Source organism: Stegodyphus dumicola, chromosome 11 (assembly GCF_044657685.1).
Source record: "Stegodyphus dumicola isolate Sdum_Otavi_A_Nest chromosome 11, ASM4465768v1".
In the NCBI taxonomy this organism is placed as follows: domain Eukaryota; kingdom Metazoa; phylum Arthropoda; class Arachnida; order Araneae; family Eresidae; genus Stegodyphus; species Stegodyphus dumicola.
Genome location: NC_140778.1, coordinates 71,531,687 through 71,671,172, shown reverse-complemented (window position 1 = coordinate 71,671,172; position 139,486 = coordinate 71,531,687). Strand labels below are relative to the sequence as shown.

General features: G+C 31.5%; 3 protein-coding genes across 9 annotated transcripts; 2 read left to right on the top strand and 1 right to left on the bottom strand.

Moving 5' to 3' along the window:
- The first annotated feature begins 18,013 nt into the window (after positions 1–18,013).
- On the top strand, positions 18,014–19,629 carry mRpS9 (mitochondrial ribosomal protein S9). The gene has a single exon (XM_035376553.2). The coding sequence runs from the start codon at positions 18,140–18,142 to the stop codon at positions 19,349–19,351; it is 1,212 nt and encodes a 403-aa protein (XP_035232444.1). The 5' UTR covers positions 18,014–18,139; the 3' UTR covers positions 19,352–19,629.
- Positions 19,630–22,783: 3,154 nt separating this feature from the next.
- Positions 22,784–60,502, bottom strand: LOC118204228 (oxidized purine nucleoside triphosphate hydrolase-like). Of its 2 annotated transcripts, XM_085826829.1 has the most exons (4): positions 60,199–60,502; positions 51,070–51,215; positions 28,002–28,125; positions 22,784–22,949 (listed from the first exon to the last, which is right to left on the bottom strand). In XM_085826829.1, the coding sequence occupies exons 1-4, from the start codon at positions 60,348–60,350 to the stop codon at positions 22,799–22,801; spliced, it is 573 nt and encodes a 190-aa protein (XP_085682955.1). In that variant the 5' UTR covers positions 60,351–60,502; the 3' UTR covers positions 22,784–22,798. The 2 variants fall into 2 exon arrangements, with proteins under 2 accessions (XP_085682955.1, XP_035232445.1); XM_035376554.2 differs by lacking the exons at positions 22,784–22,949; positions 28,002–28,125 and adding an exon at positions 44,560–44,745 and having other exon boundaries at positions 60,199–60,496.
- LOC118204229 (epsin-2-like) lies at positions 33,400–129,311 on the top strand. Of its 6 annotated transcripts, none has more exons than XM_085826826.1 (9): positions 33,400–33,536; positions 69,677–69,987; positions 73,230–73,460; positions 77,775–77,835; positions 86,549–86,865; positions 94,525–94,591; positions 97,196–97,291; positions 115,133–115,294; positions 119,850–129,311. In XM_085826826.1, the coding sequence occupies exons 2-9, from the start codon at positions 69,712–69,714 to the stop codon at positions 120,044–120,046; spliced, it is 1,407 nt and encodes a 468-aa protein (XP_085682952.1). In that variant the 5' UTR covers positions 33,400–33,536; positions 69,677–69,711; the 3' UTR covers positions 120,047–129,311. The 6 variants fall into 6 exon arrangements, with proteins under 6 accessions (XP_085682952.1, XP_085682950.1, XP_085682951.1 ...); XM_085826824.1 differs by lacking the exon at positions 33,400–33,536 and adding an exon at positions 60,852–61,040; XM_085826825.1 differs by lacking the exon at positions 33,400–33,536 and adding an exon at positions 61,050–61,193.
- The last annotated feature ends 10,175 nt before the right edge of the window (positions 129,312–139,486 follow it).

Here is a 139,486-nt window from a genome sequence, read left to right as displayed (position 1 = left end):
CGTATTAACGTGTATAATTCTGACACAACGCTATAGCACAATTTGCTACTTCCGCCTAGGTATAATAGCAAATTAACAACACAAATCAAATCAAACTGTTGATGCAACGAAAGTAAACAAACGCCAAGAACTAACGCTGTCATCCACATGACGTCATGCGTATGTGGTATAACTTTCTCCCTGCACTTCGCATCGCTCTTGGCCCCCCCCCTCTGGGTTCAATTGACGGATCTGACAACTCAATGCGCATGCGTGGTTAATGTTGGTGCGAATAGCGTAAGCGGCTAATCGCATCGGTGGTGCGAATAGCATCAGCCAGTAGCTCTAGCCTGTACCTCTAGGTCGAACCGATATGCCCTTCATTCATGGTCGCAACCTCACTAATATTTCAGCAAATAATGACTTTACCCTTGACCATGGTTACGAGTTGAAATTCCTATTTTAAACTAACAGACCTCGTCGTCTTTTTTTCTTATTTTAAGGGGCGAATTCAAGTGCAACGCTTGTCATAGTAATCGCACTTGCATTGCAAAACCGAATTCAAGTGCAACGCTTTTCGGACACGCCTACTGAAAATACGTCACTACCATAGAGGAATTTTGCGGCTACTCCTGACCTACCGCAAACTCTTAACAGCGACTGTAAACAAGATGGCTGAAGTGATTTTGCTCAGACGTTTAAGAAATCGGAGAAATGCTGATCGAATCCCTTGGCATTTAAGAGACAGTCGTAATGCTTTTGAAATGGTGGAGCGTGAATTCATCAGTTGATTCAGATTAAATCGGTTTGCTTCAATGAATTGAAACCTTTTCTGAAGGCAACTGCCAATGGATATTCTCTGCAAACGCAGGTTTGTTTTTACTTCAGATTATGAAAACTGAAATACTTCTGGAAATGTTTCCGAATCAAAGACTATGCTTAAATGACCTATTTGAGAATATTATATATTTTTATACGTAAACACACAAATTTTTAATGTTATTGTATCAGGATTCTTTCTTTTTCATCCCGTTTTTTTTTCGTAGTAATGATCGAAATCGTTAATTACTGCGAATTTTGGAATGCAGTAATAATATCACCATTAATTTATTGTTTTAATTACTCTAAAACGTAATCTCCGAGAAATTGTTTTTCTAACAGAAATTATGCATATGCCTGTCTTTGATATATATATATATATATATGTATATATTTGGGATTATTTTTTTGGAATATTATATATTTTTTCATGGTTTTAGATACGTGCATTTAATTTACATATGCTCTCAGAATTTCAGTGATATAGTAAATTAGTTTGCAGCAATAATTAATCTTTGATATGTATGCAATTAAAATTTCATAATTTAAATTAACTTTATATGAATAGAGAATATTTGTTAAATTCAAATTTCATTCTTTGCAGCAATGGCACATGAGAATTATTTAAATTTAACTTTACTTTTTTTTCTTATGAAACAATATATATATATTCTGTAACTGTAGGGGGGGAAACCATGAATTTTTCTCAGCTGTTTAAACAGTTCCCATGTGTAAAATAGTATTTCATCCCCCAAAATATTAGTTAATTTTCTCCTAATGTATAATGTCTTGCCTGTTCGTACAGTGTGATTAACGTCATGGTAATTTTGGATACTTTCTATAGATCTTGCATAATAACTACACATGTAAGTTATATACACATTCATAAATCTCTTATGATATGAAAAGTTATTGCAGACTTTCACATAACTATTAATAACTTGATATTCTCGATAACAGGTGTACCTTACTTCCGTAGACCATGATCAGAATTAAATAAACTTATAAGGTTATCATACTAAATTACACGAAAAGCAGCATGACATAAAGAAATACAAAGAAATTAAATGTATTTACTGTACTAATAGATATTATATTACATGACATTGGTTTTGCCCATGTATAATAGTAATGAAAGCCAGTTTTCCATAGAAAGTCCTCTACAGAGGCATCTGTTTTCTTAAGCAGATTTACCACATTTCAGTGACCTTGATTTAAGTATGAAATTGGATAATATTTTCTTTCTGCATGAAATGTGTTAACTGAGTTTTAGAAATATAAGCCATCTTGCAGTTACTGTGATAATACTAATTTTTGGTACCTCCATATTATACCATCAACCATGAAAGTTGTGCTAATTACTGCTGTGGAATTCTGAGCCAGACATTTGTATACAGCAGTTACAACAAACCATACAACAGTCTCTCTGCAGAATACATGAAATAACCCTGCTGTGAAAGTATTGGACCCACTTCGTGAAAAAACATTCGTTCATTACTACTGTTTTATTTGCGGTCAAATTTTACCAAAAGCTCATTTTAGAATGCTATGAATACAAGTTGTCCACAGGTAATTGTTCCAATTTCTTACTGTTTTGTTCGCTATTTCCACATACAGTAGATGTTAATTCTTTCGACCAGCTGTAAAAGAACTGGAGTGCAATCACAAATGTGATTCTACCTAGCTTACCAAGAATTATTTTGGGTTACATATAAATGAAATGAAACCGCAGATGTTGCGAGTGTGGTGATATTAATTTTTGTTTTGTCTTCATTAACCGGAAAAATAAATTTTCCATTAATGGTGAAAAGGTAAGAAATATATGATAATAAGTATAATATTATAGTCATTTCAAATTACTGCAAGAATGTTTCATTATTATTCAAATAATAATAACAAAAAGCTATCTATACTATAATTATAATATATATCTATGCTTAATTAATATAATATATATCTATGCTATAATATCTATACTATAGTGAAGTATAGATATTAAATAATACAAAATATTAAATAAATTTTAGAATCACCTATTTACTATAACTACTACAATTTAATAAAAAAAGGGTAGCTGTAATGTTTTTTTTTTTTTTTTTTTTTTTGTGTGTGTGTGTGTGTGTGTGTGTGTGTGTTTGTTTTAACGTTTTATTGCATATTTTTTAATAATGAAAAAACAGTGACATATTTTTGTTAAAAATGGAAAGTAAACTCCTTAAAAAGACTGATTTATTAATATATCAACTATATTTAATGTTAAAAATCTGTATATTAAAATTTCAGATGAAACTTTCTTTTGACTTAGGATTTATGTTTTTCTAGGTATGGAATGCTGGTCTGAGGGTTCTCTATGCTATAGGACAATGGCCAGGCAATACTCATGATGCATTTATATGGAGTGGACTGAAACAAAATCTAGATAGTATTTTGTCGCATCGTGCATATCTTTGGGAGATAGTGGATTATATTCCCATTTTATCACGGGAATATCTGTATAATGAGAAGCACAGAAAAGTTCGTGCAGCTATAGAGATCAAATCAAGATTTAGGGTACTGCACGATACTGGTGGAACACTATTGTATTCACAAAGCAAAATATGTAAAATGGTCATATCTGGTGGCCATTTTACATAATATATGCTTAAGGCATTGTGTTGAAAATCCTGAGATTGATGTGTTTGAAGATGATGAGTTGGTACCTTCAGAAAGTTTTCAGTCAGTGCATGTTGAAATTGCATTGCACAATGAATTATCTTTAAATTTTGAAACTCGATAATAAAAACCCAAAGTAGGCAACAATGAACCTCTGGCAAAGGTGAAACCCCCTTCATGGATAATAAAGAATATATTATGAAAAAAATTACTTATGGGGACCCACAAGCCATGGTTTATATTTAAACCTGTAACTAAATGCACAACCCTAAATGATTTTAATTTAGAATAATAATCCTAAATAATTTTATTAGTCCTGGTTTCAAATGCATACTGACAACTTTTATCATTATTGTTCTTCCCTCTGAATTTCTTGTTTCCATCATTTATGTTTAAAAACTCTTGACTACCAGAAATAACTTAATAGGCTTGATATATATATATATATTAGTGTTGAGTATGCCATTCATGATTTACAATAGTAAGTCACTATAAATTAGCATTGCACTTAAACTTAGCAATAAGATTTACTGCACTGAAATTCAGTTTCTTCCAAAAAGTCAAATGTTTCCCTTTCGTCCCCTTCCGTGGGACAAGATAGAAAATTTCCATGTGACAATACACATTTAATAGCATAAGAACTTCATGCTTATTTATTATAGTATAAATTAAAACTGACATATTCTGTCAAAGATATTTAGATGTATTTCCTAAAAACAATTATTTCACTCTATACTGTTTATGTCTTCTTGGAGGTGGGCAAAACAAATATTGGACAGTTCAATTTTTCTCCACCATTCCTGTGAGCGTATTCTTCGATTAAGCAGGGTTTTGCTCCAATTCCTGATTAGCATAATATGTAAAGAATAAACAGCCTATGATTTATGCCTCCATATCCTCTTGTATTATTTTGAAGAACATACATTTTTCTTTTAATTCTAGATTTTAAAACATTAAAGTAAGGGAAAGATTGTTTGCTGAATTTAGATTTATATCATCATTACGCATTCACTATAATAACTTACTGCATACTTACCTCAGTGGGTTTGCCATTAAAAGAAATACATTTAAGTAAAATCATGAGTGTATAATAAATTGTTTTTCAGCCAAAAAAAGAGAAGGGGTAAAATAAATACAGTTTGATTCATTTAATTTTTAGTACGCGACTCAACATTGTTATTGTAAACTAGACATTAGCCATACTTTAATAGTTGTCATCTCTGTATTTTTAGAACTTCGAAATTAGAATGTAATTTTATCTGCCATTGTTATGGAGCTGTAGGATATCGAATGTTATTTCTTCAATGATAAAAAGAAATGAAATTTTTAATACCACATCTCATTCATATAACTTATTAACATAATTGAAAAACAATTTAATTCATTTCGTGTTATATCTGAAAACTAAAATTTGTAATACATTGACTAAAGATTCTTACAGGTCTTATTCCCATTTTCCTCCAGGAAAAATATAATTGCTGTGTAAAATGCATAAATATTTTCATGAGACTTATAATAGTGGTATTAGAATTATTACAGTCAAAAGTCGTTAATCCGGACTCGTCGGGACTTCGGCGACTCCGGATTATCGATTTTTCCGGATTATAGATCATGAGTTTAAATCTCGTAAGATGGCATGCAGAAATTATAAAATTAAAAATATGAAACCGTAGTTTATGAAATAAAGAACAATTATTATCTAAAGGGTATCAAAATTTACAAAAAAAAAAGGTTAATATTTATTTGTTTACTTTATTAAATATTTCTTTCAATGTAAGTTGTTTAAGTTGCTTCGTTTTATGTGATAATACTTTCTCTTTAATTCTATAAACAGACATAATTTCTTGTTCAGTTACAAAGTTCCGCTGTTCAAGTCCCGTTAATTGCTGTGCCAAGAATACCGACTAACTTGGCAATCGAAATTTTTTCGTTTTCACTAACCTCTCTGTCACATTCTTCATGTCTTTATCCGTTTTTTGCAGCAATTCCACTTTTTGTTTCATGGACATGGAAACATACCTTCGTTTTGTACGATCCTTTGGGAGGTCCAGAATCGGAAATTCTATTTGACATAATCGAAAGTTCAAGTTTACTTTTATAGTATTGCTTTTACAGTCTGCAAAAAATAATAAGCCGGATCCAATTCGAAAATTAAGGAACAACGCAATCATCAACATTAACTGAAATAGATAATTAGATAATTTTAGCATATACCGTCCGTTATTCATAAAACGCGCACGCGAAAACGTATTCTGCGCTTGCTCACACGCATATGCGCAGACGTAAAAGGTCTTACCCGCCCGCGTAAACGCCTATGCGCATGTGTCAACGCGGCGCATGCGCAGAAAGTTTTTAGCTTTGAGGTCCGGATTATAGATCATTCCGGATTATGGGTGTCCGAATTAACGACTTTTGACTGTATAATGTTTATGTCATATAATGGATCTGTGAATTTCTTTTAAATAATTTTTATAATCACAAAATTTTATAAAATTAAGAAAGTAGTAAATTTTACAATTAAAATATGAATCCCACACTGCAGAAATACATACAAGAATGAAAACACTGTAATATTTGAAATGCATGATTTATTTTTTTAATAAATTAATAATTATATTTTGATTTTCTATGACAGCAGACTGATTTGCAACTGATTGCTTATACAAGTCACATATTTCACACAGTACATTAATATATTCTTCTGCGTTTTAATTATTTCCTTTTCTGCAGCTGTAATATCATCTCTCTTCCTTTTTTCTCTTCGGTCTCCTGCTTCGAATAGTTGAGTTTCTATCTGAGAGAAAATTTTAAAATATTCATTCAAATTCAAATATTCTTAATTTTTATATTTCATAATGTAAAACACTTTTTATAATTAATTAAACAATGAAACTTCTCTAAAAAATAACAATTCATAATATTGATTTCTTTAACTTTCAATTTTTTTCCCTTTATAATTTTTAAGACTGTTTATAGATCAAGAGGATTTAATGATTATTATTTTAAATTCTTAAAATCGTGTTGTTAATAAAAGACATACTCTGTATATAATGTTCGCAATAAAGAATTGAAATAACTCTTTTGTATGAGAAATATTAATTTACATCTGTTATAATTAATTTATACCAGCGGTTCTCAGCCGGTGGTATGCAAAGAAACAAAATATTTTTAACTATGAAATTCAAAAATCTCATAAAGAAAAGAATAGTTAATAGAAATTTCCTTTGATCGAAATTGACTTGAAGATTTGGAAAATGACACACTATCAGGGTCAATGTTCCTTCTAACCTTCTTCGGGAACATACAAGGACCTGACTCGGAACAGAGAGCTTACTAAAGCTATGTTCACTAATTGTGGTAAGTAGACAGGATACAGACGAAGGGTATACAAAACCCTTTATTTTTCTCTATATACAATAACTTCCGTACTTCGGAATACACTGACCCTCCACTCGGGGTCTAACGTAAAGAAAAGTATAAAAATAAAACTAAACTCTAATTTAACTTTAGAATAATACACGTGGAAGATTGGCCTTATAATAACAGGAAGCGTATGTAGCACAGAGACTGTGAACACTACAATACGTTTAATTTATCAAGAGGATTAAAACCTCTGGCCTGGAAGGCAAACAGCAACTGCGTAACTTCTAAGATAAGCGGCCTGCTTTGACTCACTCCTTCCTCTCTCGCGCTTGGCAAAAGGCCACAACTTAAATACTTGGCGTTCGCCAGACAAACTTTGCATAAAAACCTTAACGCTTATAATTCTGGCCGGAAGTAGAAAATAAGAAGTGATAGTAAAAATTTAAAATAAAATAAACGTTAGTAAAACTTAAGATCCTTACAACACTTGTTAACTTTTGGCTGAACCGAAAAAAAGAATTTAAAGGCATTTCAAATAAAGCTATCAAATTTGTATTGTCTTTTCGCACAACCTGTTTGTGTGAAAAATGATTTTTTCCATGTTAAATTTGAAATATAAATACTCATCAAAATAAAAAGGTGGATCCTAATTTACCATTAAATGAAATAAGAGCAGACATAAAGAAATTAAATATTAAAGTATTAGAACTGAAATTTTGATAATCAAGTGAATAATTAATTTAATTAAATTTAATTTTGATAATTAAGTAATCATCAGTTTTTAATCTAATAGTTCTTTATGTGTACATATTTAATACAAAGAGTGTGCAAATGGCAATATATATATGTTTTAATATTTCTATTGAAGAATTGAAAAATAATCATTGTAAAATTAGTGGTAGTCTTAATGTTTTTCAGTTTTTGCTTAGATGGTACACTACAGTCAAAAGGTTGAAAACCGCTGATTTATACCATTAAAGTTTTTCTGTTGGGAGGAAAAGGAAAAGAAGAATCCAGAAACCATTAGATTTTATGTAATAGATACAAACTTGTCATTCCTAAATGCCATTGCAGATTTCCTCGTGTTAAAGGTGTGGAATTTTCTAATGTAAAAAAGAAAAAAGCATAAAATAAGCACAATTTACTCAACAATCTTGACTGAAATATACATGTTTTCAGAGATAGCATAAAGCAAGAAAAGTTTAGTCAACAATCTTGATTGAAATATACGTGCTTTCAGAAATAATATACAAAGCATACTGCATAATCAAAGTTATGAGTTTATATACTATGAGATACAGTCAAAAGTTCGGACACCCATAATCCGGAATGATCCATAATCCGGACCTCAAAGCTACAAACTTTCTGCGCATGCGTCGCTTTCACGCATGCGCACAGACGTTTACGAGAGCACGTAAGACCCTTACGGCTGCGAATACGTTTGTGCGCATGCGCGTTTAAATTGTAACGGAGTTATACGCTAAGCTAAAGTTATCTAATTCAGTTAATGTTGCCGATTGCGTTGTTCCTTAATCTTCGAATTGGATCCGGCTTATTATTTTTTGCAGACTGTTAGAGCAATTTTTTAAAAGTAAGCTTGAACTTTCGATTATGTCAAATAGAATTTCCGATATACAGGGTGATTATAATTAAAGTTTAATTTTAAAAACGCCATAAAAAAAGAACCACTGATGAAAATGATGTGAAATTTGAAAGGAATGTTATTGAAGAAGGCGGAAAGCGTATGGCAGAAGAAAAAATTTAGTTTTGAAAGTTAGCCACAGATGGCGCTGTAAGCGGCCGAATCACGACGAGAAATGATTCGTAAAACAACGGCTAAGGTGGAAGTTACACATTAAAACGTATTGACAAATTAGAATTGTTGAATAATTTTATTTGCATGACTGTACATATCACATCGAAAGGGACAAATCGGTTTCATGAGTTTTGCGGCGACGTACCGCATAAGAACCATTCATCAAAGAAGTTCGGAACTGTCACGAGACTGGCGCAAAACATGTTCAATATGGTGTCCACCATTGTGTGCAACAAGTTGAAAGCGACAAACAGCATGTTCCACAACGGATCGCAGTGTCTCTGGGGTGATGTTCAGAATGTGTTGTGAAATGCGTGCCTTTAATTCCGCTAATTTGCAATTGGAGCACGGAACACAACATCCTTCAGATATCCCCACAGCCAGAAATCACACGGAATAAGATCAGGCGATCGGGACGGCCAGGCTGTAGGGAAATGACGGCTGATAATTCGAGCATTTCCGAAATGGCGCCTCAGCAGCTGCTTCACGTGATGTGCAATGTGCGGAGGAGCGCCATCTTGCATAAAAATGATTTCATTCACACATCCATGCTGTTACAGAGCTGGAATCACGTGGTTGCGCAAAAGAGACGCATACCTCTGACCAGTGACGGTTGCGGTAACAGGATCGGAAGCACCCGTCTGCTCGAAAAAATATGGTTGTAGGATGAATGATGCCGTAAAGCCACACCATACAGTGACCTTTTCAGGATGAAGTGGTACGGGGTGCTTTGCCAATGGATTTTCTGTTGCCCGTATTCGACAATTCTGGGTATTCACGTATCCTGTCAGATAGAAATGGGCTTCATCTATCCACAAAATTTTCCACGGCCATTCATTATCCATTTCCATGCGAGCCAGGAATTCTAACGCAAACGTCTCCCTAGCTGTCAGGTCAGACGGAAGCAAATCCTGCACATAGCCAATTTTGTACGGATAGCATTGCAGGATGTTTCGTACAATTTTCAGCACCGTGCTCGTAGGCCTGTCCAATGTTCGGGCAATTCCTCGTGCACTGCACGGTTGCACACCACCGGCCGACCCCTCCTGTAATGCTGGGGCCACTTCTTCAACTACCGTCGAATGCACTCGTTTTCTCCTTCTACCAGATTGCACATCAAACGAACCTGTCGCTTCGAATTTTTGCATCATTTTCTTTAGACATACGACACTCATTGGACCAATGCCTTCTTTTATACCCTTCAGTGTCCTGAATTTTTGCAGAGCTACTCTTGCACAATCATCATTCTTGTAATACAGCTTTACCAGCAGAGCGCGGTCCTGCAGTGAAACACCCATGGCGAACGTCTGAGACGCAAAATGAGGAACAGCCTGGTACCTGACGGCTTTATAACACTGAAATTTAACTAACATTTTAATTTACGTCTTCTTCCGCTTGCAGCGCCATCTGTTGCTAACTTTTGAAACTAAATTTTTTCTTCTGCCATACGCTTTCCGCCTTCTTCAATAACATTCCTTTCAAATTTGACGTCATTTTCATGAGTGGTTCTTTTTTTATAGCGTTTTGAAACTTAAACTTTAATTATAATCACCCTGTATATTTACTACAAAGCGAAAGTATGTTTTGAAATCCGAAATGTGTTTATCAATTTCACGCTGCTCTGCGGCAGAGGGGCGGGGGCAGAAACGTCATTATTAGATTATGATAGATTAGAAAGATTATGTCAAATAGAATTTCCGATATATATTTACTAATATGTAATTTGTATCTACAAAGCGAAAGTATGTTTTGAGATCCAAAATCTGTTTATCAATTTCACGCGGCGGATTGGAAGTTGATCTGTCAGCACTATCCTTATCTTCAGGGCAGATGTTTTTATTTTATTTGGTTTATAATTCCATACTGAGTGTAGTATTTCATTCTGTCTTTGATATGATTTAAATCAAGTTCCTCGTCATTATAATTCTCTTCCGATAGTGAAAAAGTGACCCAGAGGTTATTGAAAACGAAAACATTTCAATTGACAAATTAGTCGGTATTCTCAACACAGCAATCATAGGACTTGAACAGCGGAACTTTGTAACTAAACAAGAAATTATGTCTGTTTAATAGAATTAAAGAGAAAGTATTATCACATGAAACGAAGCAACTTACATTGAAGGAAATGTTTAATAAAGTAAACAAATAAATATTAAGCTTTTTCTTTTTGTAAATTTTGATACCCTTTAGATCATAATTGTTCTTTATTTCATAAATTACGGTTTCATATTTTTAATTTTGTAATTTCTGCATGCCATCTTACCAGATTTAAACTGATGATCTATAATCCAGAAAAATCGATAATCCGGAATCGCCGAAGTCCCGACGAGTCCGGATTAACGACTTTTGACTGTACTATACATGTTTATAATATACCACGTTCCTGTACACTTAACACCTCGTCCGAAATTTTCTATACAATTCATTAAAGATAGTTCCTGAAACATAACTGACTTAAGAGAAACATGCATACTTCTAATTTATGCACAACAATTTGACAAACATTAATTTCAGGTAAAGAGCTACATGTATTATATCAAAGAAAGAATGAATAAGTATAATTTGCCTTTATCCTACAAATACTTAAAAACATTTACATTAAAAAAATGAATTATACATAATGGTAGCAAATTTTTAATGAAAAACAAAACAAGAGTTGAAAACTTAATGCAGTTTTTGTCAATATTTTACTCTCTTAAAATTTATATAAATGTATAGAAACTTGAAATGCATACCACATTTGGCTGGAAAACTTGTGGTATTGTACTGCACTATAGGGAAAGGGAAAAAGTATACAATGAAGCAATCATAAGAATAAAAGATATTTGCATATTATTGAAACCAGCTTAATAAAAGTTACCAAATTTTCAAAAATGTGCCAAACTCTGACAACGATTATGTATCAAAATTTTTCAGGTAACATGCTCATGACAATTTTTCATTCAAGCAATGTCACCATTTTCATATGTGTTTCTTATGTTGTATTTCAAGTTCCAATGGATTTTAGATACGAATAGTTGTTTTAGATTAATTTCAGATTTAAAATACTGCTTGTGGAGCTTACCATCAAAAGACGAAGCTGTGTTAAAAGTTCTGCAGGAATAGAACATTTTAGTACAAAAATTTCTAATGGAAACAACTATGAGATGAATTTGGTACATAGACAAGGCATGCAGTATCAAGTTTATGTAATTCTCTGATTTTTTTTTTTTTTAAGTGAAAACAGATCACTTGGCACAAGTGCTAAAAAATTAAACAAAAAATTTGTGGAAAATGTATTTTTTTTAAACTATCATATAATTTTTATTTAATAATTCAAATTAGTATTTTAAAATTTGTTAAATGTTTTTTCCTTTGATATGTTGATAACATTTTGCCAACTTAGATAAATATTGATAGTTTGGTTATGCTAAAAGCAAGCTGCAAAAACAACGTACTTCTCCTGATAAGTATTTTTCTCTTTTCATTTATAAAGACCACCAAACTGATCCAGGTGTTTGTGTTAATACGTTAAGTACCAAAAAATATTGAAGAATGCACAATGAAAGATGGCAACCAGTATGGTAAAAGATATAATTAATATATGCAATGAAAGAAATCTTATTAAAAGACGACTTTCATTATCAGCAGAGAAGCATGACACAGTTACAGTAAAGAAATTAAGCTTTTGTTTCTGCACTTGTAGCTTTTAATAGCCAAAAATTGTTTTTTGAAATTTTATGAAATAAATAAATCTGAACATAACTGATATTAAATGAGAATGGGTCCAAACTTTCACTTAAGAAGCAGAAAGTGTACTGTAAATGCACAATATAATGAGCAGAACACAAAGCATAATTTATAAATTAACCTTTACTCTGGATGTATATATTACATTAATATCACATTAGAATTATCAGGGTTTCATATAATTTTTTATTTATTGTATTACATTGAAATACCTTTAATTTCATTCTTATATTTTCCCAACGATGTACAATATAAATCTAAAAATTGCTCTTAACTGTTTCATCACATAATGAATGTCTAAGGGAAGGAATGCCTGCGTGGAAGACTAAGGAAAACTTAGTATTCATGTTATACATTGAAAAAATGAAGAAAACAATCATGCAGCCAGCTTTTTAACCTGGATTTAAAGAGAGACTGGGATAGCGGTGTTCAGCAGGCTTATCTGCTTGTAGATAGATGGGCTTATTAATTACTATATAATTCAAGAACTAGTTAATTTTCATATGGTAAACATGCCTACTGTCACTGAAGAATCATGCATCTGCATTAAACAATAAAAATATAACACAAATTTGAATTTTAAATTAAACTTACTATTAGAAGAATTAAAACCAAATGCTGTAATTTGAAAATGGGAAAAAAATGTGGTTTATATTTGACAAAGCAAGGATTTTTGTCTGAAAAGTAAAATATATTTTACACACACCTGTTGCTGTAGATTACTTTGGAGGGAATTTTCTATAGGATAAAGTAAATAAAGTTGTGCACATTAAACACATGTTGTACACATTAAAAGAAATATATTTCTTTCGTTTTCAGGACTGGAACAATTCGTTACACCACACTACAACGCAGTAAACACTTGACCATAAGCTCAGAGAAATCATGGAAACTGATGTTTTTTGTTTACATCGACACGCAGTCTCATTGGATATTGATGTAGTTTATCGGACAAGCTCTCCTGGAACGAGAGCAAACCAGCTCCCCATTTCAATTTTGACGTCATCAGTTACCAGAGCGGTAAAGCGTTGCACTTGAATTCGACTTTAGCAGACGATAGCAGGAACGCCTCTTGCGAGCTAACATTTGCAATTTATCAGAGCGTTGCACTTGAATTCGCCCCTTTGTTTCAGACGATAATAGAGTTGGCACTGGTTCAACCCAGTGCTCATTGGATTTAACTTAGATCGACTTATTAATAAGCGCCGTCTGTTGAGCGTTATATTAGGTAAATTCGGCCTGGACAAGGCCAACTTATACTCAAGGCCTGCCAGACTGAACGAAATTCCGGTTCCCAGTTTTCAGTGGCTTTCGCAAAATTCATCACTAGGTGGCGCTCGCATTCTGCTACAATTTTGCTATACGCTCACTATTTGTAACGTGGTTCATTATTAACAAAAAGTGTATTTTATGGCTAGCTGCTGTGTATTTAAAGGCTATACTTAACGATCTTGGGTTTTTTTGCGTAACTTTATATGCATATAGGTTTAAAATTGTGTATATACATCAATGAACTCAGTTCTGAAATTCCTCATTCTGCTCATTTAATTCTGAAATCTTTGTGCATCTAATGTTGTTATTTTCAAAACTTTGTCTGTAAATTTCTTCTGATTAATCTGGAAGGGGAATAATACACATGGATTTATGTCAGCTAGTTACATGTAGGTAATGTATCAAGATGGCACTCATTTATATGTGTGCTTAATAGTGATAATATTGTTTTGTGAAATTCAGTAATTTTATTTCATGTATATATATTTCTTGATAATGAACTATATCAGTATCTCACGCTGACAGCCATAAAATTTTGTACACATGTCATTCTGATTAATGTTGTATGTGTGTAAAAATGTCTACCTGCTGTATATGTAAGGGCTACACTTAATAAGCTTGTTTTTTTTTGCCTAAATTTATATGCATATAGGTTTAAAATTTTGTATATACCTGTCATTTTATTTCATGTATACATTATTCTTGATAATGAACTATATCAGTATCTCACGCTGCCAGCCATAAAATTTTGTACACGTGTCATTCTGTTTTAATGTTGTATATGTGTAAAAAATGTAAAAACTATATCAGTATCTCACTGTAAAAACTATATCAGTATCTCACGCTGCCAGCCATAAAATTTTGTACACATGTCATTCTGTTTAATGTTGTATATGTGCAAAAAATGTCTAGCTGCTGTATATTTAAGGGCTATACTTAATAAGCTTGTTTTTTTGCCTAACTTTGTTTAACTGCATATAGGTTTAAAATTGTGTATATACCTCATCGAACTCAGTTCTGAAATTCCTCATTCTGCTTATTTAATTTTGAAATCTTTCTGCATCTAATGCTGTTATTTTCAAAACTTTGTGTGGAACTTATTATTATACTATTAATCATCTTCTGATTAATCTGGAATATGAATGCTACACATGGATTTATGTCATGTAGGTAATGTATCAAGATGGCACTCATGCGTATGTGTGCTTAATAGTGATAATATTAATTCAGAAGTCAAACAACAAAAATCAGCGTTATATTCACAAAATTTTCACAGGACTAGTTTCGATGGTTTTACCGAACCATCATCTTCAGCTGCAAAACCGCAAATGAACAAGATAGGAAATAATGATTAGATAAGATAAGAAAGCCTGGACAAGAATAAGCAAGTGGCGCCATCTGTTGGTGAAACCAGAACTAAAACATAATTTCTCTAAAAGCCGAAGGCAAATTTGGATTGGAATTAGAATCGTTAACTAGAACAGAAAGATTTTTATGAATGTGAAATGCCTCTAGAAAATCCAGTTCTCCAATGGAAGATGTTTTTTGAATAATTTTGGCAGCAGAAAAATTGAAAGTGTGATTTTCTGACCAACAATGTTGAGCAACAGAAGACTTCTGTGTTTCCTTTTTTCTAACATATGCCTCATGTTCTTTGACGCGAAATTTTAAGGCTCCCTTAGTTTGACCAATGTAAATTAAACCACACTGGCAAGGAATCCTATAAATACCCCAGGAATTCATATCCGGAATGGGGTCCTTGAGTATAGAAGTTGGAATTTTATTGATGGGAGAATAAACAACCCGAAAGTTAAATTTCTGCGAAATATGTGCAACTTTATAGCTAATTGATGGAAAGAAGGGAATGACAACAGAATTTTTATAATCTCCTAAAATAAGAGTGTGGCTTTTAGTGTGTTGAGATGACAATTTTTTAACTGCTTGATTAATAATGTTGGGTGAAAAGCCCCTGTCAATAGCTATTGCTTTTAAATAATTTAGTTCTTCATCAAGGGCTAGTTTGGAGGAGCAAACTTGAAGAGCACGGAAAACATAGGAATAAAATGAAGCTAACTTTTGTTTATTTTAGGAGATTATAAAAATTCTGTTGTCATTCCCTTCTTTCCATGAATTAGCTATAAAGTTGCACATATTTTGCAGAAATTTAACTTTCGGGTTGTTTATTCTCCCATCAATAAAATTCCAACTTCTATACTCAAGGACCCCATTCCGGATATGAATTCCTGGGGTATTTATAGGATTCCTTGCCAGTGTGGTTCAATTTACATTGGTCAAACTAAGAGAGCCTTAAAATTTCGCGTCAAAGAACATGAGGCATATGTTAGAAAAAAGGAAACACAGAAGTCTTCTGTTGCTCAACATTGTTGGTCCGAAAATCACACTTTCAATTTTTCTGCTGCCAAAATTATTCAAAAAACATCTTCCATTGGAGAACTGGATTTTCTAGAGGCATTTCACATTCATAAAAATCTTTCTGTTCTAGTTAACGATCCTAATTCCAATCCAAATTTGCCTTCGGCTTTTAGAGAAATTATGTTTTAGTTCTGGTTTCGCCAACAGATGGCGCCACTTGCTTATTCTTGTCCAGGCTTTCTTATCTTATCTAATCATTATTTCCTATCTTGTTCATTTGCGGTTTTGCAGCTGAAGATGATGGTTCGGTAAAACCATCGAAACTAGTCCTGTGAAAATTTTGTGAATATAACACTGATTTTTGTTGTTTGACTTCTGAATTAGTATTTATTCGGCGTGTTATTGTGTCTTAATTAGTGATAATATTGTTTTGTGAAATTCAGTAATTTTATTTCATGTATACATTATTCTTGATAATGAACTATATCGGTATCTGACGCTGCCAGCGTGTAAATAAATAAATTTTGTAAATAAAATTTTGTACACACGTCATTCTGATAAATGTTGTATGTGTGTAAAAATGTCTACCTGCTGTATATTTAAGTGATGCATTTAATAAGCTTGTTTTTTTGCCCAACTTTAAATGCATATATATCTAAAATTGTATATATACCTCATTCTACTTAGCATTGTGGGCATGTGTGATGGACATATTATTTATATTCAGCCATTGCAAGTTTTCAAATTTTATCCTTGATATACAGAACTGAACTTTTCTTAAGTATATATTGTGATTATGAGAGTTATTATTTTTTTGTGTGCTGTTAAAATATATTTTATAATGCTTACGTCTCTTTTATTTATAACAAACAGATCGATTTGATCAATAGCTTTATCAAAAATGTCATTATTTTCATTTGAAAAATTGAAGTTTCTCTAACACTGAAAATTTAAATTGATGCAGTGCACTTAATTCAGTTACTAGTTTCTTAATGTTAACATCAATGAAATTTAGAATACAAATGAAAGTGAAGAGAAACACACCTGTGTAATATTAAAATTAGTCAAAAAAGCAACTTTGGGTTTGAGTTTCATTCAAAATCTAGGCCACAGTAAGACCCCCTACCCTTTTTTTTTTTTTTTGACTAATAATTTTATAATGTCTTTGAATATCTGCAATGCAAATACTGCACAGAGATCAAAATCTGCATTATTTAAACTTTTATTTATTGTTTAAGATTTCCTAAAAACAGGTATTTAATAATTAAAAAAAATTCTTCAGTATGTAAAATTTAATCTCTTTAAGTAACATTCTTACTTTAATCTCTTTAAGTAACATTCTTACTTTAATCTCTTTAAGTAATATTCTTACTTTAATCTCTTTAAGTAATATTTTTACTCCAATGTCGTGGAAACAGATATACAAATTTTAGATCACGGTGTATTAATTAATATGCTAATTACATCTTTGATAAGGGATACTAAATTATTTTTTGGCCCAGTACAGCCGATAGAAATATTTTGAAAATTTTTCACTGAAATAGTACATGATCTGAAGCTATCTGTTAACTTCTTACTATATACATAATTAAAAAATAAGGTGTATACTCTGAATTACCTTTAAATTAGAATAAGTAGTTGTAATGCGTACAATTCAGAATAGCGCATGTCTAGATCAAAGCAGGAATTAAAATCGAGATCAAATAGCTGGTGTTTATGTGTGGAAAAAAAAAAGGTGAGATAGCTCAAAATTCCATGCTTTCCTTCTAATTAAAATATATTTACTAATAAGAAATCAACAATTTCTGACTACTATGGATTAATCGTTTTTAAACTTTGCATATAACAAGACAGAATTCGTTTTTGGTACTTTTCCGATCTTTGTAAACATCGCAAAGTGTAGCAGAATTGTAGCGCCATCTAGCGATCAGTAGGAATATCACTCAGGCAACCGAAAACACAAAAGAATATTTTCACACTGGCAGGCCTTGAGTATAAGTTGGCCTGGACGAGGAAGAAATTTTGCGAAAGCTGAATCTAAAGCTGTGTGAAGTTTCATGTTTGATGTTGTTTACAATTTGAAGGAATACGTTTTAAATAGTTATTGTTACATAAGTGAAGACGTATTGCTGAAACATGTTGGTTAGTATTGTGAAAAACGGTATTTTCTGTAGAGATCCCGTAAAAAGATCGATATTAGCAGTATCTTCTGTATATCAAACTGACCGTTATAAATCTAATGCGTCTCACGAGAAATTACCGGATAACATTCAAATATTAAAGTCAGTAAGCCAGTCATCATCAACGGCTGCTCTGAGAGTAAAAACAATTAGCAAAGCTATGAAAGCATACTTAGAAAGATCCAGAGGCCATGAAGATTTTCTAAAAGTTAAAAATGAGGAATTTGAAATAGGCCGTCAGCATTTAGCAAATATGATGGGATTAGAAGTGGGAGATATGTCTCAAAATGATATTGACAAAGCAATTGAATATTTATTACCCTCTGGTCTCTTTGAAAAAAAAGCAAGACCAATTATGAAACCCCCTATACAATTGTATCCGAAAGAAAAGGCTGCTCAGTTTGATGCGAGCGGTAGGCCATTCAGCCCTTTTTTCTATACAGGTAAAAGTAATTTCTATGCGGCAGTGCATGAGTTAGTTACAAAATTTCATGAACTGGATGCATTTGAAGACTCGATGATTAAGAAGGGCATTTGCAACCTTCCTGAGGAAACTGCTCTGAATTTGTCTGGAGGTGATTGGCTCTCTAAAGATGAAATGCAAAGTATGTTTTTGGAAATATTAACTGATACAGAATATGATTTTCTAATTACAACTTTAACGAGATTGGGAGGTCATCCGTATTCCTTTCGCTGCAGTGATTTAATTTGGAAATTCAGAAAAAAATTTCCAGATCTAGCAGATGAGATCATTCCCGAACTTATGACTGATGAAAACGGTAGACCATATATGGAAATGATGGGCTACCGAAAGCTGTGTCAAGCTAAAGTTATAGTTAGGGGCAATGGCACTGGGAAAGTTTCTATCAATGGTACTGACATTTTTTATTTTGAAAGATTACAAGATAGGGAACAGATAATGTATCCACTCCACTTTACTGGCATGTTGGGATTAGTCGATATTGAAGTTGATGTCAGTGGAGTGGGTGAATCTGCACGAGCTGGTGCTATACGTCTGGGTCTTTCTTTGTGCTTAAGAAGTTTTGTTCCTGAGTTAGCCGAAAAAATGAGATTAGCTGGTCTCTTGACTCGTGATCGTAGGCGAAGAGGCCGAAAGAAGCCAGGCCAGAAAGGTTGTCGAGCTAAATTCACATGGAAAAAACGTTAAATGTGATATTTTGGATCTGAAGTAATAAAAAGCTCTAGTGAAACAAAATAAGGAAGTTTACTTAATCATCACCATTAAAAAAAAAAATTTAAAAAAATTATCCATTATGTTTAAGAAAAATTATGTAATTTTTTGGGCTTATATTCTTTCTTTTTATGTTAATAATCTTGATGTGATAGATTATTAATCTGTAAAATGAAGAAATTTGTAATAATAGATGAAGTTTTTTTCCCTCAAATGATAAAAATTATTTATATATTAAAAAGTTTTTATGGATATACATGTAATACTTAATCTGAATATCAGTGATTTAGCAGGTATTGTTTGAATGAAATATACAATTTATTAAAATTATTGGCAGCCAAAAAATGTTTGGTATTATGTTGGGCAAGAATACATTTTAATGCATTATCTGAAAACCTGTCAAATGATCATGAAACACTTTATTTAACTTTTCATGATCACAGTGTTTCAATATCATGAAACACTTTTATGATATGTAAGTAATTATGTACAGCTAAAAGCTCTTTCTCTTAGAAAGTATGCTTTCAAAAATCTGAGAAATTGGGGGAGGGGGTTAGTTTGCATTTATATTCACAAAAAGAAAAAAAATCCCTTTCAGTTACTGCATGCATATCAATCTTGGAACAAAACATCAGCAGTGATTTTTATCCACTTTCCATTGCCGAGCTTTGATACCAGTAAATAATTAGGATAGTTGGTATTTTAACTTATTCATGGTTTGAAGAATACTTGCATAAAAAATTCATATCTGTTCATATGTAAAATATAAATTTATTTTAAAAATGTGAAAATAATTTTTATATGTGACACTGTATGAAACCAACAAATTTTACATCTAGTCCTCTTAAAAGCGCTAAATAGTACCTTTATTTTTGTTATAAAATAATATCTCAAAGGTAAATGATAGATGGAATGACAAAAAGCGTATAAGTGGGGATTTAACATTATTTGCAATTACTTATCAATTTTAGTTACCTATTACCAGGTGCTTAAAAAGTTAATTTAGAAGAAAATCTTGTAATAAGAAATGTAGCTTTCTTATATTTAATACAAAATAGCATTAAAATAAATGTGCTTCATAACAAAAGCTTGACTATCTGGAAACCTTTGAAAATACCAGATATGAGAAAGTTCTGGATAATTGAAAATATAAAAAATACAGTTAATGGTAAGAAAGCCAAATGAATGAAAGAAAAAATTGTTGGTCTAAAATTATGAAAGCAATCTTATTTGTTTTCAGCTTGAATATTAAAAGCCTACAGTCAACATTATGTAAGGATTTTCTAAAATTGCATTTCAGATGTAGAAACCAATATATTTTTGTAGGCTTAACACATTGACTGCCACGGCACTTTTTGGATTCTGGTCCGAGAAGCCAAATAAATTTATTGTATTATATTGTTAAAAATACTAATTATGGTTCGAAACAATCATTAAAATGTTTACAGCATATTTTTTTGGTAGAAAAAAGAATCCTACGAATTATCTCATATTCGGCTTTTGTTAGACAAAGCGGTTAATCTTTGGATTATGGTAACTTGGCGATTTTTTGGCGACCAACCCTGCTACAGCAACCTGCTAGTTTTGTTTTGGAAGCCATTTTGTTTTCATGAAGTGTTAGTTGTGCATTAGCACTGAAGGCGTAATGAGTACGTTTCCTCAAGCACAGAATTAAAGAATCATAAGTCAAAAATTTTAACTACGAAATCTTTATTTAATAAAATAGAATAATTTTGCTTAACTTAAGCATAACAATAAAGTAATAATCTTCACGGACATTAAAACACTGAAGTATTGAAAAGGAGATAACTTACATAGAATCATTCTCAGTCCTAAATCACCAGGCTTACCTATATTAGGCAATAAGAAAAATAAACAGGAATATACTTTGACACCGCACCTGAAAAAGAGAAAGTACTACTGCATTAGACCTTTGGCCAGGTACAAGTAATTAGGGTGAAAATCGAATATACTGCATTGCACACGAACTTTGCTTTCTCTTGCCAACATATATCTTGGCGCACGTTCGTTTCATATGCCTTTCAAGTTTCATTATGCAAAATACCTAAATTTATGCTAACATGAAGTAAAGGCATTTTTTTTTTTTTTTACTCAACGTTTTTTCCAACTATCTGCTAGCCGAATTATGCTTATACTAAAACTTTTATGGAACAAAAATGCTTAATCATGATGAAGATTAGGTGCGAAATTGGGAGAAAGTGCAGAATCGCAAACTGCTTGCCATGTTTTGAAGAATTGCACATACACGGTATTATCCATGTACACGCCGACGTATTTACACTTAAAAAAACATCCCAGAATTGCACAAAAATGGCATTGCGCACACTCTTGACTTTATCCATGTACACTGCTAAAGTCCTAGCTAATAACCTTTATCGCCTTACCAAAATGTCGCCAAACTATCTGTTACCATAGTCCAAAGATTAGCCGACAAAGCTCTTCTCAGAAGCCCACTACGAGTTGATTTGTACAAACAGGCTTCAATATGTCTGTACTTTGTCGCCTCGGTACAGCTAAAACAAGTGTGAGTAACTTGTAGCAGCGCAAAAGTGGCAAGTCAAGAAACTACGAGATAACTCGTATTGGACGTTCTGAAGAAAAGCGCTAATACGAGTTATCTCGTGTTGGGCAGTGAACGTGTTAAACATTATGAAAGTAAAACAACTTATCTGATTATGAAATTCCATCAATCATAAAATTGCCAGATATCCCAAGAGGAAAGATGTTTGAAAAGAACTGCATTTTTTTTTTTTTTTTCCGTTATATAATCAAGAGTTGCAAATTAAGGGTATGGCGTATAAAAATGTTAAATTTCTTGTTGTAATTTTTCATACTACACCATCATTTAGCCATTTTCAGATAGTCATACATTGAGGCCAATAATTTCTTTTTCTTGATGGCAGGATCTGGTATTTTTGTAAATACTCCATTGAATGCAGTTCCATGTAAGACATCCCAAATTTTAACTTTTTTTTTAATGTGACTGAAAAACAGTTAACGGTATAAACTTCATTCTTCATCACAAAAACTATGGTCACATGGTCTTATAATTCACAAAAACTATGGTAACAAGGTATGGATCATCACAAAAACTATGATAACAAGGTCTTATGATTATATTGTAACATCATGCCTAGTCATTATATGCCTGAAATCGCAATGTTTGGTGACAGCTTTTGTTTGTTATACAGTACAAAGTCTACGGCGATTACGGATTTGGGATTTTTCTGGGAATTAAATCATCAATTTAAATTTGGTAAGATGACATGCAGAAATTATACAATTAAAAGTATGAAATAAAGAACAATTATGATCTAAAGGGTATCAACATTTACAAAAAAAAAGCTTAATATTTATTTGCTTACTTTATTAAACATTTCTTTCAATGTAAGTTGTTTTTTCTTATGTCATATACACAGTTGACTTTCCAGTGCCATACTCCTTGCATAATTGTGAGACGAATATGCCTTTATCCATTTTTTGCAGCAATTCCACTTTTTGTTTAATGGACACTGCTTTGTAGATCCTTTGGCAGCTCCAGAATTGGAAACTCCTTTCAACATAATCGAAAGTTCAAGCTTAGTTTTTATAAAATTTCTGTAATAACGATAGACTGCAAAAAATAATAGCTGGATCAAATTAGAAGATCAGGAAGCAGCACAGTCTGCAACATTAATTGAAATGCTTTAAAATCAGATAATTTTAGCCTAACTTAACCCTTCAGCACACGCACATCAGTGTGCTACATTAGTACACGTGCGGGACAAATTTTACCCCAGTGTTTGTTGCTCGGAATTTTTACCCCAACGCATAAGTAAATGCATTTTCAATATTGCTTACCTAAAGTAAGCCATAAAAATCGAAATTTATACAAAATTACTAATTTGTTTAAGATGCATTTATATGATTTCTTAAATTAGAAAAATCAATTTTAATATGTACTTATCTTTTAAACTTTTAAAGAGTTTATTTTAAAGGGTGTTTTTTGATAAAGCACTATAGGAATATTAAAAGCCCGCATTCTTACTAGCTTTTTCAATAAAATCTAATATAATGTCATACAATTAATTATGCAAATGAAAGAATAGATTTTAAATACAAATATTAAAAAAAAAAATAAATAAATAAATAGCTCATAGGTTTTTTTTCTCTTACCTGATTTTAATTATTCTAACTATCTCGTTTTGAACAATCCTCACATAGTGTTACAACGTGTATTTTACAAACCAATTTGTTGCAATTTGTACAAGATACAGAGGTTTTGCGATCGCCTCTTCTGTGGCATATATCACAGCGTCCTGAAGTCCTTTTTTGGAATTTCTTAGGTTGAAGATGTGCTGCATCTTCTATTCCTGCCAACCTTTTTACACCAGTCTTGAGTTCCTTCGAAAGAGATGGAATTTCAGCCCTTTTTAGGAGATGTTCTTGTACAAGCTCTAATGATAAATCTTTGAGAAAAGCTCTTCGGTTCATATTCACTTGATCATTATTTGATCTATGAATAATAAAAGCATTTATACCCGCAATGTTCATTAGTCTGAAAAATACCGTTAGAGGCCAACGGTGGCACTTTCTTGAAACTGAGTAATTTCCACATAACTCATCTACAGTATCAACACCACCTTTTGTAGAGTTGTAAAAAGTTATCATTTCGGGCTTGAGCTGCTCTTTTGACAATAGATCAATTTGATTATCCTCATGCATGGATGATATAACAAGAACTGATTTATTCTTTTTTGGAACATATGATGTAAGAGTTAATTCTTTAGCTCTAAACCCAAAAAGTGAAGAGTACAGGGGCCTATTTTTATTTGGCAGAAATTCTTGTGGAATTTCACGCTTATCTTTTTGAAGAGTTCCAACACATGTCAATTTGTGTTTTTTCAATAATTCATTGGCCAAAGGAATGCTCATGTACCAATTGTCCATAGTTATGTTTTTTCCTGTGCCACTTATGGGTGCAATAAGTCTTTGTACAATATGCAGTGCCGCATTTGATTGTCTATATGGACCGACAGGCTGCTGACCTGCATAAATTTCTAGGTTGCATGTGTAGAAAGTGCGAGAATTGCACAAAGCAAAAATTTTTATTCCATATTTTGCGGGCTTACTTTTTATATATTGTCTAAATTGACACCTTCCTCGAAAGGGCTCTAATTTTTCGTCTATAGTACAATATTCAGATAAAGAATATATGTTTTGTATGTTTTTGATAAATTTTTCAAAAACATTTCTAATGGGTGCAAGTCTATCCGTCATTTTTCGCTGTGCTCTTGAATTTAAGTCATCAAATCATAACAGAAATAACAGGAAGTGGAATCGGTTGATAGACATTGTTGTTTGAAAAATGGTTATTTCGCTTCCGTCAGTTGACTACAAATCTTTTGCGTTGAGATATGCTGCTTTCAGCACTCCAGCGTAATATAATAGTCCAAACAATGCCTTCAGTTCGGCTACGTTTGTGTCTTGTGCATCATGTTCTCTAGAAAATTTGCTTTTTATTGATGAAATGTAAATATTTGTGAATTTCACTAACATAAAAAATTTGTAATAAACACTCAGCCGGCATTTTCAAATTTCTGAAGCTTTTCTTAACACCAGGTAAATGTGTCAGTATATTGTGCTGCCGTGTCCGAACATTTTTCTGAGGTACTTTTTTACTCCACATTGTTCCGTCTTTTCCTATATAAAAATCATCTGAAACCATAGAAGATATGCTCCCTAAATCATGTGAATTATCATATTCCTGGTCGGAATCAGTTTCGTGAGCACTTTCAGAAATATTATCACTGTCAGAATTGATATCTTCAATTTCATTATCAGTTTCAACACTTGCGAGAAGATCCCGCAGTCGTTTCTGTTCTCGCTCGTACACACTCATCTCAATGAAAATCTCTCTAGAAGTGAAACCTTAGCACACGCGTGGGGTAGCTACAATCTCATTTCACATTTCATCCGCGAAAATACAAAATCCCAAGGACGTGGGAAAAATTCCTCTGGATGACCTCTTCGTAACCTTGACCTTGAAAGGTACAGGAAGTACTAGAAAGGTCACGTACAACTTTCCCTTATTTTCTAAAGAAAGAATACACGTGGGGTGGATTTTACCCCAGCGCGTGTGCTGACGGGTTAATAGCATCCACTATACATTATTGGCTGTGAATCACAAGACTGGTAACGAAAGCCAAGTTGAATTTTTCCCTCGTCAACATTTCTTAGAGCATTTAATAATCTATAATCATCGCCAAGCGTAATGTTAGCATAAAAGGTTGCCATACTCTTGTTATTCAATTATTAATATAAAAAAAAGTTTAGACATTACTGCATGAGTTATTACTGAAGCTGTCATGTATCGATAAACATGCAGTGATGAAAGCAAAATATAATAAAAAATGACTAGCCAGGTCGGCGTTAGGAATATAAAATAGGTGAATGTTTTGGTTTGAAATGTATGCCAAGCAGACACTTAGCTGCGGAACCAAATTATTAATCTCACAAATTTATGCTTACTTGATTGTTTTTCCATAACAAAGTATTTTATTTAGTGCCTAAGTGAAACTAAGAATTGGAATTTTTAAGTGAAAATCCCCACATGTTTTATTCTGGAAGGAAAATTCAAATGCACATGCATAAACATTAAAAAAAAAAAAAAAAAAAAGATTTGTGACTTTGAGGTCCGGATTTTAGAACATTCCGGACAATGGACGTCCGGATTTCGGACTTTGTACTGTACATGTTTTACAGTGGCTTCTGTTTGCTTAATTTTTCATTGAAAAAGAAAAAAAATAAATAAATACTAAAGTTATTTGATCTGTCCAACTAGTTAAATGTCAGATAGTCAGATTTTTACTGTATTTTGATGCTGATTGCTTTATAACATTAACAAAATTGTCTGTCAATACAATGACTTTTTAACACATAAGATTTCTTCATAGCAAACTAATAATTTTTTTATGCCTTGCCTTGTTACTGAAATGCATACCTCATTCAAATCATGTTCCCTAAAATTTGTAACTCTTTTTTCGATTGAGCCGAGATCCTGTCAAGCTTGCAAATTTGCTTTTCTAATAAATTAATAAATCAAGATTTGAGATGTCAGTTTTTCAATAGTGATTTGCATGAATTCAGCTGATTAACATTTTATTCTTGGTATTTATTTCCGGAACAGAACTGTGAAAGTCAAAATTTCATATAAACATGGTGTGAAAATTACATAATGAACATGGTGGTCCATTATCTTGATCGAACATTACCTTTTTGTGCCGGAACTCAGTTTGACATGTTTTCTTGATAGCAGCATCAACACTGACTAGCATCTCTCTGTGTACCTTACTGTAAAGGGTTTTACCTTTTTCCAGATACTCTTTGTGGATAATACCATAGCAATCCCACCATATGCAAAGCATGATCTTTTTGTTAGTTAAATTGCACTTTGCGATGCTGCCAGTGGGCTCACTGGGCATAGACCAAACCCTTTTCAGCATGTGTTGTTGAAATAAATCCATTTATCATCACAAGTGATGATCTGTCCAGAATTTTGTCCTTGCATTGATATTCAAGCAGATAAGGGCAGGCTCGAGCATGTCTGTCTTTATCTGCTTAAGTCAGCTCATGCAGCACCCAGCATTTGAACTTGTACATCAAGTTTATGCGATGCATAGTGCAACTAATGGACATAGCACTGATATCTAACTCTTCAGCAAGCTCTCAAGTGGTTGCATACTGGTCTTCCACAAGTTCTTGCAGGCTGGCTAGAGTATTTAGTAGGCCAGCTAGAGTGCTGTGCTTCTTGAATGTCATAGTCTTTGTATTTGAACTTTCATTACTAAACCTTCACAGTGTCATATGATACAACATTAGTACCTAAAGTTAGAAAAAGTGTACATATGATTTGGTGAATGAATCTATACATGATTTGGTGACATTATGTAGGTGACTTTTTGAAACGGAACTGGAAGTAAAATGACAGTTCTAATCTGATAGCATGATAGTTCTATTTCACATACCTTGTACTTAATGATAATGATACTTTTTTGAAAATTTCACAACACAGTGTTCTAAAGCAAGTCTGTTTCTTTCAAATGCGAAAAATTGACAAAACTGTTTGCACAGTTGTTGCATATTTGCAGTGGCAGGAAACTTTCCTTAAAACTTGATATATTATTTCTATGAACATATCTTAAGACAAACAACTGACAGTCATCTGTGCAATGCATTTATTATTTAACCATATTCACAGAAATCTAGCACTTTGGACATTGTTATTAATTCTTTATGACCAAGATATTAAATTGGTGTTGGAAAAAGCAGATTTTTGACCATACGTTGAGCAGGTAACATGTAGTATATTAAATATACTAGTACATGTTACCTGCTTACAAATTATGAATTTCAAATAATATGCCCAAATAGTAGAATACTGTAAAATGATAAAAAGTGGTAATGCTAAATTAAAGGTTACAAGAAGGTGATAAAAAACAAGGTGCCGCCCATACGGAAAAGTAGTTAGTGACCCTGACTGTAGTACCAAAGAGCCCAGATTCGAATCCCTGAGAAGACATGGATGTATTTCTACACATCTTTCTAGGAGGCAACAACTGCTTACCTATAAGGTGCCTCCATAATAAAGGGATCACCGCTTTCAGCCTTAGTAGTGGCCAGTGTCTGTGGATGGCTTGGACCCACCATTTGAGAAAGAAAATACATTTTGACAAAGTGAATATCCTTGTCTAGAAATGAATTGGAAATTTCATAAATGGGCATGATACATATTAAAAGATCATTAAAAAAGTGATTTTTGTTTCATTTGAATACATTTAATAACAGTTCTCAATTTTTTAACTGTATATTTTAGCAATACTGATCATTATTTATAATGAAGTGAAATAAAAAAAGGATTTTAAAGTTTATGCAGAGGTATACCATATATTTTTTGTTCATGTTACAACATGTTATACGTGCAGAAAGTGGTTTTTATTACTGTCTTCCATGATGGTACATGGAATTATTGCAGTACAGTCAAAAGTCTTTAATACGGACGTCCATAATCCGGACCTCAAAGCTACAAAATTACGTTTATGCATGCGCGTTTAATGTATAACGGACGGTATAAGCTAAGTTAAAATTATCTAATTCAGTTAATGTTGCAGTGCATTGTTCCTTAATCTTTGAACTGGATCCGGCTTATTATTTTTTACAGACTGTTAGAGCAATTTTATAAAAGTAAGCGTGAACTTTCGATTATGTCAAATAGAATTTCCGATTCTGGAGCTACCAAAGGATCTACAAAGCGAAAGCATGTTTTGATGTCCATTAAACAAAAAGTGGAATTGATACAAAAAATGGATAAAGGTATGAAGAAAGTGACAGAGAGGTGATTTGTTTCTATAATCATTCCGAAATCTGTTAATCAATTTCACGCTGCTCTGTGGGGCTGGGGGGAACGTTGCAGCGCACAATGAACTGGAAGTTGATCTGTCAGCACTATCCTCATCTTCAGGGCATATGTTTTTTTTATTTTATTCAGCTTATAATTCCTTACTAAATGTAGTGTTTCATCTCGATGTACTCCGATATGATTTAAATCAATTTCCTCATCATTATGAATATCACGAATATGCATAAAATAGTTTTCTGGTTGCAATTTTCTAATTTCGACTATGCGTAATGTATGCTTTACACATGCGCGCGTTGAAAGAAATGTTTAAAAAAGTAAACAAATAAATATTAAGCTTTTTTTTTTTTTTTTTGTAAATTTTGATACCCTTTAGATCACAATTGCTCTTTATTTCATAAATTACAGTTTCATATTTTTAATTGTATAATTTCTGCATGCCGTCTTACCAGATTTAAACTGATGATCTATAATCCGGAATCGCCGAAGTCCCAACGAGTCCGGATTAAAGACTTGACTGTAGTGGGTGTGAATTTTTACATTTTTGCATGCACTACATACCAGTGGTATACATTTAAATAGCAGTGATTATTTCGACTTTATGTTAATGGATTACCGCTTTATTTTTTATTTTACAGAATATTTTTAATTAATATAATTACTATTGAACCATACCCAGAATATCTGAAACTTTTTCCTCACAGCGAAAGATGCATAGGCCATGGTATACTCAAAATTTTAAAAATTAATAGTTAGAAGATCTGGGATTAAAAGATTGGTTGAAGGAAGACAGTAATAAAAAAGTGTACACCTTATTTGTTTAAAGCGAAGTTAATGAATGCGAATAAATTGATGCTACTGAGGCACATAAACAGTTAAACATAAAAAAATCACAAATATTGTTGACACAAGTTCAACGTTACACACATTCGTGACAAAAGTAAGTAGTGTTGAAAGAAATAACAGAGTTAACAATTGCTACACTCATTTCTGACCATAATATTCCCTTTGCACTATGTGATCATCTTACAGAAGCATGTAAATCCCAGATCTTCTAAATCTAAGTTCAGATGAAAGATTATTTTATACAAGATGGCATAGTGTCTCATGAAAAAGTATGCATTTATATCCTATGCAGAAATGTCTTCAGTGATAATAGATGAAAGTACACATATATCTGTATCATAAGTTCTAGCAGTTGTTAGATAGTTTGATATTCAAAGACTTGATGTATATGTTTATTTTATATTTTTTGTTGAAAATTGTACTTTAGAAGGGCCTTATCAATTTATAAAAAATGTTCTTTCGTATAAAATAACATCCCAATAAGTAATCTCATTGGCTTTGATAAAATTGTGCCAAAATGACAGGTAGTGAGAGTGGGGCCAAGCCATTTTTTTTTTTTTTTTTTTAAATGTACATCAACATTTAGCATGGGCTGTATTTCCCATATTTTTGCATTATGTGCCAGTTGCTCAGTCAAGGTATTATTATCATACCTAGAAATATTTATAAAAGTACCTATCATTATTTTTCTTGTAGCAGTAAAAGATTAAACAAGTTCAAGATGTTGTAGATACTGCTAAGCATAAATCCCCAAATTTGCACAAAATTATTTCTTAGCAATGTAATAAAAATTATTATTAAGCATTCGAATGCACTAGTTATTTATTTTCAATCTCAATCAGAAATGGATGATGAAGGGAATATTTGCAATACTGTGATCACCAAAAGCACTAAGTATATATTGCTTTTTTAGGATATGTATTGGAGAAAATAAGCTGCCTGAATACTGAATTTCAATCTGAGGATTGCAGATTGCATTTACTTCATTCAGTAGTTTTAAATTAGTATAAAAATATTCTTAGGTTTTTTAGAAAAAAAGTCATTACTCTTGTAAGCTGGTTCACAAATTGATGCAAGTAAAGAAACCTCTGAACAAAATATATTTGGGAGGCCATTGTATGGTCTTATTAAATTGTGAAAGCAGGTTTAAAAATGATTGTTTAAATTCATTGTTGAACATTTTATTTAAATCGCAAAGAGATTTCCTCTAAATGACGATGGAACTGTCACAAGTCTCAGTGTTCTTGATTTGGTAGCGGTATATGATCATTCCAAATCAGCATCATTTTCCCATTTAGCTATGCAGTTTTCATTCCTTGTGTTTGAAAATAAATAAGATTATCTAAATCAGGCGTCGGTAAACTGTTTTTTAGAAAGGGCCAGATTGTAAAAATTCTAATCTCAGTGAACCAGCAGCAAACATGAAGATATGAATGAATAATTTTTTCATAGTTATAAGAAAGGAGGAAGTTCACTTTTTTAATTCCAAAGTGATACTTTTACATTATATTTATACAGTCAAAAGTCGTTAATCCAGACTCGTCGGGACTTTGGCGACTCTGGATCATAGATCATGAGTTTAAATCTCGTAAGATGGCATGCAGAAATTATAAAATTAAAAATATGAAACCATAATTTATGAAATAAAGAACAATTATTATCTAAAGGGTATCAAAATTTACAAAAAAAAAAGGTTAATATTTATTTGTTTACTTTATTAAATATTTCTTTCAATGTAAGTTGTTTAAGTTGCTTCGTTTTATGTGATAATACTTTCTCTTTAATTCTATAAACAGACATAATTTCTTGTTCAGTTACAAAGTTCCGCTGTTCAAGTCCCGTTAATTGCTGTGCCAAGAATACCGACTAACTTGGCAATCGAAATTTTTTCGTTTTCACTAACCTCTCTGTCACATTCTTCATGTCTTTATCTGTTTTTTGCAGCAATTCCACTTTTTGTTTGATGGACATGGAAACATACTTTCGTTTTGTACGATCCTTTGGGAGGTCCAGAATCGGAAATTCTATTTGACATAATCGAAAGTTCAAGTTTACTTTTATAGTATTGCTCTTACAGTCTGCAAAAAATAATAAGCCGGATCCAATTCGAAAATTAAGGAACAACGCAATCATCAACATTAACTGAAATAGATAATTAGATAATTTTAGCATATACCGTCCGTTATTCATAAAACGCGCACGCGAAAACGTATTCTGCGCTTGCTCACATGCATATGCGCAGACGTAAAAGGTCTTACGCGCACGCGTAAACGCCTATGCGCATGTGTCAACGCGGCGCATGCGCAGAAAGTTTTTAGCTTTGAGGTCCGGATTATGGGTGTCCGAATTAACGACTTTTGACTGTATACATTTTTTACTAACATTTAAAAAAAAATTACATATTAAAAATGTTATTATTAAATAGGTAAACATTTCTAATGTGAAGAATGCAATAATTTTTTCTGAGGTAATATTTCATCACACTTGAGTTCTAAATTAGTACTTCCTACCATTAAAGTTGTTTTCCACATTTTCTTTGCATGTGGTATGTGCCTTATGTTCAGTTCATCAGCAGTGATATTTCATCTGCTTTTTTTTTTTTAATTTATATTTCATCAGTAAACATGCTAATTATTCTCAGCTTGACATCGACTGAAAAACCATTCGCTTCTTTTGAGAAAAAGGAAATGCACAAGGCCGTATTTACTTATAAGCTACACAAGCTATAGCTTAGGACCCCCCCAAAACAATTAAAATATAGTATAAATAGTATTAAAATATATTATAAATAGTATTAAAATATATTATAAAAGACTTATAAAGGGCTCCATATCTCAATAGATTAGGGCCTTATCAAGACTAAATCTGGCTCTGGAAATGCATGAGGCTTTGTAAAAACTATCATAAAATAAGGCATTACAATAAACTTATATGATGTTATAAAGTTAAATAATGAAAAAAAAAAAGGTATCTATGACAGAAACTGATTTTATGAATCAAAAAAAAATTTTTGGATCCATCAACATGATCCATGAGTGGACAGACGTGTTTTATGTTTTATCTATTGTTGGCTCAGAAGAAATGAAATCAATTGAGTGGTGTGAGAAACAAATATTTGTAAATAATACAACTTTGTATGGAATGATTTTTTGAGAGGGGGTTGTTTAAAACATCTAATTAAACATAGTAAAGGCTGACTCTGAGGACCTAATAAAATTGTTGAAATTGACAATCTTTGTATGCAGAAAAAAACAGTGTTGGAAGGATCTTGCCTAAACAGTAGATATAATTTCTTGTTCAGTTACAAAGTTCCGCTGTTCAAGTCCCGTTAATTGCTGTGCCAAGAATACCGACTAACTTGGCAATCGAAATTTTTTCGTTTTCACTAACCTCTCTGTCACATTCTTCATGTCTTTATCCGTTTTTTGCAGCAATTCCACTTTTTGTTTGATGAACATGGAAACATACTTTCGTTTTGTACGATCCTTTGGGAGCTCCAGAATCGGAAATTCTATTTGACATAATCGAAAGTTCAAGTTTACTTTTATAGTATTGCTCTTACAGTCTGCAAAAAATAATAAGCCGGATCCAATTCGAAAATTAAGGAACAATGCAATCATCAACATTAACTGAAATAGATAATTAGATAATTTTAGCATATACCGTCCGTTATTCATAAAACGCGCACGCGAAAACGTATTCTGCGCTTGCTCATACGCATATGCGCAGACGTAAAAGGTCTTACGCGCACGCGTAAACGCCTATGCGCATGTGTCAACGCGGAACACATGCTGCAAAACAAGAAAATGGTTTCTAGCTGAAGTTTGTAAACAGATGACAAAGCACTTTCTCAAAATATATCAGTTGAAATCCTGGCTGTCTGATTTATATAGTGAAAATGTAAGAACCAAGAAAATTATCTCATTGTGGATTTCATAATGATGTCTCCCCTCTTTTCTCAATATTTAACAATCATCACTAAATTATCATTCCAATTCTTTTTTATATCTCATATTTTCGTTTAATTCATTAGAATTAAAAGAATTCACCAGAGTAACAAACTTGTCATGTAGCCTTTGTCTATTAAATCAATTGCTTCATTTTTCTTTAGTTAATGTTTTATATATCGATAGCATCATTGAACTTTTACATCGTGCACTTAAGTAAAATACTGCATTTAAACAGGCATTTGAGATTAAACTTAAGTAACAGAGGAGGGCAAGATATTTTTCAGAGCTGAGGGGCATCAGACAGAATAACAGAAAAGTGGTAAATAAAAAAAAAGAAGGAGCATTCAAATCAAATTGGGGGGGGGAAGAGGGAAGATAAACAAACCACTTTATATGATTTTTAATTAGTTTCTTCTTTGCTTAATGATACACAAAGTGTTTTAAGAATTCAAATATTTTCCAAAAATGGTTTAAAGCAGGCAGATACATCTGCAGGTCATTTGTGAATATCATACCGTAAATTAAAAGATTGTTTTATGCAATTTCCTGTCTTCCTCTAATCGAAATTGCCATTCTTTATAACATTACCTTTAGAGAAACTTTCCCTGCTTCTTCTGCCTGTGGTTATGATTGTGTTTTTCCTCATCTCTCAGAAAGAAATGCCGTTAATGTTATTCAATTTAGCAATCAAATCTCAGATGATTTCCTTGTAGCTTGTATTGATAGCAGGAAAATTGACGGTAAAGTTCATTTTGCATTTGTTGCCTTCAGAAATGGTCTTGAATTTGATATTAATACATGGATTTTATAACTGAACTTTTGTGTTTAAATTTTGCCATTGAATGGATAACTGAATAAAATAACGCTGTTTCAGACTATCTCATTTATACAGATTCTTTTTGTGTAAAAATGTATGTCTATGTATGTCTTCTATTTCTTAGTCAATTAGTTTCTTAGTTACTTCTTAGTCTATTTCTTTAATCATTGAGATTCAAAGACAACTTAGAAACCTAAAAGATAAAAACATTTTGGTTAATTTTACATTTGTTCGTGGGCATGTGGTTGTTGTTGGGAATGAGCGGGCCAAATTTCTTGCAAAGATTGCTACCAAGCACAAAACTGACATTTTTATGAATATCCGTAAATCCTTTTATAAGATCATGAATGAAACTATTGTGGAGTCGAGGAATCATGAATACATTAGTTCATACGTTAGTTAGATTGTCATGTCATCATTTTTTTACAAGTTATAAAATGACCCAATTCCTTACTGGCCATGGAAGCTTTAAAAATTTCCTGAGAAGATTTAAGTTGGTTAAAGAGACTTTTTGTGATTGCAGTATTCGTGCCAAGGAAAGTGTTGTACATGTTCGTCTTCTATGTTCCAAATTTGACAGTGAAAGAAAGATGTTAAAACTGGCCCTTAAAAATATTAACTGGCCTCCTGATTTTCATCAGTTTATTTCCAAGATTTATTGTCTTTGGCTATTTTCGTAAATTATTCTAATTCTTCATACGTTTCTTTCTTTTTTAAACTTTTTATTTTTCTATATTATGTTTCATACTTACTTCTGTATGCCCCATGTGATACTTTGTAGTATATGAAGAATCATTTGTGTTTTGAATTTTAAAAAATGGAATTTTGAATATCAATACTTGCATGATGACTGGCCATAAGTTATATTTTCTTTATAAGTCACGAGTTAACTTGATGCTTTGTGATGTTTCAATATATGTTCAATAAAGAGACTTTGGGTAATGGCACCATTCAGAATACATGTAATTCTGTAACATTACACTTGCTCATTGCCATATTTGAGATGCTGTTGCTTTGAGAAAACTCTAGTGACCCAGCATTATATAAAAAATGTTTCAGAACTTACAATTACATCTTTAGTTTATATGTATATTTTAAACCAGTGGCAATATACTCAGCCCATTGAGCATTCAATGGGAATGGCTAAATCAATCATTTTAGCTGTCCTATCATCTAGAATATTGTCGAGGATGCACTATAAGAAAAACAAACATTATAGCCAAGCCTTTCATGGGAGTCAAACTCACACCCTGGATTTCAGAATAAAAACCAACCTCCAATAAGGTCTATAAGTTCAGAACAGCCTCTCAATTTGCTGTTGCCCTGGTTCTATAAACAATGCTTGGCTAGGAACTAGGATTATTTAATCTTTTTATTTACTATTAAATATCTTTTCCATTTACTATTAAAATAACTTCATCCCTGGCCTATCCATGTACCATATATATACAACTAATTGAATATATTCTGGAATGTATTAGCTACACAAACAGTCCATTAAGTACCTCCAATTACTACCAATGAACATACAATTTTACAAAAAGTGATCTGATAAGCTTCATTCTGGATACTATCTAAATTTTCAGATGCAAGTAAATATTACACCATAGAAGCTTATATTGTTGCTTGAAGTGGCTTCATGTTATACTGAACTGCACAATATCTGTGATATATCTTTGAAAATGTGATAATTTATAACCTATATCATAAGCAACCAGAGATAATTTCATTGGAGTACATTTTCTATCTTTGTGTTTCAATTTTTACTACTAATAATGAAAGATTTTCTTAAAAGTACACCAGAGATACAGCATTTCTTATATGTATCAAGTAGATGAAAGGTTTTTAGTTTCATTCTGAAATATATTGCTAATATGTAATACATTAAATCTTTAAAAAAAAAAAAAAAAAACCCTCTTTTAATGCTTTAAATGATATACAGAGTTAGATACTGAAATTACATTTAAGCTCTACTTAACCCATTCAGAACCAGCGTCATGTATATGCGACATAATGATTCCACTCCTACCAGCCCAGCATCCCGTATATGCGACGCAGCGATTCTGCTCCTACCAGCCCAGCGTCCCGTATATGTGACATTAAAACAGAGCGATTTATTTGAATTTTTAAAAGCCAGTAAATGGAGCTAAGTGGTAATTTGTTTTCACATGGCTTGATTTATACGGCATTTGACCTTCATATACTGGTATTAGTTTCTGTTTTGTGCTTCTGGTTTTGACAGATTTATTGAAATAAACCAACTGGAAATCATTGCTCTTTATAAGTGCGCCTCTGAATTAAAGGGGCGCAGGCGTTTTTGTTTATTTCGTTAGGATTTTTTTTTCTTACTTATTTTGAAACTTAACATAAGCTTTCTTGATTAATTAAAAAGTAGCATTACAACATTAGTACAGAAGGGGAAAAACTATCAGCTTTCTCAATGCATAATGCGTCTTGCTCGCATTTCTCAGGAAAGGGCCAGCGTTTTTGTTTTTCTTACTCAATTTAATAGGTCATTATATATAATGCCTTGAATGGTCATTATATATAATGACACAGCATTATATTTTGGTATATAATGTATTTGCTTTACATATAATGTAATTATATATAATGTATATATTGACATGATCAGTAACGGATATTCCGCTAGTGGGGGTGTTTCCTTGATCACTTTCCGATCATCATGGATGCTGTTTTCGATTTAGAAAAACAGAAAGTTTTCTAATACATACCTGATGTCACACAGGGTTTGAGAATGAAATATTTCTGAATGTCTTTTCAAGAAGTTTTGGGACATTCAGTTTCATTCCATTAGCCATGGCTGAGAGACCTTACTTAAAAATTTGTCCAAAATCACCGGACACTCAACCTTTCCGTCTAACTGGAAGATAGTTTCCAAAAATTTACGTTGACAGAAAAGGGAATAAAGGTAGGAGAAGATGCATTCTATGTGCTAAAACGAAGGAAAAGCCAAGCTAAAACCAAGGAAAACCAAACAACGTATTTTGAGTACAATGTAGGACTGCGTGTCGATCCTTGTTTTGAATTATTTCACACACAGAATTTTTAAATTGGAATTTAATTACCTACAGGTAATTCTTGTTTAGTTTTTTTTTTTTTTTTTTTTTCAATTTCGTATTTATAAATTTTTTTCATGTTTATAGTATTTATTTTTGTGTGTATAGTTATGATTTTAGTATTTTGCCTGTTTAGTTTATTTATATTAATGTGATATTATTTATATTAATACACATTAAAAACAAGTACCGTAGTTTCCGGAAGAAAGGCCGCATCAGCGTAAATGCCGAACGCGAGAAAAATGGTGGGAAAAAAAATAAAATTACACAGAAACGTCGCATCAGATTAAATTGCGCGTGACATCGTCTAAGGCCGTATAGATGCAAAAACTCAACCTAAGTCCTGATATATGACATACCAGTTAAGAAAAAGGCATGAAATGAAACCATAACTCAAAAATAAATTAAAGGTAAGAAATGTATAGCTTCTGTGCCGTTTAGAGACATTTTCAAAAATTTTCCGCTCCCTAATTAAAAACTATCCAACAAGTACTTGTACCCAAACTGATGAGATCTGTATTTGGTAGAATGCCAAGAAAAATCCATTCATGCTGAAGGGGAAATACGTCAGAGTTCGTTATTTCGAGGCAGGTGGAGTCATGTCCGCCTTTGAAAAAGATTGCAGAAAAGGCAGGGGTGGGGAGAGGATGGGTCCTGGAAGATTCATCGAATGGCAGAGGAGAGAGACTATTCAAACTGATGAGAATGTTGATTTGAAAGGGGGAAGAATGTTATTGTTCTGAGATCTCGTTTAGGGTGAATAAGGCATGTAGGTCCGTTCAAGGGAAAGAATGTAAACAAAATAACGTTCGCAAAAAGCAACTGAATGGTCTTTTGTGTGGGAACAGCTCCAGTCTATGCACAATGACAAGGCGATCCAAACTATGTACAATGACCATAATAGGAAATATTTTATTTTTAGTGCACCTAAAAGCCGCATGGGTAGAAATGCCGCACCCGCTGAAAATTTAAGTTTTAAACACGTAAACGACGCGGCGTTTCTTCCAGAAATTACGGTACATTAAATACGCAACTTCAAAAATTGAAGTCATAATATCAAAATGCTGATTTTATACGATTTTTTTTTTTTTTTTGTAAAATTAAGCTTAACCGCTGAAAATGCGTGGGCTGGTGGCGACGATCCATTTTAGCGTGTCCAGTCCCGTGACTGCACTTTTCTTCCGGCGCTGGTCCTTAAGGGGTTAATAAACTATTTTTTCATATTCAGTATATGGTTATAATCTTTCAGGAGAAGTTTATTATTTAATTATTATCTATGTGATAAAATGTAGTGATCAATGTAATACACAATCTAGATCACAGTTTTCCAGTACTTTTTTCGTTTACCTTTTTCTCTCCCAACTTTTGAGTTTATTTAGCACCTTCCTACTTTGTAATAATAGTATACTGGATATATTTTGAATGTGATTTAGAAGCTTTGACTGAATATGCTTTACAATATTTACATATTTATTGTATTTCTGTTACATTCAATGACTGATTAAAATTCGCATTGCAATACAGAAGCATAATGGCGAAAAAGGCTTTTCAAAAGATTTATAGTAATGAATTTGACAAGACATGCCCAAATCATCCTTTTTACACTAGATTTTTTTACAGAATTAAAATAAGAATAATCATCAATAACTAAACTTTATGCCCACTCAATTTGTTTCAAAAATTAAAGAACCAAGAAAAATAAATTTTTATTAATTTGATTTTTGTATTGAGGACTAAAAGTAATCAGTGTTGATGTTATGAAGTTTATTTCAAATATTATAAATATTAACTATGGTAATGAAATTGCATATACCTTTGTGTCACGTAAAATAATTGCATAATAATGTTGGTCCTTTCAGTAATTTTGATTCCTTTAATAGTTCATACAATGATAAACTTTTTTTTTAATAAAAGGTATAGTTTTGATTCACAGGATAAATATTTATTCATACAATACTGCGCTTAATAAGTACTAATTATCAAAAAAATACAGTCAGTTATTTCAGTAATCTATGCAGATTTAAAAAAAATTTTTTTTAAACATAATTTAGGATTTTTGAATTGAAACAATGCTGTTAGCCTCTTGGATGTATGTAAATTTTGTTCTTCCTCTGCTTTGTTTTCAGGACATAAATGCATTTCATTTATAATACACAAAATGTGTTCCTCTGATTAATATATTGAAATAATTTTTAGATCTGTTTTTATTCCCTGAGTGTAAACATTCCTTTTATTGTATCATACTATATATGTAAAAACTTAAATTTGATTGCAAGCATTAAATGAAAGTGCATTTTGATTTAAAATCAATAGATAATCAATGAATTAATTAAATTTGTCATGTGTGAAATTTTTTGTTTAAGGTAAATCATCAGATTTACTTATTGTTTTTTGTGTATGTATGGGCATTGAAAATATATAGGTGACTGAAATAAAAACCTGAAATTTGCAATGAATTCCAAAATGTTGGTGGCAAGAGTTAACCTTATGGCTCAAAGAATCATCAACTTGTGGCAATATGATGCTGCATCTCCGAAGAAGGAAGTAGATGCAATATAAAAATGGCTGCACAACTGTTGATATGTACTGTGTGAGAGCAACAATCTGTGATGCACTTTCCAGCACGTTAAGTGATTCATTGTCTCTCCAGCAAGTGTAATATTAGTGTAGTAACTATAAAAGCAGTGTCACATCTGTGAAGAAGCTAATCTTAGCATCAGGAAAGCTTACTCTGTTTTGGGATGAAATATGATAATTTTGGAACATTACGTGGAAAAGTGAGTAATAATAACCTCTCCTAAAAGTTCTGAAACATGGTACTGCGACATCCTATATAGATAGTTTTTAATGCCACTTGCAAGTAGTAATGTTATTTCTGAAAAGCTTGTTTTAAGTCTGTATAATATATAAACAAATGGTAGAAGAAAAATACATCATAGAATTATAGAAAAAAAAGAGGAGTAAAGTAAAGTATAATAGTTTTGCTACTTATTTTACATTACATTAAATATTAAAAATGCTACTTGATGGGATTAATGTAGATAATTTTTGTTATTATTTACAATTAGTAATGATGTTTTTAAAAGCTTTTTAAATAATTACATACAGAATATATCACACAAATAACATGTGAAAAAATATGCAGCGACTATGGAAAGAGAATGGGGGTGTAAAGCCTAATATTAACTTCGCAATTAAATTTCAGATTATTTTAAATATTAGAAATATAACTGATTGATGTTTCTGATGAGTAGCAGTGATGTTTCTGAAAAGCTTTTTAAGTCTGCTCAATACAGTACAAAGTCCGTAATCCGGACTCGTCGGGACTTCGGCGATTCCGGATTAACAGTTTTTCTGGATTATAGATCATCAATTTAAATTTGGTAAGATGGCATGCAGAAATTATACAATTAAAAATATGAAACTGTCATTTATGAAATAAAGAGCAATTATGATCTAAAGGGTATCAAAATTTACAAAAAAAAAATATATTTGTTTACTTTATTAAACATTTCTTTCAATGTAAGTTGTTTAAGTTGCTTCGTTTTTTGTGCTAAACGCACATGCGTAAAGCATACAAAAAAAAAAAGTTTGTGGCTTTGAGGTCCGGATTATAGATCATTCCGGATAATGGACGTCCGGATTACAGACTTTGTACTGTATAATGAAACAAAAGGCGTCCACAAGAAAGTGTATAGATTTTTTCCTATCTATCTCTATATATAATAACAATAAATTGGTTCGAGGAGAGAATTTAGTAGATCCATTCACTAATAATCATAGCTGGAAGTTGTTTGGTTGTAGATAACTGAATATGGCAGACATACTGGTGGCATCTTAGCAGATGTATCTTTGAAGAATAACAAAATCATGATAATCTGAAAATATCTTTATTATTTGTTGATTGCTCTATTTAGAAACATCTTATTGCATGGCAGACCGCAATGGAGAAAATCTGCACACCCCAATTTTGATTATGACTCATTACATTTTTAATAATGAAGCAGGCAAGCAAGAAAAAGATACGTAGGCAGCAAAAAACACTGCATAATAATTGCAGTAGTATTTATAATCTCAGACCACTTTGTTTTAATCCTCAGCAAAAACTTGACAAAAGTCTAAAACAATGCAGTTACTGGAGGGAAAATGCAGATGCCTTGAAAGGGATTGTGCTTTAACTGAAAATTAGAAATTTAAAGGTTTATTCCCAGTTTGTTCCAATTAAGTTTAATTTGTTAATAAATTTCCATACTTTATATTTTACATATATAAAAAAATACATTATGGAAAGAGGGAATGTGAGATAATATATGATATTTTTTGGTACTGCATCTATAAATTCAAAAATGTTAAAAAAAAATATTTAAATTTCTGAAAAGCTTTCTAAATGTGCATAATGTATGTGAAAGTGACACCAATGAGAAAAAAATTACATAGTATTATAGAAAAAAGGAAGGATTACATTATATATATATATACAATATGTACAGAATATAAAGAAATTAATATATACAGTCAAAAGTCTTTAATCTGGACTCTCGGGACTTCGGCGATTCTGGATTATAGATCATCAAGTTTAAATCTGGTAAGATGACATGCAGAAATTATAAAATTAAAAATATGAAACAGTAATTTATGAAATAAAGAGCAATTATAATCTAAAGGGTATCAAAATTTACAAAAAAAAAAAAAAAAAAAAAAAAAAAAAAAAAAAAAAGCTTTATATTTATTTGTTTACTTTATTAAACATTTATTTCAATGCGCACATGCGCAAAGCATACATTACACATAGTCGAAATTAGAAAATTGCAACCAGAAAACTATTTGATGTGTATTCGTGATATTTATATTGACAAGGAATTTGATTTAAATCATATCAAAGATGGAGTACATTGAGATGAAATACTACATTTAGTAAGGAATTATAAGCCAAACGAAATAAAAACATCTGCCCTGAAGATAAGGATAGTGCTGACAGATCAACTTCCAGTTCATTGCGCGCCGCTTCGTTCCCCCCCCCCCCCCGCAGAGCAGCGTGAAATTGATAAACAGATTTTGGAATGGTTAGAGAAACAAAGGATATGCCTTTATCCATTTTTTTGCAGCAATTCTAGTTTTTGTTTGATGGACATCGGAACATGCTTTGGCTTTGTAGATCCTTTGGTAGCTCCAGAATCGGAAATTCTTTTTGACATAATCGAAAGTCCAAGCTTATTTTTATAAAATTGCTCTAACAGTCTGCAAAAAATAATAAGCCGGATCCAATTAAAAGATTAAGGAACAACGCAATCTGCAACATTAACTGAAATAGATAATTTTAGCTTCGCTTATACCGTCCATTATACATTAAACGCGCATGCGTAAACATATTATGTGCATGCGTTAACACATTATGCATAGACGCATGCGCAGAAAATTTGTAGTTTTGAGGTCTGGATTTTAGATCATTCCAGATTAAAGACTTTTGACTGTAATATTTTATCATATCAAAACATAATATAAAATAAAATTTGGGAATTTTATTATTTACTGATATTAGATAATTTGATATGTTCCAAATGAAACTACTAGAAAATACTCAAGGCAACAGTATGAACCATTAAAAAAAAAAAAAAAAAAAAATATATATATATATATATATATATATATAATGTGCTTAAAAAAACACTGAAAAATTTATGGAAGAATCTGATTTAATAGCAAAAATTTTGTTTTCCTTTTTTACAAATATGTTCTTTAGCTTCCTTCTGTTACATACATGTTCTTTGTTTAAATGATCTGGGCATTGAAAAATGCCATGATATGCGATAAAATGGATAAACAATGGAGATGTAATGTGAAAAATTATGACATGCAATTTATTTGCTATATCCATAATTTGTATCTTAACTAAGAATTAATGAAGAATGATAGGTTCATTTAAACTTTTTCCAGAATGGTTGGTGACACCTCTGCCAACTTTTATGTTCAGAGAGGTTTCGTAACCGGATGAAACCTACGAAATAGTCATCTTTTACAAGAGTGAAATGCTTTCCCCCCCTCTTCAAAATCTTAATTTTAAATGTAGGCTTTTGATATTCAAGTTGATATCAAATAAGATGAATTAAAAAACAAAAACTTAGCATATATTTTTCTTATTAAATTGGTTTTTATAACCTGAATTCCATTTTTTATATACTCAACTATCCAGAATTTGGCATTTCCTGAGTTTTCCGGATAGTCAAAAGTTTCCAATGCTAAAAATAATCAAAAATATTCACATAAAGTTCTATTATTTTAGGACCATAATGTAATCGTCGTGTAAAAAATTCATTAAGATAGAAATATCTTTGAGTTCTAATTTATGAAATCAATATTATGATTTGGCTATGTGCCAATACTTGAAGCCTGCCACTCTGTTTAAGAACATAAATTCCATAACAATTTATGAATAAATTCTCCTTTTGCAAAAAAATTGTATTAATCAAAACTTTTCATGATAGTCTGCATATCAATGCTAATCACTTAATCTACTACTATGAAACATTTTACTAAACTAATATTCCATTTTTAGTTATATACAAATTTATATATTTTGCTCTTCAATTTATGTATGACAGCAGAATTTTCAGAAAGCATGATCTACTTAACCACTAAATATTTTAGTTCAATTTTTATTGCTTGCGAATCAAAATTTTGGTTTTATTTTTTAAAATGAGTTTTACTTTTATTAAATTTAACATATAGTGACCATATAAAATTATTAGTTTTAACAGTTTTTAGAATCTTAAACTTTTTTAATTTAAAAATACCCAAAAGATGAATATTTGTGTCCTTCAAAACACTTTTGTTATTGAAAATGTATTTCTATGGCCTATTCTATTTCTATTTATAATGAAAATAAATGTTGCATAAAGACTTTTATGAACACAATATATAAAAAAAATTAATTATTATATAAAACTTTAGATATTTATTCTAAAGCATTTTAAAATTAAAAAATTCTTAAAAGCCATAAAATATGAGACGGGCTGTTCTAATAATTCATAATATAAAGCTGTATATTTATATGAAAGATAACAAAACATTTCACTAAGTTTCCATGTAAAAAATTTAATTTATTACTTCCTCTAATTGGTGCTCAACAATTGTACTATGATCTAGGAACTTAAAAAATCCTTTAAATCTTGAACCTTTTAGAAAAAGTGGAAACCAGTACTTGTCATCTGCCCACATTTCATGGTACGGCAATTCGTTTTCTGGGTACCATTTCGGTAACATTTCTATTAAAAAATTAATCACAAAATTATATTTACTAAAAATTTCTATACATAATTGTTGGTTAATCATTTTTTTTATGGTCTCTCTCTCTCTCTCACACACACACAAAAAAAAGGTAATCATAAATAAATAAATTAAATTCAAATAATTCTATGTCATAATGCATATACAGGATGTTTCGAAATTCATCCGAAGAAATTTAAGGGGTGATACAAAACATTTAAACGAGCAGGTTTCACCATATAATGCATAGACAGAACAAGCAATGAACCACTAAAGGGCACAGCAATGGAAAGTAAAAAGTGTGAGTTTTCTTACACACATCAATTCTACTATGGATTTCAGAACGACGAACAGCAATCAGGAAAAGGCGGGCATGCATTTTATATATGGTCTTGCAAATTGGAATGCTCTGGAAGCCGAAAGACTGTACAGCCAGTGCTTTCCAAGAAGACAAGTGCCACACCAAAAAATGTTTGAGCGATTGTTAGTATTTGCTTATAAAAGTATAACATTTGTTATAATATTTAAATCTTAATATTTGGCAATAGTAATGTTTTCCTGGATTGTGAAAGACTGATTTAATGCATCTGGCATCAGTAGAGAAGTATTATTTTGGGAGAATGTGGTAATTCTTGCTATAAATGTTCTTTAATATTCTTTTTGTAGTAGATGCTGCTTCGAAATTATAATACTTAGATATTGTCAACAGCATGGCTGTCCCCTCGGCTGATGAATTTTCTTATAAATCATTGATTGATGTTGCGGGATGGTAATAAAGCAATAGCTTAAAAAGATTGCTGATTTCTTTGATAAGTAAATCTGATTTTACATAATAATTTGTGAATATAAATTAGAAAAAAAGAAAAATATGGCATATAATATGATAAATCTGACTCAAATAGAACAATTAATTGATGAAAATTACCTTATGTGATGAACAGAATCGAAGGTGAATTAAGAAGTCTGAAAGTGTCATAGAAGCTGATGCTCCACCAAAACCATATAAAAGAGACAATGTTAATCACGGGAGAGAAATAAAAACTTGGGAGATGTGGGATGGTAATAAAGCAATAGCATGAAATATAATGAATCAAACAATGACAGCTTCATAAGCATTAAAATATGCCAATGAAAAGAACGCAAAGAAGCTATGGGAGAAAATAAAATATCAAATGGTGGCAAAAAAGAATATATTCAAATAAAATGTAGAATAGAATTAGCTTAACTAAAAATGAGGCACGGTTAACATGTAGATGATACATGAATAGAGCTATAATTTTGAAAAGTAAAAGTATTCAAGTGGGGAAAGAATTAAAAGATAAAAAATTAATTTACTTCATATTAGGACTTGAATGAACTTGATGTCAAAATCACTAACGACAGAGAAAATGATATAGGTGCAATTAGACATGCATTAAAAGAAACTTAAAAAATAAATAAATAAAATAAAATAAACAGAGACAAAAAGAAACAGAGGTAGGTTCTAAAGCAAAAGAAAGCTGGACAAAATCGAAATATCATGAAAGAAAATACTTTAACTAAGGAAAATTAGGACATTTATCAAAAGAATGTCATAATATAATAAAATGCTTTAGTTGTGGAAAATTAAACTTCAGATCAACTGAATGTAGAATGAAAACCAAACAAGAACATAAAAAGCCAAGAAATTTAACAAACAGAACTTTTAGAATGGTAAGCAAGGAAAAAGAAAATGAATCAGTTACATGTTTATGTGAAGTATGTAAGAAAACAGTAGATACTTCATCTTTTAATCAAGATAGAAATGACAAGAAGAATTAAAAAAAAAAAAATCAGAAAAATTAAATGGATTATGGATTTAGGAGCCACTTCTCATTGGCAAGAAGTAAAGAAATGTTTACCAGTTTTAAGGATGAACAGCAAGTGATAATGACAGCTGAAAATGGAGCTATAATATAATCAAATCATTTGGTACTGGTAACATTAAAGTGAAAACTGAGAGAAAAAGGAACATTTTGAGAGTAGAAAATGTTCTGCAAATACCAAATTTAAGAGAAAATTTACTGTGAATACCAAAATTGTAGATCATGATTTAAAAATAATTTTTACCAAAACTAAAGCAGAAGTGATCAATAAACATGGAAACATTCTGTGTATAGCTAACAGAAACGGAAATAAATTTGAAAGAAATATAATAGAAGATGATAAAATTAATAATTTTAATAATATACTGTAGCATCAGAGACTAGGTCACATAAGCTACCAAAGATTGAGAGAAATGAAGAAAAACTAAGCAGTCACTAGATTATAGAAAAGTTTCCAAGAAGAGCTGTGAACCCTGTACATTGGGAAAAATGACATGAGCTTTTTACAAAAGTTTAAATTCAAGCAATATGAAGATATTTTAGAATTGTGGCATTAAGATTTAGTTGGACCAGTTAAGTAGTCAATAGATGAAAGTATTTTTTTTTTTTTTTAATATTTCTAATTATAGTAACTTCATGTTTGTGATTGGAACTGAGGAAAAGAGTGAAACCGCAGAATCATTAATAAAGCTTAACACTCAACAGAAAAGAAACTAAAAAGAATTTGCAGCTTTAATGGCAGTGAATTCTTAATTAAAAGCATAAAGAAATTTTTGGAAAAATGGGAATTAAACATGAATTTAGAACACTTTTACTTTGGAGAGTCATGGAAAAGCTGAACATTTTAATCATACTATAACTGAAACTGGAGTAAGTGTTGAAGTAGTTGTACCTGTGAATGGCAGGAGACACAAAAATAACAAAAAGCTTATACCTTATGGAACTGTATACAGAACACAAGCTGTTGAAATCTGAATCTGCTGAAAGTCCATTTTGGCTATATGCAATGATAGATGAACTGAGTTCAATGGTTATCTTAAAAGATTTGAATGTGAAGCATATGTTGATAGAAGTTCAGAAAAATGAAGAAAATGGATCTAAAAGCTCAAAAAAGGAATTATGATGGGGTATAGCATTAAGAGAAAAGCATACAAAAGTGATATTCCTGAACTAAATCAAATTGAAGAAATGAAAGATGTAAAACTTAATGAGCAGAAACTCAGATCAGTTTTATTTAAAAAGAAATTATTTAAAAATCAAATGTTAGAAGGATTTATTATTTTCTGCAAGGAACAAACTAATGACAGAGATAAGAAAAAACTGATAAAGGTTAGAGAAAAGATATAACGGAGGAAATTTTACCATCAAATACAAATGATGAACATAATGAAATCAGCTCCTTGGAAATGCCAATATCAGAGTCCTCTCGAGTAATGCAAGAACTTGGAAACGGTAATTATGAAGTTCTGCACAGAAGAGACCAGTGAGAGTGTGAGAAAAATTAAAAGATTATATAGTATACAATACAAATGAGGAGTTGCATAAGACATATGATGAAGCTGTGGAATCTGCTGAAAGTCTGCATGTAATGATAGAACACATGTAATGATATGTAATTTGGCTACATGTAATTTGGCTACATGTTAATATAGTAACTTCATGTTTGTGATTGGAACTGAGGAAAAGAGTGAAACCGCAGAATCATTAATAAAGCTTAACACTCAACAGAAAAGAAACTAAAAAGAATTTGCAGCTTTAATGGCAGTGAATTCTTAATTAAAAGCATAAAGAAATTTTTGGAAAAATGGGAATTAAACATGAATTTAGAACACTTTTACTTTGGAGAGTCATGGAAAAGCTGAACATGAAATAATGATGAACACATGTAATTTGGCTACATGTAATGATAGAACTGAGTTCAATAGAGGCTTTGGGAATTAGTTGAAAGATCCATTGACAAGAAAATTATTAAAAGCTATTGAATATTAACTAAAAAGGAGAAAAAGTATAATTTAGAAACAATTTACAAAGCATAATGTAAAAACTGCATATTTAAATGGATATGTTAGCTTACATGGAGCAAAGACCTGGATTTATCTCAGATCCCAGCAATCTTGTGAACTAAAGTGCACATGGATTGCCATTCAGGAAGATGCTAATATGAAGTTTTTAAGAAAAAGAATTTAACAAGATTAAAATCAGATCCATGTAATCAGATATTTACAAAAATAAGTCCAACTATCTTATCGTAGCAGCATATGTGGATGACCTAATGATTACTGGAAATTCAAATTCTAAAACAGATAACTTCATCTCTGAACTTTCTAAATTATTTGTCTTATGAGAAGTCGCTAAAATACAAAAATCTTTAGGAATTGACATTAGACAAGAATTTAGAAAACTTATTCTCAGTCAAGAAAACTATATAACTAAAATTTCAAAAACTTTTGAAATGAATGAATGTAAACTTGTTATTAGTTTTATTTAAAATTAACAACTTCTTCACCAGTAGCAAAAACAAAATATCAAGAAGCATTAGGTTCACTGATGTACTTAATAAAAGGCAAAAGCCAGATTAAGCTTTCACCATTAGTAATTTGTCAAGATAAAGATTTTAAAGAAAAACACTGGGAAACAGTGAAGAGGCAATTTAGATACATTAAAGGAACACAAAATATATGTTTACTATATACTTCAGACATTGGACATTATTTTACTAAATTAGGTAAAAACTTCATAAATTGGAAATGCAACAAAGAATAGTTGCTCTGTCTACAGTGGAAGCTGAAATTTCAGCATTTTGCAAATATGCATGTGAATTTAAATGGTATATCTATTTACTTGAAGAATTGTAGCAAGATAATCTAATTGACAAACCTACTGAAATTAAAACTGATTGTCAAGCATTAACAGATTGGATTTAAAAAAAAAAAGTAGTAGTTCAAGGTACATTAACTGAAAATATTTCTTTGTAAAAGATGAATATGAAATTCAAATCATTCCTCAGTGTAAGTGTCCCATAAATCAAGAAAAGGATGTTTTAACAAAATATCTACATAGTGTAAAATTGAAAGATAAACTTTTAAAGTATGAACGTATCTGAGTAATTAAAATTATGTCTTTTAACACAAATAAAGGAGGAATTGATAGTATTTGTTTTTAAAAGTATAATTTCATGTCTTAATATTTGGCATCATCGATGTTTTTCTTGATTGTGAGAGACTGAGTTATCTGGCATCAATAGAGTTACAGATTTGGAGAATGTGGTAATTCTTGTTTTTAATAAAAACTATATTATTAAATGTTCTTTAATAAAGTTTCCTTTATATGATAATTTTTAATGTTTCCTTTCTGAAGCAGGTGTTGCTTAGAAAATATAACATTTAGAAATCATCAGCAGCCCTGGATAAGCCTTGAGTATATGTGGGAATTTATTCAGGAATGAGATAACCTTAAGCAGATGCAGGAAAAGAGCTATAGTCCTTAATCTCATGCTATATTTTCAATAGTGTACAGTGGATGCTAGCTAAGCTTTACAATGATAACTGCATATTTGAAGGTTTTCAGATAGCCCAAACAAAAAGTTATGTTTTCCTATAAACAGAATTTGTGGACTGTGGTAATAAATGATGTAGCAGAAGATTTTCCATTGCAATGGCAATGCCCTAGTCATCATCTAATGGATGGTGAGATCTGTAGTATGGTTCTAACACCAGAAAACATTGCTACCAATAGTGAAGGAAGTGACAGTGTTGAGAATAAAACACTTTCTATTGATATTTTAAGTTCTCAAAACAGGAATTACAGAACTTGAACAATGTAACTTTGTAATTATTGAGAAAGAAATTATATCTATCTGTAGAATTAAAAAGAAAGCATTAGCCTAAAAAAATTAAGCAACTTTAACAACTTACATTGAAAGAAATGTTTAATAAAGCAAACAAATAAATATCGAGAATTTTTTTTTTTTTTTTTTTTTTTTTGGTGGTTAATTTTGATTCCCTTAAGATTATAAATGCTTGGTTATTTTATAAACAACTATTTCATACTTTTAATTTTATAATTTTTACAGGCCATCTTACTAAATTTAAACTGATGACCTAATATCTAGAAAAATCCCAAATCCAGAATTGCTGAAGTCCCGATGACTCTGGATCTCGGACTTTGTACTGTATTTGTCAGTGTCTGTAAAAATTTATTCGTGCAGGGAAAAGTCATTCACACATCAGCCTTTAGTTAAATACACTTAGCAAATCAAAATTAGAAAAAAATTATTATTTTTATTTCAGACTCATTTGGCTGTTCAGTTAATTTTAGCCTGTCACAAAATATAATGCAATAACATATTTCATGTTAACTAGCATGGTGTATATAATAAATTATCTTTTCATTTATAAGGGTTATAAATTTAAAGATGAAATTTTTCACAGACATAAGCATTTTGTAAGGATTTATGTAATAAAACATGAAAATACAAACCTTCAGTTTCTTGCAGTTGTCCCTTGAATGTAGAGGATGTAAACACATGGACTTGCATAATTAGTGGATTTTGAATGAATTCAAATTCTAAATATCCCACATTATCCAAATGATCTGCATAAATGCCAGATTCTTCTAAGAGTTCCCTAATATGAAAATCCAGCATTTTAAAACAGCACAAAGAGATAATTATATCATTCAATAATAGAAATGCATTATTAAACAATTTTGAATTTGCAATTATAAAACTGGGGTAGTTACAGTCAGAAGCAGAATTATGTAATAAATTTATGATGGTCTCTATATTCTAAGGTCTCAAATTATAAATTTAAAAAGAACCAGATAACATGGGTTAATTTTGAACTGACACAGTTTAGAGAAATTTATTATACGTAGAAAATATTTTTAGGACTGAAAGAAAAACAGCCAAATTAAAACGGAGGGTTAAGGAATTAGTTGCAAATTAAAGTAAATGTTTCAATTTACATTTTTTTATCTCAACAGAAAGAAATTCAGTATATGTAATGATGAACGAACAGATTTACTGCTTTCATAATTCAGTATTCTGATGGCAAAATGTTTTTAAAAAAACTAAATTTCCATACGTAGTTTGATAGCATTTCTTAATTTTTAACTGAAAAAAAAAACTGTTGCTTGCTACTATTATATCTATTATATTTATAAAAAACATACAGAAAATAACTTAAAAAGTAGAAAAATTTACACAACATAAACCGCTTTTATTGCAGTGCCCTTGGCTAACTCTTCAGTAACTGATATTCAATAGAAGAGCATATCTGAGCAAATCCATGCTATTTCAAAAACATAAATTTAATACAAAACAAAATATATACTACTCAGAAAAGAGAATAATATTATATGCATGCTTTATCACTTCTTCTTTTTTTTTTTTTTTTTTTTTTTTTTGTACATTTTGATTCTCTTAAGGTCATAAATGCTTCTTTATTTCATAACAAACTATTTCTTATTTTTAATTTTATAATTTCTATATGTCTTCTTACTAAATTTAAACTGAAGATCTGATATTCACAAAAAAACTCCAAATCCAGAATCGCTGAAGTCCCGATAAGTCTGGATCTTGGACTTTGAATTTTATCTCATACTTTGTTTGTGTGGATGCAGAAACACAGTATAACAAATATGGAAATAAAAAAAAAATCATTTTAATTGCAGACGGTTACAAATGTTTGATATTCACAAGAAAAGTTCCAGGTTTGATTGTTGTAAATTCTGGAAGATACCAAGCACACCACATAGTTTTACAATAACAACACTTAATTCCAATGCCCCAATCTTTAAGAGTTTCAATCTACATCTTGTAAACAAAACTTTTCAGATGTTATCAGAGAAAGACAGTCAGGAGAGATTTGGAGATCAAGGGCCAAAAGATGGAGACACTTCACAGAATAAATTAGTTTAGAAATTCAGTATTCAAAGTAATTTCACATTTTCATTGTTTTACCAGGCCAGCACTTCTTTGTGCTAGAACTATTGTGCTAGCTTTGTTAGATGACTTCCAGTAAATAATGGAAGATTTTCTGAAGCAATATATGGTACTTTGTTCTCCTGAAGCAGCCTTTAAAGTTGTCAGCCCAATTTATTTTAAAGAAATTTTATATTACTGCATTTACTTAAAAATATGACCCACTTTTGTTGTATTTTTCTTCCAAAATTTGGTAGAAACTTATATTTGAGTATTTTAATAAATGAAATTGCAAAAAGACAAAAAAAAAAAAAAAAAAGTTTAATTATTATATTGCAATAGCTTATATGCATTTATTTTCAGGCACTTAACTTTTTCAGTGTTATTTACAAATATCAATTACTAAATATTAGTGAAATTACTTTATTTTAATTTCACATATACTATTGATCGTCTATTTTAAAACCTGCTTGTTTTGAAAATAGTTATTCAAAATGTTTCTGGTTTAAAAAAAAAAAAAAAAAAAATTAATTTAAAAGTACTGAAAATGAACTCGCATATGTATCTGGCCACTTTGAATAAACAGTTTATATTTAGAAAATTGTGGAACATTCAATATTTCATGGGATATCTTTTAACTAAAATTGCACTTTTTTCATGCACGGAGTCAAGTAGTTTTTCCCAGTAAAAATGCTCCACTTGTCTTTTTCTTATGTAAGAATTTCTTTCAACAGAACTTTTGAAGAAACATAACGTTTCTTTTTTCCCCCTTTTCAACTCACTCCATACAAATTCCAAAGAATTTAAGTATGGAGAATATGTAGAAATTATGATAACTTCAAGACAGTTGTGTGAAAGAACTATTCTAATTGTTAATCTACATTCTAAAATTTCTTGTTTCATAAAAATAAATATTAAAGTTTAATTTAAATAAATCTCTTACACCATCGCTGCAAGGAATGAAATTTGAATTTAACAAACATTCTCTATTCGTATAAAGCAAATTTAATATTAATTAAGATTAAAATTATAAATTATGAAATTTTAATTGCATACAAATGATTAATTATTGCTGTGAACTAATTTACAATATCATTTAAATTCTGAGAGCATATGTAAACTAAGTGCAAGTATCTAAAACCATGAATAAATATTATATAATAGTATTCCAAAAAATTAATACCCCCCCCCCCCAAAAAAAAAAAAAATTTAAGACTAAATCAATTTGCATTAGTGAATAATTGTTGAGCAGGCAGGAGATAGATCATATCAAGGAAAAGTTGCCTCCAAAACTAACTCTTCAATTACTCAATTTGTGTTTTGTCATCCATATAGGCATGGTTATAGTAATATTCAAAACCAAAAGTAAATCAAATGTAGTGAATTACTAAAAAATTTAAACAAAGGGAATTTTGAGAAATTTAGAAAGAAAATTGACTAAGAATCAAAATAATAATTAAATTAAATGCAAATTGCCAATGTAAAAAGTGTAGAAAACCAAAGTAACTTAAAAACCTTTGCCTATTTGAAAACTTCCCCCGACACAAATTATGCATGTAAATCAAAAATAAACTATATACAATCTATAAAAAATACATAAATAATACACAGTGACTGAAGAGTTAGGTTTCGAGGCAACTTCTTGATATGATCTGTCTCCTACCTGCTCAACAATTATTCACTAATGCAAATTAATTAAGTCTTAAAAAAATTTTGGGGGGGGGGAGGATATATTAATTTTTTGGAATATTATATAGCATTTAGTCATGGTTTTAGATACTTGCATATGCTCTCAGAATGTAAATGATATTGTAAATTAGTTCACAGCAATAATTAATAATTTATTTGTATGCAATTACAATTTCATAATTTAAATTTTTTATTTTAATTAAATTTGCTTTATATGAATAGAAAATGTTTGTTAAATTCTAAAATTTCTTTATACATGTACAAAAGGACCTAACAAAAATTTGTACTGTTCCTAAATTATCAAATATTAATTGCTAATCTATGAAATTTTTTACATATTTAAAAGAAGACCTATGAAAAAATTGAGTACTTATATATTAATGCAACCTCTTTGGCATAATTAAGAGATTTTTTATAGATGAAAAGGTAAAAGTTACTTATCGGGCACAAATTAGTGGTTTGGACAAATTTTTTAAAAAATTTCCTAACTATTGATATTTATTGTAAGTTGGCAAACATTAACTTAACTAAACATATTTTAGTAATAAATTACTTACAGAAAATCCCGTTGACCACAAGAGACAGCGCCAATCGCTCCAAACCTACCATTTACTAAATAAAAGACTCTTCTGTCAGTTTAGGGGTTAACTTTTATTGCAAACCGTTCTTCTAAATCTGTTGAACATTCTACAGTACTAATTTTTGGATCTTGTTTGATTTTTCATAGAAAAATCTGCAATTATTTGGTATTAGCTTGGAATGTAGTCCACATTATAATGCATTTGCAACATTTCCATACAGTTCCACCGTTTTATAACATCAAAGATAGTTAAACACTTTACATGAATGATTTTTTGGATATTTTGAATACTTCTGCCATTTTTCAAAAAGACAAATTATTAACCCGCGAAGACGCGTGCTACTTTTAGCTACGCAAGGACGCGCATCGGGCTCTGTAGGCCCGAAGCGTTATTTCTTAAAGAAACATAAAAACAAAAAAATTGCTTGTGTAATTGTAGAAAAACATTTAAATAATAAAAACAGAGTATATAAAATATAAAAATATACTTTTAATTAAATATGTCTAATAAAATTGTATTTTAAAACAATTTTAAGACTGAAATTATTTATCATTTAAAACAAAAATCAAACTCATTTCTTTTTGTGTGCAAATGAAATTTAGTAGTACTAATTTATGCAATATTAAATTTTTACAGAAATAATTTCAAAATAAAATTTACTTTCAAAATTTTTTGTAAAAAATTGTGACGTATACATTACCGCAAACAATTTTCTCGCACTTTGCGCAGCAAATCTGCGATTTTCAGTCCTTTACGCTAGGACATATATGGCACCTTTTCCTGGAACACTTCTGTTTTTTTGCCGGGCGTCTTTCCCAGTCTTTCCTATACCTGCAATTTAATTTTTAACTCAATTTGCATAGAAGATTTTGCTGCGAATTTCTTTCTTGAATGTGATCCTATCAAAGTTCTAATGCAAGTACTTTGATAAATAAACTTTGTTTCCTATATTGCATTACTGGCATCTTCGCAGATAACAATAACATTCTAGCATTTATAGCTGCAATGTTGAACACACTGAATAATACTGTCTTTGGCCATCTGTTGCTAATTCTAGCAGTAGTATACGTGGATTCAATCCACTACATCTACAGCACCTTTTGTTAAAGCTTACAAATTTTTTTTTTTTTTTTGCTTCTCCAGTGGAAACATCGATGGCGCTGTCATTATGCATGGTGGACAACAGAACAACGCATTTATTTTTGTTTGGTGTGTAGGAAATTAATGCCATATTTCTTTGAAATCCAAATAATGATGAATATACTTCTCTTTTTTTTTTGCCACAGGTAAAATCTTTTGGCAGTTCTTTTTAATTTTTTCTGGTAGTTCCCACGAGCATAATTTTCTTTTCATGGAGATCCTTTGCCAAGGTACAACTGGTATACCAGTTGTAAATGTTAAGGTTGCAGCCTGAATTCAAAATAGGTTCCACAAGCCTCTTGATTACTTTATCAGGATCATTTTTTTGAGCTATACAGCCCAGTGGGTTCCTGCATAAATTTCAAAATTTGAAGTGTAAAATGCATCAACTACAGCAAAAATTTTGATTCCATATTTTGCAGGTTTACTTGGAATGTATTGATGAAAGGAGCATCTTCCCTGAAAGGGTTCTAACTTTTCGTCAGTCGTGACGTATTCTCCAAGACTGTAAACCTTTTTGCAATTTTCAACGAACTTTTCAAAAACATTTCGGTTCATCTTTGGATTATGGTAACTTGGCGATTTTTTGGCGAAAATTTGGCGACCAACTCTGCTACAGCAACCCTCTATTTTTTTTCCCCCGCCGCCATTTTTTCTTCACGAAGTAAAGACGTTTCTTTTCTTTTTATTTACTCAACACGTTTTTCAACAATCTACTAACCGAATTACACTTATGCTAGAAATTTTATGTAACAAAACTGCTTAATCATGACAAATATTAACTGGAAAATTGGGAAAAAGTGCACAATCGCAAACTCCTTGCGCATTTTTCAGAATAGCACATACACATAAACCATATACATGTCAACTTCTTTTTACTTAAAAAAACATCCCAGAATTGCACAAAAATGGCATTGCACACACTCTTAACTTTATCCATCTATATTGCTATTTTCTCATAATATACAAAAATTTGCACGAAAATGCATGAAAATTTTGTGAATCTTTAAATCCGGTAAAAAGCACATATATGAAATTACCTGATCGCGAAAAAGTATATACCCTTTCCAAGAATGAACATTTCCACGTATAAAATAAATAAAACATCCAAAAGCTTTTACCTCTAAATTATCTATTATATTATAAACGTAACCAACGAATTTATACACAAACATTAAAAATAGTTACAAATACTTAGTTTCGAATATTTAAATTATTTCCATACACGTTTACTTCAACTGAAACATATACCAAATTCCTACAAACATAAAATTCACAAAATAACTATCATTTAATTAAAATATAACTAAACCATGTACACGTCGACTTATGTTTACTTTAAAAAAACATCCCAGAATTGCACAAAAATGGCATTGCGCACACTCTTTACTATATCCATGTACACTGCTTTTTTCCCATAAATTAGAAAAATTTCACGGAAATGCATGAAAATTTTGTGAATCTTTAAATTCGGTAAAAAGGACATATATGAAATTACCTGATCGCGAAAAAGTATATACCCTTTCCAAGGATGGACATTTGCACGTATAAAATAAATAAAATATCCAAAAACTTTTACCTCTAAGTTATCTATTATAAACGTCACCAACGAATTTATAACAAAACATTAAAAATGATTACAAATACTTAGTGTCAAATACTTAAATTCTTTCCATGCACATTTACTTCTACTCAAACGTATTCCAAAATACTACAAACATATAACTCTCAAAATCACGATCATTAAATTAAAATATAATTAAATTAAAATACACAACTTAAAATATAAATAAGCACATACATTAAATTAATAGAAATTAGCTTACAATCCTAATTACTTTAAACTAAATCAGTGCTAATAACAATTTTCCAATAATACCATATTAATTTATATGTTCCTTACATTTAGAACAATGCATAAAAATAATATCCTCAAATAATTAAAAATACTAACTTACCTAATCTTCTACAGAATCTTGAGTACATGGCGGATCACAAAATGTCCATTTTCACCAGGTTTCTTGCACCGCCATTCAAACTATCTGTAATATCCTTCCTTTCACACAATCTCATTTCATTCTCACATATTGGACATTCATACTTATCCGCAATTAAGCAATTCTTTTCAATTACACATAAACGTAATAAAAATTTTGGATTTACTTTATATACGGCCATGGGATCCAAATATTAAACAACACTGTTTCACAGAACATAGAATGAAACTACTCCTATAAAGTACAGCAGATATTTTTACAATATACCCCCTTTTCCGATTAAAGAATAGTGATTCGTCCATTAATGTCACATGACATATCTCATGATCTCTCATTTCCCTCACACAAAATAATGCGTAATCGGAACTGAAAACTTCTCACATTATTCCCAAAGTCCTAGGTAGTAACCTTTATCGCCTCCAAAATGTCGCCAAACTACCATATTCCAAAGATCAGCCAACATTTCTTATTGGAGCCAGTTTATCCATTTCTCTTCTAGAAGGACAATCTCTTATGTCTCCGATTTCTGGAATATTTGTGGGTCAAGAATCTCTCTATCTTCCATATTTGACGGTTATCTGTGCCAAGATAACAATTCACGGAAACAGAAATACTGAATTTATCGCTTAAGTCTAATGCCTTTTCAGAATTCATTTGATCACTAAACTGTTCTTCATCAACTATTTCTTCATCTTCTTCATTAATTGAAACTTCATAAGTCAAAACTTCGGCTAATAGTTTCTATAATCTTTTCATTTCCTCATCATAACTCAAATATCGAGACATTTTTGCAACTGCCTGACCTCTTCCACAATTTTAAAGACAATGTGAGCCCGTGCCTTGGGCCTGGAAAGCCCAGCTACTCATTTTCTTAGAAAAGATGGAGGATAAATTCCGGAAATGCTCGTGAATGACACGTACATGACCTTAAACACAGCTACTGAGAACGTCAATAAATTCCACCAAAGGGTGAAATTTTTGTAACGACCGCACCTGGTAGGACCGACGTGTGTCCTCGCGGATTAAATTTATAACAGAATTGGTTGCTAATTTACAGTGTCCTGCCATGTTCAGTTGCTAAACAAGTAAACTTTCCAGATGCAGGCCATAATATATTTTTTTACATGTATTTTCATTTGAAACAAATATATATATATATATAGCGAGAAACAACGCAGCCCGCAAAAAGGCCATAGGGTGACGCAAAGTCTGCCAGGAGGGTTGGGCTGCGTCCCTCATATCATAACAAGAAACAATGTCAACTGAAACATTTCATTAAAAATTTAGAGCAAGTTATTATGCCAGTTACTAATTAACACTTTTTTACTAAGTTATTTAATTACAAGGAATATTTCAATGATATTTATTTGATTACATTCAAGGCTTAAAATAAAGAAATAATATATCTGAAAAAATTTTGGGGAAAGTGCAGAATCCCCCAATGCTTGGGGCATTTTTAAAAATTGCACTAACTTGGTATCCATGTACACATCGACCTATTTTCACTTGAAAAAACATCCCAGAATTGCACAAAAATGCCATTGCGCACTCCCTGGACTTTATCCATGTACACATCGACCTATTTTCACTTAAAAAGTCAAAGAAAATTGACAAAAATCTAATTCCTCTTGTAAAAAGCACCAAACAAATAAGTGGGCAATTCTGCACTTTACCCAAACTTTTGAGGTCTACGTTTCAGCATTCAGTACAAGACCTAAGCAAATGAATTTCAAAAGTACATGCGTCCAAAAACAAGTGTGAACCAATGTATACAGAATTGCACTGTTTAAATACTAAATAAACCACACACATAATTACCAACTATTTAACTAATATATATATATATATAGCTAATTATGTCTAGCAAAGCAACTTCACTTCAGGCTTGTATCCATCATACTAGAAACAGATAGCCCTAGTGTGCTTTGACATAATCTACTAAACCATTATACTAACTATGGATATGCCTGAAAACGAGCATTTAATAATCCATCATTTTCTTTCTATACTGTAATAGAATATTATATTTAATTAGGTAGCTTGTTTATCATTCTAATCAGAACTATGCTGTGATCAGATAATCACCTACATTTTAATTTTTTAAATTTATCCTTAAATGCAGTAACTATTCCAACTCATTTTTAATAATATTATTTTAATATACTTAATTTTTCAATATATAATTTATAGGAATAAGTGGTTTTTTTTTATTATTTATTTATTTTTTTTAGAGGGGGTCTTTTTTTCCATTTATTCAGTTCTGGAACAAAACTCTCACCTTTTAGCGCATTCAAGTATGGATTCACCTTCTTGGATCTTACCGCCAAATCCATTCCATTTTCCTGCGCCAAAGCCTCGTTTTTTTAAGCCTAAAAGGATGTTTCCGTCTTTTCGTAATAGAACTAAACTTGAAATTTTAGTAGATATCATTTTTTCGAAATAAAATTAATAATCAAATGATATATACGGAAACATGACGGAAACTAATTGTACTGATTTTAAAAAGAGTGCTGAATCTCGTATCCTGACACCTGTTTCTCAAAGAAGCCGAACGACAAGCAGACGAATTTATGCATAATGCCACAAGGACATACACAGCATTAAGAAAAAACTGTTTTACAAATTTGAGTATTATGTGATAACTTTCCTAAATTCCATAATTATCTCAAGATTTAAGAATAAATTCAATTTTTATTTTATAATAAACAGAAATGTTTCATTACCTGCAATAACGTATATTATATCTTCAGTTTTAGAGAATCAACAAATTATATTTCATAAAAACATTGCAAATAATGATAAATAATAAAGATCTCTAAAAATTACATTTGTATCTAATTTAACGCAATTAATTTTGAATTACAATTAATCAATCATACGATTCGTATTTTGAATTTGAATCAATTTTTATTGCGAAAGTGTCGATGTGATAAATCACAGTTAAAAAGTAACCGCAATATATTGGAAGAAAATTGAAAATGCCTATCTAAATTTTGTGTTTGTACAAAATAAAATAGAACTTGTACTATAAGTACATCAAAATTGTTTTTCTTTGTCGCCTATGGCTTCCCGCTATAAGTGCTGATTCAAACCGTGTTTTGATCGATAATTAAATTAAGGGTATGTAGCTGTACTGTGACAAGTAGACGCAATTTCCTAACCTATCTACTATTTGTAAAGTCAACAAGGGATATATTTTGAAATTTTTGAAAGCTTACTTAGTAGCCATTTATGTGAATTTATATTATAGCTTTCATCCATAGTAATAAAACGGTATATCTAGTATTATTTCGTAGTTACATCAAGTTGATGGTATTGTTTTCAATGTCAATTAATTAAACTGATTAATGTAACATACCGAATGTTATCTCGAATATTAATTTATACGATTTGAATTATTCCTTAATATATTACTTCATTTTATAGCTGGCGATTTTTTGGTGGGGGAAAAAGTGTGTTATTTAGAATTTTAACTATAATTTGAAATATTATATGAATTAACCAAGTATGAAAAATGAGTGATTATTAGTATTATAATTTTATATGTATAAACTGTCATATTTGTGTGAAGTTATTTATCAATAGTCATTATTAAAATAATAAGAAAAAATGTAAATTATAGTGAAGGCATTATTTTGATTGCACAGTAAATTTTATGTGCCGTTAGAAAAGCTGTGTAAAACATATAATAATCACACTGATGTTTGTGCAGTTTTATAAAGAAAGAAATGAAAAATTTAGTATATGAAAAACGCAATGTGATATTTAAATATGTTTAAATGTGTTACGTTTTGAATATGAGTTTTGTATAATTTAGGTCAAATAATGGAATTAATTGGCAAATTTAAATCGTACTGAATAAGGAATTAAATTAATGAATTAATTGAATTACACTACTCACAAAATCTGTTTTTCACATACTGTTGGTACGTTTAAAGTATAATGTTGGTATAACTTAATAGGCATGCAAATCATAACTTGAAAAGGGACTAAAACATAATTGGTCTTAAAAATTTAAATAAATCATGAAAGTTACGTCATTCTATAGTCTAGTATATTATTCAGTATTGATCTGTTAAAAACTTGTTACTAAATTTCTTCATGAAATTACCCACATGGTTAACTATAAATTGTAAAAATATCTGCAGAATGATGTTATTTTGATAGCTAAAATTTATTAATAAAGTTTATGTTGTTATACTCATCAGTGAAATGTAGATTTTTTTTTTTTTTTCTCTTCTGTCAGATGCGAGGGTATTGTATGTTTGGGGTTCAACAAAATAAGTGAGACTTTTTATAAAATAAAAACATAGTTACTATTGCTGATATTGTTGAGTAATGAGTTGCGACTTATCAATGACATTATAAAAATATTAACAGAAAAAATTGTAGTATTGCTATTGAGTTTAAAACCAGTATATGTCACTTATAGAACTACCCTTTATTTATTTATATATTTATTTTTTTGTTGCTTGCTTGGAAATCGTGCTAAATTTCACCAAACTTTTGCTGATTTTTTTTTTTTTTTTTTTTGTTGTTTGTTGTGAATGATTCAGCACTTTACACTGAGACGGAGAAACCAGAAATTAAATGGCATCCTGAAGTTTTATGAAACAAAAAGGTATATTATTTGATAAATATAATTGGTACTACTCCATTTCTGGAGGGGGGCGACATAAAAAAAAATTGCTTAACTACTACCAATTCCAGTGATTAATTGTGGTAAACCTAACGCAGTTCACGAGTTCGATGTCGAGCAGTTTGCGAGATTATTTAATACAATTCATGAGTTCAGTTTCTTTTTCACTTGCAAATTTTTTCCAAGAATTATGTATTTATTTAAGGCATTTATTTCTGTTCCCCCTGACTCGTCAGGACTTCAATTCCGGATTTGGGATTTTTCTGATTATTAGATCATCAGTTTAAATCTAGTAAGATGGCATGTCGAAATTATAAAATAAAAAATATGAAACTGTGTTTTATGAAATAATGAAGTATTTATGATCTAAAGGGTATCAAAATTTACCCCCCCCCCTTGAAAAAAAAAACTGAAGATTTATTTGTTTACCTCATTAAACATTTCTTTCAGTGTACGGTGTTTAAGTTGTTTCATTTTTTTGTGAAAATACTTTCTCTTTAATTCTGTAGACAGACATAATATCTTGTCCAAGTTATATTGTTGAAGTCCTGTAACTGCTGTTTTGAGAATTCGACTAACTTGTCAATCGAAATTTTCTCATTTTCAGTAATTTCTCTGTCACTTTCTTCACTATCGGTAGCAGTATTTTCTGGATCTAGAACCATAGTACAGATTTCGCCATTCATTGATTGATGATTGTATTGTCATCATAATGAAAAACTTCTTTTATATCATCTTCATTTATTACCGCTTTTTCACATTTCTTTACAAAATCCATTAATTGTAAAATTTCACCTTTGTTTTGCGATATCCGAAAACATTTAAAATTAGCGGCTATCATCATCAAATTTAGCTATCCTTCACTATACATATTTGGCTATGAATCATGAGCTTGGCGACTAACGACAAGCTGTTCTGTTAATTTTTATCTTGGTCCTGTTGTGCAACGAGACAGTTAAGCCTGAATTTTATTAGTTATTTATTATATTTATGTCAGTTTCTTGCAAATGCTTTAGGCTTATCAGAGTTCTGAATAAATAAATTCTCACATATACTTAAGCCTTATTGAAGGTCGGCGCTAGATATCTTACCGCCTGATGCAGTCTATGTGAGTCCTAAATTCTGAGAATCAGTATGGCCATACAACTGCTGGTGCTGGCTCTAGGTTTATGTGAATAACAAACCAGTTATTCTTAAAATGCATAGCCCTAAATGTAATCTTTGGATCTCTGAATATCATCAACAAAATCCATTTTTAGCATAGAGAAAGAAATTTTTTCTCATCAACAGTTTTTAGCGCATTTAACTTAAATCTGTAATCATTGTCAAGCAAAATGTCAGCATAAAAGGTTACAATACTCCTCTATTGTTCAATTACAAAAAAAAAAAAAAAAAAAAAAAAAAAAAAAAAAAATAGGCATTGCTACATGAGTCATTACTCAAGTTGTCATGTGTTGATAAACATGCAGTGATGAAAGGAAAGTATAATAATGATTTGCAAGGTTGGCATAAGAGTCAGATCATTGATTTATCTATGTGGAATGTTTCGGTTTGAGATGTGTGCGAAAAAGCAGATAAGCAGCAATGGAGCCAAATTACTGATCGTACAAATTTATGCTAAACTGTTTGTTTCTTTAATAACAAGGTATTTTATTTAGTTTCGAAGTGAAATTAAGAATCGGGACTCTCCAGATTTTTTTTATCTGTGGCAGGGGGGGATGAAATGCATATGTGTAAAGCCTAGGAGAAAAACGGTGGTGGTGGTTTTGAGGTCCGGATTTTTAGATCATTCCGGATTCGGACTTTGTACTGTATAAAATTTTTTTAATTTTTTTATTGTAGAACATACAAATATAGTTTTTTGCAATAAAAGATATTAATAAACCCATTTAAATCTGAAATGTCATCCTGTTTTAATATGTATAGTTTACATTTTCATGTCATTTCATTATTCTTTTTTCTTTTCTTTAAAAAAAAAGGAGGAATAATGTGATGCTGGCACTTTAAATAGGAAAATGCTAGTTTCAAATTAACTGTTCTGCTACTTTCCGGTGAATTTGTTGGTGACTTAATAGAAATGTTTTTATGTCCATTTCAGCAGTGCATGCAGTGCTACCTTTTTTCTTCACATCTTTCTTTTTCTATAAAAGGTACACATGTGTCTTGTTTTTCTTATGTTGATTTTTCTCTCCATATACATAGTAATCTGTTTTTACTAAAAAAAAAAAAAAAATTAAATTAAATTAAAAAAAAAGTATTACTGTACAAGCTTGGCACTGTAATCTTAAAATGAGAATTTAAAAAAGACACATGGTGCTTTTAATTGAGCCATGTTCGACTGTATGTTTGCAGAAAACTGAGTGTGAGATTTTGCTGAACGCAATGAAGACTTCGATATGCAGTGCATTGGTATGCTAAAACACTGAAGTTCCCATTGGAGGGATCAGAATCTGCAGTCATACAGGAAAAATTGTCTGGAACATCTGTGGGTTACTGTATGCATTTTAGCAAAATCATTGGCTGTGACATAAATACTTTTTGGCAACATAATGCATTATCTTATTGTTTCGTGGCTTTATGGTGAGAATGCAGAAAGTACCACTTTTTTTTAGGAATTTGTCACTCGGGATGTTCGAGTTTGACATCTCATAAGTGTGATGCAAATTTGAATGTAGTTACAACATATTTAGACATGGTTTTATATCATTGTGGTGAAACTAATGTACAGATTATAGGTAAAGTAATGTACAGGATTCTTAATCAAAGCAAGCATTTTGCATTATTGGAATTAAAAAAGAAAAATCTTTTAAAAACTTGTAAGCTTTTCATTAAAAAAACTGGTACTTGCGTATTATCGCAACCAGGTTGGCGCTATTTGTAAGTTTGAGTAAAAAAGTATGAATAGAAAGAAAATGTACATTTATTAATTACAGATAATTTTTAATACAGTTTTTTATATTATTTTGTTTTAAAATATAAAATATAAATTAAACCCTTCCGGTTTCGATTTTGAATAAGTTGCAGAATTATTTTTTCGGTGGAAATCTTTTGACTATTGCTTTTAGCACTGATTGAAAATCGTATTCGCCATAACCATGTACACGTCGACTTATTTTTACTTAAAAAAACATCCCAGAATTGCACAAAAATGACATTGCGCACACTCTTGACTTTATCCATGTACACTGCTATTTTCTCATAAATTACAAAAATTTGCACGAAAATGCAGGAAAATTTTGTGAATTTCCGCATGCTCTTTTTACAAAACTACGTATAACACGTAGGGTTGTCGTAAGTAGGGTTGCCAAATTTCGCAATTTATGCGAATTTTGGCCTGGTTGCGTTAATACGTAAGTACCAAAAAACTAATAATGAGAAACAGAAATTGATAAAGTTTGCTGGACTGTAGTTTCAATGGCGAAATATAATCTTTCTTTTCATCTGCGGGAGTGAAAATGATAACTGTAAAACATGTGCCTATATGAGAACTACAGATAAAAATTTTTCTTAGCTGCAACATAGAAAACGAAATCATTGTCGCTGTGTGTGAACTGAAATTTGAATAAAAAGAGCAACAAGGAAATAATTTGAAAAGCTGAGAGTAAAGGGGAATTATCATTAGCATCATCAACAAGAACTGAGAGATTTCTTTAGACGTGGAATACATTCAGGAAGATTTTTTTGGAGGATTTCGGCTGCAACAAAGTTTGAAAATAATTCATTGTGCTAAAATTGAATGATGAAACTTGGCAGTCCTATTTTTGTTAAGATCTTGACGTTTGTGTAACTTTTCTGAATATGTCGGATAATGTATGAGTAGTACAGCTGTAGCCAAACAATAATTTTAAAATTACATACTGCAAACATATTTATGTATTTTGCACCTACCTATCTTTAAAATTATTTAAGGAAGGAGTATTTTTACTTCTGATGTTCTGCGTATTTATTTTTGTAATTCTTTCAAAGTTTAGCAAAAATAAAAATTTGCCTGATTATTTAGAGATTTATTATAAAAGTTGTTAACAAGTGTCTCAGCTATTTAGCTGTGTAATTAATTAAATTGAAATAACATGTACTACATAAAAAATTTTCATATTCTATTAATATATTAAAAAAAATCCTAATGTCAGTATAACTGAATAGATATCTAAAGCATAGTGTAATATAGCCTAAAGGGAAACTGGGGCAGCATTTCTGGATTAAACATTATTTTACTGTTTATAGAAACATTTATATTTTATTTTACAATAGAAATCTAACATATTTCTCTGTCGTAGGTAAAAGAGAAAACCTCATCATTCTCCCCCCCCCCAAATTCTAGGCATTATCTCTTGCATAATACAGAGTTCTCCAAATAATTGGATTTTTCATACATGTGCAGTGGATGTGAAAACTTGTAGTGAGGTGTCTTAGCGAAAAATCATAACCTTCTACAGTTGGCTGTGAGCAGTAGGAGTATGTAAATCTCTGTGTAAGCAACATGTCATTAGAAAAAAATGCAATGTTTTGATTGAGCAGTGGTATGCCATCCAATATCGTGTGTGACTTGGAACATTTGAGAAAGACTTCCAGCATGTTGCAAACAGCCTTTGGAATGACTGCCTATAAAACAGATTAGATTTTTTTTGGCATAATGCCTTCAAAGAGAGGGCATGCAGGGCTAAAAGTGGAAAGCTTGACAGTCCATGAACAAAACAGATGAAAATATAGACCGTGTACACAGTCATTTGAACACTAATTAATGTATGAATATGCAATCACAGACAAGCTAAATTTGCTGAAATGCAAGTCCATGATAGACAAATTAACTGAGCCTGTAGAATGTGTATACGAAGTTCAGTACTAATCTTGACAAACACGTGTGAAAGTGTGTCACAAATTGTTGAAGTATATGTTAAGAAAGCCAAAATTAATTCAGTGTTGAAGTTTCTCCCTCCTTCCAGCATGCCTTCGTGGTGTAACGGTTAGGACACTCGGTGCGTGTTACAGAATTCCACGTTCTAGTCCCAGCAAGAACACTGCTAATTTTTTACATCACTTGCTTCAAAATACCTAATATCTTTACAGTGCCACCCAAATTAAAACGTGGTGGATGATGATTCTTCACCATCAGAATTTGGCAGTTGGGTCCCCTAATACCCAGTCCCCCTTTAAAAGGGGGGTATATAAGGTATTTTCTTCCTCCTTCCAACAAGTCTTCATGGCGTAATAGTTAGCACACTCGGTGCGTATTCGAGAGGTCCAGGTTCGAGTCCCGGCAAGGGCTTTGCTCATTTTTCTTGTCTCTTGCTTCAAAATAACCTAATGACTCTACAACAGGAGATGAATTCCTGAGCTTTGAATATAATCTAGAGAAAAAAATGCCAAATTTCTGGATGACACACACCACATTCAATCCTTGGACAAGACTTGGATGAGTTGTCCCTCCCAAATTGACTTAAACTAGCTCATTTTGTTACACAGTTCAAGGGAGGTATCTGCAAAGAGATTGCTCTTCTTGAATGATGCTTAATGCACCTTTTTACGTTTCAATTGTAGTAAGTTTTGAAAATACAGTACGAATTCTGTAATCTGGACCTCAAAGCCACAAACTTTACGCATGCGCGTAGAGAATGCGTATACATTGCGCATATGCGTAAAGAATGCACATACATTATGCATGCACGCGTTGAAAGAAATGTTTAATGAAGTAAACAAATAAATATTAAGCTTTTTTTTTTTTTTTTTTTTTTTTTTGTAAAATTTGATACTCTTTAGATTATAATTGCTCTTTATTTCATAAATTATGGTTTCATAATTTTAATTGTATAATTTCTGCATGCCATCTTACCAGATTTAAATTGATGATCTATAATCCAGAAAAACCCCTAATCTGGAATTGCCGAAGACCCGACGAGTCTGGATTATGTTCTTTGTACTTTAATTGTATGTACAACTTCTGAGTTTCTGATGGCTGGATTCTTCACAGTGATGGTGCATCGTGATGTGCTGCATTGTGGAGGGGTAGTTTCTAACCCAGAACAAAGTACTAACGCCACTGCAGCACCTTAACCTGCAGTACACTGCAGTACCTTTGAACTGTCTCTCTGCGACTTCTTTTGCAATTACAGAAGCTCTTCAAGAGGCGTAGATTACCTCTTGGTTGTTCAAGAGGCCAGATATGCTCTTGGTTTTTCAAGAGGCCATTACGAGAGTCATCCTTCAATAGGTGCTAATAAAACCAATAATGGAGGCGTATTTGGAAGTCATCTACAAAGAGATTGTTCTTCTTAAGTGGCAGTTAATGCAGCTTTTTTATCTTAATGGTAGTAAGTTTTGAAAATAATTGTATGTACAGCTGATTTTCTGATGGCTGGATTCTCCACCAAGATGATGCATCACGATACACTGCATTGTCGATGAGGTAGTTTCTGACCAAGAACAAAGTACTAGTGCCACCGCAGCCACTTTACAGCCTTGAACTGTCTCTCTGCGACTTCTTTTTCAACCATAGAAGCTTTTCAAGAGGCAAAAATTGCCTCTTTGTTATTCAAGAAGCCAAATATGATCTTGGTTGTTCAAGAGGCCAAATATGCTCTTGATTGTTCAAGAGGCCATTATGAGAATCATCCTGCAATATGCATTAATAAAACCAATAATAGAAGCATATTTGGAAGTTATTTGTGGCTGCACAAAAGGCCATTTTGAGAACTTATTAAGCTTATATCTTCATACTATCAATAACGGACAATCTCTATACCCACTTTTTCTCCCACCTTGCCAAAAGGTTTGAGAAAAGGATATTTTTCCTGTCTGTGGTAAACATGAATTTTTCAGTGATGGGCAGCAAATTTATGACTATCCATTAAAAACAAAGCATTGTCTGCTGTGGTCCTGTTTTCTTATCAGCCAAGTTCTTAGGAGAGGTGTATGCTTATTGTTAAGTAATTTCTTGTGTGAAAAATGAAAGTATCAAAGCAAAGTGTAAATTTGTAGGATCTGTGTATTTATCTGCATTCATAAAAAAATATATAAGTTAAAAAAGTGTGGGAAAGGATATTAAAATATTTTGTTTTGAATAGCTAGTATGCTTGCTTTTTAAAGTAAAATTAATTTTTAAAAATATTTTAATTTTCAGGTCCACTTTATATATTTATCTACAGCATCATAAAAATGATAAATGTTCATGGTCTGAGGAGGAATGTGAAGAATGTTGTAAAAAATTACTCAGATGCCCAGGTAAAAGTTCGTGAGGCAACATCAAATGATCCATGGGGACCATCTGGAACTCTTATGAGTGAGATTGCAGATTTGACATACAATGTTGTAGCCTTCTCTGAAATTATGCAAGTGATTTGGAAGCGTCTGAATGACCATGGAAAGAACTGGAAACACGTATATAAAGCCCTTGTCTTATTGGAGTACCTTATAAAAACGGGATCAGAAAAAGTAAGTAATTAGAACTTTCATGGTATCTTGAATTTTTCCAATATTAATTTTAGATTTCTACATAGTTAGATATTTTGTGGCACACTGGTTTTAACTTATTTATTGTTGATTGTATATTTTTGCAACAAAGTGGTGTAAATTTAATAATGTTCAGTTTCTAACACATGACTCTGCATGGATGTAAAATTTTTTATACAAGGTGTGACACAAAAAAAAAAAAAAAAAAAAAAGACTAAAGTGTGTAGCTTGAAAACAGAGTGGAGTTGGCAACGACTGTTTTGGTGAAGTCATGCCACAAACCTCCTCTATCCATGCGGCCAATTTTGACTTGACCAATCCCGCCAGTGATGAGTGGTTGGCTTAACCAACCACATCATTGAATGAACTGCATTCTGCCTGGAAAATGTCTAGCGTAAAAACCGAACAGCGAATCAACATCAAATTTCTTGTGTAACTTGAGAAATCAGCCACGGAGGAAGCATTTAAAATGTTAACTGAGGCTTATGGAGATGAAGCTTTGTCTCATGCATGTGTGTTTGAATGGCATAAGCTGTTTTCAGGGAAGGGACAGTGCTGAAGATGGGCACCCAAAACGTTCATCATGATTGAATGGGTTTCCAGTGGTCAGACTGTTAATCAACATTACTACATTAAAGTACTAAGACTTTGTAAAAAAATTAGGAAAAAAAAAAGGTAACAGTTGGGGAGTGATGAATGGCTGTTGCACCAGGACAATGCACCCGTTCACACAGCCCTATCTGTCAAGCAGTTTCTGAGAGCAAAACATTACTTTGATGGGGTATCCTCCTTATTCACCTGATTTGGCTCCATGCGACTTTTTTTTTATTTCCTGAAGTTAAATCTTGAAGGGAACACATTTTGCCTCAGCTTAAAGAGGTTCAGGCAAAAACGGAGAATCTCCTGAAGGGCCTTCTAAAAACCTCGTTCCAGAAGTGTTACCAGCAATGGCAGCACCGAATGCAGAAGAGTGTGAACTTGCTGAAGGGAACTACTTTGAATGTGATAATGTCACGGAGAACTGTTTCTGTAAGTAGAATGATTTATTGGACCAGCCTATTTTTTTTTATCGCACCTTGTATCTGTGCAGAGCCATGAATTACTTGATGATTGGAGTTACTTGATGGGAAATTCATAAATATATGGGTTCAGTGTAGACAACATGTATTTTAAAGAATATATATTGCAGTTTCATCAACAAGAGGATTAATGCAATCACAAGTTTTTAGATTTGAAGAAAGTTCTGTTAGAAAATATATTATTCAGATAATAAAGTTTCATTCTGTCATACTGATATAAAGTTGTTTCAGTTTAGAAATCATTTTTCTAATGCAGCAATAATATGAATTGTTTCTGAAAAGTTTTTAATTTCTAGGTGGCATGGTTCAGCAAAAACTTTTGGAATCAAATAATTAATACATCCATAATTTTTTAAAATTTACTTTTGATGAATAGGATGCAGGCAGATTATAAAACATAATATTACATCAATAGGCAAACAGAGTGTTTTTACTTCATTCCAGGATAACTTATCCTAATAGCTCTTTCTCCTTGTACATACCCCAAGCTAGGTTGTTAAAACTCTTATTAACTGTCTGAGTGGCTAGCCGGTCATGAGATTTTTTGTTACTTGATACATATTAGCTTTAGATATTTTGCTTTCTTACTTTTGCTAATAATGTAAATGTAATCTTAATGAATGTAAGTTTATGAAAAAAGAGGCCAAAATAAGTAATTATATACATTTAGCTAATAAATGCTGCATAAAAACAGGTTTTTTATGACAGATCCAAAAACCTGTGCCGCTTAGGGGGTTAATTCTTTTTTCTAAATGTAATCCAAACCTGCTTGTTCCAACTCTTAATATGCTAACAAAATGATATTTTGTGTTACCTTCTTCCAATTTTGTTTTCAGTCTTTGTTGTTCTGTGTTAAGTTTTTTTTTTTTTTTTTGTATCTTCATGTAAAAGAGAAAATATATTTAAAATTTATTTATTAGTATGTTCCAAATTAATATTAAAGCAGTAAAAACCATTTTTGTTAATTTTATTGAATCGCTTTATGCTTGTAATCAATGTTTCTCAAACTCTGGTCTGTGAACAAGTGGTCCTAAACACAAAAAATTAAATTCACATTAACTGTGTGTACCACAGTATAGCTGAAAAGCCAGAATTTGAAAATTACATATTGTAGTCATCATCTATCACCTTTTCTCTTAAGACTCGTGTTTTATAAAATTTATTACTGATTACCATGTGGACTTCCCACTTTAATCTTAACAACAAAAGAGAGATTTAAAGCATTGTGATTGTAGTGCTGCTCACTTTCGTTCACTGCACATCTGGTGCTTCTAGCCTTGTTACCAGTGAAAGCAGAATGTAAGTGCTTAAAAACTCATAACTTGGTTTGCTTCTATGTATATGGGTGAGAAATTGGTTTCATCACACACTCAAATAAAAGCAAAGTACTGAAATCAACTTGATGTATGTGCCAATCTCAGACTTAAGCTTACTGGCATACATCCAATCAGCTGTGCAAGAATTGAAATGCTCACCCATCAAATTAATATGAATACTAACATTTATTTAATTTTTAGTTAATAAGATAAACATTATCTGAACTGTAATAGCTTTGAATTAAAAAGAAATATCAGTTTTCTTGTATTATCTTAATTACTTAATTTGATGTAAAATTAAATGAATTTTAAATTAATTATGTTTTAAAAACATAAGTATACTGGCAGTAACATATGCAAAAGTGTAAAATGATCTGCAGAACGTTTTTATTTATAAAAATGGCCATCACTTGAAAAAAGTGTGAGAAACTTTGCATTAAATGTAACCAGTTCTTTTAAGGACTGTAAATGAAATAAATGGAAGCAAGTTTGTCCCCTTTGCTTTATATGTATGTCTGCCGTGTGCTTAGATTTCTAATTGGAATTGTTAGCAGTACATTTTTAATGATGATATTTATGTCAGATGTATAACTGTTGCTGCAACATCATGAATATCACAGGTAGAGGCAGGATTTTTCATGGCAGTCAACAAAGTACTGCGCAGCTGTAGTGTTTTTATTACTGCAGTGTGTCTTGTACTCAGAAGACCTTTAGTAATGCAGTTTCAGATGCTTCAGATTTTTAAAACTTTATTATAACTGTTGCTGCTTTTTAATGGTATTGTCATTATGTTCGTTAAAACAAAGCTTTTTTTCATGCATTTTATTAGGTAACTCAGCAATGCAAAGAAAACTTGTATGCCATTGAAACTCTGAAAGATTTTCAGTATTTTGAAGAGGGCAAAGACCAAGGAGTTAATGTTCGAGAAAAGGCCAAGCAGCTAAAAGCTTTGCTTAAGGATGACGAGAGACTTAAAAGTGAAAGGATGAGAGCCTTAAAGACTCGTGAGCGATTTGCCCGTGCTGCCACATCTTATGTAAAACAAGAACCTGTAACCAGAGTATGCTCTTTAAATGATATTTTTTTAGCTCACATTAGCAATTTTGGGAACTTTTTCTAACATGTGTCATGAATTTTTAGAAACTCGAATTTTATATAATTTTATACAACTCGAATTTGATAACTTTTCTAAGTGTTAAAATATGCAGTACATTCTGATTATCTCCAGCCCCATTGAAAACACTTTCATTAGACCTAAACCAGCCAGACCTTGTGTCCATATTATGTTGTGATTCTATATAAATTTGGGCTCATCATACGGGCTCGTCCCAGCAACATATCTCTCAAGTGTCTGCCTTATCAACTGTCAATGGTACATTACTTGCCTACCATGGTCGTAGCAGGTAACGGGAAATGAGATTCAGTTCTGGAGAGGGAGCCTGAGAAACAGCTATCACATCCAAGGAAGGCACCCAAATTACCCATTCTCAGAATGGGAAAGTAGTGACGAAAAATAACAATACAGGACTCCCTAATTTTTTTAGTGCACTCTAAATCCTTTAACCAGGATCAGTTGGAGGGCAAGTTTGGTGGTAACAGTCATGGAAATTGCAGCTCAGCTGTTAAAGTCATTGTAGTTAAAAAAAACTTGTAGTTAGATTTCAGTTTCAAGCTTGTAGTACGCTGATTGGTGGTTAATCCACCAGTAATGGCACACACCTTGGAAATGCGCTGGAATTTCCAACTGATGGTTCCTTCTTTTATTTCACATGCACAGAATCTTATCTTGTGTTTTCAGTAGCGGTTCAAAACTCTTTACATCCTCCAAGGCATCAGCGCCGGGAGGTGATCATTCATGGGTATTGAGAGGCTGTACTGCATGGGATACAGATACAAAAAGATCCTTGTTTCTGTTTTTATTACATGTCTAGAGAGTGCAGTGTCAGGAAAAAGTATTCATGAAGTAATGCAGTAAGTTGCCAAAATAATTACGTGGCAACATACGATGTTGATTTGATTTTGTTAATTGATTGTGCTTTTTTAGAATTCTTAATGTACTACCATTTTGAAGATGGTTCTTGAAAAGTTTGACGAAAAATGAATTGCAAGTTCTTGAATGTCCTTCAAATTGCCAATGAGTTTGGGACTTTTTGTTAGATGTGCAGATTATTAGATAGTAACAAATATGCCTTAATGTAAGATTAGATAGAAACAGGAAAATAATTGTCTTTTATATAGAATTGTTTGATCTTTTATCTGACGTAGGTTCTTCTTCAGGAGCAATTAGTTCTTTTAAAAGTTGGTAGACTTTTTTATTAACCACATTGCCCCCCTCCCCCGCTTTCAATTCCTTTTTTTTTTTTACTCCTCCCAATTTTATGTTTTCCGTAGCTTTCATACACACATTAGTCTAGTAAGCATTTTATGTTTTCAAGAGAATTTCTTTCTCCCTGTATAGCATACTAAAATTTATCTTCTTATTTCCTTAATTTTGCAGCACAATGTGCAAAATTTTGACCACATAGATCTTTTTTCATTTGTTCTTACAACTTAACTTTATATATATATATATATAATTTAAAGTTAAGTTATATTACATATATATATATATATATTACTGCATTCAGAAAAATCAAAATTGCTTTCCTCAAGATAAGTTTAACTTCTGAGTTGTATACCAGTGGAATAAATTACTGAGATATGTGATGTATCATCCATTACATTTGGACATATATTTGCTCCTTTCATGTTAGCTGTTCTTAAAATGATAAATCATCAATATGTGCTTGCACTGATAGTGATGACAAAGTAAAAGTCATCAGCTTAATGACTTTATCAATACAGAAATTAAATTGTTAAGAAATATTATTCTATTTATATAATAATTTTGTTAGTTTAAAGAATTATGTTACAGAATTATGAATTTATTTAAATATTTCACATGAAGTCTTTATCTTATATTGATTTAATAAATTTTTATCTTATATCAATTTAATTTGATAAATCTTTATATTAATTTAATGAAAGTAAATAATTTATAGCAATTTGTCTTTGCTTCTAAACATTAGAAAAATTTTGTACGTACATAACACACAAGTAACGTATATCCAAATGGGATTGTAATTTTCATTAATGGAAAACTGAAGGTATGTAACAGTTCATTGATGTTATATAGCTGTAGTAAAGTTGGCCTGGCTATGTTTCCTCTTACCCCCTCCTATTATAATACAACTATGATCCTTTCCCCCTCTGAAAATGCTCCACAAAGGCATAAAAGGTCATAAAGATGTTAAGAAGGCTCATAAAATAATCTAGTTAAACAAAAGTCTAATAAGAAAGAGTATCTGATTGAGCTATAACAAAGAAACCTGATACAGTTAGATAATTCATCATTCTATTGGAAATAATTGGTTTTCTTATGGTAAAAATGCGTTAAAAATATTTATATGTTATAGTTTCAATGAAACTTGCAATAATTGTGTTGTTATTATTATTTATGAGAACTGAATATATATATATATGTAGCTAATGGTAATGTAGTGACACCATACGGTTTCCTTAGGTATGCTTTGGATAACATCTGTTATTAAATATTTTCTGATGTAGACTGTGTAGTCAAACATCACCGGGCGCCACTGTTGACATTTCCTAGTTCTACAATATTATTAATAGAAGGCCTGGCCTGCTTACATTATTGTTATATATGTTATGTTTTGGAGAGGCTGTTATTACATCATGATAAATTGCTTAAGGAATTTACTCTTTTAGTAGTCTGTTGTGAGAATTTATTTAGTTATTTATTTATTATCCAGAAATTTAAAGAGGATGAAGTATATTTGGCACTCAGCACTTGCTGTTTCAAAAGATTTTTAGTGAGGCTTAGGTTGACTGCTCAAATGTGTTCTTTTATCAGCATGTCTTTAAGCTATGAAACTGTAGATCTTGTTTTCAGAATAGTTGCATTGTCATTTTGCAATCAGAAAGAACCTAGTGTAAATTGTCGCCATAGTTGAGGGGGTGTAGTGTATTATTTTGCTTAAGGTTTTAATAGATATCTGTCTTGAAAGGTTAAAATTAGAGGCTAAATTCAAACTATGAAAAATTTCGAATTTTACCATTAATGCAGTGCATTTCTGTAAAGGCCATTTGTCAAGTTTGTACTATGTTCAGATATTTCAGTTTGATTTCAAAATCATGTTACCATGAGACATAGCTTCATACATCCTTTTTCCTTTGATCCACAATCTAGTGAAAAATCTTAAATGGTACTGGGCAATGGCACTGTGATTAAGGGCTTCTGAGAAACTGCAGAGACATGAAAATGAAGGGCAGTCAGCTCTGTGTCAATGATTTTATCACTGATTTCCATTTTTGAACATTTGAAGAAACTACTGGGAAATATATTTGTCAATTTCATCTGGCAGCACACCTTAGACTTGACCATTCCCAACCCATTTAGTCAGTGATAGGATTTCATTGCATTTCCTGCTAATGTTGTTTGCAATACACTGAGACATATTCAGCTGTTTTGAAATCTCTCTGTCTTAATTAAAATTGTTGGTTGTAGTACATGTCACTGTAACTGTTAACTATTTATTATGAAAGCAAAGCATTTCTGTAATGGTAATTTTGCCATTCATTGTCATGATATATATAATTTAGTTATAGATATTCATATTATATGATTGATTCTACAACAGCCAAAAAGTGTTCAGTGAATTTTGACTAAAAATATCCATCTTTTGTCTTGCTGCTTAGGTGATTATAATTTTCTTCAGAGGGAAAAGGGAGATAAAATTTAGAATTTACTTCACTCTTCTGAAAGAATTATGATAATTTCAAAGACAGACAATTTTCTTTACAAAGTGATGGCCTGGTATTTTAAACTATAACTTACTTTATCTGGCATTTTAGGAAGTTAGTTATTTATAAAGTTCTACAAAAAAAGTAGCCTGCCACTGGCAATAATATAACAAAATGGAAACTATCTTTTTGATGCAATGTGTACAGAAGAGGAGGTCATATCAAATCATTGGACAGACAATAAAAGTCTGTGGCCTCTTACAAAGAGTATGGTGCTGGCATTAAAGGCAAGCTACTTTTTTTTTTTGTGAATAATGCATGATGATAAAATATGATTAATATAAAACTAAAAATATTTAATATTTTATATTTCTTCTTACAAATACATTTAACTTAAAACATTTACTATAGCATTATAACCAATGATAAATATTTTAAAATTATTGTTGAGTTCATGTCATTGTGTCTAATTACAAACTTAAAAATTCATTTTAGTGTTAATTCATCTAGAAGGTTATCAAATGCCTTTCTTTTAAAGCAACTTTTGAAGACTGATATTTTTTTCTTATAGCATTATGGTTCCTCAGATTTTAGTCAAGGCTCATTTGATGAAGATATGTTATCTCCTGGAGGTAAGTTTTAATTATTTTTTACAATTTCACAAATTGTGAAAGAAAATGATTTGTTAAATAGAATTATTTAAAAAATTCTCTAAAATCCCTTCTCAAGGAAAAAAAAAATTGAAATGTAGGATGTCAGGTAGAGCACTCAAAAGTAACTTCACAAGCTGAATTCATATTAGTGATATGAAACTATAGAATTGTGTACTGTTGAAGTCAGAATCACTTGCACAATTATTATATGCTAAGTTTTTTTTTATTTCATTTGTATCAATTAGTACAATGCTGATAACTATATTTTTTAATCTAATTTTATTGTTTATGGTAGTAGTTAAGCAAAATTCATATGGTTCTCATTCTGGTATTACATTTTATTGCTTTTAAGCCTTGAGTATCCTATCTTTTAAAGCATCTAAATTACATAGCTTGCAAAGAGCCAAGCTACACAACAAAAATAAGCTAAGGGCTGCATACAAAATGTAACATTTGACAATGATTATCATATGACATATATTGCTGTTGCATGCGATAAAATTACATTTGCTTTTAATCCAAAAGATATTTATTAGAGAATAAATATAAACATAATATTTTTACTTATGAATACTTAACTGACTACATAACCTGTTTTATTATGAACCATTATATCTGAACTTAGTATGATAGAAATGATATATGAAGAGTGTAACAAATATTTATCTGAAATTTTTGTCCTTTCTTCATATGATCAGGGTGAAAAAAAACTCATAATGTGCTTTAAAATAGATATTTTGTGGTCAGGGATTCATGTTGTAACTTAAAACACCATAAATCTTTCTTGTATGAGTGCAACTTAAAAAAGGTTTGATTAAATAAATTTTCTTAATTCTGATTGCAACAACAGTCAGATCTTTGTTAACAGATAGTGGTAAAAGTATATTTTAGGGTACCCCTTGCCGATTTTTGGCGGTACATCGATACCGTGCTTGCATAACGCCGATTTTTGCGCCAAAAATCGCCGCTACACAAAGCCAAAATAACAACACAATTGCATAAACTCGGTATCCATGTGCACACCGACCTATTTTCACTTTTAAAAAAAATCCCCGAATTGCACAAAAATGCATTTGCGCACTGCCTTGACTTTATCCCACGTCGACCTATTTTCACTTTAAAAAAATCCAAGAATTGCACAAACTTGCATTGCGCAGTCTGTTCACTTTGTCCATGTAAACATTGATATATTTTCACTTAAAAAGTCAAAGGAGCACCCAATTCTGCAATACAAGCAAACAAAAAATACATAATCTCAATAAACTATATTTTAAATCAAACAATAAAATAATATCAAAAAGGAAAAACATGTTATACATTTAAGCACTACAAAAAGCAAATATCCACTTACCCTATTTAGAAGTTCCTTCGTCTTAAGTCTGTGGCACACAAAATTCCTTGACAGCATCCAAAAACTTCCTAAAATGACCTGAACTCAAATCCATATATCAGCGTCACAACATCTGAACCTTTCTTCCTACAAAACCATTCAAATCCATCTAAACGGTTTTTACGTTCAACTAGATGCATGTCCTTCCTACATACAGGACACTTATAATGGCTAATAAGTAAACCTTAATTTACACACCAGTCAATTAACGCTCCTTTCCCCTTTCGTTCCAAATCATACAGAAACTTCAAATTAATCTTATGAGATGTGAAAAATGCGAGTTCAGTTTCTTCAGTAAGCCAACGAAAGATAGAGAACTCACTTTTGAGTGGATGGAGAGTTTTATTGTAAATACCATTTGCAAGTTTACAGCTAAAGGCCTCATTCAATTGAAACAGCGGTGATCGCTCAAACAGCGATTGTTGTATCCAGCATTAGCGATCACTTTGGAAAACGAGTGATTTTTCGTATTCATTTGAAACACTTCCCTAGCAGTTGAACTCGTAGGGGTTGCCAGAGGTTACTTGATGCGCGATGCTGTTTGTCACATGGTCGGAAGTTGCGTTTGTTTCGAAATAACCAATGAAAGAGCTACCAGATGTGCAGGTTGACTCCTCGTAACCATTCTTTAGGGTTGCAGTTCACGTTTGGTGTGCCATCTTTGGCTTTTCAGCGCTATTGTTTCAAAGTTTTATCTATGAAAATTCTTCAAAGGTATTATTTTATTTTAATTCCTTTATGAAAACAGCTAACCTAAAAGACACATTCCATTCACATAAATCATATACATGTGAAAAATATGGGTCAAGTAATTTTTGCATACTGAAAAAAAAAAGTGATTCAAAAGAACTTTTAAAGCAAAACAAAAGAAGAATGTACCTAGTTCTATTAACAACTCAAAAAATACAATGTAATATATTCTAAAAGGAAAATTATATAATACACAATGATGTAGATTACATATATTTAATAAATACATAAAACTCTATAATGACTCTAATATTCATAACTATATAATAAATGCCAACACATATCACATCATGGTACATAACACTGCTATGAAAGGAAGAATTTTTAATTAGAAACATACCTTTTATATTTATTTGATAACATAGATGAATAAAATATGAAGATGACAAGAAGTTATGAAAACACGTTATGCAACTTAAGAAACAGTAAGAAGCGTTTTAAGTTATTGCAATATCATAAGGCACTGATTAGGAAGTAAATATCATTTTTTCATTCTTTTACATCAGTAATACTTTTTTCATTAAAAACTTAGCAGTGAAAGCCAAAACAGATTTATCATTAGCGCCTCTGATGCAAGGTCACACAAAAATAAACTTGATTTAGCAAATTTCTAAAACATTAAAATCAAACCTAGTAAATTACAGTAACATATATTATTAAATTATTTTAATTACACATAAAAAATTGTCTGAATTAAATTAAGAATCACTGACTAAGCTTGTACAGCATTTTAAAGCATATTTTATGTTGATACATTGGAAATAAATTGACAGCAATCGCAGTTAAATGAAAGAGCTGGAAATACAGTCTACATGATGTATAAATACAGTCAAAATTATTCGTTAAATACCTAAATTGATGCTTACCTTCTTCAAAATGAATATAAATATGATATATTAATGTTACTTTAAGGGAAACATTAAATAATGCATAATTTCAATCATATTATCCAATGTTTACTTTTTTTTTTTTTACATTGGAGGCCGACTGACAGATTTGGCGACAATATAATAAGGTCAAAAAATAACATACAATTTTAAACCATGAATCCCGCATTAAAATTTTAATAAAAAGTGCACTTCGTAGTTATAATCACGCACAAAATTGAAATCAAATGTATAATATAATTATTTAAACTTTGTCCTTTCGCGATAATAACAATAAAGAAAATCACATCAGCATCTACTTATCGCCGTCGGTATCTGCGTATTGACTATACACATTCTGATATTCATTTTGTACATATAAAATCAGTTTGTCATAATTAGTGATACTTAAATGATAATATACATTTCGCTGAAACATGAACACTTATTTTTTTAACAATTATGAAAACATACGAAGCTGAACTTACTTCAAAAGCACACGGTCTTGTGTTTGGAATCTATTCCAATGGACAAGAATTAATTACCCATTTTCTTTGTATTTCTTCATTTCTCGGGAAATAGAACATACTAAAGTTATTTCTGGAACGATATGAATAATTTGATGCAGTGCATCCACGCATATTTCTCTGAATTAGGTAGCAATCCATCAACACAAATGTAAACAACACAACGCTAAATCAATGTCCACTAGCAACAAGTGCACTTAATTTGGATACAACACAGATGATGTGTCGGCTGCTCTTGCTAGGATCCTTATACACCCTATACTTTGATATAAGTTGATGCTCACTCAGCAGATCTAAAGCATTTTCTTTAGCACACTTGATTTCTGTCCTCTTGAAAATTCTTCAAAGGTATTATTTTATTTTAATTCCTTTATGAAAACAGCTAACCTAAAAGACACATTCCATTCACATAAATCATATACATGTGAAAAATATGGGTCAAGTAATTTTTGCATACTGAATACTTCTTCTTGAAAGCACAAACAACACAGTCACCATATTGATTCGATCGTTTTTCGCCGAGGAATGATGGGTTCCAAGTGATCGCTATGAGAACAAGCGATCGCAAGCTCAGAGTGATCGTTGTGTTTCAATTGAATACCAAAACAGCAAAATCAATCGCAACTGATGACGTATGACGACTAACGATCACTAAATGTTTCAATTGAATGAGGCCTTAAGTCTGAGACTAGAGAAATAAATACACTGAAATGCAATTGACATTGTCCGAAATTAGAATCTTCTCACAAAAATTTATCATAAAATGGCAATTAGTGCTGCATATTTCCTTGTGTTAACATTGCTTTGTCTGCTGTGTTTTCATAATTTTGATTTCTGAAGCACATTAAATTAACCTTAATTAAATATGTTTAGTGTAGAATGTCGAATGCATAGTTTGTTGTCATTTTTTGAAAATGTAATTATTAGTTGCTTTTGATTTCAGATGTTCATTTTTTTTTCTTTAAATGAGCTTAATATCTACTAAACATCTCAAAACCAATTCTTCTTTACAATCACCATTTGTAAATGCTCACCTTTCCATTTGTTTTTCAAGTTATATGTAACATGAGCAATTTCAGCCATTCTCAGGGTCACTTTGAACTAATTAACCCTTTGAGTATGCATTTATTTGAAATTTTTTTTTGCATTTAGAGCATATTTTACCCTTTGGCTACATTTGATGTATTAGTACATCATGCATTTGTTTGAGCAAAGATGCACATGACGTTCTGATATGTCATTGAAACTCGGACAAGATTTAGCTAGTTTATTCTGGTTTATTTCAAAGTAATGTATATCTATTGCAACAGACCAAATAATTTTAATAGTTTGGTGAACCTTGTTTGGGATACATAACTCCATATTGACAGAAATAGAGAATATATTTTATCAAAGTGATAATAACAGTTTTAATGAAAGTATTTATTCCAAGTACTGCAGAAAACTATTTTACATCAGTTACATTTTCGTTTTCTTCCCAAATCCGTTCACCTAATTTTTCACGAGAAGATTCACTATCACTGCTTGATGAGCGTCTTGTACATCTTCGAATAATTTCACTATCATTATCACTTACTAGTTCGATATATTCTTCATCATTTTCATTTTGAAATTCCTCTTTATTGCTTAAAGGATCATTATAAAATTCTTGATCAGATTCAAGATCACTACTTTCATTAAAACTGTTATTATCACTTTGATAAAATATATTTTCTATTTTTGTCATTATGGGGTTGTGTATCACAAACAAGGTTCACCAAAGCACTGAAATTATTTGTTCTGTTGCAACAAATACACATTACTTTGAAATAAACTAAAATGAACTAGCTAAATCTCAACTCAGTTTTAATGATGTATCAGAATGTCGTGTGCATCTTTGCCCAAACAAGTGCATGACGTACTGATCTGTCAAATATAGACAAAGTGTTAAGCTGATTCTCTGTAGATGTTTCCAGTCATTTTCTGGACTTTTGTTTATCCAGATTATATTGTTTTTGTAGAATATCAGTCATATTGTGTAATTCACTTCGCAACCATTTTTTCTGCATGGTGAAAAAATATTTTAATTTTTAACTGATAACCATTTAAATGGTATTTACTAGGTACATTTTTGTGCTTGTTTCTTTTCTTGCAGATATGTATACCATTTAATGGTTTTTGTTGCCTCTGATGCTAAACTTTCATAATATATATCATTTTATGAAGCAAGTGCAAGACAGTATAAAAGTATGCTGAATTAATGATTTCATAAATTGCTTTTATCTAGACCAGCGGTGCCCAACCCAAATCGGTTGGTGGGCCAAGTAAAAATTTACTGAACTGAGGTGGGCTGCACACATCAAAATAAAACAACAAATTATTCAAAATATTTTATTACCTTACAATTGTTGTGACACTTGTATTTTACTGGATATTTTTTAATATCAACAGATAATTTAGTCAACATGCATGGTATTTGATTGGTCATGCTTTCATCAAGCAACCTGCTGTGATACTTTGTGTTTACCAGGTTTAATTTGGAAAAAATGACTTGCAGCAATAGTTCAAATGCTGATATAATGCACATAGCTAATCATTTTAAATTTGGAAATTTATCTTCAAGGATAAATTTTTGATAATATTCAATCTTATTCCCTTCGCACAGGCATTTTAGCTCGATGTTGGAATGTAATTTTAAATTATTTTATCATGTTTGAATGTAATTACAAATGTTCCATTTATAAATTTGGAGTTGCTGATTCCACCTCTACGTCAAATGGAGCTAAAAGTATTGTAAACATTTCCTCAAACTTTTGTATGTAGGAGAATCTGGTGTTGAATTCTTCAAGTAATTTTCCAATTTTCATAGAATATTTGAAGAAGTTTTTATGGTCACTTTTATAGTTATTTAACTATGGGAAATGAATCAAATTGATTGACCGCAAATGATTTTCGTAAAGCTGAAGCTTTGCTACAAAGGCTTTTAACAATTGGTAATCAAATTATTTTCACCTTGTAATTTCTGGTTTAGCTCATTCAGTTTCATAGTTATGTCTGTTAGAAAACATAAATCTAGAAGCCATTGATCATCCGAAAGTTCACTTATATTATGACCATTATTGTTCATGAAAGTTTCAATTTCTTCCCTTAATTTCCAAAATTATAATAAGCAGTTTCTGTGACTTAACCACCGAATTTTGGTGTAATAAATGAGATCACCGTATTCAGATTCCAGTTCCCTAAGGCATTCTTGAAATTGGCGATGCTTCAGTGGATTGTTTTTAATTGAACAACTTTCATCACATGAGACATATTTAACACTCATGCACATAGATTCTCGATGTGCAAAAAACAATGACCAATGAATATTTCAAAATCATTTGAACTGTTTTTCAAAGCTTTTATGCGATAGAAAATTAATGTAACAGCACCAACATTTTTTCCAACCACTGAAGGGGCTCCATCTGTTGACCTTTTCCATCCTACAAGATTTTTCAAATGTATCAGACAACTTTATGTGCAATTTATGACAGCATCCTTAATATCTTTTCCAGTGGTAGTACCTTTCAAACTAGCAATTTCAAGTAGTTCTTCAGTAATATTCATTTGACTATCGACACATCTAATAAAAGTAGCAAATTGAGCAGTATCATTTATATCTGATGTTTCATCCAAAGCCACTGAGATATATACGAAGCTTGTAATTTTGTATAGCGATGCACAAATCTCATTTGAAATGTTTTCTATTCTTCGTTCTACAGTTTGACATGAGAGACTAATTTGAGTAAAGAGATTCAGTTTTTCTGGACAGATTTCTTCAACTGCAGCAATTAGACAGTCTCTGATATAGTTACCATCTGTAAAAGGCTTCATATTTTTAGCAATAATGTGGATACTCGAAAGCTAGCACTGACAATACCATTTGATTGAGCAGTTTGCTTATGAAATATGTATTGTTGAGATGTCAAATTATTCTTCAAAGATTTTAACTTAGCTTTCCATTCGCCAACAGTAAGTTTATCAATTTCTCCATGTTTTTGTTCATAGTGTCTTTTTAGGTTGTATGATTATAAAGTTGAAATTAAATGATGACAAATCAAACATACAGCATTGTCTTTTACATGAATAAAAAAAGTACAAATTTTCCCATTCACTCTGAAACTGTCTATTTTCATCTTTAAGTTTTCTTTTCTTTTTTTAAATTTTTCTTTCAGCCATGATGAATAAATATCTGATAGAAATATATACTATAATTATTGATATGATCAAAAAACAGTAAGTTTATCTTTTACCTGATCACAATCACAGATTACAATCACAACAAAGTCGACCAGATTGCACTTTTTGGCGAAAGAATATCTCCTAACCTACAAGGTTCTTATCTACAGTGGATTTGTGCTGCTTGCTATCTGACGTTACGTAGTATAGCAACTATCTACGTAACATCTTCACATTTTGTACTTGCGTTACAGAATGTCTGCATAAAATTGATTTAGATTTAAGTTTTCAAAAGTTTTATTTCAAATGCAAAGAGGCAATTAATCAAAGAACGGTATTGTAAGCAAAGAAGAACAGCAGTGTAATTATTACACTGTTTGACAAAAAGAAAAAAAAAAAAGAAAGAAAAGAAAAAAAAAAAAAAAGAAAAGAAAATAAATTGGTTGATGGCCAAATGTTTATTTTCTTATTGCTTGGAAGTTAACTGAAGGGGGAAAATTATTTCGGAAAACATTGCACGGGAAGAGATGGGGATGGGTCAAAATATGATTTTTTTTATTCAGTCGTCTATAGTCCAAATGTCTAAAATAGTATAGACTGTTAGAAACCTCGATTGCACCACAAAAAGTTTTCAAATAGACCACAGGTTGGGCATGCCTGATATGGACACTTATGAAATGTCTTGCCATCTAATGATATATAGTTACAAAATTAATAAAACTGTTGTATTGGATCTTTATTGGTTCTTCATTTTGATATGAATAAGTTTAATAAATTTTAATGGAATTATTTCCTATGAATTAATTATAAGTTATATGCGAGTTTCCCTGTGCATTAAAATTATTTTAAAAAAGTCATTATATTTTGTATTGTTATTAAATATAAAAGAAAATAAAAAGTGTAAACTTCTATTTTCAAACCAGTGAAACTAATTTTTTTTTTTTTTTAATTACTTATTCTAGCTTTATCACTGTCAGAGCTTGAACATGCTCGTCCTCAGACAGCTGGAGAAGAAGAGTTACAACTGCAGCTAGCCTTAGCAATGAGCAAAGAAGAAGCTGATCAAGCAGAACGATTGAAGAGAAATGATGATCTAAGGCTTCAGATGGCACTTTCTGAAAGTGAAGAGGAGTTTAAGAAGAATCTTTCATCTGAAAAAACACATTTGCCACAATCATCATCAGCTGTGGAGGATTTATTAGGTTTAAGCCTGAACGTTAATGGCAACAGCCAGCCTCCCATGATTGATCCGTGGGGTTTGCCACTGAATACTTCAAAAGTATGTCTTTTGAGAATTTACTTTTTATATATTGTTGAATTATATTTATATTTCATGCACATACATTTATGCATTATGAATTTTTGAAAAGAACATGGAACAACCAAATATATTTTGTAGCAGTTATGTTCTACTTGCTCAAGTATTGGGTCATCCAGAAAATTCTACAGTTTTTCAAACTGAAGCACATGTTGTTACTGCTGATAAAAAGTGATTTTGATTAAGCAAATGTTTAAATGTGATCTTCTCTGCTCATGTTGTGCAATTCTAGCATGTGTTGTAACATAATTTTCATTTCATAGTAATGCTAAGTATGGAGATCCCAAAAGTTATTTTGGTCATATTAATGCCCTTCTCTTTCAAAAAAGGCAAAAAAATGCTTGCCAGACTGCTTGTAGAATTTGTTCTATATGTGGGCAAAGTGCTCTTTCTTATGACAGTTCAAAGGTGGATTTGAAAAGTGTGGAAACTTCAGCCTTGATTATGATGCCCACTCTGGACAGCCATCTACTGTAAAAGCATCCTCTGTAAAAAGAACCTGCTATTGAAAATCCACACTCAGTGTTTGTCAAAGGTAGTAAGTATCTGAAAAATAAAGTGCATAATCATTTGTAGAATTTCAAGTATGGTATGCTTCTACAATGTTTGGTTATCCCATACTTTAACAGAGGAGAATATGTGTGCTCAAGTTTCAGCTTGCGGTTCTTTGCTGAAATAAAGAAATAAAGAAGCTCCTTTTTCTGAAATGGCTTATTACAGAATATGAAAAATGCATACTATACAATAATGTGACAATAAAAAAATTTTAAAAAAGTTATGGGGTAGGCCAAAAGAGCCTCCTTTGGTAATATCAAAGAATGGTGAGACTACAAAATTCTGTACTGTGAATTCTTGTCATAAAATCAGTCGATAAGTTTGGAAAAATACTGTTTCCAAATGGCACTTTAAAAGCAGAATTTAAGGCTAAGTGCCCAGAACTGACCAGTCGAGATGTTGTCTTCCCTTATGGCAATACACAGAGATATTGAGTATGGCTGGGATGTTTTGTGTCATGTTCAGTAGTCACCAGACTTTGCTCCCTCTGATTTTGATATCTTGGGGGTCACTTCAAAATTCTCTGAATAGTCTCGAGCTCACTTCTTTGCAGACTGTCAAGCAGCACCTTGACATTTTCTTTAAGAGTAAACCTAATGACCTTTTTTAAAAAAAGGAATATTTCAGACCTAGAGAGATGGCAAAAAGTCATAGAACAAAATGGTGCTTATGTGATTCAATGAAATTTCTGAGGGGCTGTCATAAAAAAACTGCAGACATTCTCAGATGGTCAATATTTGCATTATCTGCTGGCTAATTGAAAATACTGGTAATAAATACCTCTGCTGGCTAATGTCTGAAGTGAAACACGATAGGTAAAAATTTTCACTTAACAAAATATAGAGCAAATAATGTAATTAAATTGATTGTAATTGTAATTTATAAATGGATGATTTTATATAATTCTGCTGTGAGCAAACATTATTTCTGAGCAATCTTTATATTTGTTTTATTATAATATTCTTAATTTGAAATCTTAAACATAAAATCTTGTGATGTGCATATGAAAGACTAGTCAAGATACTGAAATTCAGCATCTTAATTAATCATCTATAAATTTGTAATAATAAATAAATAAATTAATTAATGATAATAATTTAAATACATGCTGTAACAGAAATAATAATAATAAAGTACATAAATGTAATAAAATAAAGTACATGCCATAACAGAAACTATCAAAACAAAAAATAATTAAATAAATAAGTGCTAACGTGTGATAAAAATATATAAAATCTTGATAAATTAACTGTTATAACTTTATTCTTGGTAATTACACAATGTAACAATCAGTTTTTTTTTTTAAAGAGCAACAGCAAGTGAGAGAGTGGAAGCATGAGAGAGAATGTGACATGTCCAAAATAAAAACTCTGTTCAGAATGATTTAATTTTAATTCAGCTTTGTTTATTACATCATTCTGATTAGTTAAATTTTTATTTTCAAATTTAAAGTTATTCATGGTTTAAAAAACTCATGATTTTTACATAATGATAAAGATATTAGCATTAGTTTTGAAATAACATAGTTTATAGATATTCCAATAAGCATTTACTATTTTTAGAAAAGAAAGAGAAATAATCAAATCAAAAAGAAAAAGAGTTAAAGAGCTATTGAAAATTATATTTTAGCTTGTCTTTTTTTATATATATTTTATGTGTTATCATACTGTAGTATAATTCAGTTATTTCATGAAACAACTGGTCAAGGCAGGTAAAGTGCGTAATAAATTAATAATTCCACACTTGAATTGATTATTTCATAGAATAACATGTTATTCTATAAATTAACTAATGCTAAGTAAGTTAATGAGATATTTTCTCCTTACCTTCTTGATGTAATTGGAAGCAAACTCGATGCATATTTGAAAGGTTCAGGGTTCGAGTCTCAGCAAGGGCACCGCTTATTTTTCATATCTCCAGCATTAGGAAAAAAAAAAAAAAACACTTAATGACTCTACAAGTTATTCCGCGTGCCTTTGTGGTGTTATTAGAAGCATACTTAGCACATATTTCAAGAGGTCCAGGGTTAGAGTCCTGGGAAGGGCATTGCTCATTTTTCATGTTACTGGCATAAAAAAGATAAATAATAATATTAAAAAAATAATAATAATGACTCTACAAAGTGTAAAATAAACAATTATTCTAAGTTATACAGCATGCAATAAAATCATTTGTTACAATAGAAATTACTAAAATGGTACTTGGAATTGCATAGAACATTACTGCTAAAATAATTTTTCTTTTTAAACTATCGGAGCGATTTCTCTATATCTAGTACTTGCTAGGTATTACTCAGTTTCTGCTCACAGATTGCAGGTTTTCTGTGCAAATTTTCTTTGATTATTTTACACTTTAGTTGGGTATGCGATTATTATTCTATGAAATAATTAGTAAAAGTGGAACATTATTAATTTATTGCACATCTGATCAGTTATTTCATGAAATAATGGATTTCGTACTTTAATGCTGGTGTGTGTGTGTATATATATATAGAAAGTCGTTTTAAGATTTCAGTAAGTTTGCATTTTTCAATTATTGTTTCAAATAGGTTTTCAGCTTTTAGCTGTTTAAAGTTCAGCTTTAACCTTTTTATTTATAGAAATCTCTAAATACAGTTTTTCATTTTCTTGATATTACAAGTTTAGTTTAGCATAATCGGGGACCTCCCAATTTATTAGTTTGTTTAAATGACTATTAGTTTTACTCTTTATTTTTACTTGATTTTGAATTTCGGATTAGCATATATTGGTTTTAGACCAATTAGTTTGAGTTTCAATTTACATAATGTAAAGTTCTATGGCTTCTTAATTGTCATTTTGGCATTATGTAATGTTTTATTCTTTTTTCCAAGTGTTTAGAAAATGTGTAGGGAAAATTCTAGTACATTTGAGATTCAAGTTTTCGGTTTTATATGAATTTTAATGTCTTTAATAAAAATTTGATGAAATCATTTTACGGCTTTTGATCTCAAATGGACCAGGAGAACACAACATATTATTACAAAATGTACAGGCACGGTGAGATAGCTTCCCCACAAAGCAGTTTTAGGGTTGCCATAAAATGGCAGGGGAAGGCAGAATATCCCCCCATTTGGTGACGAAATTGGTGATATGCCATGGACAAATGGATAACCTCCATTTGTCTTTAACAAATTCTTACCATTTTAGCCCAGATTGTTCTCAAACACCAACCAAAAACTATATAAACCCTACTGGTGGAGAGTCAGTCAGTATTGAGTTGGTGTCTCGTCTAGTGAGTCGATCCCTTTGGAGTCGATCGAGTTGATAGCCGGGCAGCGAGTGCAGAGTGGGTCGTCGAGTTCACCGAAGGAATCTCTTAGTGTATCGCGGTTAGTGCATCGTCGAGAGAGCATGTTGAGCTCTGGGAAGGACTGAACCAAAGAGTCGGGAGCCTGTGTGTCGTCAAGTGCATCGCGAGTTGTAGCGTGGAGAGTCTCGAGAGTACGTGGAGTTCCAAGAATGACCGAGCAGCGTCGGAGCCGTACTCTGGTGCTTTGCAGTGAAGCTGTCTCCACCGTGATAGCCTGATAACCTGAAGGCTGTGTCGCTGATCGTGTCAGCGTGTTTATAGTAGTTCAACGACGACTGTTTTGGAGTTGTCCTGACAATACTGGCAAGTGTGTTTCAATACTTCAGCAAGTGTCGTTGTTATTCACTCCAAATTCACACGAACCCGTACAAACGTGAAGGAGGAAAATAACGTAACAACTGGTGTCAGAAAAAAAAAAAAAAAACGAAACAATATTTTCGAAAACATATTAATCAACTTTTATAAAGCTTTAATTCATTTTCCCCTGATGAGTTCTGAATTGGAGTTTCAATAAAAGGAGATTATTTTTTATTTGTATAATTTTGTATATTTTCCTTTTTGCATTTTTATTTTTCAAGATTGTCCTACTATGAATTCTCTCATTAATTTGATTAGTTTTTATATTGTGTTAAACCTCTTGCACACGGTTGCAATTATTATATTATAAGGGAATTGGCTTGCTTTTATTCCAATTTACTAATTAATTTGGATGCTTTAAGTTTACATATATATGTTAAATATAAAAAAGTACGATGGCTTTGCTCTATGCGAACATGCAACCTTTAATTAACTTTCTGCAATTTAGGATCTTCTCCCTAGACCAGTACTTTCTAGAATATGCTAGCCTATTATGTAACCGCTACTAAAAATGCTGAGTATGCGCCATTTTTCAGTCAGACTGCTTCCTAATATCTCTGTTACAAGACTCTGTGCTGCTCTGTCTCTCTTTCTTTCCTTTGTTAGAAAATGTGATGACGCATAAAGTTTAAATTCAATCATACTTAGTTAAAATCACTATGGATATGTAATTTAGAAAGTGTCATCTAAAAAGAAAATGATCTGCTAATTGGATTAAATAAAAATGTCCAGTTAAAAGCTAAATCAACTTGTCTCGTCTTTTGGATTCCACTTTACCACTTTGCAAAAGCAATTCCTGAACTTTGATGCTAAGCTTCACCGTGATTGCTAAAATATCACATATATATGTAACTAAAGGAATATTTACTTTTTATTGAAGTATAAAGCTGTACTCAGACTGGTCTCTTGGCGCAAAAAGCAGAAAGGGGGGAACGCTTTCTGCAAACGCCAATTCACACAAATTAAAAATTTTGCTTCAAAAGTTGTCATATGCACACAGTAGATAGATGGCTCTTCATATGGGAAAACTAAGAGAAAGAGAGATTTTTTTTGGGGGGGGGTATTTTCTGCTTGAAATGGATTCAATTTTTGTTAGATTAAGACTTATTTTACATCTTGCTTTATGTAGGAAAAGCAAAATGCAGTGGTATATATTAATTATTAACAGATTGCAGCAACAGAATGCAAATAATTTAACTGAAGAAATGCGCTTGAATGACATTGAAATTTCTTTTAATTACTTTCGTATGACGCCTGATGAGTTCTATGAATTTCTAACCTTCTTTGAACAATTTTTCCAAAAGCAGAACACTAATTTTTGCCAGAATATCAATAAAAGGGAGTATGCATTTTGTTGAATAATAATTAAAAATTCTTAATTGCATATTTTGATTTTAGAAAGCGAAATGTTTTATGGGATAGAATGCTATAAAATTTTTTGCATAATGTATGAACTCTTCTTAATATAATTGGTTTTATTAATGAAAAAATGATATTTAGTTTAAATGTATGTAGCATTTATAGGCTTATTAAAGTAAATATCATCCTTGCAAAAAGGAAAGCAGTTACATAACCCCCCCCAAAAAAAAGCTAATAAAGAATAGAAATTTAAGAAGTATTTTAAAACATAGTTTCTGCTTTATGTGCATATTTTTTACCCTTAAGTATATCTGTAATTACTTCAATCACTCATTCATATATTAGTGAAGAGTCACTATCTGAAGTTTTATTTTTATAAACTCATTTTTGTCTAAAACTAATTAAAGTAACTGCATTTTGTATAATATTTCTTTTTCTGTTTCAAAATTTGAATTCCATACTTTGAAAATTTGCAAATGCCCATGCAAGTGTTCTTTAAATTAATTAAAATTTATCATCAGTATTAAACCACTGCTCAGTTTATTATATAATCTGTGTGAAAAATGCTCATGCATATGGATTAAAATTCCTAAAAGTATTCCATAAAATCCATTCTAAAATTGAATATTATCTTGATCCAAATGACACATACTGACAAGCTTCCTTTTTGTATAAATAATAGTTTTCTTAATTTTTTTCAAATAAATGGTGTACTTATCACCAGCTCAGAAACTAAGGTAAAAAAGTAACTTTATTATAATACCAGTATCACTTTTGCTAGTCTAGCATCAGCTGAAATGGCTTTTACATAAATTGTTTGATGAATTAAGCTAAAGTCTTGTTATAAGAAGGATATTGCAAGCAATGCTGCTTGGAAGGTCAACATTATTTTTGTAGTCTATGAAAAACAAATGTAAACTTATAATAATAACAATAAATGCAATAATGACAACAACAACAACACAAAAAAAAAAAAAAAAAAAAAAAAAAAAGAAGAAGAAGAAGAAGAAGAAAAAAAAAAAAAAAAAGGATGTGGTAGATAAAAATTTGATGTATTCACCTCATCATTGAAGGTAAGAAAATCAAAAAAGCACAGCCTATCTTCAGAGGAAGCTGAATAGGCATCTGTTCTCTGAAACTAGCAATAAATTTTTCTGTATTTTTTTTTTAAAAATACCAACTGTGTCACAACACCGCCCCTGGGCCCTGGTGACACTTTTGGTCTAAAAGCCAATGCTTTATCCATTAGGTAACAGGAGCAACCTCAAATTGATATAGATTTTAAGTAAAATTCAAAATCTCAGATTTAGAAACCTATCATTATTTTCTGGTAATAATCTATTGCTTTAGATTACTGGATAAAAGTTATCAACCATGTTTTCTTTATGGTTGATAATTAGGATTTATTACTTTTATTAAACTTAAGAATTTTCTCTTAAATAATATATTCATATATTCTATTAACATATTCATTTTTAATTGGCATCTGAAATTTTACTAAGATTTTTGCATATGATTTTATATTTTCCACGACAAGAATTTGAAAGTATATTAATGTAAAAACAATGGTATAAACTGGAGATTTGAAGTGAGATATCTAAAACTGACACCGCAAAAAGTTGAAGATGAGTCAACTTGCATGGTCTTTGGTCATCCAAAAAGTACTAACTCTGAGCTCCCTTCTGATGAGTTACCACTTTCCGCCCAAATGCATGATTACGTTGGTGGGGATAAGGTAAGGTACTTTTCTGTTGTGCACCTGCCACATGTTGTAGTGCCAGTGAAAGAGAAGCCAAACACAACAATGAGAGCCAGTGATAGAACCATCTGGAGACCAAATCATTTGTGTGTGTGCATGTATATTTAGTTTAATACATTTAATTCTTTGTATTTACAATGAAAAAAAACTTGCCAAAATGTGTAGCAGATAGATGGAAAAGTATCGTGTATAATTAGAAAAATTAGATAAGTCGCTTTATAAACTTAATTTTAACATTTTTTGTTTACTTTTATTTTTAGAATGTGAATAAACCTGATAATGTATGGAGTAGTAGTCCAGTGTTGCCAGAACAGAATCAAAATACAGGTAAAAATAGTTTTAGAGGCAAAGTGGCATTGAAATTAATGATATTAATAATAAATATATAATAAAAATGCAAGCATGGTGCATCCAGATATTATTCGAATTGTGTTCATAATATTAGTCAAAAATTTTGATCTTTTATATTTTAATGTGAGAAAGCATACTAGCAGAATACAATGTATTTTTTCATTTTTGAAGCAAGCAAAATGTGCATGTTGGAATTAGAAATATTTTTAAACTTAGTCTGTTCTAGAAGTCAAAAATAAGCATGACCGTTTACTGAAAGATTCTGGTGTCATAATTGGCCAAGAGCCTTATTCCATAGGTATCCAAAGGCTTGGCTCTAGCATTTTTGGGGCCCTAGGAGATCAGTACATTTGGCACCCTGTAAATAAGATTTAGATGAATATGTGTATCAAGATTAGCCTATAATATGTGGTAAATATGTAGTCTTTAAATGTCAAAAAAAAAGTGGTTACATATTATGTACTGACTTGTAATTCTTTGTTTACTTTATGAATCTTTTGCTTATCAAAAACAAGTATTCCATTTATAAAAATGGATATAAAAAGTAAGCTTGCTGTTAAGACAGCATGCAAATAAGTGTTCTCTATCAAAGTGTGCAATGTACGGCATTGGAATTTTTTTATAATTTACAGTGATGTTTCAAATCAATTTGCTATATTATATAAATCAAGTGTGGTATCTTAAAATATTCCATATCCATCCATTAAAAATGAAACCATTTCATTTTTAATGGATGTTTTTAATGGAATTCCACACTTTTAATTATTAAAAGTATAGAATGATAGAAGTAAATCTGTCAAGTCATATACTTTTAAAATATGCTAATATGTGTTTAATCTATCATTCTTCCAAGAAAACAATGTATTTTAGCAAGCAGATTTTGTTTTCATCTAAATTTACAATGAATTTCATAAATAATATTTTAGCTATCTTCATAATTCCAGCAGCCCCCCTCCTTAACTATGAGCATGGTCAAATTTATTCGCCAGACAGTATATTTGAAAGCATGAAAAATATACATCTTGCTTGATTTTATCTGCAAGATTTTTATCTTGCTTGGTTTTCTGTCATAAGAATGCTAACCAGTGTCTAAATAACTGATGTTGCAAAACAGTTTGGTTACATGAGAAAGAAGTTCTGTAAATTTTAAAATAATATACATGTTATATACAACATTAGATTAGCTTTGATCATGGTTAAAAAAAAAAAAGAGAGAGAGAGAGAAAGGGGATAAGGAAAAAGAAAATTGTATATTGAGATGACATTGAAATTATTCTGCTAGATTAGTGAACAAGACTAGTGTTCGCATATTTTCAAGTGATGACCTCATTATTAGACCTCGTTAGCTGATTATTGTTTTTACAATTATCAGAAAGTAAATATCTCAAAAGTCAATAAACCTCTCTCTCAAGATAATCCTGTATTGTTTTGGTGGAGCAAGAGTCCAAACGTAAAGAAAAAAAAAATTATATATATATATGTGATGTGAAGCCTGCAAAACTCTTAAAATGTATGTAACCTGAAATCCAGGCTGTGCAAATCTTCTGTTTATTATGGGGTATGTAGAATTGTGTGCATAATCAGGAAACAGTTGCTATTATTCATTGTGCTTTAGAATTCGAAACACATGATACTGCATGATTCATATTTATAAGCTTGAATAATTTACAACATATGAAAAAAGTCCATCATGTTTCTGACATTGAACACAGAGGTAACAATTAATAAAATGTATTGCTGAACTTGGTTCTGCAAAGCCACCTTCCCCCCCCCAGTCTTTTTATTTTTATCATTTAGTTCATCAGCAAAACTATTAAATGTTAAAGAATTGGCTTTATTGGCCTTTTATTCTTATAGTTCAATTAGGAAACATATAATCATGTAAGATACCATTATTGGTTGTTCAGTATTTTATTAGATTCTCATTTATCTATAACTAATATACAATTATTTGTTTCTTTTTACAATGCAGTGAACCTATTGTTCATTTCTTTGGCTGCTACCTTTTAGGTTTACTTTACTTACCTGTAGTCAGCCCATTTAGTGCTAGCGTATGTAACATTTAATATTGGCTTTGTTTGAGTAATTCGCAGAGCATGTTAACTCTCAATTTTGTCATTCATAGAAGTATGACAGATCCATAATTATATTAGCCAGCCAATGGCCAAGTGGCTAAAGCTACAAAATACTGCCATTTTTATAAGTAACTTAAATTCCATCAGATTTTTCTTAGAAAGTTCTTCACAAAAGTATCCTGTCCCCTTCCAGGCAAATAGCCAAGTCTCATCAGTCATGAGTTTAAAATCCTTATCTGCTTAAGCATTGTTAGCATTGTTTCTATTTGTAAGCTGTATAAATTTTTGTAATGAGTATATTATTTTCCTGAAGGAAAGTCATGATTCATTGAACACACATATTAGAACAGAAGTATTGAAATACAAATTCAAAAATTGCTAGTTACAGACAGTTATATTTATTTATGCCAGATGCATAAAAATTTATTTTAATGTATATTCTTTATAAAAACACTGATATCAAAAACATTCTAGTAAATATTATATAATATTTATTTTCTAACAGTAAGGAATGATCCTTGGAGTCCTACAGTATTTGAAAATTCAAGGAATGATGTGTTAAACTCAAGTGCTGCTTTTTCAGTATCACAGGACAGCAGTGGTAAATTCTTCTTTTTTCTTTTTCTTTTTCTTTTTTTAAAATTAAATCATGACTTTTTCTGTAAGTAATAAAATGTGTATGTGATTAGTATATAATTATGTGTATGTATGTAATGCATTGAAGCTTTGAAAGCCAAGATAACTGACGTGATAAAAATATTCATTTTAAAAACTAAATTTTATTTTATTTATTTATATTATAATTTAGCTGTATTATATAAATGTTTGAAGGTGTTTCAAAATATTCTAAGATCTATAAATCGACATCAATCACTTTTAAAATGTAACTTTTAATATGTACAATATATACAGTTCATAGATCAAACATGGTGGTTCAGTTGACAAATAAATCTATATGCTTTCATAATCGAAAATCGAAATCAAATAGGAACCGAAGTGTTCCTAATCAAATAGTGTGCGAACCATCAGACATCCATCTATCGAGCTGCCAGTGGAGAGTCTATGGAAATTCAGAAGGCACGTCGCGTCGCGTTAACATGCAACGTTAGCGCCATCTATCAATTAATCAAAATAATTTCCACACACTCCCCACCTGAACTCTGTCAAGAGTTCACATTAATATAACAACAATCAAACTTATATCAATAAGTATTTTAACATATAATTATAAAACAATTGTTAAGTATATTAAATGAATAGAAAATATATTCAAATTATAATCACTATACTAAATTCTAAAAAAGGTATGTTATCATCAAATATAATTTGACACTCAGTAAATTTAAACTATTCTTAATCTAAGCATATGAAATTAAACTAGTAAAATAAACAATTGCATAAAAATCATATTCAATCTTATTCATATTATTAAACAATAAAAAATGTTTTTAAAGTTCTAAAGGATATAATAATTGAACTGATCGTTTTATTATTGTTCCATCAGCAGTTTTTAGTTCACAAGAACGAACTTTATTATCACGACCATGAAAAACGTTTATCACTCTGCCACAGTTCCACAAAAGTTTGCACTTATTGTTGCCTTCAATTAAAACAAGATCATCGACTTTAAGATCATTGTTCGAGAATAAACATACTCATGAAACACAAACACTAAGCTTTTTTGGACTGTAGCTTTATTTCTTTTAACTTCTGTTTGGATGGACATTCTTGCCATCGCATAGGTGCACCTCTCAGAACGCAAACAAGCACAATAATAATGGCCGCTAGCTAACCACGTTGTCGTTTTCTCCCATCGTGGTTGCCAGATCACTTCTGCCTTAACATACCGCCCGGGTTGGGCATTTGTTACATAGTTAACAATGACCAAAATTAAACAGTTTTAAATCACCATATAGTCCAAATCATATATCACAAAATTTAAATTGATACACATGAACAAAAGCAATAAACATAATAAACCACAGAACATGAAATGCACAACATCTAAATTAAAATACAATGCATATATATAACAATTTTTTGAACTCAGGAAATATACATGAAATTATGTAACATCTACTGGTAGTACAGCTAATTTAGTTATTGGTCTTTTTAAAAAACCTGACTTAGTTCTTACAATACAAACTCTAACCTTTTTATCCTTACCATAAATTACCTCTTCTATTTTACCCAGTAACCAAGGCAAAGTGGGCATGTTGTCTTCCTTTACTAAAACTATAGTGCCCTTTTTAACGTTATCCTTAGAGAAATACCACTTAAATCGTTGCTGTAAATGACTGATGTAATCATTTTGCCATCTTTTCCACAAATATTGCGTTACTTTAGTAGTACGCTGCCAGCGCTTTAAAGAACTATCATAAAAATCAGTTAAATCAGGCTCTGTTATTGATGTTAAAGGTTGCCCGACTAGAAAGTGTGCGGGTGTAAGAGCTTCTAAATCATTGGTGTCATTTGACAAAGGGGATATTGGACATGAATTAAAAATTCCTTCAATCTGGTTCAAAATTGTAAGAAACTCCTCAAATCTAAAAATCAATCTCCCAATTGCACGCTTAAGATAAAACTTAAACGACTTAACACCTGCCTCCCAGATACCTCCAAAGTGAGGAGCCCTGGGAGGGATAAACTTCCAATGAATTCTTTCAGATGTCCGATATTTGGTTAAAAATTCATCAGGGTATTTCAACAAATTGTAGAGTCGCTTCAATTCATTGCTAGCCCCAACAAAATTTCGAGCGTTATCGCTAAATAAGGTTGCGCATTTACCCCTTCTAGAAATAAATCGCTTCAAAGCAGCAATAAATGATTCTGTAGACAAATTTGAAACGATCTCGAGGTGGACTGCACGAGTCAAGAGGCAAACAAAAATTGCAACATAAATCTTGTGCACTATGCTCTTCTTTTGAGTTGTATACTTTATACCAAAAGGACCACAAAAGTCAACACCAGTATGGTTAAAGGGAAAGGATGGATTCAGTCTCTCTAATGGTAAATTTTCCATCTTTTGATCCAGCAATACTGGTTTTACTTTGGCACACGTAACACATTCTCTTACTATCTTTCTAGCAAGATTACGCCCACTTATCGGCCAAAATTTTTGTCTCACACTATGCAAGAGCGCTTGTGCTCCAGTATGAAAGTTTCGAATATGGTAGTGTAACATAATTAAATGAGTCAGTTTATGATTTTTTGGCAGGACAGCAGGGTGCTTTGTGTTAAAGGGTAAGTTAGCTTCCTGCAGTCTAACACCTACTCTAATAACTTGAGATTCATCTAAAAAGGGACATAAAAATTTTAACTGACTATTTTTACATACTTCCCTTCTCTTACTTAATTTCTTGAATTCTTCAGGAAAGTTTTGACATTGGACTAAGGAAAGTAATTTATTTTCACTTAGCGAAACCTCATCTACTGTCAGATGACCTACTTGTTTTTCCTTGGATCTACAATTTCTTATAAATCTTAAAACATAAGCAAAAACATTAATTAATTTAGCATAACAATTAGTAATACTAAAAACATAATCCAAAAGAGAATTTTTAACAGTTACGGTCAAATTTACATTAGAAATAAGTTTCAGTTCGCGAACATAGTTCTAATTTGAATTTTCAAAGTTATTATTAACACTATAATTGATGACCTGTTGATGCAGAAAATTTGGTCCTTGAAACCACAAAGAGTTGTCAGCAATAATTTCCGGTCTCAGACCGCGAGAAATTAGGTCAGCGGGATTGTCTGCTGTTCTGACATGTTGCCAGCAGAAATCCTTAGTTAGCTCTTGGATACGAGCTACTCTATTTGACACAAACACTTTTAGAAGATGAGGAGATGTAGCAATCCAAGCTAACACAATTGTTGAATCTGTGTACAGAATAACTTTGTCAACATATAAACTCAAAGATGTTATTACCTTACACACAAGTTTGGAAAGGAGCTCTGCTGCACACAACTCCAGACGAGGAATGGTTATTACCTTGATAGGCGATACTCGAGATTTGCTGCAAAGTAAAGTCACTTTAACTTCGCCAATTTTAGAGACACAGCGGAAGTAAATTACTCCACCATATCCAAACTTTGAAGCATCAGCAAAACAGTGGAGCTCAATTTCTTTAATTGATTCTATTAGAGTGCAACGAGGGAGTTTGATTTGTTTCAACTCTGGTAGGGCCTTTTGAAATGTCTCCCATTCTTGTTGCTCTTTGAAAGGAAGTGGATCATCCCACTCTAGATGTAAAAGCCACAGCCTTTGCAGGAATATCTTAGCACGCATGATTACAGGCCCTAGGAAACCTAAAGGATCAAACAGTTTGGCAATATCAGCCAAAACCGTGCGTTTTGTAAAGAATCTTGACGAACTAGACACAGTAAAACTAAAAGAGTCTTCTTCTGGATTCCATCTTAAACCTAGAGTCTTTACGGTGCTTTGTGAAGATTCTCCAAAACGATACTCTTGTTTTTCGAATGGAACTTTTTCTAAAAGAATTTTTTCGTTTGAGCACCACTTGTGCAATTCCATTTTCGCAGATTGTAGCATGTCTATTAACTGCCGCTGCAATTCTACAGCAGTGGTGACATCTTCTGCACCAGACAAAATGTCATCAACATAAAAATCGTTGAGTGTCGTTTTAGAAGCCAATGGATACTTATCTTTTTCATCTAAGGCTAACTGCCTCAAAACTCTTGTTGCTAAAAAAGGCGCTGATTTTGTTCCATATGTTACCGTAAGTAATTGATAAAGTTTAGATGCATCATTCAACGTATTTTTCCAAAGTATGCATTGAAGTTTTCGTTGCTCAGGATCTATACGAATCTGCCGATACATCTTGCATATATCAGCAGTGAAAGCCACCTTGTGTTTTCTAAATCGTAGCAAGATAGCAAACAGGTCATCTTGAACTACACCTCCATTCATCAAATAGTCGTTTAATGAAACACCAGACGATGAAGGAGCCGATGCGTCGAATACCACTCGTAACTTAGTTGTACTGCTGTCTGCCTTATAAACACCATGATGAGGCATTATGTATTTAGGAGTTTCCGTCACACTCTGCATTTTTTGCATATGCCCTAACGCTTCATATTCACTCATGAACTCACAATATATCCTAGACATGTCAGGGGTTTTGTCTAGTCTCTTCCACAAATTATTTAACCGCTGGGTGGCTAATTGCGAAGAATCACCCAAATGAACATCTTTCCTTAATGGTAGCGTCACTACATATCTACCCTCAATATCCCTCTGATGGGTTTTTCTAAAATGCTCCTCACATTCTACTTCTTCTTTATTTTTTAGTTTGAGAGATTCTGTAACAGCCTCAATTTCCCAAAAGGACTTGATTAGTGAATTTAAGTCTTCTTCGACTTTCATAAATCCGCACTGAATCGTATTGCCTGAATTTGAACCAACATTTACACCGGTAGTAATGTATCCAAATACGGAATTTTGAAGAGTTAAATTAGAATTTCGTGGATGAATTTGATCAGCCTTCAATAGTTCATAAAAGCATTCTGCACCTAACAAGGCATCTATTTTCTGGGGCTTGTTAAAATGAGGATCCGCTAGTTTGATCTTTTTCGGAAGCTGTGAAAATGAAAATTTAAAATAATTCACTGGTACTAAATCATTAATTTTAGGTACAACAAAGAATTCGAGAGCACGGTGGTAATCACGCTTGTTTGATATCACAGCAGTAAGCTTGGATTTTACCGATAGAGCTTTTCCATTTAAACATGAAATTGATATGTTAATTTTACTCCCTTTTATTCCAAGCCTATTAGCGAAATCATAGGTAAAACACGAACACTGACTTCCGCAGTCAAGTAAAGCTCGACAAGCAATAAAATTCCCGCAAGAATCTTTAACATAAATAATAGCAGTAGATAGTAATACCTCCTTCGAAATCACTTGTGAAGCAGTTACAGACGAACCAGTAAATTCCGAATTGTTTATTTGGTTGCAATTAGATAACATTTAAAAACATCTGGCGTCGTCAGGGTTTAGATTCGAGTTGTCTACTAAAGGAGGGTCAGAATTATTAGCCGGTGCTTCCTCCTTCCCCACACAACTCGCTATAGTAGCAGGTGAATGCGAAATGTCTTGATTGGGAAAATGCAGTAAACTATGGTGTTTTTTCATGCATTTTGAACAGCTGAATTCTGAACGACAGTTCTTTGCAGTATGAGTCGGATTAAAACCCAAGCAATTAAAGCATAATTTATGTTTCTTAACAAATTCAAGACGTTCACTTACAGTCATTTTCAAGAAAGAATTACATTTATACAACTTGTGAAAATTGATACTTTTACAACAAATACATTTAAAATCTTGACCTTTAACATTTGACACTAAGGCAGTCACCTTTTGAATAGGTTGACCCTTTTTTGCATTAAACACATTAGATGACTTTGACGACTGCAAAGTTCGAGCATGATTTTTTAGAAATGTAATAAGCTCAGATAATTTAGGTAACTCACTTGTTTTTGAATCTCTTTCCCACCAAAGATGAGTGGAAACATCCAATTTTTGCAGCAAAATATATGCAAGAAATGTTTCTGCGAATCCCTCTATTTTTTGGTCTAATATTTCCAGAGACCTTACACTTTCATTCACTGTGTCTACTAATTTCAAAATAGAAGACGGGCTTTCATTTTGTATGGGAAATTGACATGAAACGCTTTATCTGAGCGAAAACCTGATCACGTTTATTGGAGTATCTCTCTTCTAAAAAATCCCAAGCAATTTTATAGTTATTGTCACAAATTGTGACTGATTGAATAATCCTAGCTGCTTCGCCATGAAGCGATAACTTCAAATACGAGAGCTTTTGGGAATCCGATAATGCATTATTATTATGAATGCTTGAAATGAAAAGATCCCGAAAGCTTAACCAATCTTGAATATTTCCACTAAAAGACGGCAAGTTTAATTTAGGTAATTTCATACCTTGTGCACTGGTATTTTCAATCTTTACATTACTTGCATCTTTAGCACTAAATTTTGACATTTGTCGTTTAACCTTAACCCACAAAGTATCAATACTGTCTTGAACAAATTGTTGTTCAGTTACATATTTGTCAAACTCTTTTTCATCAACTATTACAAATAATTTATCAAATAGATCTGAACACTCATTATTAAATTTTGCACATTTATTTTCAAAAAGTTGTAACTGAAATTCATCACAAGTATATTTTTCGAAGTCTGATGTCGCTTTCGTTATATTTGACTTTAAAATTCTTTTCTTAATTAAAAGTGCTTCCATAATTAACGTTAATTAATAATACCGAACGTATATGAGCAAATTCACTTACCTCCGTTTGAGGTAATCCAAATGAACCCGAAATTTGTAAATCCAAACACACACTAATTTTTATGTCGAATGCGAAGTAACATATCACACTTTTTTATCAATTTAACACTTCACCTTTAAGCTTTTTAACCAGCACTTTATCCATAGGCACTAATCTTCCTACCGGGTTGCACGGACCACAAAATATGTGTTCGAGAATAAACATACTCATGAAACACAAACACTAAGCTTTTTTGGACTGTAGCTTTATTTCTTTTAACTTCTGTTTGGATGGACACTCTTGCCATCGCGTAGTTGCACCTCTCAGAACGCAAACAAGCACAATAATAATGGCCGCTAGCTAACCACGTTGTCGTTTTCTCCCATCGTGGTTGCCAGATCACTTCTGCCTTAACAATCATCATAAATGTTAGGATTTTTTAATTGATGAGCTGTCCGAAGGTCCATCAAATATTGTTTTTTCCATTTAGTCCACAATTGCCTAACCAATAAATCTTGGTAAATCTTTCTTTTAGTCAGAGAGGACTTGGTAGAGCCATCTTTAACAATGGAATTAAAGTTGATAGGTAATGTAGAATTTTTGTTTCCAAAAATCAAAAAATTGACTGTCTTTAGTGGCAACGGTTCCTCGTGGTCATTGTACACATATGTCAAAGCACGAGAATTCAAAACAGCTTCCACTTGTGCTAAAACTGTTGAAAATTCTTCAAACGTTAGTAAAGCTTTACCGAGAATTTTTCTTAAGCACTCTTTCACTGATTTTACTAATCTCTCGTAGAAGCCTACCCACCAAGCCCCTCGTTCTATTATAAACTTCCAACTGATTCTTTCATTCGACAGAAAATCTTGGAACTTCTCATTCGACAATAGTTTAGAGAAATGTTCGAGTTCCTTTTTTCCCTTTTTAAAAGTTTTCGCGTTGTCCGAATAAATTACTCGGCAATTGCCTCTCCTAGATGTGAATCTTTTGAATGCCATCATGAAAGAATCTGTAGAGAGATTCGGTACAAGTTCCAGATGTATGGCTCTAGTGACAGCGCATGTAAATAATGTTACATAGGCGTTTTGACTTCCTTCAATGTTTTTTACGTAAATCGGTCCAGCAAAATCTATGCCAGATACGTAGAATGGTGGTGTCTCATTGATTCTATCTTCTGGAAGTTGAGAAGTGGTCTGGTCAGCAGATTTCAATGAATATCTTTTACAAATAAGACACTTATTTATTAATTTCTTGATAAATTGACGTCCTTTTGGGATCCAAAAGCGACTTCGAATTTCAGCTAAGGTCGTTGCTACTCCTCCATGCATCATTTTGACATGTGCACTTTCTACTATCAAATTTGTTAGCCAGGAGTCTCTTGAAAGAATTGCCGGATGTTTTTCATCATGTGACAAACTAGAATGTTCTAATCTTCCACCTGCTCTAAGTATCCTGTTCTGGTCTAAAAATGGGTTAAAAAGATATAAGGATGATTTCTTTTCGACTTTATTCGCTTTCTTCAGAGACTCAATTTCTTTGGTATAAAAACGTTCTTGTTCAGATCGAATCCAATAATTTTCGGCATCCACTATTTCTTCAGTCATTAATGGACCTGTCAAATGGTTTGTTTTCCTAATTTTACCAATGAATCGTTTCATCCAACCAGTTATTCTCAACAATTTCCTTAAATTACTATATTTTGAGATGTCTATTACCCTTTCTTCAACTGCCGTGCATACAAATTCATAAATACCATTAATGTTCTTACGGTATTCTAATTCTTCTTCAGTGACAGGTTTCTCTTCATTCTGTCGAGGCCACAACTCAGACGACATTCTAAGCCATTCTGGTCCTTGAAACCAGATAGGATTGTTTTTCAAATCTGGAAGTTTAGCTCCTCTCGAAGCCAAATTAGCGGGATTACATTTACCGGGGCAATAATGCCAATTTTCTGGGGATGTCAAATTTTGTATTTCCTGAATACGATTTTTAACGAAAAGCTTAAATTTCTTTGCGCAGTCTTTTATCCAGAAAAGTGTGATTTTCGAATCAGTCCAGAAAAAACAAGAAAGTTGTAACTTCAAAACTTTAGTGATGCTAGTGCCCAGTTTAGCGGATAAAAGAGCTCCCATTAGTTCCAACCTAGGTAAGGTGAACGGTTTTAAAGGCGCTACTCTAGTCTTTGAAGCAACAAAAAACGTAAATATTTGTTCATTGCTAGAAATTATACGCAGATACGCTACTGTACCATACGCCCTTTTGCTAGCGTCACAAAAACAGTGTAGTTCAATCCTTTCCACATCACTGTTAACGATTGCAGAAAAATAATATCGTGGAATACCGATTTCGTCCAAATTGGAAACTTCTTTGCACCATGTTTTCCATACAGAACAGAAATTTTCTGGTAGTTCATCATCCCAATCTAAAGCAAGTGTCCAAATTTGCTGCAATATGATTTTGACTCTAGGATAAAAAATTCGTCCTATTGCTTGTAGGACAAAACGTTTAGTATTAACTTGTTTTGAGAGAAATGTTATCAAATTTTTTACATAAAAGTAAATTATGTCACCTTGGCTGTCCCAAGCGACTCCTAACACTTTCAATGGAGGATTTCTAGCTTCCGAAACATGAGGAGATTCCTCGGACTCAATGCCTTCTTTAATCCATAATTTGCACAGTTCTTGAAAATTGGTGTGCCATTTATGTAGAATCATACTAGCATCTCTAAAAATGTTAACGCATTCTAAACTGGTATTGAAAGCAAGTTCAATGTTTTGGTGTCCTCCAATGATGTCATCTACATAAATGTGATCATTTAGAAATTCGCAAGTGGCAGGGTAGGTTTTCTCATATTGTTTCAAATGGTGTTTAATGGTTGCAGCCAGCAAGAACGGACTGCTATTTACGCCAAATAACACACGTGTGAACTGATAAGTTATAAAATTTTGTGGATCATCGAATGGGTTTTTAGTAAACAGAAAACGCGTTACATCTCTGTCCTTCTCATCTACTTCTATCTGAAGAAAAGCCTGCTTTATGTCACTTGTAAATGCTACAGGGTGAAGCCTGAAGGCCAACAGAAGTTCAAGAATGTCAGGATACAAATTTGGACCAATATGCAAGCAGTCATTTAACGAGATTTCACCAGGTCCATGTGAAGACGCGCCGAATACGATACGTAGTTTACTAGTAGTTCGATCACTACGAACGATTTCTCTGTGAGGCAAATAAAATGTAATTTGAGATTCACTATCAACAGTGTCTGGAACTGGTTCAATGATGTTTTGTTGTAAATAATCTTCTAGAACTGTTTGGTACGAATAAAAGAGTTCAGGGTTATTCTGAAATCGCTTTACAAGTTTCTCAAGTCGTTTCAGCGCAATCGCTTTATTGTCATGTAACTCATATTTTCTATCAGACTTCCATGGCAGCCTAACCTTGTAACGAGAATTTTTGTATAAAATTTCCGATTCGAATTTTTCCATTATGGTATTGTCTAATGGGTCGGATGATTCATTTTCAGGTTTAATTCCTAAACTTTCAAGCTCCCAAAATTTCTTCATCTGATCAGATATTATATCTTCCTCAACTACGATATTAAAGGCTGTGGAATTATACGTTGTACTTTTAGTGTAACCTAGCAGAGACCAACCGAATAACGTTTCAGCAGCTACTAAATGTTTGTTTAAATGCTTAAGTTTCCCAGTTACTACATCATAATATTGATCAGCTCCTATCAAAAGAGTAATTTTTTCTTTGCAATCCCAAGAATCTGCGAGTTGTAAACCTTCTAACTGTTTGCCTAAAATGTGTCTATCCAGATTAGGAGGTGGTAAATCAGAACTTGAAATTTGTTCAGTCACGAGAGCTTCAATTTCGATTTTCAAATTCGGTGTTTCCTTGTTCTGTAATTTTATCTTAACAATGTCAAATGTTTTTCTAATGGGTGTTTTATTTCCAAACGTAAATACCGAAAAAGTTTCTGTTCGAATAACAGGAAGCTTCAATTTATCCGCGATTTCTTTGCTCAGGAAGGAACACATACTACCTGAATCCAGTAGAGCTCGAATTAAAACCGACTGCGTATTCTTTCGAAGTGTTACGCAACACGTTTGAAGCGAAATAGTTTTAATTTTGCTGCGTGAGAATGCTGAAAGAACATGCGAATCTTCTATACTTTTATTTTTTTCATTTCGTTCTTTCTCAGCGCGAAAGCATATTGAACGGTTATGTCGACCTTTGCACTTGGAGCAGACGAGATCGCTTCAACACTGCTTTAGGCGGTGGTTTAACTTCAGGCAAAGGTAACATCGAGAATATTTACGTAATAAATTTCTCTTCTCATCAACTGTCAGTGATTCACAGTCTTCAGTAACATGTTTGGATGTATTACAAAACAGACAGCAATTAGTATTTTTGTTTTCTTTAACCGGGGCCAAGAGCTGGTAAGTGGAATGAACGATACTCCCCTTCCCACCCTTCTCTTTATAAACACAAGTTGTGCTTTCTGATTTATGAGTAGAGAGCAAAAGATGGCTTCTCTTACGACTTTCCAGTTCTAAACGAACCAACTGCAATAATTCGTCGACATTAAAAAAAGATGACGAATCCGTTTTACGATTCTAAGGTTATATCAGACGGCAGAGTTTTCATTATGGCTGGAATCAACATATAACTGTATTTATCCGGTGTAACTTCTAATGATTTCAAGCTGCGTATTTGAGTTTCTATAGTGTCACAAAGTTTACTAAGTTTTAAAGTGTCACTGGATTTGGTTACTGGGGTAAGATTCAGGAGTTTTTGCATGTGTGAGTTTATAATTATATCTTTCCTGCCAAACCTGTTTTTAAGTATTTCGACAACTTCATCGTAATTTTGTTCCGAAATGCAAAAACCTTCTATTGCGTTTGCGGCGTTGCCGCATAAGTACGATTTTAAATAATTAAATTTTTCGATCTTTGTTAAAGATTCATTATCATGGATTGCTACCTTAAAAGAGTTCCAAAAACTTGTCCACTGTGTGTAATCTCCATAGAATTTAGCGATGGTTAATTTTGGCAGACGCATACATTTATTGCTTTCGATTTTAGAATTAGTTTTGTTAAGAGAGTTTTCATTATCCGAATTTGTTACTTTATTCAATTCTTTCAATTTTTTATTTGCTCTGAATTGCCATAACTGAATTTTCTCTTCGTATTCGATACAAGATAGAATTTCTGTTCAAACTCTTCTGCCTCTGATTTCAAGTCACGCTCTATCTGAGCATCTAACTCACTCAGAGCTTTTGATTTTGTGATTAATTGATCTAAATTTTCTTCTAATGTACTTGTATCAATTTCTTCTTTATTCAACTCCGATTCGATTTTTTTTAGAATCTTGGACACGGTGGTCCTGATAACTTTGCGTTTCGATTTTAATTTAACAACAGATTCTTCCGCCATAGTTACTCTACAAATTAGAAAGTTTAGCCCTACCTTTTTTGCCGACTTCGCACACTTGCAACGTGCTAAATCCAATTCTTGACGGCCTAATGCACCAGCTGTTTCAAAATATTCTAAGATCTATAAATTGACATCAATCAGTTTTAAAATGTAACTTTTAATATGTACAATATATACAGTTCATAGATCAAACATGGTGGTTCAGTTGACAAATAAATCTATATGCTTTCATAATCGAAAATCGAAATCAAATAGGAACCGAAGTGTTCCTAATCAAATAGTGTGCAAACCATCAGACATCCATCTATCGAGCTGCCGGTGGAGAGTCTATGGAAATTCAGAAGGCACGTCGCGTCGCGTTAACATGCAACGTTAGCGCCATCTATCAATTAATCAAAATAATTTCCACAGAAGGTATTCCTAGATCTATTTAATTCTAAACTTTTTAAATAGTCTAGAGATTCAGAAAACTTCTTAAGCATATTTTAAAGAAGATACAGTAGACTCCTAATTCAACTGGGGTAATACTGGGGATGGCATGTACAGTTAATAAAAAATCATGGTTAATCTGAAGGTAGTTTAAAAAGCATTATCATTAGTAACCTACATTATAATTAATAGAAAAATAAAAATAAAAATTTATATATATGTGAGTAGCAGGAGAGTGACAACTCAACACAACTAACGGCATTGCAGTGAGACAAAGGATGGACGAGGGAAGCGAAAGAGAACACATGTTTTCGACTAAGACGTATTAATAGATGGTGAAGCTGTTAACTTCTCAATTTTATAACTCTTTTTTCATTTGTAAATACTCATCACTGTATCTCCATCAATAACTAAATAAATACTTACCTAAATGTGTGTTGTCAGCATAGAAATCCCATAGACGCCGAGTTTACATATATATAAGTAATTTAATCTAAAGAATAAATTCATTTATTTACTTAAATGAATACTCAAAGCAGAAGAAACATATTTACACACAACCATTATTAGAAATGAAACCAAGTTATAAATACCATTCAAGAATAATGTTTGCTAGAGAACTTAAGCAATATCATTGAGTTCAAACTTGTATAAAATAGCTGATAATTTTTTTTTTTTTTTTTTTTTTTTTTTTTTTTGCAGTTTTCTTGAAATTGGTGATCTTATCTTCCACAATATCATCTTCCCTTCCATGTAACGAAGAAGGCAGGAATAAACAAAACCAATTGAAAGGACTAATACTTGATAGTGAAACAATCAAAAGCTAATGCATATTGGTGGTGTGATTTTTAATAAAAATTTGAAGCAATAGTAGCCAAGGCTAGGGTGAAAGGGATTAAGCAAATAAGTTTAGTGCTTGTTAATTACTCTTTCTCGAGGCAGTGAACATATTACTTGTTTATACCATTCTTTTTGTTTTTCAGTAGTTAATCACATGTATCGTGATGTATCGCGATACATAGGAAAAAGGGAGGGACAGACGAATTGACTTATTTGATTATTTATTTATTTTAATTGATTAGTGTAAACTGCATTATTTCGAAATTAATCCATTCCAAGAGAGTACTGAAAAATTAATTATAGGGATTTTCATAGTACAGTCAAAAGTCGTTAATTCGGACACCCGTAATCCGGAATGATCTATAATCCGGACCTCAAAGCTAAAAACTTTCTGCGCATGCGCCGCGTTGACGCATGCGCATAGGCATTTACGCATCGCATGCGCATAGGCATTTACGCGTGCGCGTAAGACATTTACGACTGCACATATGGGTGTGCGCAAGCGCAGAATATGTTTTCGCGTGTGCGTTTAATGTGTAACGGACGGTATAAGCTAAAATTATCTAATTATCTATTTCAGTTAATGTTAATGATTGTGTTGTTCCTTATTCTTCGAACTGGATCCGGCTTATTATTTTTTGCAGACTGTAAGAGCAATTTTATAAAAGTAAGCTTGAACTTTCGATTATGTCAAATAGAATTTCCGAAGCTGGAGCTCGCAAAGGATCTACAAAACGAAAGTATGTTTCGATGTACATCAAACAAAAAGTGGAATTGCTGCAAAAAATGGATAATAAGGCATATCCTTTGTTTATCTAACCGTTCCGAAATCTGTTTATCAATTTCACGCTGCTCTGCGTGGGGGGGGGACGTCACGGCGCGCAATCAACTAGAAGTTGATCTGTCAGCACTATCGTTATCTTCAGGGCAGATGTTTTTATTTTATTCGGCTTATAATTCCTTACTAAATGTAGTATTTCATCTCGATGTACTCCGTCTTTGATATGATTTAAATCAAATTCCTCATCATTATAAATATGACAAATGCAAATCAAATAGTTTTCTGGTTGCAATTTTCTAATTTCGGCTATGCGAAATGTATGCTTTACGCATGCACGCGTTGAAAGAAATGTTTAATAAAGTAAACAAATAAATATTAAGCTTTTTTTTTTTGTGAATTTTGATATCCTTTTTATAAATTACGGTTTCGTATTTTTAATTTTATAATTTCTGCATGCCATCTTACCAGATTTAAACTGATGATCTATAATCCGGAAAAATCGATAATCCGGAATTGCTGAAGTCCGGATTAAAGACTTTTGACTGTATCTTACATGACACTGCAGTGCAGATTCATTTTAGCCAACCAGTGAACCAGAATATACATCTTAAGAATTATTGTGTTCAGAACTACAATTGTATTGTATCTACGGATACATTTGCCTGCAGCTGTCATCCTTCTACTATGCTATATGCATTCTTTATGCCAACACAATCTAGAATCTTTGGCCATGATTAAAATTATTTGTGTCTTCTCTCCCATGCATTCCTAAAATATTACATTTATATAGGTCATTGTTTTATCTGTGCAATAAACCAACTCCAATCTGTTACAAACACACAAGAATATACACACTGCTCGACATTGAAAATGCAACAGCAAGAAGGAGTGGTCGGAAAGAGATGAAATTTGAAAAAAAAAAAAAAAAAAAAAAAAAAAAAGACATCAAGCAGCGATAAGTGATCTTCATTTCAAAATGATAGTCAGAATGAAGAGCGAGAACGGCGTCGGCTCAGTAGGATGTAGGACCACCTCGGACAGCGATGCACGAAGAAACATGCCTAGGCATAGAGTCAAAAAGAGTGCAGATGGTGTCCTGAGGGATGGCTCTCTATTCCCTTTCAACCATTTTCCACAGTTCGTCTTCTGAACGAGGCAGGGGCAGAGTCTGCAAATGGCGTCCAATAACATCCCACACATGTTCGATTGGTGACAGGTCAGAAGAGTACGGTGGCCAGGGAAGCATCTGTATACCTTGCAGAGCATGTTGACAGATGCAAGCACTGTGTGATCGGGCGTTATCCTGCTTAAAAATTGCATTAGGCAGCCCCTGAAGGTAGAGGATTGCCACCGGCCGCAATACATTATCCAAGTATCATTAGGCCGTCATAGTGTCCTGAATACGAATCGTAGGCAATAGCGCCCTAAACCATTATGCCACGTTGTCGCGCGATGGGGTGTTCCACAGTTACTGCCGAATTAGATCCATCTCCACGTAGATGCCACACACGTATGCAACGACTGTCACTGGATAAACAGAAGCGTGACTCATCTGAGAACACGACATTTCGCCATTCTGTCATCCACATCGCTCCAGTCCGGCACCATTCTAAACGTTGGCATCTATGCTGTGGGGTCAATGGCAGTCTTTTTAACGGACGCTGTGAGTGCAGGCCAAGTTCAACCAATTGACAGGAAATGGTTCTGTTCGTCACGGGAATAATCGCGGTACAAGTGACTTGCAGAACCGCCACAACTTCTCAGCGGATGCGTCGATCCACGCGTGCTGACGTCACTCTGGCTGCACCTGCACCCCTCCTTCTTCCCACATTTCCTTATTCCAACCATGTTCGCCATAGCCGGTGCACCGTGTTTGCATCCATGCAGGTATCAGCTGCGATTTGATGTAAGGACCTTCTCAGTCCGATTACCATACCCCTTGTAAAATCGTCTATCTGGTGGAAGGGCCTTTGTTGGTGGTGGCCTGGCATTTTCTCCTATTACACGTACCCTCCGGGATAAAAACCAACTTTCTTTAATAATTCGTCTGGCAGAAATAACGACACGAATATTGCCCATTCTGCATGTTCCTTCCCTTATATCTTACTTCACATGCGTCGGAGAGCTGCACATTTCACATCATTCGCATAACTCAGTGGCGTGCGTCTACTCTAAAATTTGCATAAATATCTGACCACTCCTTCTTGGTGTTGCATTTTCAATGTCGAGCAGTGTATATGGAAGGGAAAACTTCAAAATGAATGTTTTAAAATTTGCACTGTAAAGAAAATTTAATTCATTGACTCCTGCATCAGCCATAGCAAGCTCTGATACTAGAATCTGGTATTGTGTAAACATAGTCGAAAATAATTTTTTCTCTGCTCATTTGCTGCAACTTCTATAGCATTTAAGTGTGAAATGAGAAAAAAGATTTGATATTCACGAAAATAGACTTATGAGAAAAACATTTAGCCATTTAGTTGGTTTTTGAGACTAGAAATATATAAAGCCAAATTAGAAGGTTCTGTCTTCTGTTTTTAAAGTGAGTAAAGTATCTGATAAAGCTATTTCTTTCTTTCTTCCCTAATTTTTCTTTTATTTATTGGATTTACTTTATATAGGCTTTTTATAATTTATTTCTATCTGAAACATGTAATTACTTCATAGGCATAACTTAAATGTTATTATATTTAACCAATTTGACATGTATAAGCAAATCAATAGATTGATAACACTTTGAGAAAAATGAAATTAATGAAATTAAAAAATCTTCCATGAAAATGACAGCTTAATAATTTTGAATAATCTTTGTTATCTAAGTATTAAACATCTTACTTGTTTACAGCAAATGGATTTGTGTCCCAGCAAAATAAAATGTATTTCCACTAGAGGAAAAGTTTTGTTGTAAGGAACTTGCAAGCCAATGAAATAAATGCACAGCTGCATTTTGAATAACTTTTCTGTATTAAATAAGTGTGCAAGTCTCCACATGTTAATGTGCAATAAATGATATCATAGTAAATTTTATTTTACCTTTGCCATTTTGAACAGCAGAATTTAGGTGTAAAATTTTATTTTCTATATCTTTAATTTCTGGCAGATTGATACCTAGACAATAATGATGCATCGTATCTACGAATTCCTTGATAAATCTGAATGCCACATCTAAAATTTCTACATTTAGTGTTTTATTGGTGTTCCTATCTAAAATTACTTCTCAGTTTATTTTAAAGGGAATTTATTGGAATATCAAGCAAATGATCTAATCTAGAAAACATAATCTCATTGACAACATTCTAGCTGCATCAAAACAAGTCAAAGGAAAGTTCTGTTTCACACTGTTGCTACTTACTCTTATCAGTGCACTTCTACTACTTTTCGCTTTGCCATTCAGAGATAGAAAAAAATGCTTATTCAAACCCAGAACAGTACCTAAATTATATGAAATTATTAAAAATATTGAATTGAAATCTGCATGTCAAGATCAGACTGCATTTTTATAAATCTTATGATTTTAGCAACATTTTGTAACCAAAAAAAATTTTGAATTTTTTGAAACTTTTTTTAGGATTAAACTGTAAAAGTAAGTAAATATTACACATTATTTAAGTGCATTCTGATGCTGTTTTTATTAATTTAGATTCTAATTCCTTTGATATGACCTCCATGCGGAAGTCTTTATCAGCTGATGTTTATTCTCAGTCTGCACCTCAAGATGAAGCAAACTCTTTAGATATATTACTAAGTCCAGACTCTACCTTGATTCAATTCGATGCTTCAGCAGTTCGGTCCAGAACTCTTGGTAAGTAACTTTTATCAAAATGAAAGAAAATTTCCAATACCTTCAATAGGATACATAAAAAGAGAAATTTTGTTAAGTGATTGCTTTTAAATTTTGCTTGTCAGCTGTTAAATAATTTGAAATATATGGAATTATCCTGTGAATTTGATGTGATTTGATAAGATATAAGTTTTAATAGTTTTCCATTTGTAAATTTATAATGGTTATAGTAGTATTGATATTGCAGTAATTATATGTAAAGAAATCTGATATGAACACTACATGACTACTTTGTATGACCTATTAAATTATACATATGTTTTGCTGCATTTCATTTAAACTTATTTCCTACAATTTCATTAGACATATGTTTGTCATTTGATTAATTCAGTTCTCACCTTGCTGCAAGGCAAAAATACATAAAATCTCAATCTTCATTCAAAAATTGTAAAATACAAAAAACCATAAAACATGAAATACAGTTAAGAAAAAATTACAATTAAAATTAGAGTTTCTATGCAAAAATAGGCAATTCGGGCAGTGAGGGAGAAGAAATTTTTCTGTTGCACAAAATTGAAAGTTTACTTTTGCTTCTACTCGGCAAAAATACACTGAAGTTGGTGCACAAACTGACTTAATTCACTAGTCTGCTAAGAGTTTGAAATGCAAACACATGGCAGCCACTTTTGGCATAGTACCATTTGAATATCTTTTAAATTGTTGATAATTCTGCAGCTGTTGCATGCAACTTAACTAAAGGCATAAAAACCTTAACTGGAACATAACAGTAACATTATTCAATTACTTTTAAAGCAAAAAATGCACAGTTTACCAACATGTAAGAAAGAAAACTGAGATTGAGCCAAATAATAGAGTGGTTGTATGCTTGATGGGGGCTGATTGCAATAAAAAGGGAAGTGCACAACTATATGTTGTAGCAGTCCCATATACAAAATTTCCATATTTTACGGCTAGTTGATTTATAGTCATGCGAGATGCGTACACACATACAGACATCATGAAAAAGTTCCATTTTACAATCTGGTTTGGAAAAAGGAGTTTTATTCTGTCCATAGTACAAATATCGCACATAAACATCGTTCAAATGGATTTGAGCATGGTCAAAACGGATATTTTCCTTGAAATATAGGATACACAAAATTATTTGCAATTACAATACTTCATTTACTTCGTACAATGAAGTACAAAGCAACTGTTCAGCTTTTGCAGGCACGAAAAATAATATGTTTTATAATGGTTTCAAGCCAGTGAGCGTTACTTGCTGTTGCTCATATTTGTTGTTGCATTTCCTGACATGTGTAGCACTTTGTAGGAGTCTACATGTAGCCATTTTCTAATGAATGATGCCTGAATTTTAAAATGATCATATTTTTTTCATTGACTACTGCAGTAACAATAATAGATATTTCAAGTAGTCAATCCTGTCATAAAAAACTTTGTATTAATGGACATGATATGGTACTTTATTTGAAAATAAATAAATAATGGCAGTACAACAGTCCGGTTCATTTACAGCTATTCAAGGGAATTAACATCTGTTAAAAAAACAGTTGAATGTGGCGGCAAAACAGTAATATATTGCAGCATTTACCTGCAGAATGTTTATTGTCATACCATTCCAAACAGAGCTTCCAGTGCAATCAGAGGGTCTAACAAAATTTAGAAATCAACAAAAGCCTTTGTGCCAAGTGAAGCGAATGGCAGATTGTTTATTAAATAAAGATTCTTCAGTTCTAAATAAAGATTCTTCAGTTCCTTTAGAATTCTGCATGAACAATTGCCACAATTTTACAATCTCCATGATCTTTTTCGTCTACCAACCTCCACGTCTTTCATGGTTCAGTGGTTTCAGTTGGCAAGATAATATACAAGTACCGAAATATATTTTATTCAAAGGGAAAAAAAAATAATAATAGGAAATTCCAATAGTGGAGAAACCAGTTATGGAGTTTGAAGCTCATACATCAGCCAATTAGTTTTTAGTGTATTGAACCAAGTACAACTTTTTGATAAATTGCAGAAGTGCGGAATACCTCATGTATAATTTTCAGATAGGGCTTGCTGTCCATTAGCAGAAAACTTTTGCCCCACTGGTAAAAGAAACCAGTTGGAAATGCAGCAGAAAATAGAAGCAACTGGCAACAACTTCAAATATTTATAATGTTGTCTTAATTGGTAATATTTACCAATTTATTAATAAATATAAATTTGCATACATGATTATAATAACTTAATTTTTACTTTAATCAGTATGTAGTTCTAATAATGGAGAAATAGTAAGTGTTTTGTTTGTTTATGTGCTTTTGCATACAAAAATGTGTGCTTAAAATTAATATTTAACATAAAAAATAATAAACCAAGTAAAACGTCTATGTTTGATCCTCACTAGTTTATGATTGTTTCTTTAGTGCACATTTCTCTTTAGAAATAGTTTCATATTATATTAGTAAAGAAGTTTTAATAGTATTTATTGATACAGTCAAAAGTCATTAATCCGGACTTCCATAATCCAGAATGGTCTATAATCCGGATCTCAAAGCTACAAACTTTCTGCGCTTGCGCATAATACGTTTACACATGCAAGTTTAATGTATAACGGACGGTGTAAGCTAAGGTAAAATTATCTAATTATCTATTTCGGTTAATGTTGCAGATTGCATTGTTCCTTAATCTTCGAATTGGATATAGCTTATTATTTTTTGCAGACTGTTAGAGCATTTTTATAAAAGTAAGCTTGAACTTTCGATTATGTCAAATAGAATTTCTGATGCTGGAGCTGCCAAAGGATCTACAAAGTGAAAGTATGTTTCGATGTCCATCAAACACAAAGTGGAATTGCTGCAAAAAATGGATAAAGGCATATCCTTTGTTTCTGTAACCATTCCGAAATCTGTCAGCACTATCCTTATCTTCAGGGCAGATGTTTTTATTTTGCTTATAATTCCTTACTAAATGTAGTATTTCATCTCGATGTACTCCGTCTTTGATATGATTTAAATCAAGTTCCTCGTCATTATAATTCACTTCCGAAAGTGAAGAAAGTGGCACAGAGATTATTGAAAACGAAAAAATTTCGATTGACAAATTAGTCGGTATTCTTGACACAGCAATTATAGGACGAACAGCGGTACTTTGTAACTGAACAAGAAATTATGTCTGTTTATAAAATTAAAGAGAAAGTATTATCACATAATACGAAACAACTTAAACAACTTACATTGAAAGAAATGTTTAATAAAGTAAACAAATAAATATTAAGCCTTTTTTGGAAATTTTGATACCCTTTAGATCCTAATTGTTCTTTATTTCATAAATTATGGTTTTTATATTTTTAATTTCATAATTTCTGCATGCCATCTTACCAAATTTAAACTGATGATCTATAATCTGAAAAAATTGATAATCTAGAATCACCGAAGTCCCGACGAGTCCAGATTAAAGACTTTTGACTGTATCTGTTAATGCTATTATATCTGTTTCTACAGATGGTAAACCAAGATGTTTTAATACATTATAAGAAATTAATAAAATTATTGTTGTAGATTGTGCCAGCTGTTAAAAAAAAAAAAAACTGTTTGTGTTGAACCCCACAGAATAAAGAGCATCAAAAAAAGTGCAATGGTGATGCTAGTAGTAAGAATCAGCAGCAAGCAAATGTTCCTTCCAACAAGGAAGTATGCAGTCATTTGTAAAATAATTCAATTGCACTTCTGGGGAGGAAAGAACCTGAAGAATGCAGGCCAATATAAGAAACTGAGTGCCAAAGCACCCCAAAGGGCAGAAAAGAATGTTAATAAAGCAATAACAAAGGAGAGTTTTTTTTTTTTTTTTCCCACTATTCTCTGCCAATAAACGTCCATTCTTTTTCCTTGATCAGTTTACTAAGAGCTATACATTATCTAAGAGGAAACAATTGACTAGATGAAGTGCATAATCAATATCAATAAACACTGGATGGCTAATACTTTGGCTAGGTAGATAAAGTTCAGAAATTAGCATAAAGGGAGTTGAACAAAGAAAAATATTCATAAGGATAGCGCTTTAGGTCTTACTACATATCGGTAGTATATGTTCGGAAATTATCACAGATAAGGAACTTGTCTTTAATGCTGGTCATTATTAAGTACATTGTTTCGCAACAAATTTTCAGCTTTGTACTCAATGTTAAATTTACTCCAAAAAAACTGTTACAGGCTGATGTAAAAAATGACAAATGGGGAATCAAATAATGAGAAAAGATAGGTAACAGTATTTCATGAATAAAACCTAGCTGGCTGCGTTAGATTTAGAAATGTCTTATTTGTAATTTTTGTAACTATTAGGTATGTTTTCTTAATTTGTCTTACTTTTAAACAGTGTTTAAATTTTTTGCCTTGATATAATAATAGCCTATCTGCATTACAATCTGACACTGACTAAAAATTTATCACCCTTCGTAATCAGTATCAGAAGATGGAAATATTTTACTCTTATTTTGTTGCAAAATATTGAAGCTTGACATTATTCCTTTTCTAGTTAATTAGATATTATTAAACTTATTACTTGCATCTTTTAGGCAATCCATTCCAAGCAGCAAAGCCATCACCAATGACTATTAATGAAATCAGAGCTCAGAATTCCCCTCAGGCATTTCCTATGTCTGCAGAAAGTAATCTTCCAACATCTACCAGCATGCCTTTGCAGAGTGTGCTGCACACAAATGCCTCCTATGTTAGTCAAAATACCTCAGTATCGCAAAATCCTTTCATGTAATCACTTATCTGTATTTAGGTTTCTTCTAAGTTGCTGATTTTTGTGTTAAGAGCACTTTTAAGTTATGATTTAGTTCACTGTGGTTGTCATTTTATTATTAAAGTAAGAAATCAGTTTTTTTAGTTTTTATATTAGAATACTTTTTATATCTATATATGCGTTATGTAGTGTTTGTTGTGAGACTTCTGTTTTATGAAATATTAAGGACAGAAAATATATGTTTTGTGTAAATGCTGGTTTTAAAAATAAATGGAGCAATAAAAATCGACATTTATATTTATATATTTAAATATTTTTAAAAACTTTTATCAAGATATATGTGCTATTAAATATTGCATTCTATTTATTTTTGCTGTTTTTTCTTTCCCTTTCATATTTATGCAAGAAACAAATATAGGAGTGGCCAGCCTTTCAAATGTCATTGAGTCAGAATTTATTTGCTGCTATAATAAAAGCATTTGTAAAAATAATTTTTTTTTAATATAACAAGCATTCATTTTTAAAACTCGCTGCTGTATAAATTACAGTTAAAATATGTAGTTCTGAAGATTTCTCATTAATTTTATTAAGTAAAATTGTGATTAAGAATTTCAGGATTATGTAAACTAAAAAGTCCAGTATAGTATTATATTGTAAAATTTGTAATGGACGCTTGTAAAAATGTGAGTTTTGGGTAAGGTATTATAAAAATTTTGGTTTCTTATTTCTTTAAAAGACATCCTAATCATTTTTAACCTTTTTATTTGTCATAGCTGCCACCTGTCCTAGTTTTTCATCACATCTCCTGGTCTTCCAGTAGATACCAAATTTGCTGGTTTTTAATTTTTAGCTTTAAATGAGGAAAGTGTTTTTCAGCAATAAATGAAATTAGGTGAATTAATGAAACTTGAATTGTGCAAACTGCATTAGCAATTTTCAGTAAAATTTTTATTCCTAAATTGTGTTTGATCTGTATTAGACATTTGTAAAATTTTATACGAAGATTGAACCAAAGTTTAATCAGTTAATATTTGTATTTGTTTTGAATCAATATATGATACATTACTAAATTTATCTGCACATTAATTATTAATGTTGTAATAGTTTGCTCATTAATTATTAATGTTGTTTTCAAATACTTTGATAAATTAAATTTTTCTTTCCTTATTCAGGATTTTACCAGCATAAAGGTGTAAGAAAATTGCAAACTTAGCCAAAGAACATAAAATTTAAACTTATTATATATAAAGGTGCGGCAATGACACAGGATTTTGAAACCTCCACTAGCGGTACAAATTTATTTGCAGCAATATAAATTTACAATGCTTGCAATTTGTGAGGAATGTTTCTGAACAACTTCCATATCTTGCATAGATGTGTCACGGTACAAAATGTCCATCACTTGAAAATCACGTAATCCATCACTTGACATCACGTAGGTGGCCCTTTTTCCTTCATGCACATTCTAAGACTTTTATGGAAGTTATCCATCATATCTTGCAGGACTGGCATTGGAATTAATTAACTTCATCCCGAATTTGAACTTTCAGTTTGTGGATGGTATGAGGTGGGTCACACCGGAAGGTCTCAGATTTCAAATGAACCCAAAGGAAGAAGTCGCACACTGAAAGTTCAGGGAATCTTGGATGCCAAGAAATGGCTCCATTTAATAGAAATCTGCAAAGTATGGTGTGTGGCACCATGTTGTTGTAAGAATGTGTTTGCAGTTACAGGAAGATCAACAAGCTGCCGCACTAGTAAATATTTCAATGTATGAGCATAACATTATTTATTCACATTAATGTGATCATCCTTAAAAAAATAATAATAATAATAAGGTCTGATGATTCCAAATGATGATATGCTGCACCACACTGACACTTTCTGACTTTGAAGTGGCTTTTTATGAAGCATTTCAGGATTTTCACAGGATCAGCATCTAGTTTTGCTTGTTAAAAAAGCCTGACACATAAAAATTGACCTCATTACTCATCATCATTCTCGCAATGGCCTGAGTTGTCGTTCCGGTAATTCCGGCAAAAGCCTAGTCTCTTTGGATGTTCTCCACATTCAGTTTTTGCACTGTCTGCATTTTTTATGGGTTGTATTGCAGTTCCTTGTGCAGTGTTTGCCGTACATTGCATTCCGATATATCAATACTCCGATATATATATAGTTGCAGTGCATGCTTGCGTGCAGAACGCCTGGCACTTTGGTTGAAAACTTCTTCCACTCTTGCCACATTCTCTGGTATGCACAACCTTTTTGCACTTCCACTCCTCTTTCTATGCTGCATGGCCACATAGCTGTTGTTTTTGTAAATGCCTTCATGGCAAAAAGCACGTTGTTTGCTGGTCCTTGATGCCATCTCGACTGAACACCAATATCAGTATCAATGGCTAAGGTTTATTGTCCATATGGCACCACTACTGCTTTTTGATTCCTAATGTAACTTGCTATTTCCAAGATTGCCAAATTGCCCATTTCATTATAAAGCAAATTAAGACAATCTGGAATTCTTTTGAAATAATGCTGCCATGCGGCTTGGGGGGGGGGAACCTCTTGGTAACTTACGGTTTTTAATGTAAGAATATTGTGGTGTTTTATATTTCAAGATTGGTTGGCACCTGTTATATATATGTGTGTATGATATGATGTTTTTTTTTTTTTTTTTTTTTTTTTTTTTTTATGGAAAGAGGAAATCTGAATTATGTTTGAGTCATGGCTTAGATGCCATGACTGCTTGATGATGAGATTTGCGTAGATCATAACTGGGGTAAAAATCACAACTGGCTTGATGGTTAAGACATTTTTTACAGCACCAGTTATTCAGAAATATTAAAACTGGGACAACGCAAGCAGTGTTAAGCATGCCCCACAGTTTCAATATATGTAGTTTACATTTTAGGCACTGAAAAAGAAACCGAAGTGAGAAACACAGTGTGCTCAAGCAACACCAAGTGTAAAAAAGCACTGCATACTCACTTCATTTTATTTGTAGCTGGAAAGTCATTGTGTTAATCCTGAGCAGCAACTGGGCTACAAATGTTGCATTGCAGAGAGATTGCACAGAAAGATGCGATGTAGTGCGTGGCAAAGTGACACAGCGAAGCGTCACTCTCTAAGCAGGCCTGCATTTAATTCAAATTTATGAATTGTAAGATCGATTGCCAGTTGATTTCAGTTAAGTTTAATAATTTTGTTTCATATTTTATATATATATTTATATTGTATAAGGATTGTATTATAAGTAGTTGAATAACCTAATTTATGCATTATAAAGCAAATTGAAATAATTTTTAATTCTTTTGAAATATGGGGTAAAAAAACCCTCCCAGTAACTTTCGGCTTTTAATGCAAGAATATCCTGGTGTTTTATATTTCAAGGTTGGCAGCTATGATCTGTGAGCAAAGGATGAAAACTTTGCTAAAATATGATTAAGAAAACTGGAGGTAAAACAGTGAGTGAAATACAAGAATTCCAATATCCTCCCCCTCAAAAAAATTGTTGAGACAATAAATGAAATAAAAAATTACTAAAAATAAGCATTTTTCCTCATTTGTATTATTGAATTGCAGATATTGAATACATAAAAATGAACAGTACATGTCAAATGTTAAGTTCAGTAAATAGCACAAATAAATTAAATTCAATAAAAAATGTTCAAGACCAAAAGGTTATAGCTTTTCTCTTATTCAGAGATTATTATGAAAATATTTAGTACTTGCTGTCCATTAAAATGCATTAAGCTTAGGACTTGCTGTCCATTAAAATGCATTAAGCTTAGGACTTGCTGTCCATTAAAATGCATTAAGCTTCCTGATACTATGCCAAACTTTTTTTAATTGACATTAATTCTAGATAAAATTGGTTTATAAAAAAGTACCTATTACAATTCGTTAGTGATATTGATTTTAGTCAAATACTTTTAATCATATTTTGGAGCCTTTAAGTTGTAATATCAAAAGTATTTTCCTATGACCCTCTCAATAACTCAAAAGTATTTTAAAGTTATATTATTTGTTGTTTTTTTAGAAGTTCTGTAAGTATTCATGAATAATTGTTCTTCTGTTAACCTAGTAGAGTTCCAATTAAAGATGCTTTCTTTATATAGATTTTATTGTTTGTAATTAAAATTTTCAGTTTTTTCTTTTTGCATACATATTCATTGCCATAAATTGCAAACATGTAAGAGAAAGGACAGAATATTTTCTGTGATATGTGCAGCCTTTTATGCATCATTTCAAAAATTAGTAAATAATGTAAAGTTTGTATTATGTAAAAGTTTATATGCATTATGTAAAAGTTTGACCACTTCTGCTGTAATACTTAGAGAAAATGTAAAATTAACCCATCTTCTTAATGTGTCTCCCTTGTGAGGGAATAATTTTTCACTATATATGTTCTCTTTTCTCCTATCACTTTCAGTGCACTCTTTTTATTTAACTCTGTATTCTGATTCAAACTAGACTTTTTTTTTTATTATCTTCTAGTAGTAAATTGTATATATTACTAGTGAGATGGAAGTTTTGTAAAAAATATCAATTATCAATTTCTTATATCATAATAAAGTATTTGCATAATTGTGTTTTATGCAAAGTATTGGCTATAAGCTCACGCTTATATTTTCATTTGAAATACAATATGTAAAATGAATTTTATGAAGAATCTCTATGCATTTTAAAAACTTGAAATATGTAAATTAAGCTGTGCAATGATTACTTTGCTCATAGTAAGTGTTTTGCTTTAATTCTTCAGAATTGGTCCAGAAGAATAATTAATTTTTATATTATATATATATAATGTGCCCAGTATTTTTTGACATCTATAGTAAGTTAAGTTGTTAATGTGAAACATTTTAGAGTAACTAGTAGCAAAATAAATTTTTGCTGTATAATAAATTTGGAAGTTTTGATGATGTTTAAATGTTTTTGCAGTTAATGTTATGTAGTCTTTTATGACCCCTTTTGTTTAATATTTTAGCAGTGTTTGAGAATCTTGTGTATAATTGTCTTATTAATATATCACATTAACACATTACCTATTATGATATAATGGTTGCACCATATAGAAAATATTGCATCACTTGAAATTGCTTCATAGAGTTTTATGAAATTACAGCTGAATGATAACAAGCTAATTTTCATCCTCGCAAATGGAATTACAGTATAGTAAAGATTCAGATTTATACTGTGACATGAAAGTTATTGGTTTTAATTGGAACTTTTAAATAGGTAAGCTTTTTAATAATTAATGAAGAGTGGTGCAAATCATATTTAAATTTGATAAAATAATATATTTAAGAGGTGGGGGTAGAAAGGTGTGAGGAGAATTTATAAAAGAAACATTTTAAAGTACAATTTAACTTAAACCAAAGAATAAATTTGTTAAATAAATGTTTATTTAGGGTGGATAAGAGGGTGATGGATGTTTTAGAAAAGTGGGAAAGAGTTGCAGTGTGTCTCAATGTTTGGTACCTGAACTTTTTATTTTGGTTCTTATAACTATGGTTTAATTCTTAGCTTCTATTAAATATATTTTGATTACACTTTTTATATGTATATTATGAAAATGTTTTTCACTTAGAACAGGCTGTATGATATGTGGCTGTACTTATTAAAATACTTAATTTTTAATTATTTATATTATGCATAATTTCTTTGCTGATTATAATCTTTAAATTGTTTCCAGGAATGTAATATAGGAATGTGCATACAACCTGAAAAAAAAAATGGTTTTTAATTTTTTTTTAAGAAATAAATATGAGTAAAATGAAGTGAAAAATAAATCTATGACATATTTCCACACTTCTTTCTCTTTAGAACTATAGAACACATAATATATTCCAGGTGACACACAATTTCTTGTATTTAAAAAAAAAAAAAAAAATGGTGAAATTTGTACCTCAATAATAAGCGACTTTTTATAGCAAAATATGATATTTAATATTTACCCGGTTTTTAGTTTTAAGCTAAGCAATTTTTTATATTATTTAAAATGCTAAAAAAAAGTGCTGCATATATTATTTTTTGTTGTTTTTAAATGTAAAAATATGCTGCATGTATTATTTTGTGTTATTTCCTGTAATGTAAATATAAATAAACACTGCAATTTTGATAAAGAATGGATATGTGCTTACATTTGATAAACTTAATGGAATGTACATTTGAAAAACTGTATGCATGATTGTGTTTTTTAAACATCTGAAAACGTTTTTAAAAAGTGCATTTTTATGAAAACGGGCATTTAGCATTTCTGATTTCTGAGCAAATGTTTCATTTTTTGACTGATATAGAAATGCTTTTCCTTGTTTCTTTTATATATATATATATATTTAAAACAGAAATATTTCTAACAAGTAACTGGCATATTTTATCAAGACTTATTATAAATTGAGAAGTATTGTTTTTTAATTATATATCACATATTTCAAATTTTAAGATATTCAGTAATTTAAATGAAAATTCTTTAAAATGCATATCACAGTATAAATTATAGTTATGTAGAACTGAACCTTTTGATACAAATTTCAGTAAAAAACAGGCTTGGTAAAAGCATGTAACCACATCTTTGTCAGGTGTATTAATGATTTTTTTCAATTTTTGTTAATAATAGAATCTTCATTTGAAGAAGTTTTGCAGTGAATTTTTGCAAAAGGTTATTTAAAAATGTAGTTAAACACTCTTACAGTCATACATGTTGTATGTTTTATAGGCATACTGTGTTAAATCAAAAGCAAAATTATAGTTTAAAAGGAAGAATAAACATGAGAGATGGATGTAGGATTAGTAATAACCCATTTGCATCATTTAGTTAGCATAAAATATTTGTCATAAGTGATCACAGAAATAAGAGCAGTGATTCAAGCAGAACCATATATATTCATTTATCAAGTACAGTATGCTATTCCTATAGAAATTTTACACAAAAACTTTGAAGATTATTTTTCTGTAATCACAAACAAGGGAATAATTTTCATATGTTTTTATTCTGAACTAACTTAATTTGAATTGAATTGATCATACTGTGCTTTTCAATGTTTGCATATTTACTTTTTAAAATATTTTCATTAAACTCAGTGCTTGACTTAATATCTTCTTCTGGTTTTTTGTTTTTTTTTACTGCTTGAGACAGGAAAAAAAGTTATTGCAAGTGATACAAAGGCTACATATATATATTTAATTCACTGACTACCTCTTTATATCTTATAAAAAATATGACTCAAAAACTTAGTTTATATGCAAAAAATCTGTGTGAAAGAATAATTGTAAAAAATTTAGAAAATTATGTAAGAAAAATTGAACACTTTAAAAGAAGAGATTATCATAGAAATGCTAATAATTCTGGCATATTTGATTCTGATTTGAAAAAAGACAAAATATATATCTATTGAAACTTTCATGGCTGTAGTATTTAGAATTGAAATCATTCTAAGTATTTTTGGGTTTGCAATCAAATTATCTGTCTGTCTATCAGCTCAAGTAAATTTCAGAGTATTTCTTTCTTTGATGCAAATGGGTGAACTTTTTAAAATGTACATGCTTCTTTCCCTCTTAGTTTAATAAATGTGTAATAAACATACATTTAAAAACTGTTCTACCTTCTGCTAGGTTCTGAAGAGTTTTCCTTGTGTATAACAACTGATTATGTACATTGTTCAAAATAAACTGAAATCTGTTTGTGAAAAATTACAAATTTCATCAGTTGTTCAAATAAACTGATATTTGTTTGTGAAAAATCACAAATTTATAACTTGCTGATGTATTTGTATCTGAATCTAGCTCCGTAGCTTAGTGTGTACAATATATATTGTTTAACTTTAATAATTGCAGTACTCTGATGAGGTTTTTTAATATGCTCTGTAGATTTACAATAAGATTTCTTATATATTTAATGAAGTTTAATAAATAAATAAAACTCCTGTTAAATTTATTTTGCATGTGAATTTATTGATAAAATGAATACAGTTCAGGTATGCATGAATATCAAATCATTGTTCAGGAGCTAGTTGTTAATTTTTTCAAACACCTTTTGAGTTACTCTTTGTGGATTATAATTGTAAAAGTCTGTTGTATCCCATAATAACTTTCTGATTATTAAAAGGAGGAGTAGTTATAGCAAAATATATAGTAAATGATTATAAAAATTATACATTTTTGAGACTCTAAATACTATTATATTGTTGATAATTTTCATATTCCCTTTGTTACAATCTGCAAAATTTAGAATTTGTTCATTTAGAGATATATAGAAACTTGCAGCAACAGATCATGGCAAATGAACATTAGAAATCAAAACAATTTTGTAAATACAGAAATGTATGACAGATTTAAAAATATTTTTAAAGCATACTTAATCACTTTTTACTAGAATGTAAATAATTTACTTTTTTATATTTAAAATAAATGTCATTATTTTAACAGTTATTGCTTATTTTATAATTCTGTAAGTTTATGCATATGATAATTTAAAAATAAGTATATTAACTAATTTATTAAAGTTTCATATTTATGAGCCTTTTGCAAGTAGAAAAAATAAAATTTACAGTTAAATTACTACATATATATTGTTTACATATTAGGCTGATAATTTGGTCCTTTAGCAAGTATTAGTTCCAGCCATTGAACCGAAAATATGAATTACTTGTACTCAGAATTTTCTTTTATATCTGTTGTTCATGTTCCTTTTCAAAAATCACTTTCAGAGTACAAATTCTTAAATTCAAAATAGATTTTTGCTAAAGCAATAATATTCCTTTTTGAACGAAGCATTTTAATTCTAATTAGTATTTTACAGATTGTAATAAAATATCACAAAATAACAAGGCAAATTCAAAATAGGGTGTATTTCTTTTTTGAACTAAGCATTTGAATACTTATTAGTATTTCGTGAATTGTAATAAATTGAACAAAATGACTGGAGGCTTTTAGTCTAGTTCCTTTAGGTTTAAATGTCTCATACTTTCACATTAAGAAATTATATAAAAATTAATATAACTGTACATATTTCTTGTAAGATTCTATATTTTTCAAAGGCACTGTGGCCTTAATCTAAATAGTATTGTCTATTTATGTGAATGCATGTCATTTAGATTATAAACCACATCTTTTTTGGGACAAATGCTTGATTTTTGAATATATCTAATGTGTTCTGCTATCAGTACTAAATCTTTACATATCTCAAATATGAATTTGAAACATATGTTTGATATATTGAGACAGTTTTTTTTTTTTTTTCCTTGAAATGAAAATGCAATATAAATAAATGTTATTTTTAATTCATTGAGCTGAAATCTCTCATTTAAATGTCGCTCCTAGAATATTTTATTCTTTGATAGTATACATATTTCATACAGTGATGTGTTTTGAAAATAAATGTTGAGTTCATCAGATTAAACTTCATTTAAGAAATGTAAATTGCTATACATAGGTATTTATGATTATGTCTGTATATTAAACATCCAGAACAAAATGTTCTTAAAAGTTATTAAAAAACTAGAATTATTTGTATGCAGTTTAAAAAACAATTTTTTTAAGAGCATACTTAATGAATTACTCTTAAAGCATTCATTTGGCTATATTTATTGATTTAGAATTTAAATTGCAAATTAAGATTTATTATTAGACTTTTAGAAATCTACTTATATTTCCAAGGCTATGGGTAAAGGCATTATAACTTGAGATGTGCAAAAATTAGTTCAAATTTAAGATACAATGAGCAATTTCATAAAGTTCCAAAGAGAGTAGTTTGAAGGTGTCTATCTAATTAGTCATCACTGACATAAATTGATAACTATTAAATGTATCAAGAGATGCTATGTCCTGAATCATTCAAGTATACAATATTCGTGATAAAGTATGATTTGTAAAACACAGTTGTGGAAGAAAAAAATATGCTGACAGAAAAAGAAGTGCAATCATTTCAAGGATAAAAAAAGCAATAAATGGAACAGCTGAGTGTAATTTGTATCTACAGGACTCCGGTTCAACTTGTGATATGTCAGGGAAACTGCATAAACAAAATATTAACGCAGGCTAACAATTAAGTGATAAAGATCGAATTTATAAAGACAAGTATCTTCTGTTGTTTCAAAACATAAGGTGGCATGCATGAGTTAATAAAGCCTAATGTGACATGCAGGTGTTCTTATGATACTGCCTAAAAGACTTGATAACATTTTTGGATGTCTTCAAAATCATGAGAGGAAAAACTCTTCAGTGGTAACTTCAGTTTTCGAAAGAGAAAATAATTGTCGGAAGAAGGTAATGCATATTTTTTTTTCCCTAGTGAAAACTCTGTGAACTATTGTATGTTTAATTCATACTGAAGAATCCTCTTCTGCAGGAGGTGTTTCTGAAAAATTGCACTGATGGTTTGCCCTCAGAAACAAAATCATGATGGATATTCCGTTGCTTTTGTTCAAGTGCTTCTGACTTTTGAAGGTGAATTCCCTCCCCCCCCCTTAACTAAGCATTGTGAAGAATGAAAAATGACTTCCATTTTTCATTCTTCACAATAGTCAGTTTTCAAGTTTGGAGGATCTTTTGCATATTGAACAGAGTTGTATTTTTGATTGCCAGACAAAGAATGATAACAAACTGTATTTTCCCCCCAATTAGAATCTTCTAAAATTTGATAACTTATCTTCTAACTAACATCAGAACTCGTCTATCATTATCCTCACAGTTAAACAACATGGTTACATGATCTTCGTGTAATTATTCACTTTTACAACAAATTTCTCATTATGAACAGAACTGGGAGATCTCACCTATTTCATCTTTGTTAGTTTTTACATCATTTTACAATCATATTTACCTCCTGAATGCGTATGCATAAGGTAATTATTTATCTTCACATATTTGTCTCAAATTCAATTGCCTCAGTAGCACATTTTCCAAAATTAAAGCAAAATATAACATTCACAATTTGCTGAAGTAGCAGCATGCTCTCTCACTAACTAAATGAAGTAATTTTATACTTCCGATAATGCTTAGTGAATGGAATTGAAATACTGCAACATGTGGTCTTGCATTATCATGTTGGAAGATGGCATTTGCAGGCCTCAAAGATAGAGCACAACCACTGGACGTAAGATGTCAGAAATGTACTGTTCAAATTACTGTCGATCCGAACTAGAGATGTGCATGCCGTGTACCCAATGGCTCTCTAAATGATTACACCAGGTGCAGGGACCCTATGCCAATATTGAATGCAAGCAGGTGATGTGCAGTCTCCTCGGAGCCTCGAGACATGTATGCAGCCTACAGACTGAATACTGCACTAAGAACCGGGACTCGTCTGAAAAGATGACGTACCACTCCTGTATCCAGCATTGTCGTTTGGCTCACCAGAGTCGCCGTCTCTCTCTATGCTGCATTGTCAAGGGAAGCTGAAGTAATGGGCATTGTGTTGATAGTCCATATGGCTGCAAATGTCAATGCACTGTATGAGTGGATACTAGGCATGCTGCCTAGTACAAACATACCCATTTTCTGATTAATGGTTCGTAATGTGTTTGTACGGTTTTGCAGGGCTGACCTCACAGTATGTCTGTCCTCTCGGGCATTAATCATAGGAAGACTTTAAGATCCTGCATGCCATTCAATATTACCCTCAGCAACCCATTGATTCCATATTCGCATGACAGTGGTTGGATGTTGACTAGTGCAACGGGCGATATCACGGAACGATAATCCACACTCTCAATAGGCAACGATCCTACCTCTATTACATTCTGACACTTGCTGGTAAGCATTTGTTATTATTATTTGAGATGTAACATGATATTCTGAGCAAACTTTGACCTTACAATGCGCTTTCCAAATGAGAATCCACTACACAACATTTCTTTTATGCAGATCTTCAGCTGTTGTTTCTCGCTCCTGCGTCCTCTAAATACGCTGAAATACTAATCATTTGCATATATTAACCTCTTCTTCCTTTCATGCGATTTTGATGTTTGTTACATAATTTCTTCCTGATATTGCAATTTTAATGCCCAGCAATGTATATCATGGTTTTCAATAGGCCACCATCATTCCCTTCAGAGAGAAAATTATGAGCAATGATTATAGATCATACTCACTCAATGGTGTACACGTTATTCCTGCTCCTTTCAAGATGTAGTTCGGTCCAAGGTTCGCAACGGGCTGTCTGCTTGGGTGTTTTCCCCATGTATAATGTGTATTCCAGCCGGTTTCCCTTAAAAGTTTTCCTAAATATCCATCTCTGCCGTTAGGCAGATAGCCATAGTGTGCTTCGCCATCATCTCAATAAACCATAAACCAACCTTAGTTCATAAAACAAGGACTCCCAAATGTGGCCAAATACTTAATATCAAGAATACTGGTAGTTTGTTTTGGGTTCAAACACTCTTTAAGAGACTGGCTGCATATGAATTTTTATGGTTTCCTCCATGTGTAATATAATATCAGCTGTTTTTTTCTCAGAAAGTTCTTTACAAAGACATCTTTCGCTTTAGGCAGATAGCCATTGTGTGTTTTGCCAGATCTAAGTAATCAGACTGAACTAAAAAGTACTTTGTTTTATAAAACAGCATATTTAAGGCTTAAAGGAAGTATTATATATATATATATAAATAAAAAAACAGAAAAACATATCACTGACTCTTTAGGATTAGCATGCAACCATTCCAAGAATTGAAGCTGTTTTAAATATCAAAGGTATTTAGGTGTATAATACAGTCAAAAGTCATTCATCCAGACACCCATAATCCGGACCTCGAAGCTACAAACTTTCGACGCATGCGCATAACGGCTGCGAATATGTGTGTGCGCATAATACATGCACGTTTAATTTATAACGGACGGTATAAGCTAAGCTAAAATTATCTAATTCAGTTAATGTTGCAAATTGCGTTGTTCCTTAATCTTCGAATTGGATCCGGCTTATTATTTTTTGCAGACTGTTAGAGCAATTTTATAAAAGTAAGCTTGAACTTTCGATTATGTCAAGTAGAATTTCCGATATATATTTACTAATATGTAAAGGATCTACAAAGCAAAAGTATGTTTCGAAGTCCATTAAACAAAATGTGGAATTGTTGCAAAAAATGGATAAAGGCATATCCTTCGTTTCTCTAACCATTCCGAAATCTGTTTATCAATTTCACGCTGGTCTGCGGGGAGAGGGAAACATCGCGGCGCACAATGAATTGGAAGTTGATTTGTCAGCAATATCCTTATCTTCAGGGCAGATGTTTTTATTTTATTTGGCTTATAATTCCTTACTAAATGTAGTATTTCATCTTGATGTACTCCGTCTTTGATATGACTTAAATCAAATTCCTCGTCATTATAATTCGCCTCCGATAGTGAAGAAAGTGACACAGAGGTTATTGAAAACAAAAAAATTTCGATTGACAAATTAGTCGGTATTCTCGACACAGCAATTATAGGACTTGAACAGCGGAACTTTTGTAACTGAACAAGAAATTATGTCTGTTTATAGAATTAAAAAGAAAGTATTATCACATAAAACGAAGCAACTTAAACAACTTGCATTGAAAGAAATGTTTAATAAAGTAAACAAATAAATATTAAGCTCTTTTTTTTTTTTTTTTTTTTTTTTTTTTTTTTTTTTTTTTTGTAAATTTTGATACCCTTTAGATCATAATTGTTCTTTATTTCATAAATTATGGTTTCATATTTTTAGTTTTATAATTTCTGCATGCCATCTTACCAGATTTAAATTGATGATCTATAACTCGAAATTGCCGAAGTCCCGACGAATCCGGATTACGGACTTTGTACTGTACTTCGCTTTACACCTTTTAACTGCTTACTTTCCAGTATGAACAACTCTTGCTTAAATAGTTTTATAAACAAATTTGTCAACAGAATTTCAATTTATGTTTACAATTAAATGTTAAGGTTGTAAAGTTATTAGATTATTTTGAAACAAGAGATGGTGTGAAAAATGAGTAATGCCCTCAGAGGGATTGGAACCTAGACCACTTGAATACGTGCTACATGTGGTACCGTTACACCACGATGGCATGTTGGAAGAAGCGAGGAAGTACCTTATAATGTTATTATATATTTAGATAATATTTATAATCATTATAAATTTATATATATTTAATAACTAGATTTCTTCACTGTAAAATTCATAGGAATATACAAATGAATAAATCTTTCATTTCCAAATACATTTATACATAATTTAATAAATATTTATGCATTTTGTTAAAGGCAAATAGATGCTTTTTACAAGGATATGGATAAATAAATACCCATATATATTTAATATTTTTCATTTTCATAAAAATGCAATGATTAGTTTAAAATGAGCAATTATTAAGCCTCTTTTTTTTAAAAGTACATGTTACAGTATTATGTGGATGACAAAAATGTCCTTTTTAAAATATTTTGAGATTTGGAACATAAAATAAAAGTACCAAATATTCCATCAAGGGTATCGAAAAATGTATACAATTTTAAAGGTACCGTATTTTTCGTTTTTTATGCAAAAAATTTTGCTAAATCTATATTTTTGTAGTCCAGTAGCTTAAAATTTTATAAAACAAATTTATAATCAAAATTGCTGTTGCAAGTTATAAAAAAATAACCAAGATTTGATTTTAGTGTAAATGCCTCTATACAAATTGCTATTAACCATCCAACAATTAATCTTTCTTTTATGCAGAAGTGTTCCTGCTTTTCGATTTGTATGGAACTGTCATGCGTGGAAATACTATCAAAGCACTGTCAAGGGTGCTCTGGATGAAAAGGGGGGGAACCCTCCATTTGGAGACCAAAGCCTGAAAGCACTGCTTCGGTCGTAGTGCAGGGTTGGCCCGTCCTTCTTACCTTCATGGAACAAATGTAATTATTGGCAATAAGTGTCTGTCTTATGCAAGCACAGCTGTGTACATCTTTGCCAAGTATTGCTTTAGACAAGACAAGTCATAAAATGCATTTACCTGGCCACGACTATTGCTACATCTTCATGCATCTGAATCATTAATATCTAAATTATTACACAGACACACACAAATATATAGCAAAAATTAAATTTTGAGGACCTTTCTATTTTGATCAATACTTAAATAAACACAATCTAATGAAAGACTTCATTTCAAATAATGATCCACAAAATTACTATATCAGATTAGATTACTAAAAAAGTAATCTTCCAACTCCCTAACTCTCTGCTTCTTGAACACCATGCAAAATAAACAAGGAAAAAATTCCTATTGTATATCAATCCATCCAATAAATGAATCAGTTTGAATTATGCATGTTCATGCTCATGGTCACACCGATGATGTTCAACTATATTTCCTACCTACATTTTTGCCAATTATAGTATTCTGTAAGATGTTATTATGCATTCTTTCTTTCTATGCAACAGTACCTCATACAACTTTTTACAGGAACCCTAATAATGTTTAACTATATTTCCTACCTACATTTTTGCCAATTATAATATTCTGTAAAGAAGTTATCATATCTAGCAACGGCCCCTGCTAGACGGGACTTTTCTGAGAAACGAGATTCTCGTATCACTGGTTTAAATGGAAGGATTCCTAGAAAAAACAGCTCCGCTGGAAGCGAAGTCCCACCTAGCTATGGAAACGATGTACCAGCTACAGCGGTCCCGGGTAGAGATCAACCAATCAGATGAAAGTTATGCTTCTGAAGGATCACTTGATTCCAATCTGAGTGATAATCGATCAGTGTTTGGCATTCAAATCTTTGTAGCAAGTGAAAATGGTAACCTAGCTACGTGGGTTTCCTGGAAATATGTGGGTTCTGAGAATTTTTCCTTTGGACGTCCAGTCCCTCGTAGCGGAAACATAATGTGATGCAGGTGTTACTATGCATTGTTACTTTTTACACAACAGTGCCTTATACAGCTTTTTACAAGAACCCTAATAATGTGCATATTTACCATTTATTACCTTACAATAAACAAATTTTTAATAAAACCTTTTTGTCTAATGCTAATAACATTGTCCATATTTCATGTCACATAAAGAGAAATAAACAGATAATCCATCTAATAAACTATGAATGTAAACTTAGATACTGACCCACACCACATAGTACTTGTGTAACCTTTACAATTTCTCTGAATAATATTTGCTTTACACTAGCTTTTGTTATTGAAAAAAAGAAACATTGGATGTAATGCATGTGCATTAACTATGTTATTGAAAATCAGTTTACTGTAATCAAAATTCAGGAGTTTTCAAATTTATATGTAAATATCTGACAATGAAGAAGATTAGTACTGTTAATTTCCACATTTTCCAAAAGTATTATGTTTTATTACCTTGGATTTGTGTATTAATTTTATTTATAAATTTATGTTTTATCTCCACTGCCTTCAAAATGAGAATGATTTCTAGATCATAAAAGATAATGAGAAAGTAAAATATTTTAAATAAAGAAATACAGAAAAAACAGAAAGGAATCTTATGACTACATAAAAGGAGCAATGCAGTTTGAAAGTTTTAGAGCTTCATATCGCAATGACAATCCACCAGTTAATTTCATACCTATTTAACTTAGAAAGTGGCATGATTGCCATGAAATCAGTTTACCTAGTCATGAGATTAGTAGTTTATGCATAGTAAATATCATCTTATTATTTATAATATTTTGCTTCCTTATTTTCTTTAATTATCTAAATATCATCTTACTAAATGGAAGAATAAAAAATATACAGTAAAGCAATAGAATAGCCTGCATATAACTCTTAATTTCCTCATTGAAGTAGGTGGAATAACAATGCCCACATTTACTGGTATATGTGACTGTAAGGATAATTCAGATTGTCTCAGTACATCAACAAGCAGCTCTTCTCCCATTGATGATGCCATGGGACAGAGTAAGTTGTCCAATGATGATGCCATGGATCCCTTGAGTCCCAGTGATGATGCAATGGGACCACTACCAAAAACACAAAAGAGATTGCAAGTGTGTATGCTAGAGAAACAAAGGGTTATCATAGACTGAGACTCCTGATGCCCAAAACCTGTAGGCAAAATGGCTATTTATACTTGGTCAAACTTCATAAACTTATAGACTCCATAAAGAAACTACTAAAAAATGTACATTTGGATGATAATGAAAGATCTGAAGCATGGCAGGCATTATTCTTCTCTGGGAATAATAGTAATAAAAAAAAAAAAAGATGGGAGAAATAAGTTTATTCCAAGAATGAAAGTGACAAAAGGGAAGAAAATTTTTAAACTTAGTTGAACTTTTTATTATATCTACATTTTATCCATATGCAACCTTTATATTATTAATTTAAATAATTTCACTTTCTACATAATTCAATTAGCCTCACTTCTATGCTGGTTTGGTACTATATATATATATATATGTGTGTGTGTTCATGTATTTGTTATGACATCTATTTTCACATATGTGAATTTAGATATGATTCTAAAATTGAATTTCATATATATCAATAACAAAATATTAAAATTAAAAAAATAGAAAAAAAATTGATTTTAAAGAAAAGTGAATAATACAATTGAATCTACATCAATGTAAAAAAAACTAATATAAGAAGTCAGAAAATCTTTTTGCTATTGCATGCAGTAACTTATTTCATAATTCTGGTCAGATAAATTTAAAAGAGAAAATTTGTTCTTGATGAATCGTAATCTCAAATACGTTACATAGTTCACATGAAATTTCGGCTAGACTGGAGATTACGGTCCAGTCGGCAAGTGAAGCGAAATCGTCCCAAATCTGGTAACCTCTTCATTTAAATACGAATCAATGCTTTCCGATCATTTACTGCTTATTACAATTTCTTAATTTTGTGATAAAACACTTTACTCCACTTTTCTAATGTCTTAAAAATGATATTATAAAAATACTTTAGGTAAAGTGCAGAATCGCCCACTTATTTGTTTGCCACTTTTTACGAAGGTTAAAAACAATTGGATTTCTGTCAATTTTCCTTGACATTTTAAGTGAACATAGGTCGATGTGTGCATGGGTACCGAGTATGTGCAATTCTTAAAAAACGCGCCAAGCAGTGGGTGATTTTGCACTTTCCCACTTTTTGTTGTTTTTCTTGAAGTCCTGTTTTAGATATTTTTGTATGTTTACACGATCTATCTTTTGCATCTTTACAGAATTAATTCAAATTCGCAACCATCTAATATGGCGATACGATGAGTTAGTGATTTTCTAAAACGTACGAAAACAACTGATGTGGCAATTTTTTTAAATGCGCCATACTGGACCGTAATACCCAGTTTTACCGAAATTTCAATGATGAAATTGGAATTAAATTTAAGAAATGAATGAAATTTGCAGTTTTAAGTTTCATTAACAACAACTTTAATTACTTTAGATCTCGTCATTAAAATTTTCTGGTACTTGAAAAATGCAGGCAAAGCAGTAGTCAAATGTCGTTAATTCGGACACCCATAATCCGGACCTCAAAGCTACAAACTTTCTGCGCATGCGTCGTGTTGACGCATGCGCATAAGACTTTTACGGCTGCGAATATGTGTGTGCGCGTAATATGTTTATACTTGCGAGTTTAATGTATAACGGGCGGTATAAGCTAAGCTAAATTATCTAATTCAGTTAATGTTGCAGATTGCGTTGTTCCTTAATCTTCGAATTGGATCCGGCTTATTATTTTTTGCAGACTGTTAGAGCAATTTTATAAAAGTAAGCTTGAACTTTCGATTATGTCAAGTAGAATTTCCGATATATATTTACTAATATGTAAAGGATCTACAAAGCAAAAGTATGTTTCGAAGTCCATTAAACAAAATGTGGAATTGTTGCAAAAAATGGATAAAGGCATATCCTTCGTTTCTCTAACCATTCCGAAATCTGTTTATCAATTTCACGCTGGTCTGCGGGGAGAGGGAAACATCGCGGCGCACAATGAATTGGAAGTTGATTTGTCAGCACTATCCTTATCTTCAGGGCAGATGTTTTTATTTTATTTGGCTTATAATTCCTTACTAAATGTAGTATTTCATCTTGATGTACTCCGTCTTTGATATGACTTAAATCAAATTCCTCGTCATTATAATTCGCCTCCGATAGTGAAGAAAGTGACACAGAGGTTATTGAAAACAAAAAAATTTCGATTGACAAATTAGTCGGTATTCTCGACACAGCAATTATAGGACTTGAACAGCGGAACTTTTGTAACTGAACAAGAAATTATGTCTGTTTATAGAATTAAAAAGAAAGTATTATCACATAAAACGAAGCAACTTAAACAACTTGCATTGAAAGAAATGTTTAATAAAGTAAACAAATAAATATTAAGCTCTTTTTTTTTTTTTTTTTTTTTTTTTTTTTTTGTAAATTTTGATACCCTTTAGATCATAATTGTTCTTTATTTCATAAATTATGGTTTCATATTTTTAGTTTTATAATTTCTGCATGCCATCTTACCAGATTTAAATTGATGATCTATAACTCGAAATTGCCGAAGTC

What these genes read in the sequence shown, in the direction of transcription:
- mRpS9 (XM_035376553.2), top strand. Translation starts at nt 18,140, where the DNA reads ATGTTGGTTAGTATTGTGAAAAACGGTATTTTCTGTAGAGATCCCGTA.
- LOC118204228 (XM_085826829.1), bottom strand. Translation starts at nt 60,350, where the DNA reads ATGATATCTACTAAAATTTCAAGTTTAGTTCTATTACGAAAAGACGGA. An exon ending in ATACTTGAATGCGCTAAAAG is followed by an intron (nt 51,216 to 60,198) that starts GTGAGAGTTTTG and finishes TTTTCATATTAG; the next exon opens with GGAACTCTTAGAAGAATCTG. An exon ending in ACAACTGCAAGAAACTGAAG is followed by an intron (nt 28,126 to 51,069) that starts GTTTGTATTTTC and finishes ATTCATTTCTAG; the next exon opens with ACAAGGATATTCACTTTGTC.
- LOC118204229 (XM_085826823.1), top strand. Translation starts at nt 64,664, where the DNA reads ATGCAGTGCTACCTTTTTTCTTCACATCTTTCTTTTTCTATAAAAG. An exon ending in AACAAGAACCTGTAACCAGA is followed by an intron (nt 73,461 to 77,774) that starts GTATGCTCTTTA and finishes TTTTTCTTATAG; the next exon opens with CATTATGGTTCCTCAGATTT. An exon ending in AGTATCACAGGACAGCAGTG is followed by an intron (nt 97,292 to 115,132) that starts GTAAATTCTTCT and finishes TTATTAATTTAG; the next exon opens with ATTCTAATTCCTTTGATATG.